The sequence below is a fragment of the Glycine soja genome, chromosome 3 (genome assembly GCF_004193775.1).
Source record: "Glycine soja cultivar W05 chromosome 3, ASM419377v2, whole genome shotgun sequence".
In the NCBI taxonomy this organism is placed as follows: domain Eukaryota; kingdom Viridiplantae; phylum Streptophyta; class Magnoliopsida; order Fabales; family Fabaceae; genus Glycine; species Glycine soja.
The window spans coordinates 43,584,559-43,705,741 of NC_041004.1; the positions used below are offsets into that span (position 1 = coordinate 43,584,559).

General features: G+C 33.6%; 16 protein-coding genes, 1 long non-coding RNA gene, 3 other non-coding genes and 1 pseudogene across 30 annotated transcripts; 11 read left to right on the plus strand and 10 right to left on the minus strand.

Moving 5' to 3' along the window:
- The first annotated feature begins 942 nt into the window (after positions 1–942).
- LOC114407345 lies at positions 943–12,359 on the plus strand. Of its 3 annotated transcripts, XM_028370415.1 has the most exons (15): positions 943–1,526; positions 2,376–2,448; positions 2,549–2,679; positions 2,787–3,188; positions 3,282–4,588; positions 5,156–5,562; positions 5,680–7,523; positions 7,605–7,765; positions 8,026–8,186; positions 8,922–9,082; positions 10,159–10,732; positions 10,833–10,962; positions 11,066–11,223; positions 11,332–11,417; positions 12,104–12,359. In XM_028370415.1, exons 1-11 carry the CDS (start codon positions 1,353–1,355, stop codon positions 10,351–10,353), a joined length of 5,016 nt encoding a protein of 1,671 aa, XP_028226216.1. In that variant the 5' UTR covers positions 943–1,352; the 3' UTR covers positions 10,354–10,732; positions 10,833–10,962; positions 11,066–11,223; positions 11,332–11,417; positions 12,104–12,359. The 3 variants fall into 3 exon arrangements, with proteins under 3 accessions (XP_028226216.1, XP_028226215.1, XP_028226217.1); XM_028370414.1 differs by having other exon boundaries at positions 10,159–10,962; XM_028370416.1 differs by having other exon boundaries at positions 10,159–10,962; positions 11,340–11,417.
- Positions 12,360–13,958: 1,599 nt separating this feature from the next.
- Positions 13,959–19,817, minus strand: LOC114407346 (cullin-1-like). Of its 5 annotated transcripts, XM_028370418.1 has the most exons (22): positions 19,680–19,781; positions 19,523–19,579; positions 19,293–19,429; positions 18,991–19,126; positions 18,771–18,870; positions 18,444–18,629; positions 18,249–18,296; positions 17,967–18,170; positions 17,809–17,886; positions 17,421–17,510; positions 16,941–17,021; positions 16,781–16,840; positions 16,662–16,691; positions 16,487–16,573; positions 16,247–16,396; positions 16,123–16,178; positions 15,915–16,035; positions 15,664–15,825; positions 15,408–15,551; positions 15,072–15,290; positions 14,774–14,941; positions 13,959–14,645 (listed from the first exon to the last, which is right to left on the minus strand). In XM_028370418.1, exons 3-22 carry the CDS (start codon positions 19,294–19,296, stop codon positions 14,544–14,546), a joined length of 2,226 nt encoding a protein of 741 aa, XP_028226219.1. In that variant the 5' UTR covers positions 19,297–19,429; positions 19,523–19,579; positions 19,680–19,781; the 3' UTR covers positions 13,959–14,543. The 5 variants fall into 5 exon arrangements, with proteins under 5 accessions (XP_028226219.1, XP_028226218.1, XP_028226221.1 ...); XM_028370417.1 differs by having other exon boundaries at positions 19,523–19,783; XM_028370420.1 differs by lacking the exon at positions 19,293–19,429 and having other exon boundaries at positions 19,680–19,780.
- A 5,537-nt stretch (positions 19,818–25,354) lies between these two features.
- Positions 25,355–33,740, plus strand: LOC114407348 (homeobox protein LUMINIDEPENDENS-like). The gene is made up of 13 exons (XM_028370422.1): positions 25,355–25,739; positions 25,993–26,020; positions 26,117–26,247; positions 26,494–26,837; positions 26,933–27,026; positions 27,117–27,210; positions 27,915–28,044; positions 28,126–28,177; positions 28,260–28,303; positions 28,455–28,543; positions 29,052–29,480; positions 31,424–31,968; positions 32,542–33,740. Exons 1-13 carry the CDS (start codon positions 25,566–25,568, stop codon positions 33,460–33,462), a joined length of 3,075 nt encoding a protein of 1,024 aa, XP_028226223.1. The 5' UTR covers positions 25,355–25,565; the 3' UTR covers positions 33,463–33,740.
- Positions 33,741–38,446: 4,706 nt separating this feature from the next.
- On the minus strand, positions 38,447–38,544 carry LOC114407927. Its single transcript, XR_003665737.1, has one exon. It is a non-coding gene; the product is annotated as a small nucleolar RNA R41 (small nucleolar RNA).
- Positions 38,545–39,567: 1,023 nt separating this feature from the next.
- On the minus strand, positions 39,568–42,744 carry LOC114407349 (zinc finger protein GAI-ASSOCIATED FACTOR 1-like). The gene is made up of 3 exons (XM_028370424.1): positions 42,340–42,744; positions 41,133–41,529; positions 39,568–40,672 (listed from the first exon to the last, which is right to left on the minus strand). Exons 1-3 carry the CDS (start codon positions 42,533–42,535, stop codon positions 39,667–39,669), a joined length of 1,599 nt encoding a protein of 532 aa, XP_028226225.1. The 5' UTR covers positions 42,536–42,744; the 3' UTR covers positions 39,568–39,666.
- Positions 42,745–49,459: 6,715 nt separating this feature from the next.
- Positions 49,460–50,590, plus strand: LOC114405560. The gene is made up of 3 exons (XR_003665267.1): positions 49,460–49,764; positions 49,851–50,055; positions 50,297–50,590. It is a non-coding gene; the product is annotated as an uncharacterized LOC114405560 (long non-coding RNA).
- Positions 50,591–51,828: 1,238 nt separating this feature from the next.
- Positions 51,829–56,840, minus strand: LOC114407350. The gene is made up of 4 exons (XM_028370425.1): positions 56,732–56,840; positions 56,476–56,596; positions 54,892–55,647; positions 51,829–53,853 (listed from the first exon to the last, which is right to left on the minus strand). The coding sequence occupies exons 3-4, from the start codon at positions 55,645–55,647 to the stop codon at positions 51,985–51,987; spliced, it is 2,625 nt and encodes an 874-aa protein (XP_028226226.1). The 5' UTR covers positions 56,476–56,596; positions 56,732–56,840; the 3' UTR covers positions 51,829–51,984.
- A 3,948-nt stretch (positions 56,841–60,788) lies between these two features.
- Positions 60,789–64,345, minus strand: LOC114407351 (wee1-like protein kinase). Its single transcript, XM_028370426.1, has 10 exons — positions 63,996–64,345; positions 63,849–63,909; positions 63,706–63,772; positions 63,035–63,301; positions 62,870–62,937; positions 62,645–62,754; positions 62,531–62,571; positions 62,278–62,426; positions 61,830–62,183; positions 60,789–61,183 (listed from the first exon to the last, which is right to left on the minus strand). Exons 1-10 carry the CDS (start codon positions 64,307–64,309, stop codon positions 61,091–61,093), a joined length of 1,524 nt encoding a protein of 507 aa, XP_028226227.1. The 5' UTR covers positions 64,310–64,345; the 3' UTR covers positions 60,789–61,090.
- Positions 64,346–67,956: 3,611 nt separating this feature from the next.
- LOC114407360 (probable inactive serine/threonine-protein kinase fnkC) lies at positions 67,957–71,253 on the minus strand. The gene is made up of 6 exons (XM_028370433.1): positions 71,069–71,253; positions 70,661–70,775; positions 69,896–70,065; positions 69,316–69,595; positions 68,811–68,974; positions 67,957–68,462 (listed from the first exon to the last, which is right to left on the minus strand). The coding sequence occupies exons 1-6, from the start codon at positions 71,115–71,117 to the stop codon at positions 68,302–68,304; spliced, it is 939 nt and encodes a 312-aa protein (XP_028226234.1). The 5' UTR covers positions 71,118–71,253; the 3' UTR covers positions 67,957–68,301.
- A 2,913-nt stretch (positions 71,254–74,166) lies between these two features.
- TRNAD-GUC lies at positions 74,167–74,238 on the plus strand. The gene has a single exon. It is a non-coding gene; the product is annotated as a tRNA-Asp (tRNA).
- Positions 74,239–74,377: 139 nt separating this feature from the next.
- On the plus strand, positions 74,378–77,621 carry LOC114407357 (autophagy-related protein 18a-like). Its single transcript, XM_028370429.1, has 4 exons — positions 74,378–75,338; positions 75,553–75,766; positions 76,756–76,882; positions 77,319–77,621. The coding sequence occupies exons 1-4, from the start codon at positions 74,505–74,507 to the stop codon at positions 77,413–77,415; spliced, it is 1,272 nt and encodes a 423-aa protein (XP_028226230.1). The 5' UTR covers positions 74,378–74,504; the 3' UTR covers positions 77,416–77,621.
- A 565-nt stretch (positions 77,622–78,186) lies between these two features.
- On the minus strand, positions 78,187–80,201 carry LOC114407352 (annotated as a pseudogene).
- Positions 80,202–80,664: 463 nt separating this feature from the next.
- Positions 80,665–80,735, minus strand: TRNAG-CCC. The gene has a single exon. It is a non-coding gene; the product is annotated as a tRNA-Gly (tRNA).
- A 66-nt stretch (positions 80,736–80,801) lies between these two features.
- Positions 80,802–82,553, plus strand: LOC114407363 (dephospho-CoA kinase-like). Of its 3 annotated transcripts, XM_028370440.1 has the most exons (5): positions 80,802–81,096; positions 81,199–81,228; positions 81,326–81,476; positions 81,557–81,702; positions 81,789–82,553. In XM_028370440.1, the coding sequence occupies exons 3-5, from the start codon at positions 81,369–81,371 to the stop codon at positions 82,243–82,245; spliced, it is 711 nt and encodes a 236-aa protein (XP_028226241.1). In that variant the 5' UTR covers positions 80,802–81,096; positions 81,199–81,228; positions 81,326–81,368; the 3' UTR covers positions 82,246–82,553. The 3 variants fall into 3 exon arrangements, with proteins under 3 accessions (XP_028226241.1, XP_028226239.1, XP_028226240.1); XM_028370438.1 differs by having other exon boundaries at positions 81,199–81,476; XM_028370439.1 differs by lacking the exon at positions 81,199–81,228 and having other exon boundaries at positions 80,803–81,096.
- A 4,085-nt stretch (positions 82,554–86,638) lies between these two features.
- On the plus strand, positions 86,639–88,408 carry LOC114407359 (heavy metal-associated isoprenylated plant protein 36-like). Its single transcript, XM_028370431.1, has 3 exons — positions 86,639–86,821; positions 86,969–87,044; positions 87,267–88,408. Exons 1-3 carry the CDS (start codon positions 86,648–86,650, stop codon positions 88,016–88,018), a joined length of 1,002 nt encoding a protein of 333 aa, XP_028226232.1. The 5' UTR covers positions 86,639–86,647; the 3' UTR covers positions 88,019–88,408.
- A 9,678-nt stretch (positions 88,409–98,086) lies between these two features.
- LOC114407362 (bifunctional protein FolD 2-like) lies at positions 98,087–100,389 on the plus strand. Of its 2 annotated transcripts, XM_028370436.1 has the most exons (6): positions 98,087–98,247; positions 98,336–98,519; positions 98,728–98,885; positions 99,270–99,482; positions 99,766–100,029; positions 100,094–100,389. In XM_028370436.1, the coding sequence occupies exons 1-5, from the start codon at positions 98,155–98,157 to the stop codon at positions 100,000–100,002; spliced, it is 885 nt and encodes a 294-aa protein (XP_028226237.1). In that variant the 5' UTR covers positions 98,087–98,154; the 3' UTR covers positions 100,003–100,029; positions 100,094–100,389. The 2 variants fall into 2 exon arrangements, with proteins under 2 accessions (XP_028226237.1, XP_028226236.1); XM_028370435.1 differs by having other exon boundaries at positions 99,766–100,388.
- A 3,110-nt stretch (positions 100,390–103,499) lies between these two features.
- On the plus strand, positions 103,500–107,597 carry LOC114407355 (protein LOW PSII ACCUMULATION 1, chloroplastic-like). Of its 2 annotated transcripts, none has more exons than XR_003665644.1 (9): positions 103,500–103,748; positions 103,874–103,977; positions 104,352–104,487; positions 104,885–105,116; positions 105,323–105,480; positions 106,176–106,364; positions 106,463–106,559; positions 106,755–106,851; positions 107,311–107,597. XR_003665644.1 is itself a non-coding variant. In XM_028370428.1 (9 exons), exons 1-9 carry the CDS (start codon positions 103,527–103,529, stop codon positions 107,383–107,385), a joined length of 1,314 nt encoding a protein of 437 aa, XP_028226229.1. In that variant the 5' UTR covers positions 103,502–103,526; the 3' UTR covers positions 107,386–107,597. The 2 variants fall into 2 exon arrangements, 1 of the variants encoding a protein (XP_028226229.1); XM_028370428.1 differs by having other exon boundaries at positions 103,502–103,748; positions 106,459–106,559.
- A 2,033-nt stretch (positions 107,598–109,630) lies between these two features.
- Positions 109,631–110,359, plus strand: LOC114407368 (rapid alkalinization factor-like). Its single transcript, XM_028370446.1, has one exon. The coding sequence runs from the start codon at positions 109,703–109,705 to the stop codon at positions 110,048–110,050; it is 348 nt and encodes a 115-aa protein (XP_028226247.1). The 5' UTR covers positions 109,631–109,702; the 3' UTR covers positions 110,051–110,359.
- Positions 110,360–111,288: 929 nt separating this feature from the next.
- Positions 111,289–113,166, minus strand: LOC114407369 (heat shock factor-binding protein-like). The gene is made up of 5 exons (XM_028370447.1): positions 113,020–113,166; positions 112,617–112,670; positions 112,227–112,250; positions 112,098–112,140; positions 111,289–111,671 (listed from the first exon to the last, which is right to left on the minus strand). The coding sequence occupies exons 1-5, from the start codon at positions 113,020–113,022 to the stop codon at positions 111,526–111,528; spliced, it is 270 nt and encodes an 89-aa protein (XP_028226248.1). The 5' UTR covers positions 113,023–113,166; the 3' UTR covers positions 111,289–111,525.
- Positions 113,167–113,735: 569 nt separating this feature from the next.
- LOC114407354 (dol-P-Man:Man(5)GlcNAc(2)-PP-Dol alpha-1,3-mannosyltransferase-like) lies at positions 113,736–118,642 on the minus strand. The gene is made up of 12 exons (XM_028370427.1): positions 118,349–118,642; positions 118,088–118,260; positions 117,943–118,011; positions 117,704–117,861; positions 117,559–117,625; positions 117,403–117,456; positions 117,053–117,141; positions 116,387–116,503; positions 115,012–115,148; positions 114,844–114,922; positions 114,326–114,382; positions 113,736–114,229 (listed from the first exon to the last, which is right to left on the minus strand). Exons 1-12 carry the CDS (start codon positions 118,533–118,535, stop codon positions 114,061–114,063), a joined length of 1,356 nt encoding a protein of 451 aa, XP_028226228.1. The 5' UTR covers positions 118,536–118,642; the 3' UTR covers positions 113,736–114,060.
- Positions 118,643–119,229: 587 nt separating this feature from the next.
- LOC114407366 (translocator protein homolog) lies at positions 119,230–120,365 on the plus strand. The gene has a single exon (XM_028370443.1). It carries the CDS (start codon positions 119,464–119,466, stop codon positions 120,019–120,021), a length of 558 nt encoding a protein of 185 aa, XP_028226244.1. The 5' UTR covers positions 119,230–119,463; the 3' UTR covers positions 120,022–120,365.
- Positions 120,366–121,183: the final 818 nt, after the last annotated feature.

Sequence of the window (121,183 nt, forward strand, 5' to 3'; positions counted from 1 at the left end):
GTAGATGAATATTGCAAATCCATTATTATCGGTGCTGTAGACATTTTTTCTATAATAAATTATTGTCTATAAATTTATATAAGCAGATAATCATACATTATACCGTATTAAATCAGACTAATCGCAATATACTAGTATAGTAATAAAATATCTTTGTAATAAATTTGAGTCCAATGTATTTTTTTTTTAACTTAGAGTATTTTTACTGAGAGTCAAAAACTATTTTTCTCAAAGAGAATTTGTGACCGATTCAAAGAACTATTATCAGTTATGATTCTGCTCTCTTTTCGTACTACCGATACAATTTTTTTCCAACTTTTTTTCAACTATTTATTTAAGAAATTAACTCTCTTTATAAAATATTTTTTCATACTGTATTGAACCACTAATTATATATTTAAAAGATATGATTATTTATCATAATCCAAGTATTTATACGAATCAATAGCTAGTTTATTATATTAAATATGATAGGATTTTAGATTTATTGTCAATAATGTTCTATTTAATTTAAGTTTAAGTAAGATTATCTTGAAAGATATTTTATAAATAAAAAATAGATTATGCATTAACAATCTAAAATAATAGACGTAAAAAAACACTATAAAATAGTATTACATGTATTATTTAAGCACAAACTATCAAAGTTATTTTTTAGAATGATTATTTTAAAAATAATATCAATGGTGATATCTGATTAATTAATAATATAGAAATTTTTACGTGCACGACTAAATAAAAAATTGGGGAGGGAAGTAAAAACACGCGCCGCACAAAGCGTTTGGGTGTGCTAGTAAAAAATTGGGTTTGAAGCGAAAACTTAAAAACGAGGGAGCGAAGGGGTAAACTGTTTTCTTTGGCACTTTTTTTCCCCTTTTCACAACTAGTTTCTCCCTCTCTCTCTGGATTAAAATATTGTTTTTAACGAAAAATTAAATAAACAATTTAAGAAAAATTAAGGAAAAAAAACGCGGCTGCTGTATTCACCAAAAACAGAGACACGGTGAGAGAGAGAAAGAAAGAAAGACAAACTCTGTTCTGATCGATCCCAGCTAAGATTCAACGTTCCAAATAATCGAACACAACTTTATTGGTTTTTCGATTTATCTGAGGTTGTGCTTTCAATTCTGCTATAGTTTTTGTTGTTGTGAAATCTGAGGCTGTGATTTCTACGCGAGCCCGCAATCGTGTAGAATTTTTCAAATTACTTGCGGGGGTGATTTGTTTGGGTGGGTTTTTGATTCCGGGGAATGGATCGAAGAGGGAGTGCGATTTTGATTGGGACGAAGGGTTCTCAATGCGGAGGTTTAAGCTGGAGGGTTTGATTTTTGTGTTTCGTTGTATTTTTTTGGATGATTTCTGCAGGAGGTAGGGATGCAATAAAGGGGCTAGGGTTAGGGTTAGGGTTGGGAGCTGGGAGGAGAGAGATGGTGGAGTCAGAGCTTGAAGAAGGTGAGGCGTGCTCGTTTCAGAACCATGAAGATTATGATGCCACCGTAGATCCCGATGTTGCCCTCTCTTACATTGTAACGACCTTTTTTTATCTTGATTTTGCTTGCTCTGGTGTTCTGAGTATACTTTTGTTGGTTTTCAAGCTTGGAATTATTGGTGTTCACTTGTTTTACTTTGTTAGATCCATGGCCTGAATTTTGTTTCCGGTTGGTTTAATTTGTGTAGTTTTGGGGTTGTGCAGTGCCGAAATGTGTTTTGTTGTGAGTTGAATAGATTTGATATGTGGTTAGCTTAGAGGGTGTAATAGAAGATTTTGAATTTTTGTGGCCTTTGTGATGTCAACTTGATGCATTGGGTTGTTGAGGGTGTTTCTGATCAATCTGCCTGATCTGCATATGTAAATGCTGTGTGAATCAGATTGGTGCTGTAAACAATTAATTTCCCATTTTTCTGCTTCTCGTTTGATCTTTTTTATCTTTTTCCTTTCATGAAGAAATAATCGTTCAATTTTTTTATGTGCTTTTGTTTTTGTAAATTGATGTTTACGGTTTAGGAGTGCTGTGTTCCTTCTGTTAGACTTGGATATAATGTCCGCTAAGTGCCAAACAACATGGTGGAGTCGTTTTGTCTGTATTATAATTATGACAGCATGAATTACGTTTCTTGTCGTTTCCGCTTCATAAAATTCGTGTTTTAGAAGTTTTGTACCGAAGGAACTTCCTTAATTTGAAAATCGTGCCAACTGTGAGATGGCTGCGTGGCACATTTAGAGTTGTTCCATTATTTTGTTATAGAATGCTGTTTGTTTCTGTATGATAAATCATAAATATGTCTACATCTGTTGGACTTTGTCAGCCAGATTTAGTCCCTGTTCCTGTTTTGATAACTAATCTTCTTTCTTTTCTCTCGATTCTTTCCCTTAGGATGAAAAACTTCAAGATGTTCTGGGACACTTTCAGAAGGATTTTGAGGGTGGGGTGTCTGCGGAGAATCTGGGTAAGTCTTAACTTGTTAGAACCATGACCCATCTAATGTAGGCTTACAAATTAAATAGTTATTGGTTCTAATGATATCGAGATACAATTGATCATTACAGGGGCAAAATTTGGTGGCTATGGATCATTTTTGCCCACCTATCAGCGCTCTCCTGTTTGGTCTCACCCAAGGACTCCACTAAAAAATCATAGTCAAAATACACCCAGATCTCCCAATAATTTGCAACCAGAGGTAAATTTCTTACACTAAATTGATGACTGTATATGAGGTTTTATGACTTTCCCTCATGTTATTTTTTTCATTTTCGACTTATTTCAAATTAATTTTGTACCATGTAGGGTGGGCAGGGGGATGCTGTACAATGTTCAACTGGAACTCAGTCATCGAGACTTGGCCCAGGTTCTGGTAACTCCTCAAGGATGCCTGCAAACAAGGGTCTCTCTTTAGATGACGGAACTAATCAAGAAAAATACATGACAACCACTAATGCTGACACATCCACTTCTAAGCATGAGTCTCTAAACAAAAAAGTTAATAGCACATCAGACCAGAAGACACTGAAGGTTCGAATCAAAATGGGTCCTGATAGTTTATCAACAAGGAAAAATGCTGCAATATACAGTGAAATTGGTCTCGATGTGTCACCATCATCATCACTTGATGACAGCCCCTCTGAAAGTGAAGGAATTTCTCGTGGTCCTCAAGATGCTCCTTTTGAATCTCCAACCATTATCCTTCAGGTTAATTATCTTCTGGCAGTTTGATTCTCCTTTATTCTCTTCAGATTGAGCTTAACAATATTAGGTTGAATATTTTTTGGTGTCTTGGAACAGATTATGACAGACCTCCCTCAGCTATTGTCGCCTATTCCCGATGATACGATCGAGTTAACTGTAAAGGAAACACGTGCTAGAGATAGCATCTCTGGTCCTGTTCATATGGATGACCCAGAAAGTTTTGACATGTATGAATCTAATAATGTAAAGGGAGACAGAAAATTGTTAGGTGGGAGTGGGAGGAAAATGAAATCTCTGGAGGGTTGTGAATCCTCAATGGAAGTCAATGGTTCTACAAAGAAGAATACTCGGAATGATGTTGGAGTGCTGTCAAGAAAGGAACAAAGTACAGATGCATTGACTATGGAGGAGCTAGTTTCAAAAACTATGAAGCTTCCACTTTTATCCAGTTCATATTCTTTCGGTGATGACTTGCTTAAGGCTGTGGATGGGCAATGTGATTCATCAAAGGAAGCCAACAAAGTTATGGTGAGGGAGAAAACCTTCTCTGATCAGGGACAAAGGGAACAGGTGGAGTCAACATCTACTGAGGTGAATGGTTCTGCTGAGAAGGCAAAGGGAAGTTCAGGAAGAAAAGTTGTGGGAGATAAGGTTTCTCTTGATGACTACCCAGTAAAAGAAAATCCTCAAGGAGATAAAAATTTCAACTCAATGATAGTTGAATCTAATGTTTCCAAAGTTAGGACAGAACCAAACACTGAAGAGCTGCCTAAGAAGGCTAATCAGAGAGGTAACCTCTCTGAACCAGATGGTATAGAACATCCATTTCCAGGGGGTAAGAAAAAGCCAAAGGGAAGTCATGGCACCATGGTTATGGAGAGGGAAAAAGAAAATTTGAAGGTTGGATCCTCTTTGGTTCCTAAAACAAAAAAGAGTTCTGATGATAGTTCTGCATCGAGAAATGAAACTGAAGATGCCAGAATACAAAAAAGTCTTGGAAAGACTAGAGATACTTACAGAGATTTCTTTGGGGAATTGGAAGATGAGGAGGACAGAATGGGTTCATTGGAGACCCCTTATGAAGAAAAACTGAAGGAATCTGAGGTGGTCGAGAGGAGTGCACCTATGACTAGTTATGGAGCAAAGGAGAGATCTGGTGGTAAGAAAGCTGATAAGCCATTCACAGCAATATACCCTAAAACAGCCACAAATGTCTCATGCACTGGAAATGCAAATGGTACTGACATAGAGAATGGTAAAGGGGTTCCTGTAATGATACCTCCTGTTGAGATGGACGATAATTGGGTACAGTGTGACCAGTGTCATAAGTGGCGTCTTCTTCCTGTTGGAACAAATCCTGACAACCTACCTGAAAAGTGGCTATGTAGTATGCTTGATTGGCTGTAAGTTCCGATTCAGTGTCTTAATCTTTTGAATATATGTCCATAATTAAAGTTTAATGCCCTATTTTGATAAATTTTTCATAAATACTTAAAGGATAAGAAAATAAGAAGGTAAAATGAATTGAACTTCTCCCATTAGTTAAAATCAACTCATGCACTTTAACTTTTATAGGAGCTCTCATTTATCATATCCAAAAGTTGAAGTGCATAAGTTGATTTTAACTTAAGGAAGAAGTTTGATTTGTTTTTTTTCTTCTATAAATGCTTCTAGAGAAGTTTCTTCAAACGGGCCAAAGAATTAGTGAGCTTGTAGCCCAATTGGAACTGGCCCCAGTTTCTTAAGGAGTTAAGGTTGAGGTGTGATCTTGATTTTAACTTTTCCAAGTGCTTTCACGTACAACATCCTCCCCCCCCAAAAAAAGAATAAAAATAAAAATAAAAGCTAGAGAAACTAAATTGCTTGTTAACATATAATGAGAACTACTTATATTCATTATAATGGATAGCACATCAATTGCATAGGTTTTTTTTTCTAAATCAACTAATGTTGTATGCATAAATATGCAGGCCTGACATGAATCGATGTAGCTTTAGTGAGGATGAAACCACTAAAGCACGTATTGCATTATATCAAGGGCTTCCTCTTGATGGTCGAAGTAACCTACAGAATGTCTCTGGCAGTGTTATGGTGGGAGGAACCATGGCAACATCCCAGCATCCTTACCAATACCAACTAAATAATGATCTGCATGCAGTACCTGGGGGCAAGAAAAAGTTTATGAAAGAAATATCAAATTCTATAAGTAAAGACAACTTTTCTCAATCATCATATTCTATTAAGAAAAACTTGCAGTCAGCCGTGAAAAGTAAGAGCTTAAATGATGTGAACAAATCTCCTGTTGCGAGTGAGGCTGATGTTCCCGCAGACAAACACAAAAATAAGCAGAGGATGCTGGAGCACAATTCTGATAGAGGTAACTTGAACCACATATTCATTGTGCTTTTGTGCTCTGTATTAACTAATGTGCAGATGTTCAAACACCTGTTAAATTTATATGATGTTATGTTCATTTCTGGAATTTTGTTCTCAGGTGATATGAAAGTCAAATGCAGGAGGGACTCTGATCAAGATAGTTCTAGACCATCCAAGAAATCTAAGAGTGACAAGGTTCATTCTATCAATGAAGAGTGGATTATAGAAGAGAGTGGGACTACTAGGAAGGTGGGTTCAAATAGCACTTTTCCAACAACCTCAGTTGGCAAAGATCGACCTAGACAGAAAAACCACTCATCTTCGCAGGACTTCAAATCAGGAAAAGACGGGTTGCCAGATTCTGCTGAAACCACAAAAGATAAAGGTCAGGGTTCCTTGGATGAGGGATCCCTGGATCTGGGGATTTGTGATTCAATTGGTAGTGTGAAAAAAAGGAAGCTGAAGGGGTATCAGGATGCTCAAACTTACAGCCCTGGTAACCCTTGCCTGCAGGAGAGCAAAACTTCTGAGCATGAGTTTAGTAATTCCAGGAAGGAAAAGAAGGCAAAAAATTCTAAATATGAAGGCAAAGAATCAAATGCCAGTAAAGGAAGTGGTAGATCTGACAAAAAAGTTAGTCATACAAAGACCCAGAAATTCAGGCAAAAGCCTGAGAGCAGTTTGTCACAACGGAGCTTGGATGGACTGGACTGTTCAAAAAGGGACTTGGGGTCTGTACAGGCTTCTGTTGCTGCCACTTCAAGCTCTTCTAAGGTTTCTGGCTCTCATAAAACCAAAGCCAGCTTCCAGGAAGTGAAAGGCTCACCTGTGGAATCAGTTTCTTCATCACCTATAAGAATTTCAAATGCAGATAAGTTTACAAACAAGGAAATTATTGGGAAAGATGATTCTCATGATATTGCTGCTGCGGATAGTCCACGAAGATGCTCCGGTCGTGAGGATGATGGTGAGAATGATCGATCTGGAACAGCTAGGAAGGATAAATCTTTCACCATTTCCCATAGGTCAGATTTTCAGGACAAGGGTGTTAATCACCTGTCAGATACTAAACTTAAAGCTCAAACAACTGGTTATTGTACCGATGGTGGTGTTGACACTATAGTCCCAGATGGGACACATCCAGGCACAGAGCAGATTAAGCATCCAGGTGAAGACAACATTGTTTATTATGCTAATACGTCTCAAGCAAGGAAAAATGGCATAGAATCAGGTTTGGAGGGCAACAATCCCAATGACAGCTGTAAGTCAGAGTCCCATGCAGATAAGGTCAAGAGTACTAGTTCCCCATGTCAACTGAAAGATCAATCTCCTCTACATGAGGCAAAAAATAAGGATGGAAAAATTAAGTTGCAGGAGAAGTTTGGGTTCAAGCCTGACCTAAATGGGATTACATATGCTGGCAAGAATGATTATACAGGAAAAAAGGAGAGCAGGAAAAAGGAGAATCACTCAAATCGGGGTCATGACTTTCAAGATGTTAGTACAGATACCCCATGCAAACAGGAGGTATTTCATGCTCCTATTCAGAATCAGTTGCCGGACTGTGATACTGAAAGATCCACAAAGAGATCTCTTTTGGAAAGAACTGATCAAGAAGTACATGGAAAAGGGAAGCCATTGCCATCATTTCCATCTGAAGGATCTCAAGTTGAGACATTAGGTCATTGCCCACGACCAGTTGGCTTACATAAAGGAAATGGAGATATGGAAGTTGATCCTTCCAAAGTGGATGATGTGTCAAAGTTACAAAAGAAGCAATTGAAAAAGACCGGCCATCAAAATGGAAATCAGCAAATTGGTTCAAGAAATCCCATACTTAATGGTCACAAGTCCAAGGAGCTTGATGCCCCTAGTCCAGCTAGAAGGGATTCTTACACCCATGCTGCTAACAATGCTCTGAAAGAAGCTAAAGATCTTAAACATCTGGCTGATCGTCTTAAGGTTTTTATGCAGTCCCTTTTAGACTTTTATGCTTTTGCTCTTCTCAGTCCTTATTTTACCAATTTTGGGTTTATCAAACAGAATACTGGATCCAGCGCTGAGGGCACTAGTCTTTACTTCCAGGCAGCCCTCAAATTTCTCCATGGAGCCTCTCTGTTAGAATCTGGCAACAATGATAATGCTAAACACAATGAGATGATTCAATCAATGCAAATATATAGTAGCACAGCAAAATTGTGCGAGTAAGACAACAGTTTTCTTTATAATTGTGCTTTAACTTGTTTCAAAGATCATATTGTCTTCCCTTGTTTAAAATACTGGTGTAAATATTCTTTCCTTCATCTATTGTTTTATTAGGTTGCAATTTGCAAACATGCCTTCAAACTTCATTACCATGCTTTGCATAAATTATATCTTTAGGCTGATTTTATGTTGTATATCATGACCTTTATGATTGGAATATTTTTATTTTGGTACCATCTTAATATTTTCCTTTTAATAGGTTTTGTGCTTATGAATATGAGAAATCAAAAGACATGGCTTCAGCTGCTCTTGCCTACAAATGCATGGAGGTAGCATATATGAGGGTAGTATATTCTTCACACACTAGTGCAAGCAGAGATCGGCATGAGTTACAGACAGCACTGCAAATGGTTCCTCTTGGTAATGAATTTTGTTACTTGATTTTCACTGCATTTGCATGATGCAACAATTTTCTTTCAAATTCTCAGTTTCCATTTGAATTTGTCCTAGATATCCTACCAAATCCCATCTCCATTTTGATGATTTGGCAATTAAATGTAAAATATTCTGATAGTTTTGTAGAAAAAATGTCATGTCTCATTCATTATAATGGATTATCTGAACATCACTCATCTGACAAGCATTCTATATGGCATGATCATGGATACATATCCTCTTTGGTGGTTGTCTGTAATTTGGGGAGGGGGGGGGGCATTTAGAAGAGTTTCTATGGAGCTTATTCAGGCTTATGGCTTTATAAGCTGTTTTTAGTTTATTTCAATGAGTTTAATGGAGAAACTTATCAAAATAAGCTATTTTAAGCTAATTTCAGTAAGCTTCACGGTCAAATTTATGGATAAGCTCTTGTGGGATGAGTTTTTAAAACTTTTTATTAAATAAGTGTTTAATTGTTTTGTTTACCAAATGCACACTAAACGTATGAACAGAAGAAGGAAAAAGAGAAGAAGAATAAGAACAGGATGAAGAATAGTTACATATGGCTAATTCGGTTATACTAATATGTCTGAAATTTGTTTTTCCTTTTGTCATGTCATGTAAGTGGAATATGGTTTCTCTTTTTAGGAGTACCATTGACATTGTGCTGAAATTGGAGTAGATTAAACTCATTTTTTTTAACCTTGTTTCATTTGTCAGGCGAGTCTCCATCATCATCTGCCTCTGATGTAGACAATGTTAACAACTCTACAGCAGCTGACAAGGTCACCATATCTAAGAGTGTCAATTCGCCCCAAGTAGCTGGAAACCATGTTATTTCTGCACGAAATCGTCCCAATTTTGTGCGATTGCTCAATTTTGTAAGTATATAGTTCTTATTCACAGAATAATGATCTTAACAAAAGCCACCCATTTCCTCACATGGAAAGCCTTAGAAACTTGATAGGAAACCATAGTGAAGGATAATGCATTCGTAAATTTTACTTCAGAATAATGTGAAGTTCTGAAGTCCTGTTGATTACTGAATTCAGTGATTGTCATGCCAGGCAATGCTTTCACTCATTGTGCTGTGAAATATGGTTACTATTTAGGATCTATGATGGAGTTTGCAGAATTGAATTTATTTGGTATAGGACTATAGTAGCATCCTGCAAAAATTTAGAAGTGCTATATTTTTAAGAAAATTACAAATTAAAAAATGCAACAAAATAAATTACAGTAAACCTTGAACTTAACTGAAAATACCTAATGAATCCTATTTTGAGCTTTCACAAGGAGAGAAATGTAGTCATAAACACCAAATGTGTAAATTTAATTTAACCTTTGATGGCTTGTCTAACAAAGAGCAGTCAAATACATGTGCACAGTAAAACTAGTAAATTACTGTGGCTTAAGAATAGCCAAGGCCAAAGAAATTTGCAAATAAGTAAACTGTTCGAATTCAAAGCATCCCAGTATTTCCCATTAAGACCAAATGAAGGAATGAGCTTCCTAAAACTGAAAGGTAGTAGATCATCAAGGAAAGAGGACTAAGAATGTGTTTAAGGCTGAATCTGTTCTAAATTTTAGGTAGTGGGATATAGAGTAATAGATTTTATGGTCTTATTTTCTGAATCTTATTCCTACAATGTTTGTTCAAATTGTACACAAGTAAAATTTCTGCAAATAAAAATCTGGTATCCAATAGGTACAACCCTTTTATGATCCCATTTGATTCCAATTCTATTCCTACTTCAGATTGCTAGGGCATGTTAGCTTTATAAAATCAGATCATATGGTCTTAAGATCTGGATTATGATTTTAGTGTTTGCAATAATTATTACGCCAAAAGGGAAGCCCGTACCAACAACTATAGTGTTAGCTTACATACTTTGTTGACTGTGTGTTAATTAGCTTGCATATGATATATTGGTCTTGTTGACTGTATCAATTGCAGGCTCAGGATGTTAATTTTGCCATGGAAGCCTCAAGGAAATCACGGAATGCTTTTGTAGCTGCTAATTCTAGCCTGGCTGTGGACAAGATTGCAGATGGTATCTCCTCTATCAAGAAGGCTCTTGATTTTAGCTTTCAAGATGTGGAGGAATTACTACGTTTGGTAAAGGTTGCTGCAGAGGCCATTAATCGATAAAGGATCCATTTAATCAAAGATGATCCTAGCTCGTTAAGAAGATGTGTTTCTTTGTCATGTATAATATCTTCACTCTGACAAAAAGACAGTCTGAATTAAATTGTGAAGGGGAAGATTCATTTTGTTGGATCTTGATCTGGTCTTGCCATCTGGTGAAAGCTATTACTGTCTCTATACATATTTTTGCCATACACAGATGGAAGTCTCAGTTTACAGTCAGAGGAATTCAGTTGCTCTCTATTGTGTACAAGAATAAAATCTTTGCAAATCTTGAGATACGTGGAGGCACTTGGAAGTAAACTTCTGTAATGCAGATTCTGAGCTACTTTTTTTGTGCGGAATGATGCTACATCCAGATTATAAATTGAAGATATAATAGGTGAATGTGGTTAGACTTAGAATTTGAAACTATTTGCTATCTTTCGTCCTCTTCTCATTCTGGAGGGTTTATTATTTTGTCAATGTGTAAATGTATAAAGTTGTAATTTCTGGAGAGACGAAGTTGTGGATTTTGCATTACTGCAATCATGCTTCTACCAGTGGGTACTGCACTTTCTCCTCTTGTCCAATCTCTCAGCAGAAAGGAAAGTCAAAGAGAGCCAGACTAATGTGAGCATTTTCTTAATACAAGGGCATACATGTCCTGTTCCTGTAACTTTTGTATTTCTCAATAGCCGTTTTTTTCCTGATTTGAATCTCGACTTATATGCAGGTTGTCTTGTACAATGTCAGGATTAGTGGTAGAACAATATTCTTTACTCATTTTATTGTTGATAGAGACCAAGCAGAAAACCGAAAAGGAGGGATGTACAGTAAGATTTTTTTTTGAAGCGGCGGGCAATTACCTGCAAATGGATTGTCAAATTATAGGTACAAAACTATGCCTGTCTTGTAAAATGCGTTTTGTTCGATAGCCAAGTGAATGTCAAAGCATCTCTAACTCTTGATTGCATTACATCTCTTGTTTTTCCCGTGAAGGGATGCAGTGGACTTGTAAATAAACATTCTAGATTCAAGTTAGAGACAGTGCATGCTGGTTGCTGTCTTCATGCAGAATCTGACAGGTATTTTGGCATTATGATCAATTGATTATTGGCATATTTCTTGATGATCATATTACTGCTAAACTGGCACTATTAGTTGTGCACTGCTTGGGAAAATCTTTATATGAAAGTGTTATATACTCTTATATAAACTTTAATTTTAATTGATATAGAAAATTATAAATATTATTAGGATAGAAATATTAAATAGACCCTTTAACTTGCCTCTATTTTAAAGGTAAAATCTTATTAGTGAACATCAAAGGGATAAGCGTACAAATACTTACATACATGTGTGTTAACGTGCCTCAGCTCTAGATGCTGGTCTTCTAACTAGTTTCCTGTTCTGAAATGGCTTAAGCGGACAACATAGATTGTAGTCATACAAGAAATTTAGTTTTAGGACGTTTGTTGCAACTATATATGTCAAGATTGTCAGGCATTTCACACGTGTAGCACAAGCACAGCAAGTAATTACCAGAGCTATAGATAGGTTTGTACGAGTCATTCAAGTTATTGATTACCTAGCCTAAGACGCTGCTCCCTCATTATGGAATATATTCTGTTTCCTACTTGCTTTCTGGTTTTTTGTCTGTACTTTATGCGGGTATTTATATGGGTGTATGGTAAGCATCATATTCTAGTTAGCATTCCGCGTTGCATTTTATGATTAATTGATGCCAACCTAACAATGTCTGTGGTTGCAGGTTTGAGCAACCGAGGCAAATTCCAGAGAGATCGAGGTGGCCAAATCTGTAACTGGCCTTGGTGGAGTTTTTTTTTTCTCTCTATTTTTTTCCCCTGCTTTTCCCTTAGTCTACAGTATTTACATGTATTTTTTAAAACAGTTGATAGTATTGGGCATTTATTTTAAAATTTTGACTTTACTTACCTGTTCTTATAATGTACATAGCTATATTCATTTACCTTTTAGTAAACGATAATCTCTTATCCTTTCGGTTTGGTAACGAGTCCCATTTGGTGCATCTTGTGAAGTTATATGGGGTATAGAATTGAAAGTAAATAAAAAAATAGTTTAGTGTAAGATTATGGGTGTTTGATTGTGGTTTTATTTTTTAAAAAGTATATTTCTAGATAATTTTCAGACCTGATTTTTAGAGAATAGAAGGGAAGATGTGAAGTGAAAGAAAAAAAAAGAATAGAGAATTAAAACAATTTAGTAATGTTTTTGTTTTGAAAATTAAAGAAATATTGATTTTGGAAACAGTTTTCACAAATTATTTTTATTAACCAACTGCCTTTTTGTTTTTTATTTAAGAAATATTGATTTTGGAAACAGTTTTCACAAATTATTTTTATTAACCAAGTGCCTTTTTGTTTTTTATTTAAAAATAGAAAGTAGTTTTTGAAAATAGTAAACAAACAAGAATCAATCTTTGTTGTACGCAATTTGGATTAACTTATTTGGGTTTAGTGGCTCCACATGGCTCCATGCCATGTGGATCCTCACCCACCAACAACCCCTGCACCACCAGCTCTTCCACCCCACCCCAACCTCCGGTGAGACCAAGTTCTTCAATGGCAGGCCAACTACGAAGACCCCGTGGCAAACTGCAGAGAGAAGGTTCAAAAGGCCGGTACGAGGATCTTATCTCAAGGATCTAAAGAAAAATCGAAATGTAACCACAAGCAATATTTTCTGGCTCAAAGATCGAGGAAGAGGAGAAGAAGCTCGGCCGCTTGATGTTTCATCGAACTCTTGCTTGATACATCTTGTTTGGACTGAATTTAATTTTGATTTTGGAATGAGGATGATTGAGAGTTGAATGAATCTGTTATAGGGTTTTATTATTTTGCTTGCTGGTTTTTTTAGTTCTCGTAACAAGGATTTGGGGAAGGGGGAGAGGGAAACGGAGGGTTGGTGGGTGCGTTTGTGGAGGACGACATTGGTGGAGGGAAGATGAAGCTGAAAAAATATGATGCCATCAAAGGAGAAGTTTTTCTCTCACTCTCTCTCTTACTCTTTCTCGTCGGAGAAGGTGGATGTGGCGGAAAAAAGTGTTACCGCCGGAGGTGATTTCTGATCGGGCCGACTGGTGGTTGCTAGGAGGGGGGAGGGATTTCATGTGGATGACCTGCAATACTAAAATTGATCTAACTATAAGGAATCATGATTTTTAATTAAGGTGGTCCACCGAAGTAATGGCCATGACACTAGTCTTTTATTTGAGATAAAATTATTTTGGATACAAAATTTATTTCTAGAACATACAACTTATATCAAATATATGAATTAAGGATCTAACTCCATTACTTAAATAAAATATGAATTATTATAAATTATCTGATACTAGTCTTTAATTCTTATAAATAAATAAAAAAGATTATGTATATAACAAAACACGTTAATTATTGCTAATTTAGTCTTTCAAATTGTAATGGTCCATCAAAATAATATTTAAAATTAATAAAAATAGTAAAATGAATTTTGAAATTATAAATTATCAATTGATTCAGTCTCTTGAAATTAAAATGGTTGATCAAATTGACTCCTAAAGTTAAAAAAATTAACAACGAAAAAGAAAAGGCTGAATTAATATATCCATTGAGAAAATTCTATCAATCATATTAATAACCCCTAAAATTAAGTTGTGAAATATGCATAATTTTCTTAAATAGATACATAAGATCAAATGACTAATCTAAACTACTGAGCAAAGAAAGAAGACAGAGAAGAGATAATCCGAAATTATAAAGGATAAAGCCAGAAAATATATTGCTAAAGCAGTTGATATCAACAACGGCCGATGAGCCACACTAGCTTGCCTCAATTTGTAGCACTTAGGTAGAATATCAAGGTTCAATCTTTCATTGTGCCACCTTCACTTTCCCACCTTCACTTTCCATTAAAGTAATCAAGATATATATGAAAACAACGTATTTGGTACAATATCTTGCTTCGCTCCAGTACGTATGTTGTATCTTAAACTAGCTCTTAAAATGTCAAGTATGACAAAAGAATCTCGCTCTTGGTGTTACTGAATCAAGCAATCGACTACGATCATTTACAGCATTGTGTAACCGTCAGAACTTTCAACTGTACTTCCCTAAGAATCAAATTAAGGCAACCCTAGTGCTCATTTGCAGGCTATAACACTGGCCACTCTATACATTAGTAACTTCCATTTATGCCAAATACCTGAAGGTGTTTGGGTTATCTTTGTCCCTTTCAAGGTAGTCCCGAGTGATGAGATCTTCAATCCTCTTCTTGATTGCTTTGATGTCAGGCTATAAAAATGCAAATTCAAAAGGTACAGAAAATCATTCAGCTAACGAAAACCTATCACAGCAATTATAATACTTTCTGCATTAAAACCACTTTCAGGTTGACAATAATAAATTCTGGCCTTTTATACCTTGAACATGCGGCCCAACTGCTCAACACACTCCAAAACTAATTGTTGATGACCCAAAATTTTCCTACTCTTCATAATGCGCACAATTGCTGCATCAATGGCATATCGCCGATCTTTGTCAACATCTTCAATTACCTTTTTCCTTTCATCAGCTGGTGGTAGAGGGATCTATCATCAACAAGTGCCAGATTTAGAATCTTAACGGGGAGAAAAGGATGCAACCCGGCTAACAAAGCTTCCAAACCTAATGATCTAATACAATAAAAGATGAAAAGTATGGCTACAAGTAAGCACAGACCTTGATCCTTCTCATTTTATCCGTAAATTTGTAGTTGAACTCAAAGATGTCACTTTGAGATATAACTTTATTGTTTGGCTCCTTGATAAGTATCTTATATTTTGCAGATGACAGTGAATGGAGCAATCTAGCAACATCTTCATGGCCCAAGTTCAGCTGAGTCATAATCTCTGAATAGCTCAACCTATCAGCATTGTTGAATAGCAGTAGGGCAGCAGCCTGTGAAGTAGAAGAGACACTTGTTAAACCACCAGCATGAAGTCATAAATCTTAAATACCATAGTGGCACAAATTTCAACATAAAATAGGAATGGTGATGGGTGAAAGGCAGTTTACTGGATAGGTTGGCACAATTAGTTCAATGTTTTTTGTTTCAAACTTGCCAGTGACGTGGCATGTTCCCAGAGAGTATATCCAAGTAAGTTTTCTGTGTTTTGTCCTCGTTTCATAGAAGCCCTTAAAAACTTCCAAGCACCTGATCTGAAACAAAAACATTCACAATAAAGTAGTATTAATAAATCTTGTCTTCTTCCACACAAAAAAATCACAATAACAGAAAGATAAACAACTCTCATCCACAAGATATTCTTACCATCTCTGAAGGAAGGTTGAGATCAAAAGACTTATAACTAGGCCAAAATCCTGTGGTAAGCACAGTTACTGTCAGGTCAATTCCAGGATTTACATGTGAGTTATCACGAAGATACTCCTCAAATTTCAGCTGATTATCCCTAGCCAATGTCAAGTCTACCACCTGAAAGTTAAATATTTCAAGCAAATTGTTAAACTAACTGATTAAAAAAACAAAGGAGAGCTAGGCATGCTAGGACAAAGACAACTGACCATCCCTTCCATCTTTGATGTGAACTGGCCACCACACTGCTGCTTTAACTTTGTCAAAATACACTTTTCATGGTCATCATTTGCACTCCTGTCAAAAAGTAACCTTCGGGCAAGCTTTTTCCTGCAAATATAAAATACATTAAGGACTTCACAAAATAATATGAAGCCTAAAAAGTATATATTAAAATTAAAAAAACCTAAGTCTTACCTGTAAAATTCTGCAAAGAGATCCTTATCACTGATATATGCAAGCAACTTGACTACCTGCAGAAATTAAACAATTTTTTATACACAAATCATAAGAGATGTAAAATCTAAAACCTAAAAACTACCTTCTCAAGGGTATCTTCAATTGCTTCATCACTTAGCTTCTCACTTCCACCTTTCTTAAGGATATTGTCACAGAATGTAGATAAAAGTTCAGCACTGGAACTACCAGCAACAGTTTTATTGCAGAATATCTCAAATGCTTCCTTTAATGCCTGTAAAAGCAGCCAAAATGAAATATACTATTTAATAACTATAAATCATTCTATTATTCAGCAAGTTATTCTTCAATTGTCTCAACAAACCTTGTGGAACAGTGTATGATTCATAAAGCAATCATTAACATACACCATATATTTGTCATGGAGCTCTAAAAATTTACGGACAAGGACCTACAATGTCACATGATTAGCCTTCAGAATTTTCCAGCTATCATTACAATTATATAATTGATAAACAGAAAACAGTGTGGGGACTTGCTTGTTCCTGAAAGCCAGAACCATTTGTAGTCTGGAGAAAATGAAAAAAAAATATCAGCTGAAAGTGTCAAGAAGCAGAAGATATCAATAAAAATCAAACTGTTGCAGCAAATGCTGAACCTGATTGCTAGTAGCTTCTTCAGCTTGTTGAACCAATGATGTACCCTCAACCGTAATATGCTGCAAACAGATAATCATCATAATACAGCATTGAAAAGAGTTAAAACCATAGAGACTCAAATTAATTAAAAAGCATAATGCAAAAACTAAAGAAACCAACCTGCTTGAATACATTGGCAACAGGATCCAAGCCTTTAGGTATTTTATGGTAAAGTCTATACATCCTAGACAGATCTTCCACCTAGAAAAAAAAACAAATCAAAAAGATCGTTAACCAAAATATGAATGGGTAAAATGATTAAGTGTCATGTGGATGATATTGTTAAATAATTGAATAATTTATTTGAAAATTTTGATTGTCAGGGTATTGTAATTTCTAAATAGCGTTTCAATTTACAAATATTGTTTAAAATCTACATTCCGGTTGTTAAATTTATTTTTTACAGTTTGATGCAGGGATGTGTGTGTGTGTGTACATATTATACTGTGGATCCCTAGTCATTAATTTTGAATAAGAGAAGTGACCCCAAATATGATGGCAAGGTGAGGGAAACATTTGGTTTTTGAGCTGTAGAAAATCTAAAGCAAACATAAACTGAGAAACCATCATCAAACAAACTAATGCAAAACTATCAAGTACCTTATCATCTCTAAGTAAGGCATGACAGCCAGAGTTCTCTTTCTCGAGTAATTGATTTGCATGAGTCACCAGCAGCTCTAGTTGCACTTTCTATTAAAAATGAAAAGAAATAAGTTTGAAGAGGGAGATAAATTTAACAGAAAAACAACTAATTTGTAAAAGGGAAAAAGCTTTCAATAAGGAATGGTCCATGTATCAAGTATATAGATGCAAGATTCCCACACGATGCATTCTAAAATTATCATCAACATGCACCTAATGACTTCTGCTGCAATAGTACACTTAAATGGATAAAAGAGATAACAGGAAGAGAAAAAGAAAAAAAGAAAAAAAACTGTGCATTTCTAATCATCCAAAAAATATATATATTAAAGAAAAACAGACTGACCTCTACCAATTTCTGCTCAGTGCTACAGTGTAAGTAATGAGACACTCTATCTCTCTCCCTTCTCAAGCAATCCTCAGCCTATGCAATAATGGGTTATTATGCATATCAACTATTTAGATACAATCCCAAATCTCAAGGCACAATATAGACAGACTTGCCTTAAGCATATAATCTGGGCAGGAGTCAATCTCAATCCAGTTTGCAGCCTTACTTTTGTAATAATCGGCAGTATCCTCAAGCATATGTACCTCAAAATCCTGTTCATATTGACCCATTTCACCCATACCAATCTCAACAAATATATCAAGAACATTTTTCAACAACGATCTATCAATTTGTTCACCCTCACGTTCTTTATCAATCTGTAACATGAGCCATGGTTATTATAGAAGTCATAATCAGCAATTAAGTATATCATACATGTGAAGTGATATACTTACAAGTGCAATCACAGCTTTCCTAGCATTGACTCGTACCTCCATATAAACCTGTAATTAAAAAAGGTTCATCTGGTATTAATTCAACCATGTATAAATAAATTATTGGTATCACATTGGGAGCTGACTGTAGTGTTGCCCTTCAGCACATAGTCATGGATAAGATCATAAGACAGCTAAAAGACATTGATAACTGACCGATTCACGGAAGCAAGTGAGGCCAACTGCACCGAGTCCAGGCAGGGAGCGTCGAGAAATGAAGTAGCGATCAAGATAATGGAAGAAGCGCGAAAGCCACCGGACCATGACTTTATGATTTAGCCATCTTTGGACAAGCTCCCTCAGCATGAATTCATCATGCTTCTCTCTTAGAGATGGCAAAACCTAAAAACGAAAGAAGTTCAAAAAAGATAAAGGGTATCAAACTCAATAAGTTATATATCAGAAAAGCAAATCAAACAAAAGCCGATGAAAAAGCCAAAGAAGTAAAGCAAAAAAAAACATAAACAGGGGAGATTTCCATACGGTGATTTTGATGTATTCATCGAAAGCATCCTTGTACTTGTCATAAAGCTGTTGTGAAAAGTCATTCGGAGGCTTCTGAGTACACATATTATATATGGTTCTGTGATGGTAATCTTAAGGAAAAACAGCACACGATATCCAAAACTAAGCATTAAAGGGGGATAGATTAGACCAAAAGAACATTGTCAACAACAATAACGGACTGCAAGAAAAAGGATACGTGTATAGCATCATGTATTCCTCAGAACTGAAAGGAGTTTCTGGTGCTCCTTCAAGAATTTTCTTCAGCTTGGTAATCCCCTTCTGCATATAGTCCCAACCTTGGTCAAAATCAATGATCTTTCGCTCCATTGCGCCTGCAAAAATATCAACAACATTCAGACTATGCTATAATTCCAGGCACGCAAAAATGAGAAGAAAAAAAATCAAAACCAATCTTCTAGCACGTAGAAATACACAAAACACATCCATGTCATGCGAATGCAGATTTCAAGTAAAACCCTAAACACACCACGACCGTACACATTTCAATAAACCAGTGCAAGAATCAGCTCTAAACCCTAACAGAGCATTGAAAGAATCCATATAATTCCTGACAATGCTTCACACGTAACACGCGTTTTCAGTCATAATACTGTGCAGATGGCGAAGAACGAATCCTAAAACCCCAAAACAAAGCGATCGTCGAGTCAATAGCAAGAAAAACAAAATCGCAACAATGAAAAAATTTAACGGAAAATGGAAACACAAACCCTAGTTGTTGCGTTGAAGAGACACAGAAAAAGGCTGTTTGATTGTTCTGATTTGGTCTACGATGTATTAATATCAATATATTAGTGTTATTTATTTATTAGTGAAACGAAAAAAGGCAAGGTGTAAGCATGGCGATGGTGTAGTTGCGAAATATACACTGTGCTGTGACTGAGCGAGCAGAGAAAGTAACTGAGAAGACTTAGTAGCGTGACAATCCTTTTGTACGTATGGCTGGCTTTTATTGGGTTGGAGCGTAGCCTTACGCGTTCCCAATCATCTCTTTCACTCTTAATTAAATTGCTGAAGTATATTTATTTATATTTATTATAAAAAAAAAAAAGCTCTTAATAGATCTCATGTTTATCAGGTTTTCGTCCATCTTCAATGCACGGATTCCGGTGTCAATTCTTTCTAGATGATCTTATCGTTGCACACTTTCAATTCTACATAATATCGAAGCTCTGTGCGAGATGTGAATCCCCATGGGACATAGCAAATCAATGTATAGTCTACAATAATGGACACTGCATATGATCTATCTATTGGTAGTGTGTGGACTCAAATATGATAGATGTAATATGTGGTTCGTATAACAACACATGGTCATACTCGCTCCTTCTGCAAGCTACACCAAGCTCGCAAATGCCTCGGTGCACTTTTCGTCAGTACCTGGAAGTTGTTAGTTGTAGGGATTAGTCCTCCACTCCTCAAATGCCACAAACACACAATAGTCAAACAAAGACAACATGTAACATAATTAACCACTACATGTGGTTCCTCTAAGCAAATAACACTCTCACCTATTAGGGTCCAAACTTTGCCATCAATCCTCTCAGGTCTTGATGGTCTTACATAATCATGTAGATGACAATCAGAAGTGATCACCACATACGGATATAACGTATACCGATCTCCAAGCTCCCAATTCAAAAAGCCTTGGAGCCCATCAGGAGTAGCAAAGTGAGGCCTATGAGTTATCCACGTCAAATGAGTGCACCAAATGCTAAATAGTTACCACTCCCTCATTCCACCAAGTTCTTCGAACCTCTCTGCCCACTATAGCTTAGTGTATCTTTGTCCATTACTCACTTTCTCAACGTAATCTCACTTTCTCACAAAAAAAATAATAGAATCATCGGTTTTGTACTCTCTTTACAATCCTCTTGACTTCTACCACTACATCACGTGCATAGCCCTCGTATCACGTGCATCAACAAACATGTACAAACAAACGAGAAAACGAAATGAGGCTGAAACCTACATACTACTCTCAAGGAACCAATTGTGTCCCCTTAAGTAGTAGAAACTACTTGTCACAAACAATCTGACAACATAAAGGCTTATGATTATAACCATCTATTAGTCATAACAAGCAATTTGTCGAGGGTCGCCCAAACCACAACGCCTATAGATAAAATAATAATTTATTGATATATAACAAAATATAAACTCGCACGCCACAAATATAATTCACTAGAGTTCACACTCTATCGGTATTATAATTCATTGATAATAATAATATTACACATGCATGTACCTCAGTAATTTTATCAACAGAAATTTCTCACAATTCCATATCATGCATTAGTCACCCGATTTTGCAATTTATCTTAGCAATTATATAGCAATTAAACCAATAGTTCTCGAATAAAAATCCTAAGGTAATTTTGTGCAAAGGCACAAATTTTAATGTTAAGTTGCCTCTTGTCTAAAATTACTTTATCACTCAATTTTACAAAATTTCGCTCCTAACTTATTTTTAGTGTTCTATGTGTTTCATGAATCTCATATGCTATCCTACATTTTCACACCTAAAAAACTCATTTTCGAGGCCAAAATGTTAAGAAAAACAATCCATACAGTTATTACAATCAATTCAATTTCATGACAATTTTTTATTCTAAATGGGTCCTTAAACTTATTTTAGTCATAACTTTTGCTTGAAATCTCCAATTTAAGTGAAATTTAAGGCTAAGCCTAAGTTTTAACCCCCAAAAAACTCACTTTTAACCTTAAAATTTCCAAAAAAAAACCAACATATCCTCTAGTTCCAGCCAAGGCAACGGCTACGAATATTTGAACATCAAAACAACATGCAATGAAGCCTAACTTCCAAAGACAACAAGGTTAGGGTTCAAGAAATGGAAAACCCCCCTTACCTTTATGAAGTTACACGAAATGACTCATATGAACGAAGAGCTCAGCTCTGTGATGTCTCAAACTTCTAAGAATGAAAATGAATTTTTGGAACCATAGATGAGAAGCTTGCATGAATTTCGTAAGGAAAACAAAAAGACAAAGAAGATTAAGATCTCCTTACCAAGTCTTTGATGGAAGAAACCTCAATAGTACTTGTATAAAGCTTGGAAGAAGAAAGAAACAAATTTCTTTCTTCCTTGGTTGAACTCATGCAAAATGGAGAAGAAAGAGCTCTAATTTGATGTTTAAAGAGACATGAATGTGAGGTTTAAGTTTGTCCAAATGACACTTGATTAGACTTAAGTTGACAAGCTTAATTGACAACACAAATGACTAATGGCCAGCCATGGTGAGCGTGCCAAGTCATACCATTTATTTGCATTATGCCTTTTGAAATTTTAACCAAAAATGACTAAAGTAGATATTGGCAAAAACGGTCAAAACTATTTTGTCAAAACTGGTAAATCGTTCCTTAAACATCCAGATTAACGTGCTAATCATTTATAGGGATATGTGTGCTTAGAGTAAAACTCACACAAAGACAAATTATATGACAACTCAATGCATAGTGCAATTCTTGCATATATGAAAATCTAGCTCAAACAATTTCTATTTATCTGTCAAACTTCACTAAACTAATCACACACACACACACACACATGTATAATAAGCACGAAAATGAAAATTAAAAAAATATAATCATTGCAATTAAATACATAAATGCACAGATGACACAACACATAATTTCCTCTATAAGTCTAAGTTGTAATTTTTTGTCTAGGTGTTACATGTTATATTAATGGAAATAAGTCCTTTTGGTTTGTAATTATGGATTTTGATTTTTAAGCTTACATGTGACGAACACAACTTCAACCCAGCAAACAACGAGATCCATAGATGCAGGACATCAATAAACAGGCATGGTAGCCTTCGATAACAACAAGATCTAGAATCCAGGGCATGTGGAAAGTATCTTAGACAAAAGAGTCTAAGAACAAACTCAATGTAGTAGCCACAAATGTTTTTTATATACTTATTAGATAAAATTCAAATGTTGGCTCCTTTATGATTTTTTCATGGCCCCATTTTTGCTTATAATTTCATGTTTTTTTTTCTATTTTCTCACAAACACATAAAATAACTTTTGTAACCAACAAGTTGTTGGTTTAAGTGGTACTTAGTTTGGTCTCTTAAACAAAGTCTTTAGTTTGAATCTTGTGAATGAAAAAAAAATGATCATAAGGAAAGACTCACTAAAGGTGATCAATCAGATTACGACGAAAATTAGTTATCAACAAAATTGATGAGTACTCCGCATCAATGTCATTAACATAAAAAATGTTTTTTTTTTGTTTTTGGAATCCTTATGGTGTCTTGAGTTGTTTCAAAGTTATTCGTGAGTGATTTGAGCCAAATATAAAAAATATAAAAAATTATCAAAGTTATAAAATAATATTATAATCATATTCCAACGATTGAAATGCCATTTTAACATGACGGATGATTATTTTGCATTTTAGTTATTATTATTAATTCTTTTTTTTCTTTATTATTATATAAATTATTGTGATTAAATGCATATTTTAGTCTCAAAAGTAATTTAAATAGTTTTTATGTTTTAACATGGCTGGTGATTATTTTATTCATTCATAACATTATTTAAATTATTTAAACACATTGTTTTTAATCAACAACAAAAGTAGTATAAAATAATGGTAGTAAACATGACCTTTTATTTTCTCCATTGTAACAAAAAAATGACCTTAAATTTTTCATGTTTTTAATTAACTAGTTTAATACCCGTGCATATGCATGAGTAGAAAAATTGACCATATAATTACATTCGTATGATTATAATACTGGACAATATTATGATGTATTCAACTAGAAATTAAGTAAATGAGAACAAAAATGAATATGACTCAAAAAATTTATGATCAACACGTGTAAGTTAAATTGAAGGTCTACCATAATAAAATATATATTATATAAGAAACAGTCAATTAAGAAAGTCATAATGTTAGAGACATTGTTTGTAGGAAAAACATACCTACAAAATAAAGTGTCAATTTACAAAATATTTACAAAAAGTCAAAGTAGCATTGTACTTAATTTATAAACATCATCAGAATAAAACATAGTTAACTGTTGGATCAGCGAATTCGAAAACGATTTCCATGTCAGGTTCAAAAGATTGTGTTTCACAAAAAAAATTCAATCCGGCTCCAATTTTAATTGTCTTTCTCTCATTATTGTAAACAACGTGGCATTCAACAATGTCTTCCAAATTCAAATAAGTTAACCCTTTGTCTTTCATAAAATAATACATATTGCTTGGAACGTCCTGCTATTAACAATAACTTTACGTGAAAAATGGAAGAAATAAAAAACTTCACAGATAAATGTTGGTTGAATGATTAAGTAAATTACGAAGTAACTTACCAAGTTGTTATAGGTAATTTTGTATTAATTCAGAAGCACGTTGAAAGTGATCGAATTTGGTACTTGATGGTATAATGCGTGCCATTTCGGGAATGATTTTAGATGGCTATTGGTTTTGAATATGGTTAGCAAGAATACAATCTGACCATAATAGGTTAACGTCACTCGATGATCTCCGGTCGACTGATAGAAATCCTCCAGTGCTGTCCACATTAATACAAATGGTTGGGCCGTTCACATCTTAGTTGTACATAACGGTATGCATATTCTTATTTTTGTCAACCAAATGCCAGTAATGTTCAAACACATCATTTTACTTCATGACAAACACCTACTAACTTCACCGTTAGTCTACATTTGAAATATGCGTAACATTAGAATGAGAATAATTGATTGGTCAGTTGTACAAAATAATTGAGAAAAATGATATGTTAAATAAAAGTGAAAATGAAAACAATATCACAATAAATGGTTAACTTGCTCCTTGGCATGAACAATGTTTAAAATCTCCTCTGATGTTCTTGTGATCAGCAACATGATGTTGACCATATGATGTTGACTATTTCATAGCACTTTCTGTGCTCTTCGTTCATTTACATTATAGTTATAGGCATATAGTTATAACATTGAACAATATTACCATGTATTTAATTGAAAACTAACTAAATGAGAACAAAAATGAATATAAGGTAAACAATTTATGATCAACACGTTTAAATTGATTTGAAGGTCAAACAAAATAAAACAAATATTATATAATAAACTGTCAATTAACAAAGCATTTAAATTTAAAAATATTGTTTGTAGAAAAATTCCAACTATAATAAAAATTGTCTATTTACAAAAATTACATATACCATAATTACATTGTACTCAATTGATAAACATGACAAAAACAAAGTATAATTACCTGCTGAATCAAGAAACTCAAAGATAATTATTATGATTAAATGCATATTTTAGTCTCAAAAGTAATTTAAATAGTTTTTGTGTTTTAACATGGCTGGTGATTGTTTTATTCATTCATAACATTATTTAAATTATTTAAACACATTGTTTTTAATCAACATCAAAAGTAGTATAAAATAATGGTAGTAAAGATGACCTTTTTTTCTCTATTGTAACAAAAAAAAATGACCTTAAATTTTTTATGTTTTTAATTAACAAGCCTCAAAAGTAATTCCTGAAATTCACCCGGGTCCCGAACATGGCTTAATTCTCTCTCATCCCATCCGACTCAGTACTCTATCTAACTTTCTCTCTCCAGAATTAGCTCCGAGCCAAACCCTAACCAGTTCGGTTCCCAACTGGGAATCGGTGAGAAGCATTGAGAGATTCATTCAATCACCTCAAGTTAAATGCGTGTTGCTACGCATTGCGGCGAAGCAACTTCGATCAACGATGGATGCGTGGAACGAAGATTTTTCGGAGCTGGAGATTGGGAGCTCCACTGAATCGTTCCAGAAGTTTTTGGTTTCGCAGAGAGAGCTTTTCCACAGCCAGATCGATCAGTTTCAGGAAATCGTCGTCACGCAATGCAAACTCACCGGCGTCAATCCTCTCTCTCAGGAAATGGTGCGCTCCTTTTGTTTTCGTTTAGCTCTCTTTATAACCTCATTATTTAGTTCTGGTTAATGAAACAAGTGAAGAGCCTCTTAGTTGCGTTTCGTTTTGAGATTATACTTCTGTACTTGGAATCGCTTGAAACGTTTTGTAGAATTACTTGTAAACTTATTCTAGCTGTAATTTTTCTCTTGTATGTAATTAGTCCTTTTAAGGCATCGTTTGAGTGTCTGATTTTGTCTATTTTTCGTTTTTCTTTGTGCAGGCAGCTGGTGCTTTGTCAATAAAAATTGGTAAGATTTTTTTGCTGGAATTTTATTTATTGATTTTTGTATAGATTCTGCTGTTTGTTTAGTGTTGGATGTGTCAAACTTAATCCAAATTTGCAGGAAAAAGACCGAGGGATTTATTGAATCCAAAGGCTGTAAATTACATGCAATCTGTTTTTTCCATTAAAGATGCTATTAGCAAGAAGGAATTGCGCGAGATCAGTGCTTTACTCGGTGTTACAGTGACACAGGTTTATATTTCTCTGCTTCCTGTTTAGTCCTTTCATTCTGTCCTTATGGAATGATCTATGTAATTGAGATGTTGTGTGTAGATATATTTTCTGTCCATCACCTTTCTTGATACTCATTTGTCTGTAGTTTGTTATCCTTTTGTTGGACCAAAGAGGGTTGGATTCAGTCTGAATTTTGTATTAATATAACATGTTACCTAGTTCCCGTCCTGCATTAATTTATGAATCCTTGCACTTTGGTTTTAGGTGCGTGACTTTTTCAATGCTCAACGTTCAAGAGTGAGGAGATCCGTGCAGTTGTCAAGGGAGAGGGCACTGAGTTCTAATTCTTGTGAAGAACCTCATGATGATCAAATAAACTCTGATCCTATGAGACCAATAAATCCAACTCCCTTAAACTCTGCTGGCCTGTCCAATACTGAAGAAGCATCTTGTTCAACACAGGAAGTGACTTTGTCTGACCTAGATGACTCAGATAAACAATTTGTTGATAGCATTTTTAGTTTAATGCAAAAAGAGGAGACATTTTCTGGGCAGGAGAAATTGATGGAGTGGATATTGACGATACAGAATTTTTCAGTATTGTTGTGGTACACGGATTAGTTTTCTCAATAGCATGATAATATTGAATTATGGTAATTTATATTTTCTGATTTAATTTAGTTTTTCTGCTGGATGCTTGTAGGTTTTTGAGCAGAGGGGGTGGAATGAATTTAGCAACTTGGTTGAGCAAGGCAGCTGTTGAAGAGCAAACAAGTGTCCTTCTTCTTGTTTTGAAGGTAAATCTGAATCTTCTGGTTAATATTATGCATTGTTTTAATTGGCACATAACTGAATACCCTCGAACTCTCTGGTTAACTGTTTTGCAGGTTCTTTGTCATTTGCCTTTACATAAAGCTGTTCCCATGCACATATCAGCTATATTGCAGAGTGTAAATAAACTACGGTTCTACAGGACATCAGGTGTGATTTATATTTTCCTGGTCCAGTGCCCACATCATCCTTGGCACTGATTTTTCCCCAATACCCTCCCCTTTCTCCTAAGATTTTTACCTGTATAGCATGTATTTGGTAATGACTGCAACGGACTGATATATGATAACAGCGACATTTTTTTACGGTAGGAAACACTTTAACTTGGGGTTAGCTTGTTTGGCCATGCCAACTATTCTTAAAATTTTGTGGCTGATTTCAAGTTGTCAGATGCTTGTTTCATTGTGTTTCTGATGTGTATATTGTTGGATCCGGGATGTTGATTAGGAGATTCGTGTGTGGGATTTTATTATCGTTTCATGCATGAATTCTAGGTTTTAATTCATTAGTTGGCAAGTTGCTTGCTATTAATGATAGTATTATTTGAAGGAGCAAGATAGAGAGGTGAAAGGGGGTTGACATTGAATCTGATTCTTCCTTTAATTGTTAGTTGCCACCTTTTATCAGACAGCCAAATAAATTAGATTTAGATATATCTTAATTTTACTCCGAGCTGTTGAAGTCAGATTTAGGTTGATACGTAGCACTTCATCCTTTTCAATATTTTGTTTGATACATGTAAGTAGTTTCAAATCTTAATTTTGTAGGGGTACTGTTTGATGTCACATATAAACACAATAGTTTAGTAATTCGATATACTTTGTGAATTATAATCTCACTGATTTGAGGATCAGACATATCAAACAGGGCAAGGGTTTTGTTGTCAAAGTGGAGCAAACTATTTGCAAGGAACCATGTAATAAAGAAGCCCAATGGTGTTAAGACTTCTAGTGATGGTCATAAAGAGATGATGCTTTCTCGGAGGCAAGCTTGCATTTTATCTCTTTTCTGTGCACAATTTGTTGGGACCTCCTTTCTCAATTATTGTGATTTATATTTTTGCAGTATTGGTCAACTTATGGGCTCTGAATCATGGCATTCAAATATTGATGTTCCTGTAAGTGTTTTCTTTTATATGTTTCCAGCTAGCAATGCATTTTCAGTTTGCATGTTTCTTAGTGGTCCTTTCGTGTTCTCAGGAAGACATTCTTGCTCTCTCAAGTGAATGTTCGAATAATTTCAGGTATGTGTAGGTTGTGGCTGATTGTTTTTGGTCATCTGTTTTCTTCTAGTTGAATAAATCTTTCTGCCAATATTTTTGTGCCATACTTGAGTTAATCGGCTTTGCTTTTGCTAGTTGTGAAAATGCTCCATTTTGTTTCTTCTCTGTTCAGGAAAATAGGATCTCCACAAGGTGTGAAATTGTTGCCTCCCAGCTTGGATGATTCTAATAAAAAGTCCACTCTTGGTGTATCTTCATCTCGTATCCTTTGTATACTTGAAACTAGCTGACTAACTAATTCAATTGGAATAAATCCCCAGTTTAATCCTCAAAAGAATTTGGGGACCTCAATGGACTTGTAAATCTAATTGCTCTTCAAATTATAATTTTGATCATATAATGATATCAATTTGGTCCAAGTGAACTATAACTTTTGGACTATATTGATGTCAAAATATTATTGAAGGACCACATTGATATCATAATGTTTCAAGGACCGAAGTGGTGGGTTACTTGAGAGAAATGCTAACAACATATCCTCCAACACTTTTTTGAATACACTATTAATGGCTAAAATTTTGAGACTTGTGAAATGATGCGGGCTCTATTCCATATTTGCTGTGATTCTCTATAAATTTTAATCAATAATAATGTGTCAGAGAGAATGTTGTTAGCAGTCTCTTACTCAAAATTGCCAATGGTTCATGTCAGTTGTTGTGTCATGCCAATGTAGGCTATATCTCTTTTCTATTCCTTAACACCTTATCAGAATCTAGAGAACGCAGAAAAGTGCAATTGGTGGAACAGCCGGGCCAAAAGTCAGTGAGCAGAAGCTCACAAGTGACGAGAGCAGGGCCTGTAAGTCAAGGCCGTCCCATGTCTGCTGATGATATTCAGAAAGCAAAAATGCGTGCTTTATTTATGCAGAGTAAGTATGGGAAATCTGGTTCAAAAGAGAGTAGCGAAACAAAAATTGATAGCCCATATAAACAACCTCAGACAAACCCCGCCAGTATTGCAGCTTGCTCTTCTAAAGTTCCTACTCCACCCAAAATTGAAGAAAACGAGAAACCTTTGTTACTTGCCTCTAAAGCCACTAATAAGCTGGAAGCTTCTTATTCAAAACCAAAAATGGATGTGAAGGAACCTCTCTGGGAGAAGTGCAAGAGGGTTCAGATCCCATGGAAAACACCAGCAGGTACATTTGCAATTTTTTTTGTTACTTACATCAAATATATGCCTATAATATTAGGATAGAAAAATTGGTGAAATTCTATGACAGCCCGATAAAAGAATGAAAGGCACGTTGAGAACAGACCATATTAACAGCTTTGCTGACGTTGAGTTAAAAAGAGGTATATCTTACTCAATTCCCCGCACATTTTCTTGGAGGACAATGTCGGACGCTTCTTTGCTACCTTTGACGCTAACTCTTATTGACCGCATCCCCTTTCGCAGCTTTTATCACCTTATTATATAATTAGAGCAAGAGTCTTGGTATAACTCTATGTTCTGTAAGTAACTTGGGTATATTGGGCAGTTGTATATACGCCTACAATTTTAGAATTGTTCAAGAGATTAATTAATAAAATAAAACATTTCTGTACAAATCTGACCCTTGGGATTTTGATATTCAAATACTAACACGGATTTGTTTGAGGATTTTAGGATCTTCTACTATCTCTAAAAAATCGGACAGTGCTAAAATGGCGTGATACTCATAAATCTTATAAACAACGGGCTTAAAAGTTTGAGGATTTGATAATTGTCTATCACGAGCTATGCTAAATATTGAGGTGATCGCAGGTATAAAAGCAATAATTTTGGCAATAGTTTTACAAACTGGCAATAACATGTAGATCATTGTTGCAATATTTTTAAAAGCAATAATTTTACTGTCCAAATTTCTTGTATAAATTTGTTAAATGTATCGTAATCGGAGGTTGTCCCTTTTTTAGCCCTTTGCCATGGTTCATGGGCATACAAGTTAATGTATGGATGGATTGGTTTGGGCACGACTGGTGTTAATCCATGTATGGCATTTTTGCTATAATGGGAAAGGCAACAGGGAATTCAGTGCTTCACAAGGACCAATTCATAATTCTGAGTTATTGATGTATATAGTAATGATAGAAATATGAGGTGCTTTCAAATATAAGACGAAATTAACAATTCAGAATTTCTTAAAATACAATCCTCCTTTATAAGTTGAGATCATACTAAACTTTCAAAGTTAATTTTATCTACTCCATCCCGCCTCTTACATAATAGTTATAATTTTTTTCTCATATTAATGAGTAAAAATAGGCTGAAGCTTTGATTATGAGATCATAAACGAAGCTTTCAATATGATATTACACGTCCAGGTTAAATATGTTGCATTTGGGGTAGCGATGTTCTTTTGTAATTTGCAATCATGATCACGGATCTGGATCTCATTGTTCCTTTATCTCTGTGGCAAAGGAGTTTGTAATATTATTCACTGCGTCTTTTTTGCATGTTCATATTACTTAGTAGCCCAGGTTATGTATATAGTTGCAAGTCTCGAGTATATAGACTACATCCAGCCATTATATGAATTACAGCACTGAATTAATCCAATCTGAGGGTTGATTGGCGTCTATAATTTTGTTGGCTGCGACATCCAGGGACTGTTAACAACAACTACTGTAAACTAATTTCGTTTGGTGAATTCCTTGCTACATTCTGGTATCACCCCCTCCCCCTGAAAATTACAATCTTTTGCAGTGTATTAATCACCCAATCTCCAATAATTGAAAACTAATGAAGGGTTCTGTGATCGTTTTATTTGTCATATTTAAATGAATGTGACCACTAACCAGCTAAATTCTCTTCTATTCATTGAACACTTCTCATGAAACCAAATTTTAATTTGCTCCTTCTGGGGCTTGGTTATTGAACACTTGGTTCATTAGGGGAGTTTGTAAATCTTGTAATATATAAATAAAATCGGCAAATGATCCGGAGGGGAGTTGAAATATGAATTTTTGTTTTTCAGTCATTTTTGTGGTTCTTTTAACTCGAGAAAGTAATAGCAACTTCTTTCTTTAATTTCTCGAACACATTTTATTTTCGGTTTTCAAAATTTTCCTTTTTGGTTCCTTTTTCCTTTTTTTACAGAAGTGGAACTTAAAGATACCTGGAGAGTTGGTGGCGGTGAAAATAGCAAAGAGGTTGAGGTCCAGAGAAACAGAAACCGCAGGGATAAGGAAATTATATACAAAACTGTCCAAGAGATGCCACCTAACCCCAAGGAGCCTTGGGACCTTGAAATGGACTATGATGATACTTTGACGTTGGAAATCCCTATTGAACAGCTACCAGATGGTGATGCAGATATAGCAATTTCCCCCAATCATGTTGCAACTCATAGTGTTCAAGGGGTGGCCTCCACTTCTTCAACCAGTGTGGCTACTGCTGAACCTGATTTAGAATTGCTTGCTGTGCTGTTAAAAAATCCAGAGTTGGTGTTTGCCTTAACTTCTGGACAAGGTGGTAGCATACCGAGCGAAGAAACCGTGAAGCTGCTTGACATGATCAAGAGTGGAGGTGTGAACTTGGGTTTAAGTGAAAATACAAATGGAAGTTATGGCACGAGTGTAAAGGCCCCGGAGAAGGTGGAAGTTTCTCTTCCATCTCCAACCCCCTTAAGCGATCCAAGAACGGTGCGTGATTCGAGTTCATACTACAACTATTTGTCAAAGGTCTTATCACAATGTCTGATGTCTCCTATTACAGTGCCATGCACACCCCACTTTGGCCATGTTGGCTAATACGTGTCGAAAGTGGAGAGCCTATAACACTATTATAGCATTAGGGTGTTGGGGTAAATGGTTTTTCAATGATGGCCCAAATTGAGACCGAAATGAATTGATCACTAAGTTCTTCTTGTTCTTTTCTTTGGCAAGTTTTGCACGGTCAAGTTCTTGCATGCCACGTAATAAATGTTCTGTATTAGCAAATAGCTAATTTAGGCAAACTGATGGGCTTAAGAGGGGTTCCCTTGGAGTAGTTCTGCTGGTACTTAGTGTGGCCAAAATTTGATGCTTGTCCCTTTATTTACACGGTGGAGACACTTGGCCCGACCAAGAATGCATTAATGGCCTCTAGATATTTGCTTACAATTTACATTTGTCAATGTGCTAATAACTTTGAAATCATTAATATTGTCATTTAATTATTAAAAAGATTTTGGTTACAGCATTAACTGACGTGTTCCCATTTTATTTACTTTTCAGAGTGGATGGAGCTCAGAAGCATCAAAAAATCCCTTTTCAAGGCAAAGTCTAGCACCCGATAGAATTACACAGAAACATACTGCAGTGGCAACTACCAACTTATTATCTCAGATTCCTATAACTGTCACTACAGTAAGGCAACAACCAACAGTTGTGGTTCCATCTTCGAGGCATCTTACAAGCATATCAGTTTCTCCATATTCACTGCCTCAAGCAACTAATGTTATTCCTGAAAAGCCACCGCCCCTGGGGCATGTACAAACATCCTCAGATGTAGGTTTAACCATGAAGAAGAACTTAATCACTGCAAATGCATCTTCAGTTAACTTTACTGGCACACATTCAACTCTAGCAATGCGGGGTGATGGCACCAATTATGTAAAACCTGTACCTAATTTGAGTGTGCAACATGAGGGTTTGTCTAATTCATTCCCACAACCCTTCATGCCACCCTCACCAACACCATCCCATTCAGCCTCACAGCAACAAAGACATCAACATTTGGCCCAGGAAGTCCATTACACTGAACCTCCATATCGTAACCCTGGCCGTTCCTACCCGCCACAAATCGAAAAATCAGATCACGGGTCTGATAATATGTGGAGAGTTAGGCAGGATCATGTGTCATCTAGTTATCTTTCTCAACGAAACCATAACAACAACTATAACACAATTGTTGGGGGATCCAGACAATCTGGTTTTTATGATAGAAATAATCATGCAAGGGGAGAATTTGAATCATGGAGTCCGGAAAATAGTCCAACTAGAAATCCTAGGTATGCACCAGGTAGAAATTACCCAGAGTCCAGAATGAATCATGGTAGAAATCATAGACCTGAATGGTCAAGGCAGAGGGGTTCTTCTGGACACTGGGACCCTGGCAGACAGGGAAACAGAAAGTGGCATGATCAGAGACGATGATGAGTTTTTGTTATCAGATTGATTTGGGATTTTATCTGACTCGTTAATTTTCTGGATGTATAGAGTTGGATTGGATTCTGATAACGATGACATTTCATGTTATTGGAGAGTGGAGATGGATCTAAACCTCAACGGTATGAAGTGATTGTAGGAAAAGGATGTTACATCCAAGTGCGGTTGCAGACTAGCAGTATCTAGAATGTCAGGAGTTTGACTTGTCAATTGTAAAAAAACAAATATACATTAAAATTTACCCGAAAAGGATTGATTTTACTTCATTCTTTTTTAAAAGTCTTACGTGGCTTTTAGATAAGAAATTAAAGATTGAGTTGCATTGCATGTAACCGGTCAAATACCGAGGACGTACTAGGTTTATATTATTAAGGGGACTTTTATTACCTCCTAAAATCGTAAATTTGAGATTTAGAATTAAAAAAAGATGTAATTTGTTCAAGGAATAGGTTGAAATTAATTAAAAATGACTGAATTACGAGTAAAAATCATTAACTAAGAAGTGAAATTATAAAATTTATGATTTATATAAATTTTAACTAACCTTAAAATATTTGTTCAGTAAAGTTTGTTGCTAGCATTTTTCTTTACTTAAAAAGGTATAATTAACCAAAAAACGTAAAAATGAATTTTATTCAAAGTTAAAAATATATTGAAATTGGTTAAATGATTATTTTTGTTCTTTATCTTATTTATTTTGTTTAAAATAACTTTTTTCTTTTAAATTTTTTTATTTTAGTCTTATATCTTATTTAAAAAATTTAAAATGATTATTTTTTTAATCAATGGGAAATAAACAACAAAAAAGAGAGGGGAAAAACTACTACCGAATAAAGGGAGTGCCTAAAGTATATGCCAACAAAAGATGTTGTAACTAAAATCAAAATGAATTTTCAAAAGATAAAGAATCATTTTGAACAAAATAAAAAGATAAATAACTAAAATAATTTTTTTAAAAAATAAGATAAAAAAAACCAAAATAATCATTTAGCCTTTTAAATTTTACTCGAGTTCTTGACATGGTTTAGAAAGCACTCCACTATTTTTTTAAAAGGAAAAAAAGCACTCCACTATTAACAAACGCAAAACTTGCAGAATAGTACTTTGAAATTATATAGTCGAGCAAAGTGAGGAACTGGAGATAAACTTTAATTATTTAACGTTGAGCACAAATAACTTTTTTTTTTCTGAGTCTTCTAATGGAACGAGTTGTGATAGATAACAGATAACAAGAGACTGATGGACAGTGAGGGTGCTTCGTTTAAGACCATAAAAGGAATGCAAAAATATATTTAAGGAAATAGCACAATAATCATACACAAATGAAATAATTTATCTTCCGGAACAAATTATATAACTAAAAAAGAAAAAAAAGAAAAATTTAAATTTAAAAGATAATAAACAATAAAATAGAAAAAAATAAATATAAAATATAATATTATATAAATTATTGTACGTGTATCACTTATTTTATTATTATATTTTCTAAAGACAAACTATCAATCCATTTTGTAGATCTTGCAATGTGACATTTTTTCCTGCTCAACAGATGTTCAGAACAGTATTTTGTTTGTTCCTCATGTATAGACATTAATTAAGGGTTTGTTTACAAGATAACCTCATAAAACTTTCTGCACCTATCATCTGCCTGTAAAAATCAAAATAGATCAATAAGGAATGTTTGTGGGTTGACGTCTTAGGTGAACCATTGCTAGTTCAATTTGAACAAGATAAATGAGATTCGTTAAAATTTATTAAAAGACTTCAAAAATAAAAAAATTCTTTAGCCTTGTTGGTTAGATTAAATGGAACTATCCCTCTCACAAAAACAAAAAAGAACTAGTGGAATTCTATTGGAATGATTCAAGATTTTTTAAATAGATTTAACCATCTTATTCTTACCATAATAACATATTATTTATTAAGATCTTTTCAATGAAAGTTGCTTTATGTTAAGTTAAAATTACGAACAAATTACAGTGATATTCCATGAGGTTTTGATTAATTACACGTATTTTTTTTTCAGACATTTCATTAATACTCCTCTTCTAACTACGTTACACTTCTGTTAAAATTTTTAAATTGAATTACAATTATACCCTCACCAATCTTAAAAAAATAATGAAAAAAAACATCAACAACTCTCCATTCCCCAGAATCCCAGTGCACCACCACTACCCAGATCCGCCACTCCGGACCACCATCAACGTCACCCATACAAAGTTCGACGCCACCACCACCTCCATAACCCGACCCATACGACCTTCACTCAAACCACCGCGTGACCTTCAGATCTGTCTTTCCGCGGCGGCTTCCCTCGCTGACTCGGACACCACGGCCATGTCCTTGAACACGCCAGTGTTGAACTCCGACAGTGTGTCGCCGCTGGTGCTAGGCGAACCAATGGACGGAGGCGAAGGTTCGAGTTTGGGTTGGGTTGCGGTTCTATGCCTCTCTTTGTCCCAAGTGTTTGCGTGGGCATGATGCGGTACTGTTTTTTATTGAGTGGTTTGAGAGAATCGTCGCTGATGAGGGTTTGTTCCTCGGAAGTGGAGTTGCTTTTCTTATTGTTACTACCCATATGGGGTGTTGTGGTGGAAGACTACGTCGAAAGCAGAGGTTTTTTTTTTTGAGATTTTGTTTTCCTTTTCTGTCTTTTTTTTAGATATGTTTATTTTTAGTATTGTTCTCTTATGAGAGTTTTTGTTTTCCTTTTTGATTTTTGGCATTTATTTCTGTTGATTCTTGTCTAAGATTGTTTTAATTTTTATTTTGAGATTTTTTTCCCTTTTTGATTGAGATCTCTTGATTTTTTTAGCACATGATGTTTCTTGTGTTTGATTTTTGGATTCGTGCAATTCATAAACAAGCTTCAACTTTTATTCAGTTTCAGAAAAATGATGGGGAAGAGACATTTTGGAGAAAAAAAATCTTTATTAAAACATCATGGGCTAGGCACATGCACAATCCCTTAACTTAAGGATGTTTGGGACAGAGGGATACCAATGCAAGGAGAATGTAAAAGTTGGAAAATTTTGTATATGGTGAAAAAAAGAGATGAAATCTAAAAAAAAAATTAAAAATGATGCATGTGTAATTAATAAAAATCCTAAGGAGTGTCATTGGAATTTGTTCTAAAGTTTATGTTTACCATATTGGGCTAAACCAAGTTTGAGTACGGCTGCTTAAAAATATTAGTTTCAAGAAAATATCTACAACCAATTTTACATCATCAACTATATTAAAGTAATTATAAAACTATAACTAAGTTTTTTTATAAAAAAATAACTAATTTTATAATAATTATTTTTATTCATTTATAACCGATTATTGAATTACTTTTAGATATAATTTGTTATATAATTAGTTTATTCAGGTATATATTTATATTTTAAAAATAATTAATCATATCAAATTATAACTTATCATATAAAATTAATTATCATTATATTTATAATATTAAATTATATTCTAATTATTTTTTAATTATGATTATAGTTGTATAAATACCTTAGCACCCTAATTTTGAGCGGTCGGCTAAGTTGGTCTTCAAAATTGAAATTGAGATTTCCTTGTACTGCGTCAATGAAGGATAAAGTCAGAATGGAGTTAGTGGACCAAGACCATTTTTTTCTTCTTCTTTTCATTATTCCATCTCTCTTTTATTTTATTTTTATTGTAGACAGATCTATCAATCATAAATTATGGTCAAGAGTTAACAAAAAAACAAAGAATTTAATAGTGCATTAACAGTATAGCACAGTCATTTATTATTAATAAGATTTTTAAAATAATTTTATGCGAGCCAACAATTATAAATGATGACTTATTATTTAAGATTGTTAAATACATTATTTGATAAAAGATTGACATGTCATGATATTTTTTTCAAAAACAAAGTAAAAAGATATCTTAAGAGTAATATATGCATATTTAAAACAAATTCTTTAATTTGTTCATAATTTTTGGTGAATGCATATGATTGGAAACTAGTGAATGAAAAAAAAAAGAAGCTTGTAGATGACTAGTTGCAGTTTTTTTTTCTTTGAAGGAGAATAGTTGTAGTTGCTATGATATAAAATTATAACTTATTAATTTCAAAAGTAATATTTAAAAAAATTAGATTTCATTTCTTTAAATCATTAAATATTCTATTTCATTTTCATCCGTGAGACATTTGGTAAAAGAGAAATTTTAAATTTATTGAGAATATTGGATTTTTTTTTTGACAAAATAAATCTTGATTAAGAATCTTAATTTTCCCTATTTGATATCCATTTTTAAAAAGATAATTTTTAGGAGAATTTTAAAAAGATAATATTTCTAAAATATAATGTTTTTTTACTACAATAGAAATATCATGACTCCTAAATCATAATTCTTTGCATGAGAAAACTCCTTAATTTCATTTCTTTATGTTATATTTTATTCTACTTCATTTCATCTTACTTTACTTCAGTCCCAGTTGGTGTATGTGACTGTTTGCCCAGACCATCCAGAAATAAACATCTTACTTCAGTCCAGTCACAGCCAAGTTTTCAGCCAATTTTTCTCTGTAAAGTTATTTAACAATATAGTCATGACAGAGTGTGAATTTTAATTGTCTTGTTGAATGATAGAAAACTACATTTAAACTCCACTTTAATTTGACAAATTACCTGTTTTGTTTTAAAAATTCAAAATAAAACCAATCATTTGATCAAGTAAACATTTATCATTTTAAAAAAGAATGTTTATCATAGACAGAATCGAAGAGCCATAGATCAGATAATTGTAGTCTGTTTGTATAAAGTCGACACAGAAGAATTCAGAAGACGATATCATCACTTCAATGGCTCTTTCCATTCAACTGCGTTTCTTTTTGTTTTCTTTGGATTTGAAAAATTCAAAAGAATGCTGCAATTATCATGAATCTATCTAGATAGAAACTACAAACAATCAAACGAGATGAATAACTTATTAGGAAAGGAGTTGAAGGCTCAGCAGGATCCATTGGTAGTTTTGTAATCACGAAGGAATAATTTATCTTTCCCTCATAAAATAGGTAGTTTTCAACATCACAGCCTTCAAAAACACAAAATAAAAAACAAAATTAACAAAAAATCAACAAAATTAACAAAAAATCAGTTAGTTACCAACTGTCGCACACACGAAGAGGAATACAAGGAGAGGGGAGGGAGCACAGAGAAAATTGTGGATGCTGAGTATAAATAGGAGTGGTCCAATTAGGGTTAGGGTTTTTGGCCAAAACGCGCAGTGCAATGACGGAACTATCCCTTCGTTCTTGTACGCATGGGCTTTATAGAAGAAGATCTGGGCCTCCCTTCTGTGTGTGGATCCGTGGGTGGGAGTGTTAAGCCCATAAACTGAATGATATAATTTGATTCATTTGTACATTTATAAATTTAATTAAAATGCACTTACAAATTAAAGATTTCTTTTGCATTATCAACTAAAAATTATCATCTTTTTAAAGTTACTATTCTTAATCTTCTACATGTATATTCTTTCGGAAGTAATTTTGTTAGGTAATGAAGTAAACTGGTACATATTTTACACACTACTGTATTTTTATTTTTATTTTTTACTTTCCACTTTCCACTTTCCACTGTGGTTACATTGGAGTGTATAATAGAACTATCAACTATGGATAATAACTCAACTAACACTGCTATTGTACCGAAAAAAAATGTCGTCTCTCCTTTTAAGTTTTTTTATTTTTAGAAAAATATAAGTAAAGCAAAATTATAATTTATAATGACCTAATACTATTAGTTTTTTAGGATTAAATTGTTGAATTTTATATAGGAGTAGAGCAAGACTTTTTTTTTAATCTATGACAGGCAAGAGAATGCACACAGGTTACGAAATAACATTCTTTTTTAACTTGATTTCACATGCATTTTTCTTTTTAAACCCTTAAAAAACAACATAAAAAAATGCTGGTTAAATCTTTAATGAACTTAATTCTAAACTGACTATATGACATTTATAAATAGATTTTCATTTTCTTTTTATCCCTTTCATGAACATATTTCAGTTTAGAGAGACAAGTTGAGTCAATTTATCAACTTGATTGAGCTTAACTATTGATTCAAAAGGTAAACACAGCATTGGAATTGGTTAAATATTCTGTTTTGTATCCAATTCTAACCATTAAAATCTTCCACACAACATGATTAGTATCTGATCTCAAACATCCCACATGGGTTCCTCAATAGCCGAATCCTCGTGTGGAAGATGGTGATGAAAATGATTCATAACTCTTGAAGTTGAACCACCAATCCCCAAGAAGTCATGAACAGTTGTCATGTCACTCCCTCCAAACCTTGATGGCTGCATTGTGTGGTTACCATCACTCACATCTCTTACATGTATCAAACTGGAACCATTACTAACCTCTTGTTCCACATTCTTCATCAACCCTTGGTTGTGATTGTGTTCACTCCCCATTGGCATTTGGCTGAACATTCCCACACCATTCATTGTAGTGTTAGTGTCAAAAACTTGTGAAATTTCTTGTCCTTTATGAAACAATTGATTGATGAATGCTCCTCCACCACTCACCCCAGCCATGTTGGAAAGATCATGCTGTGGAGAGAAGTGGTCATAGGAGTTGTTGTGCTGAAGCATAGCACCATAATATGGTGGCCTAGTAGTGAAAGAAACATGATCAGGACCAGTGGTAGTGCCACCAACAAAGCCTTTTTGCATCATTGGGGAGTTAATACTATTGCTTGCAGTGGCACCCATTTGTGCTGCTTTCTGTAACAAAGCTGTTGCGGACATTTGAGCCGAGGCTGCGATTAGTCCTCCGTTTTTGCTATCTTGCAAGTAATTGAAGCTTGATGAGGTGCTGGAACCTAGTTGGAGGCTGGAAGAAGAGGGAGACATGGTTTTTGGGCCACCAAAACGTGCACCTGCATTGGTGGAGAACATGCCCCCTCCCATGCTTGTGGGCTTGAAGGGTATTGGGACAAGTTCTTGGGCTAGTGATTTTAGAGGGTTCTTAGGGTCATAGTCCCCGAATTTGGTTGTTGTGTTGGGACTAGTTGTTAGGGGCATGGTGGACATGAGATCAGGTATTTTACTTTGCAAGTTTGGTGGCATGCCACTTGTTAATCCCTGGTTGTTCACTCGGTTGTTTTCTTCGGTTAATGCGTCACAGAAAGCTCTGTGGGTGATGAAACTATCTCTCCTGCATCATGTAGAGAAATTGGTTCACATGTAAGAGGGCATTTTAATAGTTCTAAAGTTCTGATTGCTCAGTTCTCTGATCAAGGAAGGAGATATAAATTTAGAAAAAAATTAACTTAGACACAGTGTTTTTAGTTGCTTTTGATCTTATTTTTTTAGTCAGATTTAGAATTTCAAACCTCTGATCTTTAATGTAATTTTTTAATATATAAACTATCGAGATGAAACTCTAATTTTAATCGGAGAACAATCGTTAACACTATGATACTCTATGTTGCTTTTTTAATGCAGACCTTTAATACACAGATTATCTACATGAAACTCTAATTTTGATTAGAAAATAACAGCAAAAGCATGCAAGGAACTGCATCTAAGTTTTATCCATAAATTTAAATAATAATGCCGTGTATGAAAACTTCAATTCAATGGTGCCGTATGCATTGAAAAGCTAAGAGTTGTACCTGGAAAATATGGTACCACAATCACATTTGTATTCCCTAGTGCCACAAGTTTTCTGGTGGGCCTTCCAATCAGATTGGACTGCGTATCTTTTGGAGCACTTGTCACATTTCCATTTCTTCTCACCATGTTTGCGGCTATAATGCTTTTTGATGCCAGTGAGGTCCCCTAGTGCACGAGCTGGGTTATGGTGCACGCATGATGGCTCAGGGCACACATAGACCCTTTTCTTCACCTCAGCGCTTGTTCTTTGTCTCAGTTTCCACGGAAGATTGTGACCTCTGCGGTGCAACTGAAGGTTTTGGTCCCTCTGAAATCCTTTGTTGCAGATCTCACACACGAATCTATTTGTTGCCATTAGTGTGGTTGGTGATAAGACAACAACTTCAGCATTAGGATCTGTTTCATCAAATGCATCCATTAGCTGGCAGAACTTAGGCAAATAACAATTGAACATGCTATTGCTAGCGCCCCGACTGATGATATATGAACACTCACATATATCAAACATTCTATTGACGCCTATTTTTTTTTTTTCCTACCACATCATATTACCTATCAGATGTGCACAAGTGACTAGTAAGTTGAGACTTTTAAACATATGGCAGGGTCGTAATTCTTAACTATGCAAATAGAACAAAACACATGTGGATAGAAGAGTTACCCTTTGAGTGGTACTCTATTTTCTCGGAAAATTAGTCATGACTTCCAACTATGAGATACTTCTAGGTCCAAATCCCGAATCCAAAAAAAGAAAGACTATCATACTAGTACTTTTCTTTCTACTCTCCCCTCGTCTAGAAGTTAGATGTTTATGAATAATTATTCTCCCTAGCCATCGTATAGAGTAAGAGTATGCATAGAATTGGAATCAGGGAATTTACTGTCATTTCATGATGCCTTCCTTTTAACTTGAATAGTTTCATAGCCATAAACAGAAGTAAAAGTTTAATAAATCCACACTTCTTTACAGTTAGTGTTATTTGTTATCACTAAACGCATCTTCTTTCTAGTTTCTACCAAACTATAATTCAATTTTTAAGCTAGCAAAGGACAGCCTAGAGGCTAGAATTTGACAAGTAATGCAACTATATATCATTATCATTTCAAAGCAAAATTCAACTTCTCAAACATGAAATATTGATTTTGTTACGCTGTAATTACGGATATAGAAACAAAAAAATGAAGTTGAGGTAGTTGAATATTTGCCTGGGGTTCCAGGAAGGTTTCGTTTCTTCTTGGTTTGTTGTTGATTAGTGGAGGCATTGCTATTGCAAGCACCGGATGGTCCTGAACTTGAGTCATGAAGTTGGCTTTGTTGATGTTGGTGCTGACTTTCTTGATGAACTTCTTCCCCATTGTTTCCTGAGGAGAAGCTTCCTTCATCACCTGAAATATTTGACATTAGAAGAGGAGAGACTTTAAAAGGTTAACACAAGCTTCTGTGTGTCTTCTCTGATCTTTGTATTTTTTTTGTTATTAGTGATGGACCTCACTGAAAGCTGGTGCTTGTTTTTTTGGTACACTCTAAACAAGAATCTACTCTCCCCACCTAGAGGAAGACAAAAGCTCAGGGAGTTTTTGGTTTCTGTTCAGGAATTAGAAAGCAATTGCTGCCATATACCAATATTGGAATGAAGCTGATCTTCTTTGGCCTTATATAAATATATATAATGCTCATATGAAAACAACTAGTAAGTAAATGCTCCTAACTTCTTGGGTATTATTGTAATATATCTTAAACAACAATTTTTTACTTTCTCTTGTTCATTTAATTAAAATTCTTAGCTCACGTATATTCATTTATATGTAATATTTGAATATTTGTGTCATGCATTAATGTTAGAAACACAGCTTCTAACACAATAACTTATTGATATATTAATTTTTTTTATAAGTTAAAAAATATGGTTCCATGTTATATGAAGTTGATCACATGATTTCACACCATGTGATAATATATCTTTTAGCACACTTTTTAAAATATTATTATTAACTAAAATTGATAAGAAAAAATTACAAATTGTTTTATCTTACTTTTTATTCAAATAAGTCTTAAATATAATTTTGTAATTTTTAATAAATTTTATCCAAAAATAAAAATTAAATGTGTTGTTAGCTCTTCGTCTCTCAGTTTTTAACAAATTATGGTTTTACTGTTGTACTGCTAACAAATTATTCTATACTACTGCTAGACAACACTAATTTTACAAGGTCACTTTCAGGTTACATATTCATAATGGAGTCTACCTTGTTAATGTCTGTAACCGAAACAACTATAAGTAGCTACAAGCTAGGCCGGTAAATTCCAGAATTGTCTTGAGCTATATTATACTCTCTGCCCTCATTATTATATGAAAAAAAGAGTTTAATTTATATTAATTATTAGTGTAAAATATATTTTTGCATAGATATCCAATAAGAATTTATCATGGGTAAGAAATATTTTCTTAGGTGTAATTTATTTACTGATGATATGCACAATAGTAGGTAGAGGTCCGACTTTGATTTCTTGCATTAACATAACAGGCATCTTTAAATTCTCCTTTTCCCTCTCTTAGAGAAACATAAATACTGCAGGTTCAAATCTTATCTTTGTGTTCTATCTTGATTTTATTTTTTTTTCGTTTTTCATCCCCAAAGTTGTTAATTAAATTTGGTCACTGGCATTGAACATCACGATATGTGGCTCCATATTATGTGTATTTGTGTTCAACTTTCAAGCCTTCATGTTAGTGTTTTTAAAACTTGAATCTACTTCCACAGAACAAGAAAATTAGTATATCATCGTGAGATGAAATCCCTGCGTCTTATTTGAACCATATGATCGAAGGTATCTTCATATAAAAATGGTAAAGTAGCTACCAATGACACAAAAGAGGGTTGCTGCCGAGTTAACCTAGACTTAAGCTTAAGAGCAATTAACGACATTAACTAGGAGTATCCCAAGGCCTCTTATATATTCCATTGTTTACATATGACATGTACATGAAAATAAATCAAAAAGGCAAAATTTGTTTTACTGATCTTTTCAAGATTTTAGTTAAATTAAAATTTCAGTAGAAGATTGTTTCTTTCTAAATCTAAACCGGAACAAATGTTGTACCATGTGATGCGGTTGATGAGAAGATTAAGATATTGCGTGGAAAGGTTTCTCAAGTCATATATCCACAGGTAATAATTCAACAGTCATAATCGCCATAGAAAAATTCAACATTATCCTTTGTTTATATATGTTGAATTTTACAACTCCTCCCTCACGCTTAATGTAAAGGAAGAAGAAAACAAAGGGACAAAAACTAGAATATCAAACATGAACTAAGCTTCAAATTTTCAGTCAATTATATTTTTAGTCCTTCCCATTGCAAATGCTCTTCTCCTAATATAAAACGACGAAAAAGGCACCGTAGAAATTATCGATGTAGAGATCGATATAATTCACGAAGCTTGCATATACTTACAACAAAGTAAGGACAAAAGCATGGCAACATTTATATAAGGTATATCCCACCGATTTCTTTATTAAATTATGGAAAGCCCAATTTACTTCTTACAGAATTTTGGTTTCTAATTCTTCATAATTATTAATTTATCTGGTTGCTAACTGTCATAGACAAAGGAGCTATATAGATAAAACCAACACGGGAGACAACTGTGAATTAATATTCTTTCCTATGGGTATGTCTCATAGTTCCCTGACAGTTTGTTTATGTTTTATCCAAGGATAGATAACGAATAAAACTATTATTGTTGATTTGGGCATGTATTCATGATTAGGTGAATAATTTTATAAAAAAAATATTTTTAAGTATTTAGTCGTTCATCAAGCTGCGTGGAGTTCAGAGTAAAGAAATTGATGTCAATGATTATTCTATTTTACTATCTTAACATAAATATTTTACAATTGGTTTTAGTTATAAACAGGTGAATATCGATCTTGTGCCACGATTACGCAGTTCTTGTATCGAAGATTTCTAGGCTAGAATAACATGACACAATAACGAATAATTCTCTCACAAAAAAATTAAAAAAATTAACGAATAGTTCTTGTGTGTGATATTAATGAACATAATCAATTAAAAACTCAAGATATACTATAATAATAATAGTCTGTAACTAAAATAATAATAATCTGTATTGAAGCTATTTTAATGTTATTTTAATTTTTTGATTTGTTATACCTACAAAAAGTGTGCTCAATACAGAACATATATGTGGGGTAGTGAAAATATATTGTGATGAAAATAATCTTGAAATCACTATATAAAAAAAATACTAACATATACTTTTTAATTAATTATAAATTATAAATTTTGATCAATTTTACATTTTATTTAATAAATATATCTTATATGTTTTAATTATTTTCAATAAATTGTAATTAATAATATCGTGGGTGTTATAAGTATGCTAGAGAGTATACTAGCATTTCTGCATTATTAAATGAGTTGTGAGCTAAAATATAAATTAGTGGTATAATTAAAGTCTATTTAACAATATAATTTTTTTATTAAGAACAATAACACATTTTTATGGTATATAAATAATGAAGTATAAGAGCATCTTAATTCTCAACTTTTGTTTGACTGATTTGTACCACTAAAAAAAAAATTACTCATAAGATTTAACGTGCTTAAGTTAAATATTTATTCTGATAACTTTGGTATTAAGATAATTTTTTTGTGTAATCTTCTTAATCAATGTAACATTATAGAATTCATAAATTTAAGATAAATAACTTATTTAAGTAATCATACATTATAGATATTTTAAGGTAACTTCACTAATAAATTTGAATTTATTTGATAATTCAAGATGAAACAAGAATTATTTTTCAGGTTTGTTAATGTGTATGAAAAAACATATATTAGAGAATATCATCACCTTAATTAATATTTGGATGGATTAATTATTGGCTAGAGATATGTTCATAAATAAATGTGCATAGGTGTGACACTCATACTTTAAGATTAAAAAAAAATCCCTTAAGGGAGTCAAGACTTTTCTCATACTTTTAATTCACACGGTTGAATTTGAGCTGAATTAGAAAAGAATCGAACACTTGTATCAAAGTTAGTACTTGTGTCGTGCTTTGAGGAGATCGATCATCTTCTTATGTAGTGAGATTCAGTTTCTCTTTGGTCATTAAACACCTTTAGTAGGATAGAGAAAGACTCAAGGGTGTGTTTGATTTGAGCTGAATTATGAGACTTACTTAGGAGATTTGCTTAAAGTGTAGTTTTTACTTTTATTTTTCATGCATGTTATAAAAGAACCAAACTCTTTTATCACTTGTACCAATGTTAATACTTGTGTATTGCTTTGAGGAGATAATCTTCTCCAATCATTAAACACCTTTAGTAGGAGAGAGAAAGACTTAATGGTGGGACCCAGACAAGCCTTTGAGTAATTTTATTTCCTAGTGGAGGCGTCCAGTTAATGGAGAGGATTTATTTCGATGAAGGCAGAAAAAATATGATAAACATGTAAAGATTGGGGTCTACAACTTTGTTGTATCTTTCTCTATTCAACGGAAAAATTCGAATGATTGGAGAGGCCCCAAACCCACTTTATATATAGTACCTGACTGCCCTAATTGAGATTTAGTTATTTACCTCAAATTAGGACTATGAATAGAAACCAAGCTTCTGGATTTAAGCCACGTACAAAAATCATTGTGCATCTCTATTTGTTTGAGTCGCGGATCCTTTCGTGTCGGGTTTTTGACCTCCATGAGTCAACTTCCAACATTTGGGTTTAGATCTGGATTTTAAGTCCAAAGTCCAAACCATATAGATTAGTTAGTATTTTTGCTCTTGCAGTTTAATTAAATATAGTGTGTAAATTTTATGATTATAATTATGTATTAAAAAATTAAAAAAATTATTTATATCATATAATTAAAGTAAATATATATTAAATGACCTCAATAAAATTTAACAACTTTTTTATAAAAGAACATTAAATATATCAAAAATAAAGGAAAATATAATTTGTTATCCTTATGTTAGGAGAAAAGATAATAACAAATCATTATCCCAAAAAAAATTGGGATGATTTATTCCGATAAAACTAGAGATGAACATGATAATTTAAATCAAGTACGAAATAAAATAATTTAAATTAGGAGAGAAATAAAATAAATAAATCAATATGCAAATTAAAAGATATAAAAAACAATTTAGTCCCAATAAATTAAAGAAAAACTCCATGAAAATAGAAATTAGTGGAAAATTTAGTTTAAATCAGGAAAGAGATAAGGAATTAGGAAATAGATATTCTTTTGGGTGAATAGAAATGAAAAAAAAAATAATTCAACAAATAAGAGAGGAAGAAGAGAAATTTTTTAGAACAAATAATATTTACATAGGGAAATAGTGTAATTCATTTTGTTTGAGAGAGAACTTAAACGAAATCGGATGTAAGAGAGAGTGAAGCTTCAACAAATTAAATAGTTATTCTAATTTATATAAAGAAAATATAAAAAAAAAATATAACCACCCAAATCTAAATATATAAATATTATAATTAAAATATCGTTTCAACAAAAAAATGAAATGATTTTTTTTCCAAATTTTCTATATTTTCATTTTCTACATATTAAAAGGTTTTTATAAGTCTACTAATCAGCTTCAATAATTACTATGTAGTTTCTTAAACTGGAATTCTCACTTACTTTCTTATACAGTTTAAATTTCAAAGAACACTCATAAGATATATATAATTACAATTTGCATGAAAAATAGAATTTAATTATCATGCCTCGACAGTGTAATTAATATAAAAAGCTTTTATAGATACCCGAAGGTCTTTATACAGTGAGTGCATTTAAATGAAATTTATCAGAAACGATAATCTACTATAGAATGACACTATAAAAGGGCTTCATGCATTGAGTGCATTAAAATTAAATCCTTTAAAAGACAAATTAGATACCAAAGTCTTGCATAAAGATTTGAGACAAGGAGGTGCTTATGTCAACATTATTATCATCTTTCAGGAGTCCGGCGTGCACAATGTTTGGACTTAACGAGTTTAACTTAAAAACATAGATTCAACAGACCATGCGAAATCTTAGCCTTTGACCATGTAGATGAGATTCAGGCACCTCAGATGGGTGTTACTTGGTGCACCCAGCATTTTTGTTGGGACATCTAACATCTAGGATGAAATGACAAAAATATCATTCATCATAATAATATAAATACATCAATAGTTATTGTATGTACAACACTTCTTCATTCTTCTCCCTCTTCTTACGACGCTTCTTCTTCTTTTTCCTCTTCCTCTTCCTATGACACAACTTCTTCCTGTCACTGTTCCTATTCTTGGTTGGTGTTCGTGGTTCTTCCTCTGTCGCTTATCCTTCATCTTCCTTTGTGGTTCTTGTTTGTGGTTTGTGTTGGTCTTCGTAGAAGTTCTTCTTCTCCTTGGTTGGATAATCTTCTTCGAGGTAAGTGGTCCCTTCTCCTTCGTAGTAGTTTTTTCCTCTGTGTTGAATGATTATTTGCTATTATGATGTTGTTGCATGATTGTATTGTTCCGTTATTGGTTTTTGGTGTTTGTTATTGTTGGTCTTGTTTTTTTCTTAAGCTTTGTCGGAAAAAATCCACAAGGATTGATGATCTGTATAGGTTTTATTTACTTTTTAAAATTATTTTTAAGTTTTTTTCCTTTTATTTTTGGTAAAAAAACAAATTAGTTATTATTAAAAATAATTATTGTTTTTATTGTTGGTAAACTTTTGTTAATGTTTTTTAAAAAGTTTATTTTGCATTGTGGTCATACAGATGATCCGAATGGTATTTTTAAAAAAAAAATATTTTTGTTGCAATTTTTAAAAAAAATCCATGTAAGTTATTTTTAAAATTTGTATTGCCATACGTGATCTGTATGAGATTTTTTTTAAAAAAAATATTAATCAAAAATAATAATCTCAAAATTAAGTTTAAAATTATTTTTTTGTTGCAATTTTTTTTAAAATTCTTGTGACTTATTTTTAAACTTTTTTAAATGTTGTTATGTATGGTAAAAAATTTGTTATATTTTATTAAAATTTAATTAGTGTTTTGGCCATACGGATGATCCGTATGATTTTTCTATTTATTTTTTAAATAGTGTTATGTTTGTTAAAAAAAAAGTTGTAGTTATTCTTTTAATTTTTTATTATTTTCAGTGATTTTGTTAAAAAAAATTAGTGTAGTTATTTTTTAGTGTATCCGTATGATTCTTTTGTAATTTTTTTAAATTGAAAATAATATAGTATAGACACCTTACGAAACTTTTGGATTGCTTACTAAAATTTCAAATATATTTCAGAATGTCAAGATGTGCTCCACCACCATCACGGTTAAGCACCCTCAACGAGGAATTGGATATGATTCTTGCGACTCTGCCTAATAAGAATGTTTATCTTTCATATTGATTATGTTTATTTACACATGTGACATGTCTGTAGTTAGCTTGAATGTTAATTATCTTTGAATGTCAATTTTGTTATATCACGCTTGAATGTTAATTATGTTAGAATTAATAAATGAAGAGCACAGACAATGCTGCGAAATGGCCAGAATCATGTTAAAGGTCGTGGTTCCACCAAATACTATTTTAAACACAGTTAACGCCAAGGACCAGGTCATCTTCATTTTGATTTAATTAACATATCATTATTTTGTTATTTTGTGTAATTAACCAACCTTATTTTGTTATATCAAATGTAGATTTACGGTGAAGTTAGTATGTCATTTGTTGTGAGGTGCAAAGACGTACTTGATCGCTTATGGCATTTCATTGACAATGATGGAAATTTCCATACCATTGTCTACAACCAAGATTTGGACAAATCAGTCATTGTGGCATGGTGAACAACACTAAGAGATTTTTATCACCTGACCGGAGATCATCAAGTGTCGTTAACTTATTATGGTAAGAGTGTATTATTTCTCACCATATTCAAGAGCAGTAGCCTGCCAAAATCACTCCCAAGATGACACTCATTATACCATCAAGTGCCAAATTCTGTCACTTTCAAAGTGTATCTTACTCCGCATAAAATTACCTGCAGGAGAGTCTGATAAGCAACTTTCCAATTTAGTTGTCAGCAATTGTTTATCTTTCAAGTTTTAAATTTCATAAATTATTGACATGACATTATTCTTAATATCAGGACGTTCCAAGTACCATGTATTATTTTCTTAAAGACAAAGGCTGGACTCATTTGCATTTGGAGGACATTGCAGAATATCGGCTCGTTTTCAATCACTAGAGAAAGACACTTAAAATTGGAGCTAGATGATAATATTTTTGTGAAACCCTATCCTTGAAAGCTGACATGAAAATTATCTTTGAATTCATTGATCCGACCGTTAATCATGTGTTATTTTGGTCATGTTTATGAACATTATTTTAACTTGGAACATTGAACATTTTAATTATTAGGAACATTATTATGACTTATGAACATTATCCCTTTGTTAGTTATATAATAGTTGTTTTATCATGTGTTGATCAAAAATTTTTTGCAATCATGTTCTTATATATAATAAGTTGTTTTACCATGTCTAATGTTATTCCTTTGTTAGTTACCAGTTAGTTACAAACAATATCTTTTAGTAATTAATTTGGTCATGCTTTTGAATTAAATTATTTTTAATTAATCACTAAATTAAAATTTAAGCAATCTAATTTTAAAAAAGTTTATATATATTATAATTTTTTTAACAATCTAATTACTAAATACATTTGTTTATACCACTACAAAATAATATCACAAAATCAATATTTTTGTTTATACCACAATATCACAAAATTAATATTTTTATCATTGCTAAATTTTTGTTATTCACGAATTTTTGTTATTACAAAAAATATATTTTTAAAATATTCACAATTTTAAAAAAAAATTACGTATTTACGAATCAGCAATCCATATGATCCATATGGATTGTCAATCTTGATCCGTATGTACATACCATTTTATTTTTTTGCTTACCTCTCATTTTTCGACGACGAAAATCGACTAAAATTCACCGTATACTCCTCACAAACGCACGTACATCACCGGAGACCAAATACGCTTTCAAACTGCCCTTAACAGAAACAACTTACACTAACTGACGGAAATTTTGCGAAAAAAAATGGCACTGCAGAAATGAAAAACTCAACCTGCTATTTATAACCAAAAATACCATAAGAGTATTTTCGGCATTTTGAAAAATTGCTTGGTGCCCCAAGCAATTCCCACATCAGATTCCTAGTCAATAATGTCCAGCTAGCAGCCAGTTTGGGCTTAAAATTATTATTTTTAAACTAAACAAAGTAGATTTAAAACACAATGTGGACACTAACAAAGATTATGAGAAACCTGTGAAAAGGCATGTTGCTTGGTATTAAAGTTTCACATTGTACCAACCAGTTTGTAGTTAGGGGCTTCCATAGTTTGCATCAGGTCAAACATGTTGCTACTACAGTAAAAAAACGTGCTTAGGGAGATGGAGTAATGCAATTGTGTACTAGTCGAGGCATGATTATATTCCGATCAGTCTGATATAAAGCAGAAATCAAATTACCACTTAAGTTTCTGTTAAAGAGAGCGACTTTGATCTCAGAGCTTTGGCATCAATGGTCCATCTTTAAATCATTAATCATATTTTAAACTATGATTTTATTCTATCAGTCACATGTTTGGAAGAAGAAAAATGAGTAAGTGAATATGGACTGATGGCTTTGATCTTCTTCATGTATATTTATGATACAGTTGAAACAATAAAATTATAAGCAGTTTAGGCTCAACACCAGAAATTTTTATGAACTTGATACCCCTCGAGAAGAAGCTACCCCAACCTTTTTCACAAATTATAGTGAACCTTCATTCAGATTGATGCTACAACTATATGCCTGGATAACATTCTCTTCCTCTGCTCTTGTATCAGCCATAGAATCCTCAATGCCATTATCACTAGTGGCACTAATAATTGTCCCACTACTTACACGTACACATTTGGACTTTGTGTTATTGTCTGAACATTCTGTGTTTTTTCTTTTCCTCTTTGAATTGATAAACCTGTACTCAAGAGCTTCCAATGCTTTTGTGGTCAATGGCCGGTTCCTTGTGCTCTGGCGACGGTTGACAAGGCTAGACTGCTGCTCCTTATTACCATCAGGAAACTCCTGTGCGGCATTGAACTGGGTTATCTCAGATGGAGAAGATGATGTATTTGCACATTGATTGTCATTTTGCATTCTGACCATAGAGGATGGAATTTCCATTTCAAGTCCTAACTCAGGTGAAACTTGAGGAAAATTCAAGTCAATCAACATCCTGGTTTCAGAATTTTCTGCAGAAACTTCTCCGACCAGGTGGTTCTCAGGGACACTGATTTCATTGCTCATGTTTGGACTGCCTTTAGCCAGATAACTTGGGAAAGGCAAATTTTCTAAACCCATAGACAAAACCATGCCATCAGATTCTTCATGCAGATTTGATGGTGAGATTGGCTCATTTAAATCGAACTTTCTATCCACAGAAGTACTTTCAGTGCAGTGGTTAAATTCTCCATGGTTACAAGCTCTTAACTTCTGCATTGATGTCATCTTTTGAATAAAGGGATGCTCATTGATCTCCCTTGAATGCTCTTCATTATGCAGATCAGAATGACATCTATGATATTTTACTTCATTGGTGGTGTTGAGGGCTTCAGGAACATGAGTACAATCTGAAGAGTCTATGCTCAACCCCTTATCAGAGAATTCTTCAATAGGGTTTGAGGAATGACCTTGTTCAACCTGGTCTTGAATAGGATATGAAGAATTAGCTTGTTCAAGTTTATCTTTGTTAGGGCTTGAAGCATTATCTTGTTCAACCCGATCTTCAATAGGGCTTGAAGCATTATCTTGTTCAACCCGATCTTCAATAGGGCTTGAAGCATTATCTTGTTCAGCCTGATCTTCTGATTCTTCAGATGTATCTAGCTCAGATTCACTAGAGCAGCTTGGGATGGTAGATACACTTATAGTTTGAAAAGGTAAGCTTCTCATCTGTGTCACTTTGCGCTGATTCATATCATGAACCATACTGGTATCTACAATAGTAAATTTTGTGAGATCTTGATAGCTCTTTGAACTTTGAGATTGAAGGTAATGAACTTGTTCCCTATTTGGCACACCCTCTAGGTCTCCTTTGTCTTCTGTTTTTTCCCTATCTACACTGCCCTCAGTTGCTTGACTTTCAGTCTCAAGAAGCCCAGGGTCAGATGCTACTTTATTCAAAACATCACTTATAGAATCAAAGTAGTGGTCACCTTTTATCAGTTTCCTTCTTGAAAATTTCTTAACACCAGGTACAAGAAAAACCAAAGATTGTTTTGATCCAGAAACAACTTGATCTATAGGCTGTTCAGAATGCCAGCCTTTTGCTAACAGACGAGGCCAAACAGCTTCCCAAAAGAGATCACTGGATCGAGCTTTACTCAACCTAAAATCTCCTGTGAGAAACTTGATTACATCTGCAGGTGTAAGAGAGGAGCAAGCTTTGCCAATTGGAATTTCAGGGCGAACAGAGAATGTGTGATTGGTCTTTGTTGGCTCAACAGCAGTGCCGGTGAGATCTTGCTTCCCTTTTCCTATACCTACTGCAGCTATAAGCAAGTCAATGCCAACTGCATCCTTTAAAGCAAATACATATTCTTCAAAAGGCATCTTTCCCTCCACAAATTTCCTTGAAATCTGCATTAATATTTACATGAATTCAGGAGACATTTTTTTTTCGGGTTGGAAAATACATGGGTTATAGAAATGCAGCCAGTTTAACAGCATACTATACAAAAGCAATGTGAACTATGGATACAGCTAGAAGGAAGTGTCTATAATTATTTGAGAAAATTAAAAAAATATATGAATATTTAAGACTCTAAAATGTAGGCAATGTCGATTATGCAATTACTAGGACCAAATAAATTATCAAGGCATGTAACTTAAGAGAATGTATTGGAAGAAACTCATTGTAACTTATAATTCACTCTAGTGAATATTCTCTCCTGATTGAGAAGCTAATAGACTTATCCACGAATGGAAAAGGCCTGAATTATGGAGCAATTATCCACACCACCTTACCTAATTTAGCATCATGATACCCATTGTCTGGTGTCATGTTTTTTCCTAATTTCATGTTCCATAGATTACTTTATGTCTATTCATGTACAGCTCTCATGACCAATGTAACAGTCAATAATTTCTGAAATTTCTATTGTATAGCATTGCTGATTTGGCAATAAGTATCATGATAATCAACATATAAGCAGAAATACTTCATGAATGGATGATACTTATTTTAAATCAATTTCATTAGTTTCAAGTTCACTTACTAGCATTCTAAGGCAACTTTATACCAAATTATTTCACAAGATAGCCAAAATGTCCAAAACAATTTTCCAAGGATATATCACAAATAGAAGTTTGTGAACCTTTTCATTTTTTTCCTTAGAATGACAAAAAACTCTCAAGCTTGCTGATGGTAGGTATTTAATCTCCAACATAAACCATCATCTAACTAATACACCTTTTAAACAGATATATACAAGTCAGCAACACTGACAAAAGAATTTATTTTAATCACTGGTTATTATTGTTATAATGTGAACACTGCTTTCAATGTCAATGTCAATGCCAATAAGAACACCAGGATCATATTTACGTAGTAATTCCCTTTCATCCAGATTATGTGTGACAGTGATTGGCATACAATGAAATATGTCAGAGAGATACCTCAACCAATGTAGTTTGACACTCCCCTGGCACACGGGAAAATAATCTTGACAGCAATTCTTGCTGCCTCCATCCTGTGAATATTTTTTGGCCATATATACACCGCTTAGTTCTCAACTTTCGGCACTCTGACCATCGGCAATATTCTTTAGACTTGAAAAACTTTCCATAATACAAAAACAATATGTCTCCCATAGTTCTACCCCCAACAAATCTCTTCAAAAATTTAAGGTTCTTCCCAAATACATAGAGGCCAAGAAGAAAACTGTTGTATTCAATATCTGTCCAAGATTGATCATCCAACAATCCAGGGAGAAGATACTTCCCTCTTGGCTGATTCTTCTCATTACTTTTAGAAGATGATTCAAAATTTGAGAACCCTCCTACATGTGAAACAGTCTGAAGTGTCACTTCAACCGCCGGACATTCATTCTCAGAAATAATTGGCCCTGCTTCACTTGTGAAAGATTCTGAAGTCCCACAACCACAACTACCTTCAAATTTGCAGTGTGCCCACTTAAGAGGAATGGGCAATCCTAGTGACATAGACTCTTTCTCGATGACAGTGATTTCTGAATCTCTTGCCTTGTTTACAAGCTGAGAAAGATAAGGTGCCGTAACTAATGAAGGAATTTCAGCCTGGTACTCCTCTCCAACACGAGGCAGCACTTCTGGATCTCCAAATATATCTTCAAATTCTTCGGCAGATTTCATTTCATTGTCTTCTTTTTTGTCATCAATGCAACGAGAATCCATCTGCAAATATTGGATTGTAAGTTGAATAAAGAATAACATAATATGATTTCTCTCTATTGCAAAGACTATAAATTCTTGCCCCTCATTGCAATTGCTCCTCGTGGTGATCAATGAAGGAGAACAATCTCATCAATAAAGCATTAAGCCAAAGAAGTTAAATCATTCACACATTAACTGAGGCAATACCATATGTTAAAATTTCGTACCTTTAAACACAAAATTATAAATCCCATTAGAAGAAAACAAGAATTGAAACAATTTTTTAATGATATCAGAATTTTCATACATTACTGCAGAATATATAATTCAGTCAAATTTTGTATAATTAACTTAACTATTGCGTTGCTCGAATGAAACAACAATCGGGAAACGAAAAAAAAAAAAAAAAGAGTGATACGAAAATCAGTTCACAGAAAACCACTCAAATACTCTGAAAATCTAATCATGCATATATCCACATCCAATTCGAATCCCAGATCAACGCTCCACGTTATAAAACCTGATTGATTACTGATTAAACACTGGAGAAATAAAGTGTTAAGATTTTACAAAAATCGAATAAAACCAAATACGAAGTAAGTAACTTTGCCGTTTTCATTTTTCTTCTTTTATGGGAAAAAGAAAAAAAACTACCTTGATAATTATATGAAGCAAACAATCAGCAAGCAAGTATAAATGTTTGAAGCAATCACAATGGGGTTGTCACGATAATTCAACGGTAGAGCCATGAAATATTAAAAGAGAAATAAATAACCGCATAGAATATATATAAGAAAAATCAGAAACATGCAAAGTAATAATGATTAGAAACAAGCTCGGTAACGTAACCTTGGGGGGAATAGGTTCGAAGGCACGTGCGAAAATCGACCTGGGGAAATGGGTCTTGGAATAATCCTCGATTTTCAACGTGTTTGTTGTTGTTGTTTCCTTGGTGCGCTGGTAATAAGAACTGAAAAATAATAATAATAATAATAATAGTAAGAGAGTAAAAGAAACATTAGGAAGAGAAGAGAATTATAAGCAGTAGCAAAGAGAGAAGAGAGAAGAGAGAATCGTAGAATCATATCATATCATCAACACTCACATAGCTCTCCTTTCATGACAGCAAACTTGAGTCCCGTAACTAGAGAGAGAGAGAGAGAGAGAGAGGACCAAGAAAACGAGTAATCGAAAAAATAAAGAATGGAAATTGTCCGAGGTTAAAACATGAAACGAAACCGAGAAAAGTTTTTTAATTTATAGTCGTTATTCCCACTAGTATCAGATCCTATCCTGTTTATCTCAAAAAACAAAAACAAAAAAAAAATCAGATCCTATCCTGCCATAATATTAATATATGATTCAAGAGTTATTATTATTATTACTATTTTGAACAATAATAATTAATTATTATTTTATCTTAACGAGTGCTTTTGGAATTTTTGAGTCCCGTTTATATAAAATAAAACGATAAATTTTAAATACACTTTTACATTTAATTATAGATTGATATGTATTGAGTAAAAAAAATATATAGATAGATGTGTATAGTAAAATTAATTTAATTTAAGGTAGTAATGTTTTCTATACTACATCTAATCATAGATGATTAACATATATGATTTTATTCCAAAAAAACATATACAATAAAACTATTAGTTATTAATTTTATAATAATTATTCTAATTATCATATTATAGGTATTTTTTTAATTGGTTCACCATTGACAATAAAAAAAATATGTATTATAAATACGTTATAGTTAAACTCTTAATAACAACTTCACCTCTAGACACTGTATTTTTTTATATAAAATATGTGCATTATTCACAAAAATAATCCTGTTAAAATTCATGTTATTGGTGACAAAACAATTACATTTAATTGATTTATGTGTTTGATGGTATATATACAGTTACTTATCCTAATTTGTTATATATGATTAGTTTATTAATTTTTATAATAATTAGTTTAAAATTATTATGATTTATAATTTGCGGACTTGTAAAAAAATATTACTATATTAATAGTAGAAAAAAGTTAAACTATTGTATTATTTAGTTAAACTACTTTTATTCCATTTTTATTATACACCTACAATTTTCTTCCATGTGGAGTCATGTACTCTTTACATTTATACTATACATCATTATAGTTAATAAAAAAAAAACTATACATCATCAAGTAAAAAAAATAAGAAAAAATAAACAAAATGCAATATAGTCAATATTCCTCAGTTATTCACTCCTAAAGAAAACATTCCTTAGTTATTTGGGAATTTGTTATTTGTGTATCTAAGCACTCAATCTTTTTTTTTTTTTAGAGGAAGCAATCAATCTTATTCATTGGATTTGCATGAAAAATTGTATCACAATACAACAACGTTCGTTAGATGTATTTTTTAGTTCACAAAAGATAATACTTGAAATTTTTTCTCAATCATGAGCATTTAAGTAGTGATTTGTTTTGTATCTTAAAAAATTAAAAAATATATATTAAAATAGAAAATAAAATTATAATGGATTTTTTTTATAAAAAAAATCAGGTCATTGTAATAATTTTAATTTATTTAATGTCTTTCGAGGCATCACGACAGCAGATTGATTAATAAAAATCTTAAGACAATTTGTTTAGGATAGAAATTACAAATACCAAAAAGAATATCTTATAGTTTTTATAGTTTATACTAATTTTTAAGGTTTTATATTCGCCAAAACAAATTTAAGGTTTTATCATTAAATCTGATATTCAGATCCTGTGTATACGTCTTTCGATACCATGGCTATGGGCTATTGGGTTCGACTCAGCAGTTGGTGCACATCTGAGATGACAAATGACAAATATTATATATATATATTAAAAATATTATTAAATAAAAATAATTATTAAAATAATATGCACTATACATATGAATTTTGTCAATGAATTATCATTCTTAATTAAATACATTAATATGCACTATTTTTAAATTAACTAAATTAAAATACATATTAATATAATTTTAAAATTATTTTTATTTTATTTTATGTTAATAATTAAATTTACTTATTTTCACTATTTTTTTTTTACTTTTTCATATAATACAATAACTTTAATGTAAATAATCTCTGTGAAACATATAACAACTTTAATATTTTCACTACAAATAACCAAAATTGTTAAATTAAAAATCTCTGTAAATAACCTAAATTTTAATTATATTACTATTGAATATTGAACGAATCCAAACTATAATATTATAAATAAATACAAGAGTGCATTGGTTAGGATTTTAAAAAACTAGTCTAACATTAAAAAAAAATTCTATGAATTTTAAAAAATTTTGTAAAAATATAATGATTTTTAAGATTTTGATCAAATGAATTATTTGGTCCTTTATATTTTTTTTCAATTTGATCATTTATCTTTAAAAAATTCATTTTAATCCTTTATCTTTTAAATTCATTCAAAATAATTCTTCCGATAAGACAAATTTAACACTATTAATAATATAAAAATATTAACAGTTAAAAATTACCATAAAATATAATTACTTTTCTGAAATATCTCAATACTATAATCAATACATAACCGTGATTTTTAACCCCACTATAATATTTACAAAATTTGAAGAAAAAAAATACACAAAAGCATGCTCTAACCCCCAAGAACATAGAACATCCACAACCCATAACCCAAAACAATTGCAACAATTTTTAAAATTGGTTTATGGATTTTTAATTGCAGAATTTTAGAAGTAAAACCCAAAAACAATATTTGATTTTGATTCAAAAACTTGAGAGAATTTACAAATCAAAACCAAATAAAAAGTTGCACAATGATCTCCCTCCACTACACTTAGGATTCCAAATGTCGCTACCACCATTTTAATATTTTGGTATTAAAAAGTATGAGAGACTTTTTTAATAAAAAATACACATCAAATAATCTCACTCAAACTCTTTAGATTTTATGATTTTTTTTTTCTATCAATTGACATATTTTTCTTTTCTTATCATACATAATTCATTTTCTCTTTGTTGAAAGTGGTAGATATTCATAATTTTTTTTACTCTTTCGACCCATAGATAACATGTCCTCGGATGAGTGGTATGAAAAATCTTTACAACTATTTGAATTTGGAGCATCTTGGATTGCATGTTTATTTTTAATGAGCATGAGAAGTTGACTCATATATAAGTAGATAAATATATAAATAGTTTATTTTTTGGTACATGAATTTTTTGTTACATTTATAAATGGGGTTTAAAATAATTATTGGACATGATTTTTGTTTGGTGAGATTGCTATTGTAAGAATGACTACAAGTATTTATGTCATTGATAGACATTACAGAATATAATTTTATACCATTAACATAATTGATAATTAAAAGAGAATGAATCTATTATACTTATAAGTATGTTCGAAAAAATTGATTTGTTATGTGATAAATTTAAGATTTTTTATATAGAATGATTTTATTTAAAGTATTAGGTAAGAAAAATTAATAAATATTTATCAATAATTTTAAATATTTTTTAAAAAATTTACGATTTTTTAAAATCTTAAAAATTCATAATATCCTCTCAAATCTTATGAAGTCATATTTTATAAATCCATTAAAATTCAAATAGTAAAAGTAATTTGGTGAAACATTTTACTGTTTAAGTTAATTTGTGTTTTTAATTAATGTATATTTCCTCTTATTTTTATCAACAATTATATGTATTTTATCATTTTCAATGAGTAAATACAGTATCATAAAAACTCTTTTTGTACAACTGAAGGAGACCTGCATGTTTTGCGCGCTCAGTAAACCTTGAAACCTCAGCAGAGGAGGGAGGGGGGAAAAAAAGTAGAACCTCATTGCGGTGAACGTCAACACATGGCGGCGAATCGACAGGTTTTATATTCCTATTGAATTGAATATCGAATGAATCCAAACCTCTGTAAATAACCTAATTTCTACCTCTGTAGTTCTATAATAAATTGTTAAATTCAAATATTAACATAATTTTGCCGATTCTATAGAATACCAAGACTTGTATACTATCTAAAAGATTTGGTTGGAATGAATAAAGTTTTATAATGTTTGCACTTCCGAGAGATTAATTTCCAAACACTCAAATTAATTTCCAAACACTCAAATTAGAAACTCCCTCGCTAAGTTAAAAAAAAAATGCGCTAATTCATTCGATTTAGCCTTTCTTATAATCTTTGCCTTCGAATGAGGTACAAGAAAATGCAGCAGGAATAACAAAAGTCAATTGTTTACTTCAAGGGGCTTGTCTTTGCCAATTGTCATTCGCAGATCCTTAGTACAATACAATGCATAATTGGACCGTTAAATTTACAATATTTGCACCATACTCGAGATAAATTTGGTGCATACATATCCGAAAAGATATTTCACAAAATTGGCCATGACATAATCAAGACCGGTCGTATATGGTCCAACCGAAACACAATAAATCGTGGTTTATCAACTTGCTGTTCTTTGAATCCTACAAAAAATTGGATTCTCTATCAATTCTTTAGCAGAAGGCCGCTTCACCGGATCAGGGTCCATCATGACCTGAATCACAAAAACAACAAAATCATACAAATCAACAAAATGCTAAAGTTGGATCAGGAAAAATTTGAAACGTAAAAATTTAAACAATGTTATTAGGTCAAGAAACTTGGAAAGAAAATAAATATCAAAAGAACTAACAATACAAGGATATTGGATACTTTCTAACGGTGGTTTTGCAAGTATCTTCTGACACTCATCAAATGAATCCCACTTCAACCAATCTTATTATCATTTATATAATTTATTTAATTTTCACAAAAATCTTATCGTGCAAATGAACAATTTTCCAAATTTAAATGACGTACAATGGTTGAATGGCTCAACAATAAATACCAAAGCTATAGTAGAACATACTTACTAGTAACTTTCACTAGATCATAGAAGTGGTAGAAGTAAAACAATCGTATCAGTTCATTTTTTTTTTTGTTGAAAAAAACATGTACAAGTGACTAGCAACGCACCTTATATATTTTAAAAACAATCCATACAAAACATAGACCAATGGAATTATAATTCCTTCATATGTGAGTGCCTAGTTTCTTGACCAAAGTATCCCGCAAGTCATACACTAGACTTCCCATCACTCTTGCAAAACATCCACCATGTTGAAAGATAACAAAAACATTGGGAAGAGAGAATATAGTACCTTGAGCAAGTTTTGAAGTTGCAACGAATGACCAGGCAGAAGGGGAAACTTGCCCTCTTTAAGATTTAAAAATTGACATCCTGATTCTGGCAAAGGCAACCTACGAATTAGTTCATAAATAGAAGCTCCCAAGGAAAAGATATCAACCTTGTCAAGGTGATCATAATTCTCATTAAGGATTTCCTGGGGCATATAACGTGCGTCGCCCTCCTCAATTGGCAGGCTAGTATCAAGAAGAGTTGCACATCCAAAATCACCAAGCTTATAAACACCATTTTTCACATAAATATTATCAGGTTTGACATCTAGATGAGCTATTCCCTTCTCGTGTATAAATTGCAGTGCATTGGCAACCTGATCATGAAAAAATCACAATATAAGTACAACGGATAGGTAAAAACTTGTGTAGGAGTAGGACTCTACAAGAATAAACATAAGAGAAACAGACCTGAAATAAGGCATCTAACACTTGTCCTTCTGTAAATAAAGCGGAGTATTTTCTTATAGATAAGCTGTGATCACATAGCTCCATCTGAATGTACAGTTGTTCATTTTCAAACCATGAAGAATAGTAGCCCACAATATTCTCATGCAAACCTGAAGTGGTGAAAAGGTTAATGAAATTAAGGAACGAAAATTCATTATGAAATCCATTATACAGATTGCAGAATAAAATAAATGGTGAAAATGTAAATAAAAACCTAGGGCTGCCAAAGCTTGAACTTCCATCAAAGCTTTTGTCCTGCAATGTCAAAAGATTAGAGTTAGTGACTAGAACTATGAGAAAAAAAACCCACAGGTTTAGAAGATGGTACCTTTCTGTTTCCAGGCGTAATGGTCTGGTGCTGTGCTTCACAGCATACAAGCAACCATCTATTCGTTTTAATACTTTGAAAACACTACTAAAGTTCCCTCTGCCAATTTGCTGACAAGGAAAGGAGAAGTTATACATCAAATATCGAACCAGAGGTTAAATTGCTACGAGGTAATATCAATTCAAACAATCTATGGAAGTTAAAATCTCCTTTTGAACATAGTACCTCAATTTCATGAAAGTCAGCGCGGTAGCGTGAAAGCCCATCACCACCAGTAAATGCAGGGAAGAGACCTGCAATCATACCAGTAGTTAGAAAAGTCCAACAAGTGTGACGAAAAATCCAACAGTTATTGAAAAGGACTAGTGAAGGAACTGACTGAAATAATACCTGCACATTTCAATCTTTGGTTTCCAAAAGGATCTAAATCCTTGTCTGATACGTCTTTTAAATAGGGGTTCCTAAAGCAAGGAGGAGGCATAACCCTGCAACGCAATGCAACTGCAGAATGTGACACATAATTTTGAGCCTTTGGTTTCCCAGGTGCTATTGTTTTCTCAAGAGCCAGTTCTTCGGTACCAGAGTCCTTTCCAAGTTCCACAACTGGTTGATGGTCACTACAGAAGGTAGGGCTGAGAGGGTGTACTGACATAGCATCTAAGACAAGTATACATATTGATTAGAGACAATGAAAAAGCAAAAAAGAAAAAGTATACTGCACAATTTGCTTTCATGCAGTATGAAACCAATGCAGCACAATTGGCATGTAAATTATTCATGTTAAGACTATTAAATCTCAATGATCACACTAATTTACACTCATGAAGTAACACAGTGAGTCAAGTTCAGTTAACAGCACAATCATTCTCATAATTATCAAAGTATAGATTCTTTGTAATCAATATGAGCACCATCAAGGACATGAATCAACAGGCACAGATTGTTCCTGATTAATCAGTGATCTCAAGTTCAAGTAACATTTTCTCTGGTGAAAGATACTTATGATATAGTACCAAAATATAAGAAAAGCACAAAGCACAATAAGATGTAACCAATCTTACCAGGTCGGCATCTCTTGCTTTTGGTAGTGTTGAGCTTCTCCGGCGATTTGGGACAAGGCGTATTTTCCTGCGAAACAAAACCCTAAAAAGCTATAATTTCTTTTCGAAAAAACTTGCGGCATAATGAATTTGAAATACGTTACCCTATCGCAATCAAAGCCGTTGAAAACGTTCTGGTTATCCGGAGTTATGTAATCCGGAGTGCTGCCAAGAGCAACCAAAAAAAAAAAGTGAGCGAAAAAGAACAGCGACATCACAAATTTTGGAAAGGATAAGAGGATGAGTAGTACCAAAAGAAATCCTGGCTGAGAATAAAGTCTCTGTCGTCGGCGGCGGCGGCGGCGGCGGCAGCGTTGTCGATGAGCGCCACGCGAGAGGAAGACGCATTGGGAGCTTCTGCATCTAGAAGGTTCTGGAAGCAAGAAACTGCGGAAGAAGTAGTAGCAGTAGTAGAAGACGGTTGTTGGAGTGGAATGAGGGACACTTGACCTAGCTGAAGCTGCAAGTGTCTAGTGGTGTTGGTAGTGGTACTCAACGCGCCCTTCATTTTTCTACTCTTTTTTCCAATCCTTTGGCTTTGGCTTTTCCCCTTCATCTTCACCATCGACAGCGACGAATCACAGTGCTGAGCTTGCTTCAATATATATTACAGTAATAATAATAATCTATAATTTATAAATAAGCGAATGGGAGTACGGAGGGGCAGAATAATTCAAAATCGCGCGGGTTCTTTTCAATTTCAATGGGTTTAGGTGTGGAGAAGTTTATGGTGGGGATTTTTGTTAAATCGATCCTGGATGTTGATTGTGGAGGATGGATTTGATGAACGGACAGATTTGGATTTGGATTATGGAGCAGGTTTAGAGGGCGAGTATTGTGTTGGCGACTGGCGTGCTGCGTAAGCTGGTTCCGGTTTTTGTTAATATTTTAATATGATAAAGCATTGATTGAAATTGAAGTGTGATGAGATGTGATGGTGCGCAGTGCGCATATGAACCGTCGTGTGCATCTGTTCAGAAAGCACGTACCTTTTCGGACCGGGAAAGAATTTAGATGTACGTGGATGAGAATGAAATTAAATATATAAAAAAAGTAGAATAGGGAGGAAAAAAATATGATTTGTGTAATAAAAAGAAAAGAGAATAAAAATCATATATTGCTTTAATAAATAGAAATAAGAAGAAAAAAAATATAGAAAAGGTTTTCTTTGTTTGTATGAACAATATTTTATATTAATTAAAATTTAATTCCTTTACTCTATTATTTTTCTTACTATAAATTATTTTTAATTTTTGTTGTGAAAATTTGTTAATGCTTTAAGAAAATGGAAAATATAAAGACGAGTTATTTCTCATTTATGTTAATTTAGGATTTTTTATATACAAAAATTGTGAAAATAATGTCCATCTTTCTTACTTATTTTTTCTCTATAAAAATTCTCCAGTAAACAAAAAAGGTTTATTACTTATCATTTTCAGACATAGCAATACAACGAAATAGGGAAGGATAGCTGGTTTCCGGTTTCCCAAAACTCATCCGCAGGCCAATTGTCCTGATAGAGCTTCTTTTTCAAACTAATTTTTAAAAATGGGGCTCTTTTAAAACAAATTTCAACATAAGACTGTTTTACTACGTAAAATTCATGTAAAACGCCAACAATAATGACAAAATCGTCTCGTGCGCACAACCGTGGCAGTGGACTTGCCACTGCAGTTGGCGAGAAAGGCAAACCGCCGATGGCAAGATAGCCATGCAGCAGTGGTACCGCCAGTCCTAGTGACGATTTAGGATGCCCACAGTGACGCACGGCGTTGGCGGTACCACTGCTGCATGGCTATCTTGCCATCAGCGATGACAGTTTGCCTTTCTCACCAGCTACAATAGCAAGTTCACTGCCACGTGTTTGCACGAGGTGGTTTCGCCATTGTTGCTAGCGTTTTACATAGATTTTAGGTAGTAAAACAGTCCTATGTTGAAATTTGTTTTAAAACAACCTTATTTTCAAAATTAGTTTGTAAAAGAAATCCTCTTAAGGTAATTTTCCCTCATCCGCATCCCTAGCATGTATGAGGTATACTTCTCACCTACTTTCAACTAGGGATAATAAAATCAACCTGAATCATACGAGTATCCTAAAAAATATCCATAGGATAATTATCCATTGAAATTTAGGATAAAAATAGATATTTATCTCTTTTAAAAATAAACACAGGTATAGATATTATAATACTTATTTTATCCTATCCACACATATATATTAAATATTAATATATTAAATTGTGTTACTTAAAGTAAATAATTTATATTATATATATATATATATATATTTTATGAAGAAAATTATATTTTTTTAATTTTATGACTAACAATAACAATCTAACATAGAATAAATAAATTATAATTTAACATATTTTATATTAAATTTATTTTATATTTATTTAAGAATATTAAGCTATCATTTATTTTTATGTATAAATTTATGAATTTATTAACAACTTATTTAATGACTTATATTTGTAATGTTGGATGATTATATTTATCATATTTATTTATGACTTAAGGTTTGACAGATCAATCTTATTTTTGTTTGTTTTTAATATTAATTATAAAATAAATAAGATTATTTTTTGTTCTAATTATAAGTATATTTTAAAATATAGGAAGACTTAAATAGTGAATTAAAAAATAAGCGGTGTAATGTACAAAATAGAAAGATAAATTTTGTAATTAAACCTTTTATTTTTAAAAAAAGAAAAAACAGATTAACCAACAATTTTGAATTTTTGACTAGCTGTTTAACTTTCACATATTTTTTTGTTAAAAAAATGACGATGTGACTTCCTCATCAAGCAGCAAAAGAATTTTGTTGGTTCAACCTAGTGGAGTACAAAGTCACATAAACTGGCATAAGAGAAATAACAAGTTTTATTAGTTGCTGCTTCATCATACAAAAGGAACCAACAATAGATAATTATTGGTTCAACAAATTTTCTTTCTCCCACGATACAATGTCCGGTCAAACAGTAGAAGTAACAACAATAATTGTTGGTTCTATTTCCTTCTACTATAAGAAATTCACGGCGGGTAAATGGAAGAGAGTTGTGCACTTTCTTTGAACTAGCAATAAAATAAGAATAAAAATAAGAAAGATAATTTCATTTCATTTAAATAAATGAGTACAAGAAAAATCGAAAAATAAATAAACATATAGAATATTTTATATTAAATAAAAAATTAACCTTTTTATTTATTGCTTTTCCTTAATATGAGATTTCATATAATTTATTTATTAATTTTACACTTCTCCAAACAAGCAAACATAAAATTCTTTAACTTCTTTTATTTAAATATTATATATTTTGTATATTCTATTTTTTTATTTTTATCCTTTCTTTTTTTCTTTCTATCTCATCTTTCATTCAAATAAAATACAATTATAAAGTATAGTAGTTTCCTGGAAATTTTATGCAATTGAAAAAAAAGGATTTAAATTGTTTCTGACATCGGTGCATGGTTATCCTGCCTAGTTGTTCAATTGTCACAGGAAAAATGAATGATATCTAACTTTTGCTTTTACTCTTTAATCTGCCCTTTACATTATTGTCTAAGCAAAGCACCATGTAAGACATCTTTCATTACAAAAACCATAGTTTATTAGCAGTTTTTTTTTTTTTTTTTAAGGTGAGAGGAGGGTGCTTAAAGTAGCACATGAAGCAAACTGTACATATGGTTTTATACACAAGGGTACGCACATATGTTTAGATTTCTGGCTTCTATAAAAGAATTACCTGGTGAACCTGATTATATATCTTGATGTAAGAAATAATTTCAAGATACATGGATGGAAAACTGACTGCTTGACATTGCTATTATAGCAAAATACACATAACCGGAGCATTAAGAATCATAACCTTCACGGATTATTGTCTAAGCATATTTTTGTCGCTGACATTTTATATTCAAGAAGAGGCTTGTTGTCTTAGAATGCACGATCAATCTGGCACTAATGAATTAATGACGCTTTAATTTCTATAGACAAATTCCTTGAAATTGTTGTTAAGTTTTATTTATTTTAATTTAGCAATTAAATCATATACTGTTAGAGGTAGAGAATCATTTTGGTGATCTCTTGTAAAAGCCAGTGTTAGTTCATTCTATCACTCGATCGTACACAATGCCAGATGATAATTTTTTGTTTGAAATTGCTCTACCATACATCTACCCAATATTTAGTGTTTGACTCAAAATTGATTGAAGGTACTTGGTTGTTTTTGCAGAATTTTACTGTTACAACTTACAAGATAACTCCAATTGAATGAATTTTGGTGGCAGGGAATGCAGTCAAAGCATCATCAACTTCAGTACAAGGGTTTGCCACAAATGTCTTGAAGTTGGGAAGTATGGGAACTTTATACAATTAACTTATAGTAAGTGTTTTTTTATGCACATTCAATTGAGCCAAGTTTAATTGTTTTATCTTAATTTTTTTGCCAAGTACTACAAGGGTTCTCGATCTTATGATCTCATGGACAGACGAAGTTCTAGTGGGAAATGATTGTATTATTTTGTGCACACATATAACATATTATAAACATATCAATCAATTCGGGGCGTCATTAGGCCAAGAATCGTAAATTCAGCTTCAAGGATGCAAGTATCGTTCACCAAAAAACCACTATTGGGGTCTGTAAGTTTAGCCAAGGCCACAAGCTGTCTGGTCCCCCACGTCGAATTTGAGCTGGAGAACTTACGACAAACTGCAAGAGGGACTAAGTTAGAATCACGACTTTCTAGCAAGTAGCAAGGATAGGAAAAGCTATTGGAGATTAAAAATAAAAATAAAAACACTATTGGATTGCATGTGAATTTTTTAATCGGTTGGAATCAAAGACAAGGGATATCAGCTATTTATAATATTTGCACACTCTACTTAACCTATTTATCCAACTTAGTTAGACCCTTTGATATTGAATGCGAATTTACATGAAAAAAATAAAACCAAAATAAGATTTTAGAGATCTATTTATAATACCAAAATATGTATGCTCAACATCAAGTATTGTTCGAGGAGTTGAGATTGTAAATTAAGGTAAACATGAACTCACATCCTGTTTGAGCATGATGCCCACTGATTTGTTTTTTTGCGCGCAAAGTGCACTCCACAACGAGTTTAGTGTTGGGGGGCAGAGTTGAGACTTCCAAAGTTAAAAATAACGAGATACTGTTGCCCTTTCCCTCAACGATTCCATTAGGGTATAAAATAAGCTTCCTAAAAAAACAGATTTGACAAAGAACAGAGATATTTTTGGTCCTGCTTATATATATATATATGCATTAAGAACATCACAACAGTAAACATTTAAATTCTACCTCTAAAATACACAGTATATCAAGATGGCATCTAAAAGTATCTTCTTAATATAATCTGACCACTTAAATTTGCATAAGAACCAACTTTAAAGAAACAATCATTTCTATTTATTTCTTCACAGAGCTTTTGAAAAAAAAGTTTATTTGCTAAACTTAATCTATAATAAACATGTAATTATTAAATTTCAAACAGCAAATCAACAATAAGAAAGTTGAAACTTAAAAAGCATTTGTCTATACCATCTATAGTTTCCACCGACAAACGATTCAGACTCGTACTTGTCTAATTTTGCCAAGGAAAAGTTATCAAATTTCCAACTATGGGAAAGAGGGATAGGACCATGAATCATTGATAAACAATCGCCTTTAGTCGTGGTCTTGACAACGAAAACCTCAGCTCCAAACACGCAGGTATCGTCCATCAGATATCCATTTGAAGGGTCGTTAAATGTGTCTATGTCAATGAATTTTGCGACACCCCATTCAGTTTTCAGCACATGGAAACGCCTTACATTTGTATCTGCATGTATTTCAATTCGTTAACATAGTAGATTATTAGTTAAGATATTAAAACTTTATGATACCCTTTTATAGATTTTTGAAAATGTCATTAATAGAAAAGTTTCGCTCGTTTGATCAAAACACATGACAAAGAAACTAAAACTGAGAAAGATTTGCATATATAAATAAAATAGAAATCACCAACATATAGCATAAAGACAGATCAATGCAATAACAAATTAAGAAATTAACGAATCTTACTAGCTAGTTGCTGGTGTAAAATGTAGATTAATTTGAAATTACTCAACTCCAACTGTACCTTGAGTTGCAACATACTCATCGTCAATAAAATTATATGCAGAAAAATTTACAATGGCATTGACCTCCCAATCAACAGGTAACGAACTTGAGTCCATGAGCACCAAATAAATAGAAACATGACCTTCACCACCTCCTTTTGTGTTCCCAGTTGGGTAAATAGACAGACTCCTGCAGGAACATGTCATCCATTGAGCATCAGATTCATAATATATTCAGAACATGGAAAAGCATAAACGAAGTCCCAAAGCCAAGATCAATAATTGTTAGAAAATAAAATAAAATAAATAAATGAGAAGAAAATCAAAAGCCTCAGACTAAATAAAAGAATAACAATAACAATACAACTTCAGAATATGACAAAACATGAATTAACAATGCAATATAACATACATTAGTACAAAGAAAAATAATTTTAAAGAAAATTTTTTAAATAATTTGGGTTGAAGCATGCAAACATTATTCTTATTTTAACACTTTTACACTTATGCATTGATAAAAGAATTTGATTATGTTTCTCTCCCAATATATGATAATCTATTGATTTCGATCCTGTGCAACAAAAAAATCTTTGAACCTTGTAAATATTAACTTTCTTTTTCTCAAAAAATATTTTTTTTTAAAGAATAGAAAGAGAAGAAATTTAGAGGAAAATATTATTTTTTTAATAAAATTAATATAAGTAATATATTTTTATTTGACTTTGAATGTTCAATAAATGAGCAAAAGTATTGGGATCATTGAAGGCAAAAGAGCATGCATATACCATTTATAACCCCCTGCTTCAAACTCTTCCGAGGTACATTTTTGTACCGGGGCCTTGGAAAGCCATGAGAAGGACTTGATTTTAAATGTGTATTGACTTGGTGGAGCTTTTCTTCCTAAGAGATTTAACCAAAAACATGGTAAATTTTGAGAATGGAAGAGATGTATAGATGTATAATGTACCCACCTTCCTAATTCCTATGTATCTTCCAATGGGATCATTCTAACGGTTACGTACCATTATTTTTTACATAAAAAAATCAATTAAAATAATTTTAGAATTTTCTCTAGCATGGCAAAAAACTTAATATTTGTAAAATTTTAAAATATTAAATATAATTAATTTTCATTTGAAAAACAATAGTACAAAGCAAAATATGTGAAGGGAGTGGGAGTAGAAAAACCACACCTTTCAAGGTTTGGACAGAAAATAATGGATCAGCAGTTTTGGTCTCCATGATTGATTCAGGCAAATCAATGGTAACGACTTAGGAAGCATTAATCTGGTTTTGGAGTTTCTCAAAGATTCCAAGTTTCATGTGCAGGTGCATATCTTTGCACTAGTTCCATATAATTTCTTCAATGCCGCAACAAGAAAAGGATTGATTGCGAGTTATGCATTTGTTTCTTATACGTAAATAGTGAAGCTTACATGTTAAACAATAATTTCCAATGCATTCGAAAGGGAATCGATATCAACCTTGGTATAACCAAAATACACCCTCACAAACAATCCTTTCCTTGTTGCACAAGAAAGGTTAACATGTTGGGGGATAAATATATATGGCTAAGTTTCAATTCATCATGTTGTTGATTTTAATAAAGAATTGTTCTTTATTTATTATTATATTTATTATTTTATTAAATTGTTAATTTAACAAGTCTTTTATTAAAATTAAAGACTTGTTATCGTGATAGAGATTATGATAATGAGAAATAAATTTTAATCTAAATTGTTATTGATCATACTATTATTGTGAATAAGACATTAATAATTTGGATAGATCAATATATATGTAATGGTCTTTGTTGGATAAAGATTAATAAATCTCATTTATTAAATTACATACATAGATCATATATGTGTGGATGTCATCATTGAACTTACTCAATTGAGAAATCTTAATAGTTAATATTACCTTTATATGTCAATAGGAAATTCTCAATAATTAAGAAATATAATAATTTTCATTACCATAGTAATTAAAAATCATTTATTATATTTTAATTTCGGACACCTAATGCCTCAGGAACACTAGTTGAATAAATATTGAATATGATTAAATACTTGCAGAATTAATGATTAATAAAAAAGGAATCCATTAACTCTAGATAATGAGTTTGAGCTCTATGATAAAACTAAGATCTTGGCTAGGACGATTGAATGAAAGAAGAAAATAGTTTCTTCAAGTTATTCATTGATTAAATATAATGGGGTTAATTTATTAGAGTTTGACAGTAATATTATACTTTAGAGTTGATCTTATACGGTAAATGATGGAAGAAAATATTACATTATTCTTCTATTGGTTCTTGATGGTAAAAGATATTACTTTATGTTATCCAGACGTTAAGAAACGTTGCTATACGTCTATCTTGATTAGTAGATTAATTATGATTAATTTACAACTAGTTTAGTATTGAATCTACAAAGTCACACACAAGCGAGTCTTTCAATCTTTGTAAAATAAAATAATCTATGTGATAATTAAATTAGAAAATTTAATTTAATCAAATAAATATTTTAGTGAAATATTATTATACACTTTCCTAGCCCCAGGAATATAATTAATGTAAACAAAGAGTATTACTTTATAAATGTGAAAATTATTCATAAAATGAGAATAAGATTTTATTGTTATATGCCATGATGATTAAATAATGTGATTATTTGAGAATTATCTTTCTTATAGGAGGATTAAGATAAAAAGATATGAGATAGTTTTTATTTTTAAATATAAAGATAAAGATATATGAAATTATTTTAATTTTTTTTTTGAAAAATATCTAAATTCATATCTCTTTAATATTATAAATAAAAATATATACATAAGAGCAAAGTAGAAATCAAGTTTATTTTTTAGAATTTCACTTATCAAAAAGTTAATAACAAAAATTAATCTCAGTAGTGTGAATACACATAGAGTCTGTTTGACACTATTAAAGAAGACCCTGGATGCGTAATTCGTTGATAAATACTTACCTAACAAATAAAAATACAAAATTTAGTTCCTAAAAGTATAGAAAACACGACAAATACATTCAGGCGTTAACTTTTGTCCGTCACCGTGACACAGAGAGACGAATTTGTCATCGAAATAATTGTCAATGTGGTCATCTCTAATTGTCAACATAGGGACATATTTGTCATGTAATATTTTTTTTAACTTTTAGTCTTCCCACCCTATAGGAATTTGAATGAGTAAATAGTCACTTTTATCCTCGAATGTGTAATTTGCTAACAAATATTTTCCTGAAAGATGAAAATACAAATTTTAATCTCAAAAGTGTAAAAAGTGCGACAAATATAAATGACCGTTAACTTCCATTCGTCACCGTTAATAAAACAACAAAGATTCAAATAAGAGAAATATGAGATATATTTATCTTTTAAGATAATTTGGAAAAATTTGTAATGATTGATACATTGCTACTATGTTTTATTTTGGTAAACTGGTACAATGTTTATTTTGGATAATTTATATTGTGATAGAAAAATTATGGTTGATAATCAATATTATCGTTATTATTATGTTTGTTTTAAATTATGTTTGCTGATATATTTTTTAAGTGATTATTGTAATGATAAAAAATGACGGAAATTTATCATAAAATTATATTTTACCCTTAAATAAAATGAAATTTTGGCTATAACAAATTAGTCCAATAGAAATATACTGATATTTAGGTCCAATAAAAAACTATTAACATTTTCGTCCAATAATTATAACTTATTAATATTTTTTGTCTAATAGAACGTATTGACATTTTCATTCAACAAAAAATTACTGACATTTACATAAAAAATGGTATCTTATGACATTTTTATCTAATCTAGTCAGCATAACCACGTTGACAATCATTTCAGTGACAAATTCATCGTTTTGTGGTACATAGACTATTTTATTAACAGTGACACACGAAAATTAACGATTAAATATATTTATCGCACTTTTTACACTTTCGGATACTAAATTTTATATTTTCATCTTTTAAGGATGTATTTATCAACGAATTACACATTATAAATAATTATTTATCCTTTCAAGAACATTGTGGCCATAATTGAGATTTGGTCTCATTCTCTCAAAGAAATTACTGATCATTAACTTCAACTCTAGAGTGAAACATTATTCGTTGGAAGATGTTTTTTTCTTTTAGCCAATTGAGTGTAACGTATTTGGAGGAAAAAAAAATGATAGCACATGAAAAGCTGTTAAGTGTCCTAACGGATAGATGTATTAGAAAGTAGTTATGTAAAACAGAATAGCATTAAATTATCACTAAGTCGTTGTAGTATAGTGGTAAGTATTCCCGCCTGTCACGCGGGTGACCCGGGTTCGATCCCCGGCAACGGCGTGGTTTTATTTTATTTTGCCCTAGTTTTGAATAGCTTTTTCGGTAATTAACATATCCGATTAAACTAACTAATTATGAATTATCTCAAAGTATTCAATAACTTATTACTAAAATTACTAGTACTAACCACTAACTACTTACTAATCCTGAAAAGTGAAAAAAACAGTGAGTGATAATTTTGCTTTGCGTGTTTAGCGGGAGAGCGAAGCTGAAGAGAATATTTTTGTTTCTCAAGCCTTCGAAATCCAGCGATCTCTCATTCTTCAATGGCCACCCTCTCCGCATGCGCTTCTCCTCCATGGCCAAACCCTGATTCTCCCAATTCAAATCCAAACCCTAATTTCCTCCCCGACCAATCTCAAACCCTCGACTTCGACTCCCTCATGCCTCCGCAACCCGAATCCCCACCGCCCAACCATCACCACTCCCCCGACGCCTCTCCACCGGAATCCTCCCCGTCGCCGCCGCCTCCGTCGATCCTCTACCTCTCCTTCAACCAGGACCAGGCCTGCTTCGCCGCCGCCGCCGACAACGGCTTCCGCATCTACAACTGCGACCCCTTCCGCGAGCTCTTCCGGCGCGAGTTCGACGGCGGCGGGATCGGCCACGTGGAGATGCTCTTCCGCTGCAACATCCTCGCCCTCGTCGGCGGCGGGCCTAACCCTCAGTACCCGCCCAACAAGGTCATGATCTGGGACGACCACCAGGGCCGCTGCATCGGCGAGCTCTCATTCCGCGCCGCCGTGCGCGGTGTCCGCCTCCGCCGCGACCGCATCATCGTCGTCGTCGAACAGAAGATCTTCGTCTACAACTTCGCGGACCTCAAGCTCGTGCAGCAGATTGAGACCGTTCCAAACCCTAAGGGGCTCTGCGCGGTTTCGCAGCTGTCCGATTCTCTCGTTCTCGCGTGCCCCGGTTTGCACAAGGGTCAGATTCGCGTGGAGCACTACGCGCAGAAGAAGACCAAGTTCATCTCAGCGCATGATTCCAGAATCGCTTGCTTCGCTCTCACGCTTGATGGACAGTTAATCGCCACCGCCAGCACCAAGGGTACGCTGATTCGGATTTTTGACACTGATCATGGCACGCTTCTTCAGGAAGTATGTAATTTAACGTTGGTGTTTGTTTGGTTTGGAAATTTAAATGATGTCTATAATTTTAAAATTATTGCATGAATTGCTAAAGCTATGAGTAGGATTAGGTAGTAAATGTGTATATTGGTTTATTTTCTCTGATTTGATGCTTTAGTTTTTACTGTGGTTATTTCAAACAATTTTGGTTCTCTGGTATAAGTTTATTGGGTGTCACATTTAGGTGAGAAGAGGTGCGAATGCTGCTGAGATCTATAGTTTGGCATTCTCTTCTACTGCTCAGTGGCTAGCAGTCTCAAGTGACAAGGGTACTGTCCATGTATTCAGCCTCAAGGTTAATTCTAGCATCCCCGAGCAGGAAAAGTCACAAAGTTCATCCAATTCAGATGCTGCCATTACCCCATCTAGCTCTTCTCGCTCCTTCATTAAATTGAAAGGTATTTTTTTTTTTCAACTAGAGTATTTTCTTTTCAGTTTCTAGCCTATAATCTTTCCTACCATTTTATGGGCTAGTCTATTTGTCTTGCTGGTGTTGAGGTTTGCTTGTTCCTTATGCAAAAGTGCTGCGGGTGAAATTGATTTCATTTATGTAATATTTGGAAATTACTTTTTAAGTCAAGTTTACCAAAAGGTAATTTGAAATAAATTAATTGAAATGAGCATTTGTAATAAATGTTAAAAGGGAAAATATATATTTAGATGCCACTGATAAGGACATTAATTTCATTTAGTGTTCAATATCAGATTTTGCTAATAGAAGTAAATAGTTGGTCCTTATCTATTTTAGGAGTATATTTCTTTGATTTTTGAGGACACTGAAAAGTTGGATTCTGTGAAAAAACAATTTCTTTTCAATCCTTTTCTTCCATAGTTGAATTTTGGCTTCAAAAGCTTTACTTGAGGGACTTAGACATTTGCTGGGTTTTCTCTGGGTAACAAAGGTGGCATATTAGAATAGGGCAGTTGTTTACTTCACATATTGTCAATAGAATATTGTAAATGACATTAACTATTTTGCTTTCAAAGACAAGATGATATTCCCCCTGAAGATCTGTTTTACCCTATTTTCAGTGTTAAGCGTCATAACAGATGAATTTGGGTGTCAACAAAGTTTTACTTGAATTGTTATGTCAGAACTACTACTTGTTTGGTGTGTTGTGCTGTGGTCTGTTTAACTCATAATTTTCATTGTAAATTGATACTATTAGTTTCAACAACTGTCTGTATAACTGTTTTCTCCCCAAAATTTGTTGAAATTCCTCCGTATTTTGTTAATTCTAATTAATATAGACTGAATATGGATTGTCTATTTATGAAGTGCTTTATCTATTCAATTATTTTTTTCAAAAAATCTGTCAGTTAGGAAGAGTACGGTGATTAATATCCTTTTCCCTTGTTGATTCTATATGTTACTTTGCTCTTGTAGGGGTGTTGCCCAAGTACTTCAATTCTGAGTGGTCAGTTGCTCAGTTTCACTTACAAGAGGGCTCTCATTACACAGTTGCATTTGGTCTCCAAAAGAATACAGTCATTATTCTTGGTATGGATGGAAGGTATGATTTGAAGAAACTACTACATGCTGTTATTGATAGCTATTCTGTTTATCTTAGATGCTGCAGATTCTATTGTAATACGTAAAGCTTGTTAATAATGCATTCAGTATCACTCTGCACTCTGCACTCTGAAGTATCATTGAGCGGATGCTTTAAAGAATGACCTTGTTTTGACCTCGAGAAGTCTAAGTTTGCTACTCTCGTCTCATACTTATTATTCAATTGAGCAGATAGCTAAAAGCACCCGGTTATTACCATGTAATCTTGTTCATGTGTGTTGCATTGGTTTCATGGCTCTTTTGACAAATATCTTACCATATATCTATGACTTTATTTTTTTTGGTATACTTGTTGTTTAGAGGGCCTTTTTGCATCCCAAAAGGTGGACGCTTGTGTTATATGATGTTGTGAATTGCTGTTGATTTGTTTTATGCAGCTTCTATAGATGCCAATTTGATCCAGTACATGGAGGGGAGATGACTCAGCTGGAATATCATAACTTTTTAAAGCCAGAACCAGAAACAGCCTTGTGAGACGCGATGTGAAGAAATCCTGAGCGCTTGACATTTCAGCTTAGTTAGGTTATGCAGATATGTATACTGAAGTAACACTGACCTCATTTTATTATTATTACTAACTCAGGGTCGACCTCGTTGCTTCTTCCATTGTAATATTTGTAATTATATAGTTTTCTAATTTTTTTAATAATAAATATTGAGAGCTTTGCTAAAATCTCCAATCTCTTGAACTGGTTGTGTATTAGTATTATCGTATGTGCACGAGAGCTGTGGCATTTTGTAAAGCATTACAAATTATTTTCCGACGATTAAACATGAAACTATTGAAACTTGGATTTATAAAGAAAAATAAACATTTTCTAGTCAAGTGGAAAATAAATGCATTGAGTGATCATCTATTACCTTAGAAGGCAGCTAATTCACAGCGATTTTGTATTCCTTCCCTTGCATTTGATTTCAAGCATGATCTGTAATCAATGATTTCATTTCACATCCGCTTTCCTTGCATTTCATTAGAATAAAAATGTGTTTTCCACCAATAAAAGTTTCATTGTGATTATGATAAAAAAAATGTAATGGAGCATGAATTCCATCCAAAGATATTAAAACATATAATCTTTACACCAAATGAATGAAGATGCATCCAAATTCCCAAGAAACTACTTAGCTGAGACCTAAAAGGAATGAAATGAATGGCATGATGAAATGTACAAAAATCTACATTCTGTGAAAACTTTAAGATTTTTGTTGTGGGAAAAACGAGTAGAATATCCCAGTCCCAAAGTCAAGCTGCAATGTTGCTTAATTCCTTGCATGATTAAAAGAAACAGCAGAAAGTGCACATAGCTAGTTGGTTTGTAGGTCCAGCCAGTAATGTAGTATACAGATAGTCTCAACTGTTAAATATATGTTACTATCATATAGTATGTTAGTAACATTTTTACCCGCAATGACAAAGGTTGAAATAGTAATGGCGTCTGTAAACTAATTCTGGGTCATTGACCATCAATGGTTGGCAATTTTCAGAAAGCTCAACAGTTGGAGGGCCTCAACAGGAACACTGACGCTTGCTTTCCCAGTGAATGACAGTAAACTCAAAACAACAGGAGGCTTTTGACACAAGTATGGTGAGCAATTTCTACCATCCCTGAATATCACCAACCAGTAATGTAGTCATCATCAATACTATACTACCAGCATCCTGAACCACTGACAAGTGAATCAAGAAATATATGTTGTAGCACGGCAGGCCTAAACAGAAGTAATAGCTAATTTGGTGTTCTCTGTCCCTCTCTCTCTCTTTATATATATAAAGATATCCTCCTCGAACACCAGTGTAGATGGAGTAACAAGTATTATTCCATCTTAAGTAGCATGGAAATGCCAAGACAGTAGTAGTGCTATGCCAAAAGTTCACTAACATGACTCTGGTGTTCTACCTCCACAGAACTGCACCCCAAGTCCTTAGTCAGTTGTCTATCCTTCATCAACCCCCTCTCTTTCTCAACATCGCTCCATCTTCCCATCACCGCATACAAATTTGATAGATGAATATAATAGGCAGTGTTATCCGGCTCCAATTCAATGAGCTTTCCGGCCGCTAGCAGGGCCAACTCCAAGTCACCCTGAGCTTTAGAACCAGACATTAATGATCGCCACATAGCCTTGGTTGGTCCGAAATACATCCCATGAACTCAACGGTCTCTTTCAAAAGCCCAGAACGCGCCAACATGTCAACCATACAAGCATAGTGTATGACATTAGGACAAACCCCGTACCTCCCATCAACCAACAAACCAAAAATCTCTCGACCCTTGTCCACCAAACCCGAGTGACTGCACGCAGTTAGCACGGCCAACAAAGTCACTTCATCTGCTTTAACTCCATCTTTCTCCGTTCTGTTAAACCACCAAATTGCTTCTTGTCCACTCTTGGCCAAAGCTAGCCCTTTAATAACGGCATTCCAGGTAAATACATTCTTCTCCTTCATGCTCCAAACACATTCAACCCCTCTTCCACTCTCCCACACTTGGCATACATATCAATCAACGCCATCCCCAATACCATATCCAATTCCCAACCCTCCCTCTTTATGACACCACGTATCCACGCCCCCATTTCAACATTCCCATAGTGAGCACAGGCGTGCAACGCGTTTATCATCGTGACCCTATTAGGCACAAACCCCGCATCTGTTCAAAGACAACCAAGGCATCGCGTAGCTTCCAACGCTGTTGTATCCCGTGATCAGAATGCTCCAGGAAACGACATCCCTATGAGGCATTTCGTCGAACAGTTGGCGATGGAGTGCGACGTGGGGTAGACGTCGAGGATGGAGTTGCGGACGCAGAGGTCTTGGTGGTGGCCGAGTTTAAGGACGTGGGTGTGGACGCACTGCGCTTGCGTGACGTGGCGGGTGTCGGAGAGGGACTTGAAGAGGGGAGGGAAGGTGAAGTTGTTGGGGAGGACGGAGTTGAAGCGCATGCGGGTGTAGATGAAGAGAGGGTTGTGTGGAGTTTGGTTTTGGGAATGGGAGAAGGCTCTGATGAGGGTGTTGAAGGTGTGGACGAGGGGGTGGTGAAGAGAACAAGAGCAGTGTTGAGAAGGCCGTGTGATTGGCACGCGCCGATGAAGTGTTCAGCGATTCTGGTGTTTGGGTAGTGTTGTGGAGGATCAGTTGCGCTTGAATCTGTCGAACGTAGTTCTGACCATGGCAGGAATCCTGAAGCAGAAGAAGAATCGCAGCCCTCATCGTATCATTCATAAGCCTACCTACCTTACATCACAGGTTACAGTTACACTCTCAGTCTCAGAACCCTTTTATATTTGATTCTAGTATTTTAATATATGATGGAATTTAAAGCCTGGGCAAAAAAGTCCAATTTGCTAAATCCAGTTTAAGTCTTGCCCAATGTATGGTTGATTTCCCCCTCATTGTACCTTCTTATGTGTTTAACTGAAAGTTTAGTAACTATTTTAAATTAACTCTATAAGTATTTGTAGTATTATGCTAGCATTTGGCATTTTTTTTAAAGATTTTTTTCCCCAAAATGAATTATATTAAACTACTTTAAAATGAAGATACTGCAATAAAAATAATGATTTCAGAGTGTAGAGAAATAATAAAAAAATCTTTATTGAGATTAAAACAAAATTTATACATTTTACATAGACCAAGTAGTCATTTCATTGCATAAAAAAGAGAGTAGTCATTTCATATTTTAGAAGAATTAAAAATAAAAACAGAACAAATAATAAAAAGCATGCGCAACCGGGGAATCGAACCCCGGTCAGTACCGTGGGAGGGTACTATGATACCACTACACCAGTTGCGCTCGTTGTTAATGTCGCCGCACAGAAAATATAAAACAGGTAAAAATTATTTGAAATTAAAGAAGCCTGTGTTGAGTTGAGAATGCCAAAATCGGACGAGTTTACGATCTTTGATAGGCTTTCCCGAGCTGAATCGCAGATATGATCGTTCGGAGGTAGGATCGCGATCAAAGTCGTGGATGCGTGGGATCTGCAAAGGCGAGAAAAACCGGTTTTGAAAAAACCTAGTTACTTCGTTCCTCTCCTTTCGTTTTAGTGATTCGCACTCGTATCTCGTATTCATTCGCGTTTGCTGTTGGAATATTGTTCGGATATTAATTTGCGGTGGATTGAAGTTTGAACTTTGAACCATGACTTCATATTGTGAGTTCTTTGCTAATTAGATTAATTGCATATTGTCTGCTTAGGCATTTGGATTGTCGTTTTGTGGTGATTCAGACAATTGTGTTTTTTTTTTTTGTGAAGAAAATGGAGCGCTGTGTGTTCTAGAGCAATGTAGGGTGTTCTGGAGCAAGAGCAAGGCTTAATCCGAGTTTTCAACCGCTCTCTCTCTCTCTTTTTTGCTGAATTTTTCAACCCCTCCCTGTCCCAGGTAAATCTCGATTTTGACAAGCTACTTGAAATTACTCGAGGGAATGAGGATTGTTGGACTGACGGGTGGAATAGCGTCTGGGAAGAGCACCGTTTCCAATCTGTTCAAGTCGCATGATGTTCCCGTTGTAGATGCTGATATTGTCGCTCGCGTAAGTTCTTTCTCCTTCTCTGTGTTTTTCAATTTCGGTCTAATTAAACTCTTGCGAGTGATTATTGAAATAATGTGCAGGAGGTGTTAAGGAAAGGGAGTGGTGGATGGAAGAAAGTCGTTGCGGCTTTTGGTGACGAAATTCTTCTCGAAAATGGAGAAGTCAATAGACCTAGTCTTGGCCAAATTGTTTTCTCGGATCCGGATAAGCGTCAATTTCTCAACCGGTATTCATAATTTCCCTTTCATTTAGTTCCATTTGAATTGATCATTGAATTTGCTCTTTTGAGTTTGGGTTATGATGTTGTTTTAGATTGCTGGCTCCTTACATATCACGTGGAATATTTTGGGAGATTTTGAAGCTATGGATGAAGGGTTATAAGGTCATTGTTCTTGACGTGCCTTTGTTATTTGAGGCTAAGATGGACAGGTTCACCAAGCCTGTTATTGTTGTATGGGTTGATCCTGAGACGCAGATTCAGCGGCTCTTGGCGAGAGACAAGTCCGGTGAGGAGGATGCTCGGAATAGGATTAATGCTCAGATGTCACTGGATGTTAAAAGGGGTAAAGCTAATATAGTTATAGATAACACTGGTTCATTGGATGACTTGAATCAGCAGTTCCTGAAAGTTCTTGTTGAGGTCACATGGCCATTGACTTGGACTGAGTTTTCGTGCTCCAGGCAGGGAGTCTTCACCATTCTTGCTTCTGTTGCCTCAGGTCTTGTTTTGTTTGTGAAGGCATTCAACAACCATTCCCGCACTTCATAGCCACTTGTGTTCTACATATTAGTTAATGTATTATTTATGTCCCCCCTAAAGCCCTGAACCCTTCACTTCAAATTCCCCAACAAATGCTGCTGTTCAAAGTTATATTAATTTAAATTTGAATATACAACTTCAAATTTTAAATAACTAAGGGAGAAGAACCATACTATTATATTTCTTATGTCATTTTGTTTCTTTTTGTTGTCGTTGGTTGGAAAATAACTATAGTTGATTGGTTGTTGAAGGCTTCTGAACATATTTGTGAGAGAATTTTAAAGATATGTCATGTTTGATAAGCGCATGTCTCTGAAGACTTTGGTTACCCTAGGGTGGGTTGAAATGGAGATGGAAACTTGTTTGTGTTCGGCCTGTTTAAACAGATTCTGCTTACATTTAGTGACCTTGAGAAAGGCATTTGCAATGCATCTATCATTTGTTTTCTTTATCAATTTATTCCCGTAGGATGAAAACTTTTTCTGGCTTCACATATATAGACATTATTAACCTTGTGGAGAAAACATGAGTGAATAGAAAACCTTTTGGAGGAACTATGGTTGTTAGCTTTTATGCTCTAATTGGTCAGACACTACTAGATAAAACTTAGCCTGGGAAGTCCAAACAAGGTGAAGAGAGGAAGGGATAAAATTTGAAAGTGTGTTCGAAGATTATAGAAACTTCATGTCATGACACTTTCATTTTGATTCTTACCAAGTATATTCTAGAAGATATTTGACTTGAAGTTTTAAACCTTCTTTAGCTTGCAGAAATATTTTAAAGCTTTGTGGCCTAGTAAGTGGAGGTTAAGTTGTACACTTCATTACTGTGATTACTTCATAACTTTGATAAGGATGACCACTTCCTTTTTCATTGGCCGTTAGAAGATTGTAGATGAGATAGGAAATTTTGATAATGGTAATCATATTTCACTTTTCCAAAAGCCTGTCAAAACCATTAGCTAGCCTAACATAAAGTGGAAGATAACCTAGTGTCCATTATGATATCATGCTGTATTGAAATGGATGTTTTTGTTCTTACTTCTTACATCGAATACTAAAGCTATATTATTTACCAAAAGACTGCGTAGCATCTAATATTCTCTTTCTATTGATTACTGCTTTGAAGTGGGACTCCTACACTTAAGTGATAATCCATTGTTTTCTTTTACTAATTTTTGCTTGAGGCACCACTTTCTATTTTTCAATTTGCTTTCTCACTTTTGCATGCATACACCAGCTAGCTTTTGGGTTGGGATTCGTCTTTTAATTAGAGGAATTTATTAATTGTATAATTGCTTTTCGCTTTGTCATGGGAGGTATCTTTTTATATTTTCCATTCCTTACCTTTGTGGTTTTAGACCAACATCACTTTACCATTCAATCTTTCCCCCGGTTGACTTCTCTTTCCATCCATGGGGCAAGAATAACAAGGCATCATATGATATTGGTTGCTCTGGTCTTGCTTTAATTTCCCGAGTGAAATTTTCCACGGAGACTGGAGATTTATTATGTGTTATAAGTTTATAAATTGAGTAGATTAAATTAATAGATAAAGTAACATATTACCTTTTAAATTATAGTAATTCTCAGTATAGAAATTTGGGCTACCACTTAATGAAAACTATATTCTACTTGTTTATCAATTTTATCTACTCAAGAGTTGATTGGTTTATTGGAGAGATACATTTCCTACTTAACTTTTTGTTGCAGTCTGCTGGGGCCGGGACGGAGCCATATCTGTTGTGCTCCGTGGTTAGTTTTTTTGGCTTGAAAGTCAGAAAATTATTCTTGCTGTATTTTGACTATTTGAACGATTCAAATAGCATTTTGGTAACCATAGTATTCAAGAATATGCAGTATGCTGTTGCTATAGTTTGCGATTTAGAGCCTGTTGCTTGACAGAATTTCCTGGCACCTTTGGATTTCTCAGATGCGTTATGTATTTTATCTTTTCAAATGTGTAATTAATTTTCTGTTAGATGGAATTTAACATTTTTTTCTTTGCATGTGTACAATAACGACGACTAGATTTGAACCTAAAATATGGTACAAATTACCCAAACCTCTTATCACTGAGCCGATCCTAATAGGTTTAATTGGTCTAATGTAAGAAAAAAAATCTCAGGACTTTTTCTTTCATAACCAAACAGTTGATTGACTTTCACAGTTTATATTTGGTAAGCTGTGAGGCTAATTATTAGTTGGTTTGCTTGAAATTGTTCTCAAAGAATGAATTCACTTGGGAAAGTTGTTTGCGATCATTATCTGGTTAAATGACTGAATGGTTTGTAATTCACCTGAGTAGCCGCCGATGATGGAGGTTCCATGTTGAAAACAGTTGTTCCAGGAATTTGGAATTTTGGATTACTGCTGTTGCCACAAATCACGATGGTGGTGGGAGTCACGACAATCACAAATTCACAACCACTTGCATAGCAAATTCTTTTGGTCTTTGACAGCAAAGTTTGTGTGGGGGTCACCATCCTTTAATTTATTTAGATTAAAAGTGAAATAGAAATAAATAAGCCAGGGAAAATTTGAAAAGATAATAAAAAAACTTCGTATCCCATTTGCCCAGAGACTCTTTGTTATGCGAAGGTATGGGGGAGGGATATTGAAAAGATAATAAAAAAAATAAAAAGTAGAGTAAAAATGTTTTATTTGGGTTGATAAAAAAACTGAAAGGAATGAGTTAAAGTGAAAATAAATAAACGAATTGTATTAAAATCTCATTATACTTTCCTTTTTTCTCTAAATAAACATGAAGTTAATGAAACAAACCACTGGTGGATACTTATTTCATATTGCCATTAAAATTCTATAGAAATAGTTTTGAGTTAAATTTAGGAAGAATACCTGTTAGTCTGCTACTGTCATTCGTACGTATAAGTAATTATTATACATTTATTCTATGGCACGTATAAGTCAAAGAGTTAGAAGCATTGATAAATGGACCCTGAAAATCTGAATGGGGTGGGAGAAATTACTGGATTCTCGAGGGTTAAATGATCTGAATTTTATTCTACACAGCGCAAGGCTGCCCCTTCAGTCATCAACCCAGCGAGCTAACCACTCACCAGGCAAGTACCACTGTAAACTTCAAATCAAGAATGGATGCGCATGTTACGAAGAAGACGTACACTTTGGTGATTGCACTCTTCAATAGTAGATGTGCCTTTAATCATTGTCACATGTAATTATTATAAAGTTTATACCTCAACACATCTACATTTATTCATCATATAATATAAGAAGTTGATTTTTGGTATACATCATGTATTTTATATTAGAGATAATCATGTTGAGTCTTATAAGATTGTTATGCACTATAAATTTTTTTCCAAAAGTATTTAACACAATTATATGTTTATATGTTTAGTATTTAAATTTGAGATTATTGATTAAATTAGAATAATTTTACGTTGGTTGATTCAGGTGTTTGATGATATATACGGAGTTGATGTAATTATTTATATATTAAGTTGATAAAAAAAATTAAGATAACCCGGGTTAGCTTAACTATATGAACCATCTAGCATTGAGAAAATTTATCCATGAGTGGTGGACCTGTTATCGTGTGGGTTGTAGTCCCAGGGAGCTCGGCTTTGAGGGTCAGAAAATGAATGGTACTAAAAGTGATGAAGGCCTTAAAACCGTCTGATATGCAGATAAGATGTCACAAAAGTTGATGCAAAGGACCACCTACACTACACTACACCCAGGGAGTGAGCATCTGTTTTTCACACTCTGCGGAACTTAAAACGTAAAAACCAATCACTTACTTAGAAGTGATCATAACCTTAAACCCTATCATTAAATATTGTTGAACTTGGAATTTTGCCTCCTTTGACGGCACTTTTTCCACATGATATACCTCAACTGAATACCCTCCCCTTTGGCATCGCGTGAGTGAATCACGTGACTTTGCTGATGTGTCATAAACATAATGGTGATCCATGCTGGCTAAGTTTAAAGGTGATGTGGCATCCGCACCAAATGAAATGAGTGCTCTGATTTTTCTTTTCTTTCATATTATTTTTTCAACACTTCTATCATTGAGTAAAGTTTTATAATTAGATTCACTAAATAAACTAGGGCCAGTGTCAATTAATGGCATCACTGTAAAACTTAACCCAAAAATAGTACGTTACAACAAAAGTGTGTCAATCACTGCAAAACTGTTTCTAACTTTAGAATTTTAAGTTATTAGAAATAGTAAATATAGCTTTGAGTAGAAATAGAGCATTGCAATAGTACTTAATTCAATTATAACTTACTAGATGTTAGCTAATTTAATATTTAAAAACCAGTTATCTTAAAAAAAAGTGTGAAAATAACGTGATGAGAATGTTTCTGTGTCAAATACTTTTCTTGATGGATGATTTATTTATTTAACCCCCCCTTGTTGCATGTTCCTTACTTCCTTCGAAACCTTTGGCTACCAACAAACACACACACACACACACACTTGGATCAACTTTTCTCGTCCCTTGCTTTCCACTCCAACACGGTACCAACCAACCTACCAAATGGCAGCCAAACCAGCTGAAGAAGCTCCTCAAGGAGAAACCCTCAAGTACCAGGTGATGATAAATTTTTCCTTGCTCTCTCAATTCCATTTTCTCTTTTAAATTTGCATGTGTTATGTGTAGATATAATATTTCTCTCCATTTGTTCAGTTTTGTTCTGATTCTAATTATCAATTACTGATTACTCCATTCATTCTGCAGACGTGGGCTTTGAAAGTATTGATCCACTGCGATGGCTGCAAAAGGAGAGTTAAGAAAATTCTTCAGGGAATTGATGGTATATATATCAGTCTCTTCATTTTATACTTCTTTTGATACATGATACATGGTATCCATTTTATATAGATATATCTCAACTTCTAACTTTGCAAGTCTTGGTGATATTCTTTATATAATGATTATCTTAACAAAGAAGTAACTATAATGATATGTTAGTCCATGTTAGGAATAAAATAGAAAGAAAAAAAAAATACTAATTATGTGTTTGTCATTGGAATAGGGGTTTATACAACAGAGGTTAATTCTCTGCTGCACAAGGTTACGGTCACCGGTAACGTGGACGCTGAGACTCTCATCAAGAGGCTTTCAAGATCAGGGAGGGTAGTGGAGCTTTGGCCAGAAAAACCACCTGAGAAGAAAGATAATAAGAAGTCTGGGAAATCCAATAAGAGTGGTGCTGGTGATGCTAATAAGGAGAAGGAAGACCAAAAGAATAGTGAACCAGATTCTGATGGTGGTGGTTCAAATGAGGGTTCTAAAGACGCTCCCGGTGAAGATTCTGACAAAGAAGGTCATAGTTATGAATGTGAGGAGGGAGGTGGTGGTGGTGAAGGTGGCAAAAAGAAGAAAAAGAAAAAGAAAAAGAAGAACAAAGGGGAAAACGGTGGTTCTGCATCTGCAACTCCTAATAATAATGGAGGAGGAGAAGAAATTAGTAAAGTTGAAGCATTAGTCCCTTCAAATTTGGACACTTCCTTCACTCCCAAGGATCTTATTAGTCCTCCAATTCAGCATGCTTACCCATATCCACCACAGGTGTATTATCCACCTCCTCCAGCATATGGATTAAGCTATAACACAGCATATCCTGTCTCCAGTACTGCTTCATATTATGTTGGTGCTCCTATCATGCCCATGCATGCTTACACTACTCCATACTCTAGACTGCCACCACCTCCTCCACCATCTGATCCAATCAAGCACTATGTTGAGGATGAGTATGAAAGTGATGGATATTGCTCCATTATGTGACAAACACACACCAAAGTGGAGGATGATGTACTAGCTAGCTAGTGTTATTACTTATTAATGATAGTACTCAGGTTAAGTGGAGGGGTTGAATTTTGTAATATGCTCAACAAAATTAGAAATATTAAATATGGGGACAAAAATAAAAAAAAGAGGGCATGTGCAGGTATGGGGGGGGTCTTGAATACTTTGTCTTTGTTTAGCATGATCTCTCTCTTTCCTCTTCTTTTTTTTTCTTCACTTGTTAAGAGTACAAAGCTTTTGGGGTTTGCCAAAGAAAGGCCAGTAGCCTTGTAATGCTCTGCAATTTGTAGGTCCGGAAATCTTCCTTTCCCTCTCTATCTTATGTGTAAAGTATCTTTATAAGTACCAACTTTTTTTCTTCTCTTTACATATTTGGTTGCTAGTTTCAAGCTGGTGAATGGTTTTGCTAATTCTCATGCATGCAAATCGGCTAGCCAGCCAACTAGTCTTAGCTTTGCAGTTACCGAAGAGTGAATCTTATATATAAATAATTACTTCCTATGGGAAATGCTTGATCATCTTTTGCCTCTAGTTGGTTAAACATAGATCTATGTTGCTTTGTCATATTTTGGCCTTTTGGGGATATATATATGGTAGTAGCATTGCAATTTCAAGTGATCGAAAGCTTATTTGTATAGTTGTTGGTAGGTGCCACCTTTTACTTCTTTCTGAATCTAAGGAACAGGTTAGCACCGGGAACAATAAAATTAAAAGGGCACACTTCAATTCTTGGCCTGTGTAATTGTATTTCTCTCTTTTTTGCTAGCTTTGGCTAAAACCCATGTCTTTGGTGTTTTATTTGTGCAGAAAACTGCTTTGGTTGGAGAGATCAGAATAGGAATCAATTATATAAACAAAAAATCAATATTGTTGAGGCGGCGGGCAAATGTTCTTCAATGAGTCAGTGCATGCTTAATTTCAGGCTGGGAGAATTAAAAAGTATTTTTAAAGTAATAAACCTTTTCTTTTTATTGAAATTTGCAATTGGGCATTAAATTATAAAAGTAATTTCTCAGCTTTCTTAATTAACTGAGAAGGAAAGCATCAAATAAATTTAGAAAAAGTGTTACCTTGTGATCTCAATCATCGATTCATTAATTTCAACTTGTGCTGGCTGGACCCATTTGAGTTATAGCCTGTATTAAAAGTATACTAGGTTTCATTGGGCAAATTACCATTGAATTTACTGAACATTAATGATGATGTACCGTTTTTCGTATTTCCCTCAATTTTTGTAATAATAGTAGTATAAATAAAAAAAATGTGTTAACAAAAATAAAAGAAAAATCATATTGTTATGTAAATTAAAAATGGTATCCCAAATGATGCATCTACTTTACATTTAAAAGTTTAAAACAAATAACTTAGTATGTATTTTAAAAGGATATTCAGGTAAAATTCATGACCAAACTTATTAATTATGGTTTATGAGATCTTGAGTTTGCGAAATAGTCCAGTTCATCGTTAAAATCTCTTTGTAGTTCAATATTATTACAAACTAGCTAGTCTGAGTTATCTAGGCTAATACGTTAAACCCGAGTATCCGACACATTTTCTCTTAATCAGTTACTTTACAAAGCCAACAAGATGTGATTCTCATGATTCATGCTAATCTAATCCAAGAGTAGAATATTCACACGATTATACCTCTTCTTTAATATTGATCTCATAGTCATATCATAAAAGTATATGTGAGTTTATATAACATATATATCTGGTATCAGAATGTCACCATATCTTCAGCATTAAGCATCTAAATTACATGTCCCCAGCAGGTTAATTAATTATTCCCTGTAGTTTGCCAATTTACAGCCCCACGACCCCTTCAATCTTTCCTTCCCTTGGCAGAAATTCCAGAAAGCCCCACGGGGTTAATTATGACTAAGACTAATTATGAGGTCAGATTAAGAAAGACTAATTAATAATATGAAATTATGAATAATAAACGACAAATATGTATAGTGTGACTTTGTGAGTTCACTCTGTTTAGATTTTCGTTTTTTGTTGGATCTGTTCGGATTGATTGTTAGAACAAAGCAGCATATCCAAAAGTTATCGTCTGTAGACTTTAGGTGAAAAGAAGATGGAGTGACATGATTTCTCGGGTCCCTCTTGCCTTACTATGATTTATTTGGAATCTAGAAAATTCCCATTTCTGTTAGCAAAAAATGTTTTTCAATACTTTCTTTATTGAGTATAAATATATTTACTGATGATGGGTAAAAGACTTTTATATTATCATTCAAATCACATTATTGATTATAATACATTTATTAATTTTATTATAATTATATTAATAATAATAATAATAATTTTCAATTAGTTAATAATGTAAATATTATTTTACGACGGTACATAGAATTTTTTTTACATTTTTCTTTATTATTATTTTTTTACATTTATTTTATAGTTACAGAAAGAAATGACTTTTATCTTGATAGTAACAGTGCGTGAAGGATAAATGACTAGAATTTGGGTGTTAAATGTGTGATAAATTCTTATTGAAAAAGAAGAGAGAGAAATTAAGATCGTTTTATTATGGTGTATTTTGACAAATAATTTAGATCGTTTTATTATGGTGTATTTTGACAAATAATTTAATTACATAAAAATTTATATTAAAATTTTAGCCGTAAAATTTATTTAAATCAATTAAAACAACTTCTGAGAATGTATAAACTATTTTTATAAATCATAATTTTAAATAAAGATAAGCTCCTCCAATCACTCTATTAATGATAGAAAATTACCTTTATTCTTTTAAGGTTTCAGAAAAGCCCTGTCAATTGTGGGATACATGATTGCTATATGTTCCTTGTGGAAACGTGAAAGGACACAAATCGCCCTTTGCTTTTAATTAGTATTTTTTAAAAAATTTAAACAATTAGAATGAACTAAAGATAAAAGTATAAAAGTATTCATTAGTATGCAATGCTGAGATAATAATGACTTCTAAATTGGTTGTTATTAGTCGGTATTTGTTTTCCACTGTTCTTTCTACTTCACGAATAGTTTATAATAATTGTAGGTTGAACATTTCAGGTAAGAAAAAAATAGAGGGTCGAAAGGACAACATAGAGATAATGCTGCAAGAAAAAAAAAAGTTACATGAATTGGGACGGGATATGTCGGACAATTTATCAGAAAGAAAAACATCAAGATCCTTGGATAAAATCTATGTGAATTCGAAACACGTATACTTGTTTTGGTTAACTAATTAGTGTACTTTTTTTTTATCTTGCATCAATATTAATAGGGGCTAACCACATGATTATAATTTTCGTAAGATATATATTTCTTCTACTTCTCCAGTAACATGGAATGAACCTTTTATTTTCTCTGTACAATTTTTGTTAAAAAAATATTAGAATTTCTTAATTAAAGTGTTAGGCTAAAAATTGAAATATAAATTTAAAAATCATTATTAATGAACATAACTAGTTGATCTTTCGAACAACTAACAACTATTTTATACTTATTTTTTTGAAAATACTTTTTATGGAAAGGAATCATTAAATAAAGAAATACTCTTTACTCTTCGGGCAGGGCAGTAGTCAGTAGAAAACTGGAAATTTCTTTGCCAGCCGAGTATTTTTCCTTAGGCATAAAAAACAAACTAAACAAAGTGAGTCTTAAATGCAATAATGACCTAGTTGGTGCTTGTTAAAGAGCTCGAGACACTGACAGTTCAACCAAATCAACAGTAACATAGAAAGTACTAAAACATTTTGATTGAGAGATAAACATCTATCAAGAAGGGATGATTATAAAATGGGCTTAGTTTAGTCTTAATTCTTTTCGAATTTTTTTTAGGATAATGTCTTGATTCAATCAAAATTTGATAAACTGTGGAACAAAATCGAATTAACCTAAAATATTAATTTAGCACAGGTCTTACAAGTTAGAAGAATGCAGACAGATTTGATGGTGTAAATGTTTTGTACTACAGCAATTAGAGTTGAAAGGGAGCAATCAAGCTAAGTATATTCAGATTTTGGCAACATATCATGGAATAAAAGATAGTACTCATCTCTCGTAGCCTATGGTCTATGGGTTGCAATATAATGCGGAATTGTGATTGTGTAGCAGAAGAATCAGATATGCCTTTTGTGATTAAGGGTTTTGTTTATTATAGCCTTAGTGTTAGGCCTAGTACATAATGGCATTATGATGTTTATACGTTTAGGAAGGGCCAGCATTGTGCTTCATTGTTTATGGTCAATGCTGTTAATAGCTATTAGAGAGGTCTTGAGTTGGGAATCGTAAACAAGCTGTGGCTTGCAATCTATTACTCTTATACTGATCTTGGCTCACATCCTGTGGCTTAACCATTGCTTCTTTGTTTTAATAATGACCTTTTTGTTTATTTTTTTTTAAATGTAATAAAAAACACTTTTATGGAACAAATGAATTTACTTTTAAAAAAAGTCAGAAAACTAATTTTTTTAAGCAAAAGCAGTTTAAATAAACAAAAACTTAATAAAAAATGTATTTTATTTATAAAAAAACAAGTAAGTTTCCAATATCTTTTGCTTTTTTTAAAAAAAATAATAATTTGATATAATATAAATTTTAATATTATATATATATATATATATATAAATGAATCGTAAAATATAAATTTTTCTGAGCATAAAAATTAAACTCTTCTTTTTTTGTCATCGTCTCTATTTTATCTTCCAAAATTCTTGCACTATTTTTTGAAAAGGTAGAAAGGGCTACCGTCGGGGTACAAAACCAGTTTATCCAATGATCTAGTAGGCCTTGGCCCGTTCACTTGTAGGCTTGATTAAACCCAACAATTTGTTCGTAGCTCTAAAATCAACCAAAAGCCTTGCCCTCACCATTAAAAGGTCTTTCTTGTGACAAAAGTGTAAAATAATAATAATAATAATATTATTATTATTATATCGTCGATATATTCCACCAGAAAATGGTGTCAATATACAGCCTAATGCGTCCTTTATTGTGAAATTATATACATAAACTTTATATGGTAAGAACCCTTAAATTAAGAGTCAAATTTGTAAGAAAAACCACTAATAAAAAATTATTCAGTGTTCTAATTTACCTGGTGCCAAGTTATGTCCTCTTTCAACTTCTCTATTCGTATTTCTCCAATTTCTCTGAGGTGCGTGGGATAGAGTGTGGACAATGCCACAATGGTGCTTTCAGTGGGGCAGATTCATAAGTTGTTTCTCGACATTAATTTTACAACTCATCTAAATAAATCATGCTGTTTTGTTTTCATTCAGTGGATCTTTTTCTTTAAGGATATTTTCATTCCATAGATCGAAAGTGACATCTTCATGCGTGTCCATATTATTGACAAGTGACCATTTTTCCTCTCATTTTTTGGCATTTTAGTTGCCATTCTCAAAACATATTCTTCATGTCGTATAGTTTAGGTCCAAGATGATAAGCTAGGTCTCTTTTTCTAGGGATATATGCTCCCACCCACCCCAAACCCATACTCACGCGTAAGTGATTAATTGATATCAAGCAAAGGGAGAATTTGGGTAAATAATTTAGGTAAACAATTATTTAATGAGAATTTATTATATAAAAATATAATAAAATGAATTTATCTTACTAATTAACAACTTTTTTTCTTTACCTACAATACTTTAATAAAAATTTTCTTTAATTGTTTCATTTAATACTATGCTATTTATTTTAATATTATATTATTTTGCCAAAAATATATTTTTATCTATACAATAAAAATATATATATTTTTGCACAAATATTTTATTTTATGTCATTTTATGTAACAATATTTTAGCTTTAAGCTAATTTAATAATAATATCAATTTTATAATCCCATTGAACTCCATTGAAAACCGCAATATCAAAGATTTAAACTTTGAGATTGCTTAATTAAATAACACATATCATTAACATTTGTGTCAATCAATGTTAATTATTAATTATCTATAGTCTATAATAATATAAAAATTATTCGATCATTGTCACCTGTAAGCTAGACAGTAAATTAAATTGGAATCCACTTTTTTTTCATACTCTCCTTTTAATGCTTTCTCTTATTGTTTTACTTTTATTAAGAACGGTACAAAACGTGGGACACTCTCTGATTTTTGTTAAACATAGTCATAAATTACACATTCAGTAATTGAAACAGTATATTTATAAAGTTTATGTTAAGAAGGCGATCCTCTTAAAAAAAAGAAGGTGATCCTCTTGTATATGAAATTTGAATTAAGTAAATGAAATTTTGATTTATGAGGCTCCATTTGCAATATAAAGAAGATGGAAAAATGACTTTAACCTAACATATTGACTCACATAATCCGTCTACTTAAGTCTTAAAATGAGAGCTAATTTATTATTCTTTTTCACTTGTCATTCAAAATGTTTTTTTTTTAGAAATCAAAATCAATATAAAAGAATTTACAATAATTCACGTCAACTAATTAACTTAGTTTGACTGAATTATTCAAAATGAGTTTAAGGCAGGTTGAATTAACCATTAAAGCTAAAAATTAAAAGAGATGCAGTTTTAATTATTTTAGTAATTTAATTTTTAGAGATCATATATCTTACAAAGAGATGATATTACTTGAACTTAATAAGACTCATTGCAAGTAATAAAACTTTTTCTCTAAATAATTAATATAATATTTTTACTGGAATATTTAATACAATTATGTATTTGTTTGAACTCATAACTTATGAAGTTAAAATCATTTTGTTTTATTTTGATTTGATTATTGTCACTTTTATTTGTGATGTTTATACGTGAAACTTTAATGTTTCACTTTTTTATATTTTCTCTAATTTTTAGGTGGGTCATTCTATTAATTCACCGTAAAGTAGAATAAATCAGTAATTTTTAATTTTTTTTATAGTTTTTTATGGAAGTTTTTTATAGGTTAATAGCATATGATAATGAGATAACCTATCTTACCAACCCTATATAATATAATTATGTACCTCTAAGACATTGAATTTTCTGAGAATAAATTTCCTAAATTCTATAAGATATGTCTGTGTTTAATGAAGTGTGGAAAGAAAGAAACACAAACTAATGAGAATAACTGAATAAGAATCTAATACAGTAACTCTTTCTACTTTTTGAAAAGGCACAAAAAAAGTAACGAATTAAACGAACGAATAAAGACCACCAAGAAAAGGTCGAATAATCTGAATTGAGAAAATTTAGGGAAAAAAGTAAGCAATTACAATATTTTATATATTTTTATCATTATTTATATTTAAATTTTGAATTTCATTTTAACAACCTATGTAATAATACTGTCATTAAAATTTGATGCTAATTTTTCAAAACGAAATTTAATTTTAATTATTTAAAAAAAATATTTAAGTATTCTTAAATTTTGTCTAAAAGTAGCCGTGACGTATTTTATATAAAATGATATATATAAATGTTGAACAAATTTTGATATAGTTACGGAATTTAAAAATTAATTAATTACACCACATATGATTTTTTATGGTTACTTATGTATATCATGATTTGGAAAACCTTTTAATTATTGTTTTATGAAGGAGGAAAAAAGGTATCGCAGAAGAATATTATAAAGTCTGTAAGGTTTACATCTCAATGCGACACTAATGGTAAACGAGAAATATAATAGTTGTACCTTAATCTATAATATTTTGATGGGTTTTTCTACCTAATCACAACTAAATATGGGATTGAATAACCTTAATCCTATGTGATCAAATAAAATTGCACTCATTTTTTTATGTATAAAATTTTATGTAATTTTATTGAATCATTTAAAATGAGTTATTTAATCTCATTTTACTTGGAGGCAGTTAGACCATAAGAAATAAAAGAGAGAGAAATAGGAAAAAAAAGTAAATAATAAGAAAGAATGATGTAATAAAAAGATAAAAAGTAACAAATGTTAATGTTATATAAACGATATAATATAATTGATCGTATAAAATGTGACACCACTACCTTAACTGTCATCCAACACGAGGAATCTTGCGACCCACATGAACAGAAGAAGTGGTCCATGCACATGCTAGCTAGGCTAGCACTCTACATGGTGTGATTTTTCTCTATATATATCTCCATTATAGTTCACCCTTCAAGTTCTACTGCCACCCTTGGAAACCCAAAGAGCCCAGCATAGCCAGAATATGAAACCTCACGTTTCTGGTGAAAGCTCTAATTTGGCCAAGGAGTCTAGCAGATCCGTCGGAGAGAAGCTCCACCAGGTTTGTAAGGCTGCCATGGTGGCAATCACCACCGATGGATCCAACCAACCTAGCAGTAGTAGTAGGCTTCTCACCAATCAAAGGTTGAGCCTCCAATCAGAAGACCCAATTAGAACCTTAATGTTCTTGGTCTCTTGGAGTCACACATAGCTAATTAAATACACTCAAAATCGTGAAGGAATAGATCGATTGAACCAAACTCTTCTAAGTTTGGAGAAAATTGAATAAAACTATATGGGTGGGCCAAAATTCATTCATATATGTTGTCACATATCTATATAATATTACTATGTCAATATATACATGCAGGGAGTGGCGTAAAAAATCTTTTAAGGTTTCATAGCCTGATATTATATACACCGCACGGCAGCAACCTAAGGACAAAAAACACTGAATCGGGCTACATCTGTATATATATGTGTGTACACACAAAACAAAAATCTGCCTATTTATGTATGCTCGCGGCTAGCTGTAAAATGCTCTGTTATAAATTAGATTCCCTTTGATTTCTAGTGTACGTTCATAATTAAGCTTGTGCAGTCTGAATCTGAAACACTAGCTGCTGGTTCATTTGATTCCTTCTGCCATTGGAATTAAGGGTGAAGACAGCTTTGGATATATTCGTGAATTCGGCCAACTTAGACTTCGTTTTAAAAAAATATATTAAACGATTTTGAGTGTTAATTAAGATTAGTTCGGAGATTCGATCTCATAATTTTTTATAAAGATTTTATTGTTCTTTCAGTTATACTTTTAATTTTTTATGAATACTTTTTTCTCAAAAATAATTATAACTATGTAGTCTAAATTCTTCTAAAAAGAACCTTTTAAAATTATATACATAACTTGATGATCTAAACCTCACTCGAGTATAATTAAGATGGTTTAAAGTTGCTTCAATTTTTTTTAAAATAATATCAAACTTAATACGATTTAAGTACAAATTAATTAGTTCGATCCCACCCCTGATAAATTATTATAATTTTAAAAAACAATTAAACAAATATAACTCTTTTCTTTTCCCTTCAAGCTAGTTATTACTATCTAGCTTCTTAGGTATCGTATTAAGATATAATTCTCCTTTCTCGTAATGAAAAATGTTTGGTAAAATTAAAATTAACAAATGAATTAGGTGATAAATGTAAAACGACATAAAAAAAACATATTTAGTTATTCAATTTCTAAATTCAAAGAATTAAACAAATTAGTGAAAATAAAAAAGTAACTAATGATAGTAGTTTAGAATGTGTTTGATCTGTTTAAAATATGTGTATGATAAGCACTCTAATACCTTGTAAGCTATTTTTACTGGTTTATAACACAACCTTAATTATTTCAATAGTTTCTATCCTATTATTACATGCTAATTGAAGTGACCTAATAAAATAAACTTGAAACTATTAAAATAATTTTATGTATAAAATAAGTTTTTTTTGTCAAATTAGCTTACAAGTTAGTTAAAGTAGCTTATAAATTACTATAGTAATTTACTTAAAACATTATGTGACTTTTGAAGTTGTTTAATAATTTTTGGTAAACATTCATTTATTGGATAAATTATATTTATATTTCTTAAAATTTAATAATGAATAACACATTGGTATATTTTGTTTTACACTTACCTGAGTTACCTTACCTTCCTTAACTCATTTATAACATTATAAAATTAATGGAATTCATACCAAAAATACAGTTAAATATAATTTTTCATATATATATATATATATATATATATAATTTTTTTTAATAAAATTTATTTATGTATTATTTTTTACACGTGCGTGGGCGTGTGTGATGTGATTAGTGGAGTAAAAATTGTAATATACATAGAGGAGTAAGTCATAGCCACAATTTGCCAAGTGATAAGAGTAATAGAAACCTCTCAGCCCCTCTCCGATCAAATGGCCACCGTAATCGACGGCAAAGCCGTTGCGCAAACCATCCGATCTGAAATCGCCGACGAGGTGCGCCAGCTCTCTCAAAAATACGGCAAGGTAACCCCTTATTTTCGTTTCTCTCTCCCAAAACAAGAATCGCGATTCTCCAATATATAGTAAACAATTGCGAGTGTAAATGTTACAGGTTCCGGGATTAGCGGTGGTGATAGTAGGGAACAGAAAAGATTCACAGAGCTATGTTGGAATGAAGAGAAAGGCATGCGCTGAATTGGGAATCAAATCCTTCGATGTGGACCTTCCCGAACAAGTCTCCCAAGCTGAACTAATCAAACAAGTTCACCAGTTGAATGCTAACCCTGACGTACATGGTTCGTCACTTATTACACTCTTTTATTACCTCTTTCCCCTTCAATTTTCATCACACTTATCAATTAACCTCACATTTTTGTGCCTTAATTACTTTACAGGCCTATACACCTACTTCTTTTTCATGCATGTGCTATTTTAAATATTAATTCTACTTTTTGTTTTGGACCTTTTTTTTTATTGTGAGGATTGGTTTGTTAATATCCGCAGGTATATTGGTTCAGCTCCCGTTGCCTAAGCACATAAATGAAGAGGAAGTTCTGACTGAAATCAGCCTTGAGAAGGATGTAGATGGTTTTCATCCTTTGAACATTGGCAAGCTTGCAATGAAAGGCAGAGACCCCCTGTTCCTTCCCTGCACTCCCAAGGCAAATGCTCTTTAATGTGATTTTTTTTGGAATACATTCAATTATTATGTCAACAATTCGAATGAATTTCACATGCTTAGAAGAGGGGAAAACACAACTAATCTAGTTATCTTGTCATTTTTATTTTCTTAGAAGTACTTTTAAAGAAACTTATCCAAACAGACCCTTAGAACAATTGAGTTGGATATATCCTTCATTCTTCCTAAAAGTAAAAGGCTTTTTATACTTGTTACTTAATTCTCTGTGATCCTCACTGAACCTATGGGAATGGGAAGGTTGCTCTAATTTATTCTTTTTCTTGTTTTGATTTAAGTCTGCTGAATACAATTTAGTTTTTGAAATAGTGTCTCCAAAATCTCATTCACGTTTGCTATTTGTATGCAGGCATGTATTGAACTATTACAACGAAGTGGTGTAAGTATTAAGGGAAAGAAAGCAGTTGTGGTTGGTAGAAGCAACATAGTTGGATTACCAGCTTCATTGCTGCTTTTGAAAGCAGATGCCACAGTTACTATTATTCATTCACACACAAGTCAGCCAGAAAGTATCATACGTGAAGCAGATATTGTTATTGCAGCAGCAGGACAGCCGATGATGGTAACTAAAGTAGCAAAATATAATATGCTTTATCTGCATCTCTATTCTAAGTTCTTGTGCTGTGGAGTTTCAAATTTTAGCCCTTAGTACTGTTCAATGGGATTTTTTAAAATTAAGTTGATCTTCCTATCATGACATTGGTATAAACAATGTCTGGACAAAAAGAAACATTGTTTTTGAAATTTTTGTGCTTCAGTGCTTCACATCCCATCGAGTAGTTACTGCCAATTTTCTTCCTAATGGAGAGTTTACTTGTGCTTAGTGAAATTCTTTATCTTTTTAGATCAAGGGCAGTTGGATCAAACCTGGAGCTGCAGTGATAGATGTTGGCACAAATGCTGTTGATGACCCAACAAAGAAGTCAGGTTACAGGCTTGTTGGAGATGTAGATTTTGGGGAAGCATCTAAAGTTGCTGGTTGGATTACTCCAGTTCCTGGTGGTGTAGGTCCAATGACAGTCACAATGTTGCTGAAGAATACTTTGGATGGAGCCAAGCGCTACATTGAACAAAATAATTGATCTTCCTTTAATTTGAATAAATAAAAGGTATGTACTATTAGTTTGAAATTCTTTGAGAATCTGTTTTATCCACACTTTTGTTTCTGTTTAGGTAGATGAATGTATTCTACAAAATCACAAGGATCGCTTTCGATGGATAAGTAGAACTGGTCCAATCGAAACTATGTATTTGCCCTTTCACTATCTCCGAAGAAACATTCTCGATGTGGGTACTGACCATATTTTAGATTGGATTTAGAGCATAGCTATTCCTTGGTGGTAAGAAACGCTTGTAGCCAGTGTAAGATCAGTTCTAATGTAAGAATCAGTTCTTAACATTAAAATATTGCTTTTCTACAACAAAGTATAAAAGTGTGGAGTAATATGTGGAACACATTTTAAATTCTTAAGTGGTTTTACTATTAGAGTAGAAAGTTATTGAAACTCTAAAATCTGATGTGGTATAACTGGACTCACCAAATGAGAATTGAGAACCAAAATTAGTGCAACTAATGATCTTGTTGCTTAGATACCTTAAGCATGTAATCTTGTCTTAGATTCCAAAATTCTTCTCCTTTGCCCTCCGGAACGAAAAGGATATAATCGATGTTGTATGATTGACGGGGTTGAAAATGAATCAAATAAAAAGAAACAGGAAAATTTTTGCAACTTGCAGAAATAGAAGAGACGAAAAAAATATAACAATGTCACTTGTCACTGGTGACTCGTCATTCAAATTCTCTTTTGCATTGCAATGAACTGAACACTGTAGAATGTTTAAGAACACGTTATACAGCCAACAAATTACATTATTGACGTGGAAACCCCAAAACACAGTTATAAGGTTCATTTTGATATGAAAAACCTCGTCTTAATCCATTTCCAAACACGCTAATAGACAAAAATGCTATTCCAGTGCTTTCACAATCTGTCTTTTCTTTTTTTAAAAATAAAAAACAAAAATTGCTATGCGCATGCCGGACTACAATTATTACACTATGAAACAAGCGTATGACTTCACAAAATGAGGGACACTCTCCGAAGCGTGTAGATTTACTAAATCTAATTTCTCAGATGAACATTGCCGCTGAAGACTAAAGCGTCTTTAAGAAAGTGACGTGTTATCCTAAATTGAATTCATTAAGAATCATGAATTATATGAAATATATCCTTAATTATCCCTGAAAAGAAGATCTAGTGTCAATATGTCATCATGCAATAGCAATTTTTTTGAAACAGAAAACTTAATTCATATCAGATATAATAAGATCCTGAATACAAGCAGGAATGTTCTCAAAAAGCTGGTTGCTAGCATGAAATTGTGCCTCCCTAGCTAAGGAATGGGCCACACCATTTGTTTGCCTCCTAGTAAAACATATCTCTATGTTTGTAAAAAAAAAAAAAAAGCCTATCTTCGCACAATCTATGAATGGCTTCCTAACTCTGATTGAGCTGTACAGTAAGTATTTAAACTATCAACCACAGCTTTACAATCTGATTAAAAAAAACATATTGATAACCCAAGGCTTCGGCCTCAACAGGTTGTAGCATACCTTCTACTAGAACTGATTTAGCAATGATGAATCTGCCTAAACTATCACGCAAGCACATACCAAGACCAAAACGTCTCTGGTTACCAAAAACAGCAGCATCCAAATTACATTTAGCAAAAACCAGTGGAGGCTTTACCCACTGAGGAGGACTAATTTGACGTTGAGGCATACTAACTCTCCTTCTATGACACTTTCCCCAATCAGTTAAGCAATTTGTGGCCCTGCGAACAGTGACTGAGGGGGATCTGTCAGCATCCTCCCACACTTTACCATTGCTTCTCCACCATAAGACCCACATCAGCATAACCACTTGGCTTATCTTAGCTTTTGAAATTCTAGCTAATAATCTGAAAATCAGATCATCAAAACTATCTGCACTGTCCACCTGCACTCTAATAACATTCCAAAAACCAGCAAGCTTCCAACAGACCAGATTACTAGGACAGGCCACTAAACAATGCCATTCATTTTCCAGATTATTTAGGCAAAGAGGACAAATACCTGTACACACAACCCCTTTAGTCTGAAGTCTTAGACGCGTAGGAAGGCATCCTCGGACAGCCCTCCAAATGAACACTTTCACCTTGTTTGGCACTTGAAGCTTCCAGAGATCCTTCCATCTACCTGCTACTTTGAGGTGGGAGCTCTCAAAAACAGACTCCATGAGATAAAAATAGTAGGCTGATTTTACAGAAAAACAGTCATCCTTACTCAACTTCCATATGACATGGTCTTCCCCTAGCTCCTTGCAGATGGGTATTTTGAACACCTCATCGATATCTCGTTGCTAAAACAATTGGGTTGCAAGCTGCAAATTCCAACTCCCTGTATCAACATTAATAATGTCAGCAACACACCAATGTTCAGTTCCCGCTACTGGGCTGCTAGAAACATAAGAATTATCATAATCACGCAACCACGGATCTCAAATGCTGATTCCCTTCCATTTGAGTCCACCTGAGAAGCTTGGATGCTACGCCACATAGTTTGGATATGGCCGAACGAAGCCTCCAAGAAGACCCCTTGAGGGTAGTATCTAGCTTTGAAAACTCTCGAAATTATAGCATCTGGGTCGGAAGCTAACTTCCACCCTTGCTTCGCTAGCATGGCTAGGCTGAACCCAAAAAAGTGTCGGAAACCCATACCACCAAACTCTTTCCTCACCGCCAATCTATCCCAACTCAACCACTTGATGCCTCTTCCTTCGCCTCGGTTACAGCCCCACCAAAGCGAATTAATCATGCGCTGGATCTCCTCCGCCAAGGAAATGGGAATTAGAAAGGTGCTCATACAGTATGCCGGTATTGCTCGCGGCACGGCTGTGACCAACACTTCACGCCCTGCCATAGACAGATGCTTCCCTGACCATAACGCTATTTGCATGTCACATCAGCACCTCGTTAATCTGTTTTAGATTCTTTATGAATGTGTAAATGAAGACCTTGAATAGGTTTTTCTCAAACGAAGAAGAAAATAATTATTTTAGTTCCCAGATTCGACTCTTTCATTCACAGTAATAAGTTAAAGAATAAATAAATTTGTCATATTTTTTTTTTCACTTTTGGGACTAAAGATAATTATAAAAAGTGAAATACACTGTTTTTATAATAAAATACTTATTCATAAATTTTCATCAAGTTGTTTATTAAGATTCTCTTAAACAAAAAGAAAGTGATGAGAAAAGTAAAACATTTTTTTATAAGATAATATTAACTTATGTTCATAAATTATCATCAGTTGATTTAGTGCTAGAAAATCTAAGTAGTTTATAGGAGTTTTATGTTCAAATTTCATGGTTATGAAGAAAATGAAAAGAAGATATGAAACGAAACGGCGTCGTAGCAATCAAAATCAGGGAGCTCTGTAGCTTAAGATCCTCGCCGTCCGTTTCTAAAATTGGCAAAAACTGAAGGTTCAGATTGTGGCTTGTTTGGATAACACGTTAATAGCAGTAACACAGCACTTTAAGGAAAGAAGATATGAAACTTGGCAATGGCTGTGGTTGCAGTGCAGCAATTCCTATGCTTCACAGAATTAAATTGGAGAAATATAACAAGGCCATGCATTCCCCCTCACAGTTCAATTCTCCTACGTTCACGCAAAAAGATTCAATATTCTCTGATTTCATGCTCTTCATCACAGACCCCAGAAGCTGATACTCAAACTGCTGAATCTTGCGTCAATTTGGGCCTTGAGCTCTTCTCCAAGGGACGGGTATTATTATTATCTTCAACCTTTCCTTCCACTCTCTTCATTCTTCTGTTTTCCTCTTTAGTAGAACCATGTAGTTTAAGTGGGGCCTTAAAAGTTCCTTTTTTTTTCCTCATTGGATTTTTCAGGTTAAAGATGCTTTGGCCCAGTTTGAAGCAGCACTTTCCTTGAACCCTAATCCGGTGGAGGCCCAAGCTGCGTACTACAACAAAGCTTGCTGCCATACATACAGGTATGAAGTTTTTTTTTTAACAATGGATGAGTATGGATTACACAATTTTCAGCAGGTAATTACTAATTAGTATTTTCACCGGTTTAATAGAATTTGTTAGTGTTATTATACGGTGGTAGTTCTTATTCAGTCAGACTGAACACACTACTTGAGTCATGGGACTTGTATATTGTGAAATGGTAAGGCAAGGAATGACTAAGCAAGTGGGCATCTCTAAAATTATTGAATTTCCTCGGTTCCTTGTATTTTCTTGATATAATAAATCATATGACAAAAAAAATCAATTGGTTTTCACGGGGGACTGGTTAGCGAATACTTCTATTTTTATCTTTGCATTCTAATCTAAATGTTGTCTGGTCATTATTTTCATAAAGGGGAGAAGGAAAGAAAGCAGCCGATTGTCTCCGCACTGCTTTGAGGGAATACGATCTAAAATTTGGTACAATTCTCAATGATCCTGACTTGGCCTCTTTCAGAGCTTTGCCTGAATTCAAAGAACTACAAGAAGAGGTTTCCTTAATAGTTCTCAAGCATTTTGTAATGCTAAGTTGTCTGATCTTTGTGTGCTTTAATATAGCTGTCAATGACCAATTTTCCTAAAAGTTTAGCTGTTAAATGAAGGTCCATGAATAACTTAGTATATATCTCTAACAGTAGTGTTCTGAAGATTAATATATTCTGTAAAACAGTTGATATAAAAAGTATTTGCCTCTTATTTTTCCTCCCCTTGCCCCAATTGCTAATTTGCTACTGTTTTACAGCCTGAAATATGAAAGGATAACATTCATAGTTGGGGGAAAATCATTTGAAAGGAACTTATCTCCCTCATTATAATTCTGTCTAATTGAATGTAAAATATGAGAAGTTTTTAGCATTGATTATTATTACTGTCCTGCCATGTAACCAGGCTAGGCTGGGTGGGGAAGATATCGGCTACAGTTTTCGGCGAGATCTAAAACTTATTAGTGAAGTCCAAGCACCATTTCGTGGGGTTAGGAGATTCTTTTATGTAGCATTTACAGCAGCCGCAGGAATATCATTGTTTTTTACTTTGCCCAGGCTATTACGTGCAATTAATGGTGGTGATGGTGCTCCTGATCTCTTGGCAACTGCTGGGAATGCTGCCATTAATATTGGAGGTGAACAATGATCTATTTAACTTCCTGAAAAACAATTCAGGATCAATTTATACTTACTAAATTTAGTGTTACTCTCTCTGTGTCTTTGTCTCTTTGTTGCTTGTGTGTGTTTGTTCTCTTTCAAGATAATTGCAATGTAGTATCTGAGAAAATACCTTTTACATTGCTTCATTAAATGACTAAGCACCAGAATCAGCAATGTGCAGGTATTGTTGTTCTTGTGGCATTATTCTTTTGGGACAATAAAAAAGAGGAGGAACAACTTGCACAAATATCTCGAGATGAGACACTATCAAGGTTGCCTTTGTGCCTTTCAACTAATCGTGTAGTTGAACTTGTGCAGCTACGAGATACAGTTCGACCAGTCAGTATCTGTGTTCTTTTTACCTCTGCTCTGTTCTCTCTCTCTCTACCACATTATGTTGGGTTTTTTCTTTTTGCTTTACTATTTATACACTTGTTCATTTCTGTCTCCTTTTTCTTCTCTTCTATTTTTCACTTTTCTTGGAAGAGGGGGTTCTTGCAGTAACTTAAATATTTCTCCTGTATTAGGTTTTGAAGCATAGAAAAGGGGAAGGGGGTGGGGGGGGCTTCAAAACATGTGCATCACGAATAAATGGCAACTAACAAGAATTTTAAATGATTTTATATGCGTACATAGATACATACACACTCACAAGGTAATTAATTTTGAACTTATTTACTTGTTGATATTTATCAGTTTATCATAAGTATACTGCATATAAAGTGATTATTACCTTAAGACATTTCAAAACAAAATGAAAGTCATATACACTCATGGGACATTTATGAGGGAGGAAGGAGGAGCTTTATCAAAATTCTTTCAATTTTACAAAATGAGTTGATAAATTTCTCTCTGCGTAGAGCTTATATGTCTTTTATAGAAAAAAATATACAATATGATAATAGAAAAGAAAAACTTATAAGAAATATTTCATTACCACACCACATAACTTTTCAAATGGTAACCTTACTCCCTTTTGTTCTTTTCCTTTTCAACATGAATGTTTCATGCTATTACTGAAGCTTTGGTTTTAGGTTATATTAGCAGGAAAAAAGGAAACAGTTTCTTTGGCTATGCAAAGAGCAGAGAGATTTCGAACTGAGCTCCTTAGGCGTGGTGTTCTGTTAGTTCCTGTTATCTGGGGAGAAGGTCAGGAAACAAAACTTGAGAAAAAAGGGTTTGGCCTAAAGCCAAAGGCAGCTGAAGCTCTTTCTTCTATTGGGGTAACAGTGTACCATCTACCTTCATCAATCCTGCTCTTCATCCAAAGCTTTTGTTTCTTTGATGAGATGACACTAACCCATAAAACTTTGCTAGGAAGATTTTGAGAAGAGAGCACAGTCCATAACTGCAAAATCGAAGTTGAAATCTGAAATTAGGTTCAAGGCTGAGGTTGTATCACCAGTGGAATGGGAACGGTAATATGCTCTGATTTCTTGGCTACTATTGTAATCTATTTCTTCATTAAATGAGGGGAAATTAGCATCAGCATATAGTCAAAGGGTGGATTGATGTAAACTAAGAAGAGCATGGCAGAGAAAGGTGGAGAGAGAGAGAGAGAGAAAAAGAAGAGTCACTAATAGTTGTATGCTAACTCATTCTAACTTAACTAGGTGGATAAGAGATCAGCAGAAGTCTGAAGGAGTTTCACTTGGTGAAGATGTGTACATAATACTTCGCCTAGATGGACGGGTTCGAAGATCAGGGAAGGTAAGTTCCACTTCAGAGCAAAGTTGTTTTTCTTTTCTTCCCATTGTTGTGGAATTGTCATGTATTAGTTTGCTGGATGTCATAAAAAACTATGACCATCATTTTGAATGTCTTCTTTATGTGATAACTTGTTTGCAAAGCTTGAAGATCATTCTGAAACTGCTGTACTTCGAATTCATTTTACATCCTAGTTGTCAGCAATTGGGACATTTTTCACTCGACTAGCTGAATTTGCATTAAGGGATATTATTATCAATATATATTACTTCTCAACAATGAACTGTTAACAAACAGTTTGATTTAAGGGAAACTTTGTGTGACGAGTACTTAAATTAAGGAAATTCACTACCAGGTTTCCTTTTTTTTTTTTTTTCCCTCCCCTGATTGCAAAACTGTTTGTCATACTCTGGCACTATCAGTAAGACAGAAACATACTAATGAGTGCTAATGCATTTACAGGGTATGCCTGATTGGCAGCAAATTGTGAAGGAGCTACCACCAATGGAGGCATTTTTAAGCAAGATAGAAAGATGAGAAGTATTGTTGAGAATTCAGAGGGTGCAAATTTGTATTATTATTGTTTTTCCTGTCCCAAGTGTCATTATAATCCTGGTATCACCGTCGTTGGTAATGTCCCACAGCAATATTTTTCTTGACTATTAAACTAAACACTGTACATTCATTCCTCCACGATTACTACAAACTTTTTTTTTATACAATGATCACACTGAGTTTCAAGGTTTCAAGCTATAACTTCATGTACATTACTTCAGTTCCCACGAGTTGGCCGACCCTAGTGATTCCATCAAGTAAATGTTATCGACGAATATTAATATTGATAAAATATTTTGATGACAAAAATATGTTGTACATAATTTGTCAAAAAAAATAAAAACGATGCACTTAAAGCGAAGTTGTGCATTTTTAGACTAGAGTCAGAGATTGACAAGTGACTGCATCTGAATTTATTAACTCTAGTACCCTACCCTACTTAAATCAATTTTGATACAGCCAGTTAAACTTGGTCATAATCATGCTCAAATGGTATTTTGATGTTCAAGTTAATTTAGTTTCCGAAAGAGTAAGAGTAAAGATTAGGTGCTGGTGAGTGATATGACATTGCGACAAGAGTTGACATCTATTGCCATCCTAATTGATTATACCTAAGGGCTAATCTTTAGATTAGTAATACTAATACCATTCAACTAAAAACGCTATTCCTATCCCCGCTCTTATATATATCGGTCCTGTTGAGGGCAAGTCTTTTGGGCTAGTTCGAACAAAAATATAAAAAGAGGTCTTTTTGAGGTTATAAAAAGAGTTCATGTTTTTTATTATGACATTAAAGTTTGTAAATTGTCCATTTATTTTTTAGGGAAATTTTTAAAATGTTAATTAATAATAAGAGGCTGGTTATATACTACTATCAATTAATTTTTATCAGAGTTATTGTGTGTTATTAAATAACTAAAAATTAAGTAAACGTATTTAAAAAAAGTGTGTTCTAATAATTAGATTACGATTGAATTATACATTAATAAAACTGTCATGTTTCATAATAACAAAAAAAATTACATTATTCTAAAAAAATTCTTTGTTCTGTCAAAAAAAAAAAAAAACTTCGTTCTTTATAAACTCAACTCCATCGCAAGCAGGAGTCATCCTATCATTTATAGAAAACCTGAGTTGTAAATTATAAAAAAAAAATGTTACAAAACACAACCAACACATCTCTCTCTGGTCTTAAATTCTCTGTATTTAAAATTATATTGGATACCAAGTGATCTGAGTTAAGTCAGATAAACTTAAGACATTTGAATCCAAGATTTACTTTCTTCGCTCCTAAAACTCAAATCCAAGATTTTATTTAAGGATAATCAAGCTTTTGTCACTTGAATCAACACGTGTTAACGTGCATATTGATTCATTAAAAAAAACATTTTCCAACTTTTCCAGAAAAAACTAAACAAAAAAAAAAAACTTCTTAGGTTTCCACACATGCTCTAAGGCCATTCACAATTAGAGGATGATGCACTCACTATGGAACATACCTATCATCACTAAACTCGTTTGATTTAGAATCGAGTGATTACCCCCTTAAATTTTATTAGCAACTGCGTGGAACATTCGAGCTTATGGTATTGATGTAGCTCTTTTAGGATAGGCACGATTGTTTGCTTTCAGAAGAAGCTGGTCCTTAATGTCAATTAGCCAACGGAACTTGGCAGGTAAAATGACTTATAGTGGCCTGTCGTGGGCAACATGATTTCAAACCCAACATCAATTTTAAGGGCTCCGACTCAACAAAACATTGAATTAGCTGTCTGCGTAACCCATACATCTTAGGCCCAATACTAGACTTTTCAGACTTAATTAGTTAATGCTTTGAATCTAAACCTAGTATCATACTATCATTGATGCCCCCTCATTCTTAATATCATTTTCTCGGTAGGTTTTGAATGATTTATTTATCGTGTACCCAACTTTCTTCTTAGCAATCGAAACACATTTGAACTTGATACTTACTAGAAGGTTATAAGCTATCAACATGTTGAGTTTCAATTTTCTTCAGTTGTGGGTCTTAGAATATTATTATTATTCTAAGATTGAGAGAACCAAACAATTGGTATTGATTATTTTAATATCCTGAAGACAAAAAAAGAAAAAGAAAAAGTGGCATTACCGTAAAATAGTCTCTTGTTATAAAACTGAAACCCTTCTAAAACAAGTTTACCCGCTGTTTCTCCTAGTAAGCTTCTATAAAAGGATAGAATAGAAAGAATGAAACACTTGAAACTCTAGAGAAGAATAAGAGCACCATCACATTCACTGCCATCTTCACTAGAAAACAATGTCAGGTGTTTCTTTTCTTTTGGCCTTGTTCATGGTAGTAGCTTTGTCTATCTTTCCTTCCATAGTGGGTGCAATAGGTGAGCACCGGCTAAGGTGGGTGCCTGAGACAACAACACCATGCCAAAGCTCCATAGAAGAGTGCATGGCAGAAGGTGAGTTTGGAATGGATTCAGAGTCCCACCGGCGCATTCTAGCGACCTCACAATATATAAGCTACAAGGCACTTCAACGTAACACCGTGCCATGCTCTAGGAGGGGTGCTTCCTACTACAACTGCAAGCCAGGTGCAGATGCTAATCCTTACACTCGTGGCTGCCCCACCATCACCCGTTGCCGTAATTCTTAGAATAACAACTTAGTGCGTGTTTGAGTTACCGTTTTCAAGGCTCAAAATTACGTTTACAAAAGGATCTCACTCGTTACTTATGCGTTAGAAGTGCATTGGAATGACTGTCACAGCAATTTGAACTGCAACCCAAACATGTGCTTTCTTTCTACTCTTTCATTTCCTTACTCCTCTGCCTTCTAGTTTGTTATGTTTTACTTTGAATGTTGTTCACCTTTTTGTTTTTGTAATTTTGTGTAAATTAATCTTAACTGGTGTGGCTATTGTAAATATATTTGTGTTCTTTCATACTGCTTATTCCACCTTAAACAAGAGTTTCCATCGCAAATGGGAGGCAAGGTGAGCAAAAACTAAAAAGGGTGTTACAAAGAGGATGTTTACCTACAATGTTTGCATTCATGATTAAGCATAATTTATGAGGAGTTTAATCAATAAAAAAAAGTCACCAATTCAGATAGTGTTGAGTTTTAAATACAGATTTGCAAATCTCAAAATCTTCTATTTTTTTAAAAATGTACATAAACAGCTAGGCAACTATCGGGAACAGTAAGTAAACAGTAGTCAAACCAAATAAATTGTTCTTGTCAACTTTGTCAATCTATAAGAACTTTCCACACTGAATAGATTATCTGGGGCTCTATTTGCTTTAATAGGTGCTTACTGAACCTCACGTGCGAAGAATAGTAGTTTAAGAAATGATATATCTAGCTCAACTCATCTTCCAAGAATCCAGAAATATAAAAAGATTAAACTAGTTCAATTAATTAGAAATCACCTAGTATAATTTTTAAAGCAATTATGACAAAAATCAACAATCTTGTATACATGGCACCTTATGATTATATAACTGAATTGATTATACTACCATAATTAAATTCTTGAATATATCTAATTTTACTTATAGGCTTCTATTTTGATCTGAAATCAACAACAATAAGCTTTAGGCTAGACTATGTTTCTTTCGGGCACCATGTTGGAGCCTGCTCCATGAGAACGGGACGTGAATCAAACTTCTCAGAGCACTATTACAGCAAAATAGAATGGGGCTGTGTAAGATATCCACAAAAGGACTGAACAAGTTAGGTCATTGACTACTGGAGCCAACATGCGAACTTGAAATTGAAAAGCACACATTGATTCTTATATGATTTGGAACATGGATTGCATCGCAGAGGTTTTGCAACCCAAAACTGATGGAACAGAAACAACCCAAAACATGCAAAGAGAAGGGGCAGGAGGGAAATAAAGTAATCACAATTTAAAATATAGGAACTATCCACAAATATATAGCACCCAATCTAGCCCATCTTCAATTGGAAAAACACAATAAACCAACAGTGCTGTGATTTTTACATAGTTTGAACAGTATGTTTTAGCTAGCAAAGAGAGTTCACTAGATATACAGTAACAAAATCCTGAATGAATCACACGAGACCCAAAAATAAAAGACAAGGCAGTTGAACACGTAACATTACTCAAGCAGAACCCTCTTCTTTGTTTGACTCTTCTTCCTTTGGCTTAGCAGGGGCCACAGGTGATGGAGTGCTCTCCACTCCCATCTCTGATCTTAAATCATTGATGCTTTGCTCCAACTCATTTATACGGTCTCCCATCTCATCAAGTGCAATGACGATGTCAAGAAACACATTACTTGAGCAATTTGAACCAATAATTATGTAATAGAATTGGCATCGTTGCCCATCCTGGCTTAGCCAACATATGACAACTTGCACAGGTGGATGTCTTGAGTTTATAGATGTAACTGTATGCAGAAATAATAAACCACCTGGGCTGTTGTGTAAATATGCCATTGTATTATATGTTTAAATTTTGATTCCTATTATATAGTATAATAGAGTTGCCCTAAAAATATAAAAGGCAACTAAAATCACAAATGAATATCCTGTCATCTGACCTCTTTGAATCATTTTATTTCAGGGAAAAATCAATATCATGAATTACCATTTTTCGGAAATTAATTTCTTTGAAAACTTCCTATTCAAGATTAGCATACTATATCAACTTGAAGAGTGTCTAAAAAGGATATTCTTAGAAATGATGGAGTCAGACATTGTCTGGAACCTAAGTTGCTGGAAACAAAATTCTTGTTAGCAGCAGTGAAATACATACTGAAAATCAGCAATGCAGAACTACAAGCCTAGAGTATACAACTCACCATCTGCTGAAGAAGATTTTGCACCTGAAGAGAGAGAGAAGCAGACAAAGGTCAAAAGTTGACATCAAGAGCAACAATTAAAGCATCTAACTAAAAACCTGTTCCCAAATGTTAACAACAGACACATCAATTTTCATATTCCCACTCTCATCAAGGACTTTGGGACAACCAATCAGCAGAGATGGCTCAGAACATTAAACTAGTAATCTAAAATTGCTCTCAAATGTTGCCATCAGGTAAACCAATTTGCATACTATTCCCACTCTCATGGCGGAACAATGGAATAGTGGTGGAAAACCAGCTACTAGCATTATTGACATTACCATTAACACATGCAGATGAAATCATAGAACAAAACCATTAACTAATTCAAGATGCTTCACAACTTACAAAAGCTGTCATATCAGCAGTGCTTTGCTTTGGGTCTTCTGAATCATGCCCGTCCTGTTATCAAAAGGGAAGATTACGAATGAAAAAGGAACCAAAACATAAAAAAGTGAAATAAAATTCAAATGACATTTATCCATGCAATGCAATAGGCTCCAAAATATTCATAGCGCAGAACAGAAGATCCCTAATTAAGCCATACTAACTTAAAATGGAAACTGAATCGTTAATGATACTCTAAATTATTGAGCATGGACATGTATAGGGCTTAACGGGCACATTTAGACCCGGTTCATTGGATTTTGAAAAACCTAATCGCTTAAATATTAAAAATGATACTCGTGTATGAGAACAGTTGCAGAATAAAGCCACGCAAGGAATACGAATGAGAAAGAGAGAACCTAACCATGCTCTGATTCTGATCAACGCTGGACTGCAACTCCTTCAATTAGTTTTCAATGCCTAAAATGCGAACTAAGGAGGGGCACTCACACTCGGGTCCATTTAGTCCTTATATTCTTCATTCAGTGGGCCACAAGTGTAAATATGTAATTACAGAACTAACACAGACAGAACACCTTCATTTTATAAAATAAATAAAAATAAAAATTGGATTTGAAATAATTTCTATTTAGATTTTAGAGTGTAAAGAATTTTTAAATTACTCTCTCTTCATTTTCTCTCTTGTTTCATGGCCAATGCTTACTAAATTTCACGTAAACAGTGTAGTCTTTTCTTTATCTTGATTTATTATTCTCTTTTTCTTATTAGCTTATACGCATTCTTTATAATTAGAATAATAGAGCTGCTTATCTACAGCATTTCAATTTTAAAATAAAATATCGATGGACCATTTCGTCATTTTAAAAAAATAGTTGAAGAGTCTTCCAGCAGTTTTCCACTCCATTCAAATGATTGGTCATAGCATGGTCATTTATTATGCCATTTCACTCCATTAAGAGTGGTTTATTATGTCACGTTAGAATCAAGCATAAGGAGAAAAAGAATTACTATTAATAATTTTTAACATTATAAAAAGAAGAAAAATAGTCGCTTTTCAGTGTCTAATAACAACCTATATTAGACACTGAAAATTTTCATTTCCTCATTTGAGTCATCAAATATCAACAGATTTTTTTTCCCTCGATACCAATTCATTTATTCTACTAAATGTCAATAATTCCTTTTAAGATGCACTCATCACTTAATTACTAAGTGCAAAATTTTCAAAGTTAACGATGGAAGTGAAAAAAAAAAAATCAAAATATCTAAAGAATTGTCGCTCCTATATTCTGTTTTACATCCAAGTCCTTAGGCTTGCTCCAAGATACATCACAAACATCTACATCAAAGGGAAAGGAGTGATAAGGGGAAAATCAAAACTCATTTGTCCAAGTCATCCTTTTTCCTCCACAAAATAGGAGAGCAACCTTTGAAATTTGAACTTCTATTTGTTTTTGTGAGAGGATGGTTTATTTTCTTCATAAGGATACTCAGGTGGAGCAGACCACAAACCCCAGAGAATAATTGTGTGAAGACAAAGAAGTAACGCTGAAGAAAGGCTGTTCGAAGGATAGATATTCCAGCACAGCTCCACTCCCACGAACAAAATCAAACTGCTTGAACATGAGAGAAATCGATTATTTACGAATCAAAACAAAATAAAATCGTTAACAAAAATAAACGAAAGCAGGGGATGTGGGTTAACCTACCGCAGCAATGTAGGGTAATTCGTTCTCCACAACAAGTAGGGCAAGCTATAGAAGTACCTGTACCATAAGCCAAATTACAAGAGTTGGCACCACTGTACTTTTTAGAATACAAAATCACAAATAATAATTCTAAATCCTCCTAATCCTTCTACTTCTTTTGTATGATAAGCATTAAACGTATTTACTTTTTCATTTAGAACTTTTCTAATAAATGACATATTTATAACATCACTCAACCAAAAATGGGAACAACTGTTTTGTGGTGTGCAGAATATCTGTCTACCAGAATTAGTTCAAAAAGGTTCAACATAAAAGAATGTAAATAATTTATGAGAAAATACGATCCAGTTTATAAGAGACTTAGTAATTGGCCAATAAAGGGAAAATAGAATGATTATAACCAGATTCTGTTACAAAAGGTGTTTTTTCCCTTTATAAATTATTTTGATGAGTAAAAATAAACAAGCAGCAAGCTAGTAGTTGTATCATTAACAGAAGGACATTCCCAGTAGACTCACCACAAATAGAACTGATAATGCAACGACCGAGCACATACAATGCCAATGAAGTTCCCAACAAACATAGTTGTCACAATATCTGAGCAAAAGTCAAAACTTAGCATCACAGGTCACAAAAAGGGGAAGTAATGTTATCTTCTCAAATCCTACATGAGACTGATTACTTACGTTCTTTATTAAGGATCTTGAGGGATGATGAACTGCTCTTGCCGACCTTAGAAAAAGAGGAAGAGAAGAAAAGTGCAAACTTCATTCTCATAAAGACATATCTGGAATGCAGGAAGTTGCAAAGCCCTCCTTCATGTCTGTAAGCAACTAAATAAGTGAACATATAAAATCCAGCTGCATCAATATTTCAATCCAGATATACATGAAATCCTATATATCCCAGTTATGATAGAAACTTTCGGGAGGCAGGTCCATGACATGGCCAATATTAAAACATTAGTCACACACCACCACCACCAACAACTACAAAAGCCATTTCCCTCTTGGTAGGACTAACTACATGGATCAAACAATGCCGTTGTGTAATGTCAAAAACGAGGTCTCTAGAGAAGCCATATAGATCCAAGTCCTTTTTAGGCCTTGTATGGATAAAGTTCTCCATAAGTACTTCGGTTCCCACCTAAATTCTACATCATGCTTATAGGAGAAGAAAATAAAAAGGAAAAGTTAATTTTTCCACAAGTTAAAGTCAACTTATGCACTTTAACTTTTATAGAAGCTCTCATCTAACTTCTTCAAAAGATGAGGTGCAGAAGTTGTTTTTAACTTATGAGAGAAGCTCAATTCATTTTACTTTTATAGTTTCTTCTCTTATAAATACTTATGGAGAAGTATATCTAAACATGGCCGTAATGGTTTCACTTAAAGTTTTCCTTGGTCTTCTTCTACCCCTAACTATTAGGCTATCCTTTATCTAATCAACTCTACTCATTTGAGCTTCTATAGGTCTTCTTCCAACATGGTCAAACCATCTTAGATGCATTACTATCATCTTTTCCTAAATAATTGTTAATCCTCATCTCTCTAATACATTGATTCATCTTATATTCTAGCATGTATACTCAGCATCACAACAGCCCTTGGTTTTATGCTCTTGATCACACTTCACTGCCCAACATTTGGTACAATAAAAGCATTGCTAGTTCTCATTATCTATTGTGTTTAAACAGAAGATAAAGAACTTATCAAATCTATAACTTGGTAAGATAAATTAAGTTTATTTTTTTCTTTCTAAAATACATATAAACCCTCCTACTATAGGTTAATAGCAGAAAATCCTTAAAACTCAGTAATTCAACTCCCTAAATTTAATAAATTGGGCAAGCTCTTAGAGCAAAACAGCAAATAACCCCTCATGCATGTGCAGAAAGCCCCTGTTGGTAGTCAATATGTACAGTTTGGTAAGTTCAAGAAGTCTTAACAGAGTTTTACACCAAAAATGGGTTTTGATTAAGTGACCTATAGTCCAAGGGGGTTGCTAGCATTTTCTGTATAGAAAAAATAAAACAATATGAAATAAAACTTTTATACCTACTTGCACCAGCTATAATGCGCAAATGAAGCAAGTGATATGAGGTGAGCAGCCAACAAAAAGATTGCAAATCCCTTGGACACAAATACTGGTTCAGGGATGAATTTGAAGTTAACAGACCTGATAACATAAAATTGAAATAATACATCAGGAACACCTAACTGAACCTACTAAAAGAAAGGCAAAATACACTTACATCCTCAAACATAAGGATAGCACAAACTCAATACACCAACATCAAGATCCTACACTAAATCCTTTGATGTTTAAATAGAAATGAAACACTCAATTAAATTAAATGGTACAGGTAATGTGTGTAATATATGACCATTCGCCAGAAAATCACAAATCCACCCAACCCAAAAAATGTAAACAGTAACTCCGATCACCCACCATAAGACACCATATCTTCAGCGGCTTATTAGCAATGTATACTTGCATCTAGAAGCACCTATCTAAATATGTTGTTCCCAAGTGCCAGAAGGTTGATGATCCTTGCATAAAATAAAATTTTAGATACCCTTAATTGCAATCTTTCTCTTCTCCCATTCATAATTGTTTGACCACAGAGAAAAGGGCTTTAGATTATACTAAAAGCTAAATTTGTTTGCAGTGTTCATGGTTATCACATCAAGTATACATCAAAGTGCAAACTTAAAAAATAAGTACCAGAAATGGATGAAGACACGGCCAAGGTTGAAGGCTCTTGATATGTATGTAACTGGGTATGAAACCAGGAAAGGAAGTCCCAGTAATATCTGTGGCAGTAGTTAACCATATAGGAGTTATAACTAACATTACCAAAATTGGACATTGCTCACTCTAGAGAACCAATCAATGTTGAAGCCCAAGAGAAACTCACCTGACAATATGGAAAGATTATTTTAAGACAAAAAATACCCAACCATAAGGTTTCTAAAGATTTGCGCACTCTGTAAAAGCATTTTGTATGATGAAAATACCAACAGCACGCGACTATAGCATCACAAATATACAAAAGAAACTGAAAAGTAAGTGACCTGAACCAGTGCTGCACCAGATAATGCCAATAACACGCCACTGATGTCCATAGCCTGCATGTGTGAAGAAAAAAAGCAGGGTACATGAGCACCATCACGTAACAAGTCAAAGAATGCAACATACCCTAACTGTAAATATTGCAAGAATGTATGTACCTTCAGCATGAGAAGCAGCAAAGGAGGAGCATAAAGAAGCACATTCATCTTCACCGAAACAGCTCCACTAACAAATAATCACGAGAAGCCACGTAAACATTATATCCTTGCAACAAAAAAACGAGCCTAGGAAGAGAGCATTTACCTAAACAAAATCAACCCAAGATTCCACCTTCGGTGCACGAGTAAGAGCAATGCAGCATGAAAAAGTGTCATGGCCACACAGTCATTAAATAAACGAAGCACGAAGATAGAATGCACTCTTTTCGACAGAGAAAGCAAGCAAAGTGCCCACCACGGAACCTGTGAGACACGTCAGTTTCCAAAAACAATAGAGAATTAACATCAATAATAAACCAAAAGAAAATATTATGATATCCTTACCACATCGGTTTTGACATAGACGGCGAGAACGATTGCCAAGTTAACGATATACAACACTCCGAACAAAATCTGCAATGAGAAAAGACATAATAACATAAGGCATCAATCAGTTGCTTTATTAAAAAGGAAGTAAAAGATGAGTGACCTGAGCAGGGTAAACTTGTCCTTCGGTAAGATACTGGAAAGCAGAGTAAATGTAGAGAAAGCCAGCAGGGTAGACGAGAGGACCAGTGTCACCCTTGAGGTTGCGGTAATCTCGTTCTCCACCGAGAAACCCGGTAACCTGTGACATGTAAGCGTCCCAATCTATCTTCGTATCTGAAATTAATTAATAAACGCGCGGTACGTAAGCTTCTGCGTTGAATTGAATTTGAAGGAGAGGGGAGAATGTGGAATTGGAACTTACAGGGGACGAATGCGATTATGAGAGAGACGAGGACGGCGTCGGCAAAGAGAAGAGCAAGGGCGAAGGGTGTTTTGGGGTTTTCGAGCAAGGTGATTCTTCCTCTTGATCTCGGAGGAGGTGCTGACTGCGTCACCGATTCAAAGGCCATCGTTTCTCTGCTTTTCAGTTTTCTGCCTCCGGTTTCCATTATGTCCTCCACGAACACGATCAATTCAACATCCTCACTTGGATTCCTTGCTTAAAACATCAAACTCCTCTCTCACTTTCACATTAATTTTTGTTTCTGGGCTCGATCCCCTGGGCCATCTGAATTGGGTTTTTTTTTTTTTCACCAAATGACTAGACTATTCTTTTTAGTCCAAAAGAGAGAGAGGATAAAATACTGCTATCTCTTCTCCTTTGTTAATTTTAAAATTTAAAAAGAAATTATTTAACAAAAAGTATTTCTTGATTTTTCTACTTTTTTTACTTATGTTTCTTTTTTAGTAGAGATCGTATCTTTTCTAAAAAATAGTCTTATAAATTTCTTTTAAATCAAACAATAGAATTTCTTAAGTTTTACAGCTATCTTTTCATCTGAATAATAAGCATGAGTTAATTCTACTCTGTACAAACACTGCTCGAGTAAATTACAGTATTGCACTATGTAATAGAGGGACAACTCATAAAATAATATCACAAGATAAACTTAAAAAATGTATTTCATCAGTCAAAGAAATAATTATATTATATTATGAATGAGTATTTTACGTTACCCTAATTTCTAAGTTCCAAGTAATATAAATACTACCTTTTATCTTAAAGAAAATTTCCTAAATTGTTTAGAAATTCCTCTTTCTGGTAGTATATATGTGGGCAAAGGCAATTGAAATTGAGCTAAACACTGAACAGGTGTTGGTGTGGCAGTGGAGTTCTTAATCCGATGGTGTGTGTTGATAGGGACTAGGGAGAAGGAATGGCCACGTGCTGTTAGGGACTGCTTCCACATCTCCCGCGAGGCCAAACCACGTGTCACTCTCCACCAGAGAATTCCACGCCCTCTCCTTTAAAACCATAATGCACCCCTTGCCTTTCTCCACCACACTCGCTTCTCTTGCTTCCACTTCCATTCCACCATGCCTTCTAATGATCTCAAACATCGGGTCACCACCACTACAGCAACCACCAACGACGTCAATAGGACCAGCAGAGGCAAACGAATGCTGATGGCCAAACGCGGCCTTAAGTCACTCGCCATAGCCGTTGTCCTCCCTCTCTCTCTCACCGCCTTATCAGCTTACATAGGCTCCTCCTCCTCCAGTGCCCATTACGCTTCGAGAAGCCCCTTCTGGTTCCCACCCTCGTGGGCCCTACACTTGACGTGTCCTGCTTCAAGCTTCTTGATGGGTCTCTCTGCTTGGATGGTGTGGGCAGACGGGGGTTTCCACAGAAACCCCATGGCTCTGTTGCTTTACTTCACTCAGCTCCTCTTCACGGTGCTGTGGGACCCCCTTGTCTTTGCCCTTGGGGCAACACGGCTAGGCTTAATCTTGTGTGTTTCCTTATTTCTCACCCAGTTTGGCTGCATGCGCTTGTTTCGCCCTTTCAATCCCATCGCTGCTGATTTGATAAAGCCTTGTTTGGCATGGGTTGCTTTCCTCTCTATTCTAAATCTTAAGCTCCTTTTTGTCTGAACCAACCAATGCTTATGCATACATGATGTTACATATATATAGCTATAATCCAAACAGTGTTGCGTTGCGTTACGTTGCGTATAATTGTTCTGTAAACAATCTGCTTAGTCACCTATTAGACACGCGTGTTGTAAATACTAGTCTTCTTTTTTCTCTGGCTTGGAACCACGACTTGTGCTCTTTTACTTCGTTCCAAAAAGATTGAGATGTGTTAAATTTGAGAAGCAGTGTTGCCTTTTTCCAACTCATGAGGGATGCATAGACTGTGTATTTAGAAACGTTGCAGTAGTTTTGTTTGTTTCACTGGCTCAATTTTAATTCAAATAAATTTCTTTAGTACCAAATTACTACACTTTATCGATTTAACTTTGGAAACAAACGCTCTCATTGACATTTTCAATGCTCTTTTTTTCGTTACTCCCTTGGTTGTAATAGTACTCCATCCAGAGGAATGCTACGAAACAACCTGGAGTTTGACCGTAACCTTGATGCAGTGGCAAAAACACATTATTGTTTACAGAAATGAAGATATTCGCCACTAGATCAAACAGCTTTTGTGCAATTCTTGCCCAAATGTCTACGACTACGATTACCTACTTAACTGATAAGTAAGATTGCACGATTTGCTGTGTGAGATGCATACAAAACTAGCGCACAGATTAATGTCATTATAAATGGTAGATTACGAGGCAAATAACTGACACATTTGCCTTCATTTAACTAAACTAACTCCGTTGATATTATACAATGCGTATGTTTTGGCTTTATTCTAAGCGGATAAAGATCGTTGGGAGGAATTTGGAATATCTTAAAAGAATAAATTGATGTACGATTCGGGCAAGCTTACATGTATCTAAGCTATGTGTATTATGAGTGGCGTCACAGAGAAATGAAACCATTCTTTTCATAATTAGATGTCGTAAAATGACTAAGATCACTATAACTCAGAAAGAGCAGATGATTATAAAGCATAAATAGATCACAATTAACATCAAATTGACAGAAAAGAATAATAATTTCAGTTTCAGTGGCAAGCAAAAAGATTCAGATACGGACAGAACACAGTGTTCGGTAAAAATGCCAGACAAAATATGGTTTTTCCGAACACATGTAACCTAACTCAGTTTTTGCATTATCCTAGTTTCTGATAGATATGTCCGAT

Excerpts from the sequence above, each read along its gene's own strand:
- LOC114407363 (XM_028370438.1), top strand. The coding sequence starts at position 81,369 with ATGAGGATTGTTGGACTGACGGGTGGAATAGCGTCTGGGAAGAGCACC. Across the intron at positions 81,477-81,556 it reads ATGCTGATATTGTCGCTCGC|GAGGTGTTAAGGAAAGGGAG; the intron begins GTAAGTTCTTTC and ends AATAATGTGCAG. Across the intron at positions 81,703-81,788 it reads AAGCGTCAATTTCTCAACCG|ATTGCTGGCTCCTTACATAT; the intron begins GTATTCATAATT and ends ATGTTGTTTTAG.
- LOC114407349 (XM_028370424.1), bottom strand. The coding sequence starts at position 42,535 with ATGTCAAATATTTCAGGTGATGAAGGAAGCTTCTCCTCAGGAAACAAT. Across the intron at positions 41,530-42,339 it reads AAACCTTCCTGGAACCCCAG|ATCCTAATGCTGAAGTTGTT; the intron begins GCAAATATTCAA and ends TTGATGAAACAG. Across the intron at positions 40,673-41,132 it reads TGTGGTACCATATTTTCCAG|GAGAGATAGTTTCATCACCC; the intron begins GTACAACTCTTA and ends TACATGATGCAG.
- LOC114407366 (XM_028370443.1), top strand. The coding sequence starts at position 119,464 with ATGCCTTCTAATGATCTCAAACATCGGGTCACCACCACTACAGCAACC.
- LOC114407369 (XM_028370447.1), bottom strand. Across the intron at positions 112,251-112,616 it reads CTGCTGATATGACAGCTTTT|GTGCAAAATCTTCTTCAGCA; the intron begins GTAAGTTGTGAA and ends CTCTCTCTTCAG. Across the intron at positions 112,141-112,226 it reads AAAATCTTCTTCAGCAGATG|CAACTTAGGTTCCAGACAAT; the intron begins GTGAGTTGTATA and ends TTTTGTTTCCAG.
- LOC114407354 (XM_028370427.1), bottom strand. The coding sequence starts at position 118,535 with ATGGAAACCGGAGGCAGAAAACTGAAAAGCAGAGAAACGATGGCCTTT. Across the intron at positions 117,142-117,402 it reads CTGGTGCAGCACTGGTTCAG|ATATTACTGGGACTTCCTTT; the intron begins GTCACTTACTTT and ends CTACTGCCACAG. Across the intron at positions 116,504-117,052 it reads CGTGTCTTCATCCATTTCTG|GTCTGTTAACTTCAAATTCA; the intron begins GTACTTATTTTT and ends TTATGTTATCAG.
- LOC114407350 (XM_028370425.1), bottom strand. The coding sequence starts at position 55,647 with ATGGATTCTCGTTGCATTGATGACAAAAAAGAAGACAATGAAATGAAA. Across the intron at positions 53,854-54,891 it reads GTCAAACTACATTGGTTGAG|ATTTCAAGGAAATTTGTGGA; the intron begins GTATCTCTCTGA and ends ATATTAATGCAG.
- LOC114407346 (XM_028370417.1), bottom strand. Across the intron at positions 18,297-18,443 it reads TCACTTGCTTCCGTGAATCG|GTTTATATGGAGGTACGAGT; the intron begins GTCAGTTATCAA and ends TTTTAATTACAG. Across the intron at positions 16,036-16,122 it reads CTCTTTGCAGAATTTTACAG|GAAAAAGCTTGCCCGAAGGT; the intron begins GTAAGACTTAGG and ends TTATATTTGCAG.
- LOC114407357 (XM_028370429.1), top strand. The coding sequence starts at position 74,505 with ATGGCCACCCTCTCCGCATGCGCTTCTCCTCCATGGCCAAACCCTGAT. Across the intron at positions 75,767-76,755 it reads CTCCTTCATTAAATTGAAAG|GGGTGTTGCCCAAGTACTTC; the intron begins GTATTTTTTTTT and ends TTGCTCTTGTAG. Across the intron at positions 76,883-77,318 it reads ATTCTTGGTATGGATGGAAG|CTTCTATAGATGCCAATTTG; the intron begins GTATGATTTGAA and ends TGTTTTATGCAG.
- LOC114407362 (XM_028370436.1), top strand. The coding sequence starts at position 98,155 with ATGGCCACCGTAATCGACGGCAAAGCCGTTGCGCAAACCATCCGATCT. Across the intron at positions 98,248-98,335 it reads TCTCTCAAAAATACGGCAAG|GTTCCGGGATTAGCGGTGGT; the intron begins GTAACCCCTTAT and ends TAAATGTTACAG. Across the intron at positions 98,520-98,727 it reads TGCTAACCCTGACGTACATG|GTATATTGGTTCAGCTCCCG; the intron begins GTTCGTCACTTA and ends TAATATCCGCAG.
- LOC114407355 (XM_028370428.1), top strand. The coding sequence starts at position 103,527 with ATGGCTGTGGTTGCAGTGCAGCAATTCCTATGCTTCACAGAATTAAAT. Across the intron at positions 103,749-103,873 it reads AGCTCTTCTCCAAGGGACGG|GTTAAAGATGCTTTGGCCCA; the intron begins GTATTATTATTA and ends TGGATTTTTCAG. Across the intron at positions 106,560-106,754 it reads TCACCAGTGGAATGGGAACG|GTGGATAAGAGATCAGCAGA; the intron begins GTAATATGCTCT and ends TAACTTAACTAG.
- LOC114407359 (XM_028370431.1), top strand. The coding sequence starts at position 86,648 with ATGTTCCTTACTTCCTTCGAAACCTTTGGCTACCAACAAACACACACA. Across the intron at positions 86,822-86,968 it reads GAGAAACCCTCAAGTACCAG|ACGTGGGCTTTGAAAGTATT; the intron begins GTGATGATAAAT and ends TTCATTCTGCAG. Across the intron at positions 87,045-87,266 it reads AATTCTTCAGGGAATTGATG|GGGTTTATACAACAGAGGTT; the intron begins GTATATATATCA and ends TCATTGGAATAG.
- LOC114407368 (XM_028370446.1), top strand. The coding sequence starts at position 109,703 with ATGTCAGGTGTTTCTTTTCTTTTGGCCTTGTTCATGGTAGTAGCTTTG.
- LOC114407360 (XM_028370433.1), bottom strand. The coding sequence starts at position 71,117 with ATGGAGACCAAAACTGCTGATCCATTATTTTCTGTCCAAACCTTGAAA. Across the intron at positions 70,776-71,068 it reads TTCTGTCCAAACCTTGAAAG|GAAGAAAAGCTCCACCAAGT; the intron begins GTGTGGTTTTTC and ends TAAATCTCTTAG. Across the intron at positions 68,975-69,315 it reads GTCGGTGGAAACTATAGATG|GAAGCTTATTTTATACCCTA; the intron begins GTATAGACAAAT and ends CTGTTTTTTTAG.
- LOC114407351 (XM_028370426.1), bottom strand. The coding sequence starts at position 64,309 with ATGGTGAAGATGAAGGGGAAAAGCCAAAGCCAAAGGATTGGAAAAAAG. Across the intron at positions 63,773-63,848 it reads ACGGCTTTGATTGCGATAGG|GAAAATACGCCTTGTCCCAA; the intron begins GTAACGTATTTC and ends TTTGTTTCGCAG. Across the intron at positions 62,938-63,034 it reads CCAAAGATTGAAATGTGCAG|GTCTCTTCCCTGCATTTACT; the intron begins GTATTATTTCAG and ends GTATGATTGCAG.
- LOC114407348 (XM_028370422.1), top strand. The coding sequence starts at position 25,566 with ATGGATGCGTGGAACGAAGATTTTTCGGAGCTGGAGATTGGGAGCTCC. Across the intron at positions 27,211-27,914 it reads ACGGTTCTACAGGACATCAG|ACATATCAAACAGGGCAAGG; the intron begins GTGTGATTTATA and ends TTTGAGGATCAG. Across the intron at positions 28,544-29,051 it reads TCTTGGTGTATCTTCATCTC|AATCTAGAGAACGCAGAAAA; the intron begins GTATCCTTTGTA and ends ACACCTTATCAG.
- LOC114407345 (XM_028370414.1), top strand. The coding sequence starts at position 1,353 with ATGATTTCTGCAGGAGGTAGGGATGCAATAAAGGGGCTAGGGTTAGGG. Across the intron at positions 5,563-5,679 it reads GGAGCACAATTCTGATAGAG|GTGATATGAAAGTCAAATGC; the intron begins GTAACTTGAACC and ends TTTTGTTCTCAG. Across the intron at positions 7,524-7,604 it reads ATCTGGCTGATCGTCTTAAG|AATACTGGATCCAGCGCTGA; the intron begins GTTTTTATGCAG and ends TTTATCAAACAG.